The sequence below is a fragment of the Megascapheus bottae genome, unplaced genomic scaffold, assembly GCF_031878675.1.
Source record: "Megascapheus bottae isolate mThoBot1 unplaced genomic scaffold, mThoBot2.hap1 HAP1_SCAFFOLD_108, whole genome shotgun sequence".
NCBI classification, from domain to species: domain Eukaryota; kingdom Metazoa; phylum Chordata; class Mammalia; order Rodentia; family Geomyidae; genus Megascapheus; species Megascapheus bottae.
The window spans coordinates 472,653-608,374 of record NW_028327407.1 but is presented as its reverse complement, the minus strand read 5'-3'; the positions used below and the strand labels follow the sequence as shown (position 1 = coordinate 608,374).

General features: G+C 39.1%; 1 long non-coding RNA gene and 1 pseudogene across 1 annotated transcript; one reads left to right on the top strand and one right to left on the bottom strand.

Annotated features, from left to right (window-relative positions):
* The first annotated feature begins 14,105 nt into the window (after positions 1-14,105).
* On the top strand, positions 14,106-92,747 carry LOC150039890 (uncharacterized). The gene is made up of 3 exons (XR_016534193.1): positions 14,106-14,131; positions 89,676-89,731; positions 92,674-92,747. It is a non-coding gene; the product is annotated as an uncharacterized LOC150039890 (long non-coding RNA).
* Positions 55,029-61,189, bottom strand: LOC150039891 (vomeronasal type-2 receptor 116-like; annotated as a pseudogene).
* Positions 92,748-135,722: the final 42,975 nt, after the last annotated feature.

Here is a 135,722-nt window from a genome sequence, read left to right as displayed (position 1 = left end):
CTAGTTGGTATTGAGGAGGGCGTGGAGAAAGAGGTCAATGGTATTGGAAATATACTTCAGGGAATCATCTCAGAGAATTTCCCAAATATCCAGAAGGGCAGGCCCATCCAGATACGAGAAGCTTTTAGAACCCCAAAAAGACCTGACCAGAAAAGAATATCCCACCGCCACATTGTGATCCGAACTGGATCAATAGAAACGAAAGAAAAGATCCCAAAGGCAGCCAGGGAAAAGGGATCAGTAATCTACAAAGGCAAACCAATAACCCCAGATTTCTCAGCAGAGACCATGCAAGCACGAAGTGACTGGAAGCATATATGTCATGCCCTTAAATCAAATAACTACCAACCAAGAATACTGTAGCCAGCTAAGCTCTCATTCATAATTGAGGGAACAAGAAAAACATTCCATTCCAGGGAAAAGCTGCAACAATATGTCGAAACAAAACCAACACTACAGAGAATTCTCAAAGATGCTCTATACAAAGAAAACCATAATAAATGCAATATAGTGAAAGAAATGGCACGTAAACAGCATACTACCTAAGGACCACAAGAACTTTCAAGACACAGGCCCTACTAAAAGGTTTTAAAAATGGTAGGAACTAATAAATATCTCTCAATCCTAACTCTCAATATCAATGGACTTAACTCTCCAATTAAACGGCATAGGCTGTCTAGTTGGATCAAAAAGCAAGCGCCATCGTTCTGCTGTCTTCAAGAGACACATCTTACCCAAAAACAGTCATCTTTTGAAAGTGAGAGGTTGGAATAAACTCTATCAAGCTAACTGCCCCCATAAACAGGCTGGAGTTGCCATCCTCATATCAGATACAATAGACTTCAAACTAAAATTAGTAAGAAAAGACAAAGAAGGTTACTACATACTACTAAAGGGATCTCTCCTCCAGGAAGACATAACGATCCTAAATATTTACACACCCTTTTGAAGATTCAAAAAAGATTGAAGATTCTGCCAGTGTAAGTTAGATTCCGGCATTGATATTAAATAATGCAATGAGTAGGGATTTATATTTGAAATATCACTGTTGACAAAATCTAACACACATTTGCCTAGCATTTGCTTTTGATTTCCCAAGAAGTTCAGTACAAACTAACATGTGTGGCATATATCGACTGGGAGAAATGATTCAGAATATGTGACTCATTTGAACAATAGTCAGTGAAAAGGTACAGAAGCATTATACCCATATTGTGATAATTTGTATCTTTTGCATATTTTGTGTTTGTTATTATTTCCATTTGTAGTGTACATTTCTAGGTAAAAACTTTTAAAATGTTTCCAAACAATATCTAATTTCAACAGCAAACAAAGACATTTATATGCCTGATAAAATTCACAGAATCCAAATTTTTCCATATTATTTTTTGTTTTTTGTTTTTTTTTTGGTGGGTCATAGATCTTGAACTCAGCCTGGGCACTATCCCTGAGCTCTTCAGCTCCAGGCTACCACCTTACCCTGGAGCCAAGCCCCACTTCCCATTTTCTAAAAGTAAATTGGAGATAAGAGTCTCAGGTCTTTTTGTGCCAGGATGGCTTTTAACCTCGATCCTCAGATCTCAGCCTCCTGAGTAGCTAGGATTATAAAAGTGAGCCACCACCCCATCATGCTCAGCTTTCTGGTGTTTTTTAAACAAGCCCTGTTGCTGGAACTCGGTCTGAGCACTGTCCTTCAGCTTTCCTCAAGCCTAGTGATCTTCTACTTGAGCCACAGCACTACTTCTGGTTTTTTCTGTGTATGTGGTACTGCGGAATTGAACCTTCGTCTTCATACAAGCGCTCTACAACTATGCCAAACTCCCAGCCCCTCCACATTAGTTTTTATGATAGATCTTTCCATGCATCCAGGTTGGCTAGAAATCCTTCTTGAGTTTCCCAAGATCAGGGAGTATAGGTGTGTCCCATCCTGTGTGGCTACATAGCCATTGTTTAGGGTACAGTTCTCTCTTCATTCTACCCATCTAGAGCAATTTTCATCTTCCATGTATAATCATTAAACATTCAGCTCCTGTTCCTCTCTACTCCAATCTCTGGAACCATCGTGCTTTTTGGCTCTAAGGGTTTGTTGATCCTTGGAAGCACTGGAAGGGAAAACATACCCTAGCTCTTCCTATATGACTGCTGTATTTTTAGTTTACTGTAATCAAGATTCATCTGTAAAATATAGTAAAATGTTCTTCCTTTTCAATGCATTGTTTTGCATATTTCTATCTTTTGATTATTATTAATAGTTGTGAATGGATTCTCCACATATTTGTTCTAGTCTCTGCTTTCTCTTCCGTTAGGTACAAATCTAGAAATAGAAGTGTTGGACCATATTTCTATGTAATTCTATATTTAGTACTTTTTTAGCACTCTCCACGCAATTTTTGATTGTTTTATATTCCTTGCAGAATTATTCCAAAGTTCTACTTCTTCTCACTACCTTCCCAGTAATAGTTAGACTTTGAAAGTTGTTTTTTTGTATGCGTGTGTGTGTGTGTGTGTTTGTGTGTGTATGTGGATCTTTTTGTTTAAAACTATATTTATATTAACATATTTAAAATAATGATTTCATTGTAATTTTAATTTTTCTCATGACTGTTAATATTGAACTTCTTTCTACATTTTGAACAACTATTTCTATATATTCTTTTTAGAAAATCCTCTCCAATCTCCAATTTTTTCCCTTTTTTTGTGGGGTATTGGGGAAAGTCATGGGGCTTGGACCTTGGGCAGTGAGCTCTTTAGTTTAAGGCTATTGTCCTACCCTGAGTATTGCCCCTCAGTTCTTCTGCTCACAGCTTCCTACCCCTCTTCCCATTATATACAGAACAAAGGTCATCCTCAGTCTTTTTGAAAAAGTAAAACATACAGTAAATTTGTAGCATAAAACAGCAATAAATAAATTTCTTGCCAGGTGCAGTGACTTCTACCTGTAATCCTAGCTACTCAGATATCAGACTGATATCTAAAGATTTGGTTCAAAGCCAGCCTGGGCATTAAAAAATCTATGAGACTCTCATCTACAGTTAACCACTAGAATATGGGAAATGGCACTGTGGCTTCATAGGTAGGGTGATAGCCTTGAGTTGAAGAGCTCAGGAACAGTGCCCAGGCCCAGAGTTCAAGCCTTACAAATCCCCCAGCCAAAAAAAAGAAAAAAAGTTTTTTCCCCAAGTGATTATTATGCCAGCCATAGAACATTAACATTCTGGGTATACTTCACAGTATTATTACTTGATATCCTAAGATTTTGCAATATTCTCACAGTACCAGCATATGTCATCATATAATGTAGTTCTTTTCAATGGAATAATTCCATTTATAACCTAAATCTACTCCCCCGACTTATTTTTGTCGATACCACAATTGCTCTACCATGATATGCCACAAGCCATTAAACATTTTATGGTGGGTAATAGGAAAGGAGTCTCATGGAATTTTGTGCCAGGCTGGCTTTGAACCATGGTCCTCAGATCTCAGTCTCCTGAGTAGCTAGGATGACAGGCGTGAGCCACCAACACCTGGCTTGCCTTTTTATTTTTTTGTGGGTCTTGGGACTTGAACTCTGGGCCTAGGCACCATCCCTAAGCTTTTCAGGTCAATATTTCATGTAAGTCTAAACATTTAAGTAAAGGAATACAATTCCAACAAAAAAAGAATAAAATTCCAGACATGGTGTGTTTATAACTCAGTGCTAATTACTTGATGAAAATGTGCCATTCCAGAAGCTGGTGTCATTTGATGATGTAGCTGTGGATTTCAGCTGGGAGGAGTGGCAGCATCTGGACAATGCTCAGAGGACCCTGTACAGAGATGTAATGCTGGAAACCTACAGCAACCTGTTGTCCTTAGGTGAGCAAAAGTCAAATTCACTTTCAAGTCCAAGTGCCTTGTTATTTTGCAGATAGGTGAATGTTTATCAAACTTTCAATACTATTTAAATGAAAGATTCCAGGCCCTGAGAAGTATCATTACTTTCTAAAGAAAACCTAAGGTAATTTTGTACTCATTCTTCAGGATACCTTCAGGATACTTTGACAACAGTTCTAAATTATGTTTCCTCTAATGGAGACGACATTCCAAACTTACACAGTAATTGTAAGTGGATAAACCATCCAGAATAGAATATATATCATTATTGGAAATAGGATCTACAAATCACTAAACAGTGAGTTTATAATGGAAACCTGGCACTAGGTGCAATGTTTCATGCCTGTAATCTTAAAATATTCAGGAGGAAGAAATCTAAGAATTCTAATTTGATGCCAGCAAGGGCATAAAAATTGCCATGAAACTCTGTAACTCCAAGTAACCCCTCAAAAATGTTAGTGGAGTTTCAAGGGTTTGACTTTGTGGTTGAGTGCTTGCCTAGCATGCATGAATACCTATGCATGTAAGTGGAGCTGGGACTCAAACTGGTATTTTTCTAGCCTTGAGCAAGACAGCTAAGTTTATGCCATACAAAATGAATCCAGAGCTGGGGAAAATCAACCATGGAGCCAGTGAGAAATGAGAAAAAAGATTTAATAAATAACTTGTGAGTAGGATGTCTGCGAACTTAAAGCAATGATGACACAGCATAAGCAATTATTCTCTACTGTTTCTAATTTACAGGGCCCTGTGTTCCCAAACCTGTATTAATTGACTATCTAGAGCACTCTACAGAACTCTGGATAGGAAATTCCTCTGACAAGAATATCACAGGTGAGTGAATTCATCTTCATATTGATGTTGGAGCCTGAGCCCCATTGGTAAGTTCATGTTGTGATGTACTGAGCAATAATATTCTTAGTTACCCTAAATCCTGTGTGGAACCTATGGAATTCTTTGTGAATGAATCAAGAATCATTTTCTTTTCCCGATGTGGAATATCTTTCAAATGGAAGTCTTCCCTCAAATTGCATCAGAGAACACACACAGGAGAGAAACTGTACGAGTGCATCAAATGTGGTAAGACCTTCAGATGGAAGTCACATTACAGGAGGCATAACAGAATTCACACATATTAGAAACCTTAGGAATATAACCAAAGTTGAAAGTCTTTCGTGTAGTATTCACCCTTCAGGAAGCGTAAGAGAGTTCACACATATGAGAAGCCTTAGCAATGTAATAAATAGGAAAGACTTTTTAGTCTGTGGAAGAAAACTCAGCGTGTGTCACAGAACCAACACAAGATAAAACCCTTAATGAATGTAGCAAATGTTCAGTCTTTTCCCCAGAAGGCACAAGTCAAGATTTATCACTAAACACCCACAGGATAGAATCCTATGAATAAAATGAAAGGGAAATTTTTTTGAAGAACTCATAGTTGAGTTTGCATGATACCACACAGACACAGGATAAAAATCGTATGAATATAAGAATATGAAAAATCCATCATGAACGCATGAGTAAGTATAAAATGCACATAGGAGAGAAAAACCTTATGAATATTACAAATGTGGAAAGTGTTTGACCTGGAAGGCATACTTCTGTGTTCATCACAAACCTGATTCCCATAGAAGAAAAGAAAACTAATGAATAGAACAAATGTGCAATGACTTTTAATCAGAAGTCAGTCTTCAGTACATTTCAAAACATACACAATAGAGAAATTCTGAGTAATGAAAAACATTTAGCTATATACAGAATCTCTGTATATGGGAGCATTAGGGTAAGTCTTCTAAACAAAGTCAACCTTCAGCAAGCATTAAGAGCACTCACAGAAGAAATAATAGCATGTAGGAAAACATTTGTCAGAAACCTCTAAAAGCTGACTGTGTGGCTTAGTGGTAGAGTGCTAACCTATCAAGGATGAAGGCCTGGGTTAGATTCCTCAATACTACGTGAAAAGAGCAAGTCAGAAGCAGCACTGTGGTTCAAATGGTAGAGTGATAACCTTGAGCAAAATATCTCAGGCCCTGAGTTCAAGCCTAATGATTGGAGAAAGAGAGAGAGAGAGAGAGAGAGAGAGAGAGAGAGAGAGAGAGAGAGAGAGAGAGAGAGAGAGAGAGAGAGAGAGAGAGAGAGATAGACAGAGAGAGAGACAGAGAGAGAGACAGAGAGAGAGACAGAGAGAGAGACAGAGAGAGACAGAGAGACAGAGAGATAGAGAGACAGAGAGACAGAGAGACAGAAAGAGAGAGAGAAAAAGAGAAAAGAGAGAGAAAGAGAGAGAAACAGGAACTTCTAAATTTTACAGAGATAGAGAAGGAGAGAGAGAAGGAGACAGAAACTAATTTCTAAACTTTACAGTCTTTCTATTTCCTTACAAATTCGTCTATGTCATTCTTTCTGACAGAAGCACAGAATTCCATTGTGTAAAAATACCATATTTGATCTACTCATCAACTGAAGGGCATCTGGGTTGGTTCCATACCTTTGCTATAGTAAATAGTGCTGTGATAAATGTTATTGTTCTAGTGAATTTAGTATGTCCTATCTGGCCGATTGGCAAGTAGTGAAATTGCTGGATCACAGGGGAGCTCTATGTTTAGTCTTTTTGGGATACTGCCATAGTGCTTTCCATGGTGGTTGAACGAGTTTGCAATCCCACCAGCAGTGTAGTAGTGATCCCTCCTGGCCACATCCCCTCCAGCATACATTATTAGATTTCTGGATCTTGGCCATTCTAACTGGAGTGAGGAGGAAAAGGGAAAGAGGAACTGAAACTTTCTCTCCTTACAGATGACATGATTCTGTATTTAAAGAACCCTATAGACTCTACTCCAAAGCTGCTTGAGCTGATATAAAACTTTGGTAAGCTAGCAGGGTATAAAATTAACCCTCAGTGTCAACTGCCTTCCTATATGTCAACAAATGAGAGGAATGAGGCAAGAATCAGGATAGCAACTCATTTTGCTATCAAAGAAAATAAAATACCTAGGAATTAACTTAGAATGAAAAGCACCTTTTTGATGGAACTATAAACCCTGGAGAAGGAAATTAACGCAGAACTGAGGAAATGCAAAAACCTATGCTCCTGGTTTGGAAGAAGAAATATTGTAAAAATGGCAATCTTGATAAGGACTATCTACAAATTCAGTGCAAGATTCATCAATATCCCAATGTCATTCTTTAAAGAAACAGAAGAGGAAATCCAAAATTTCACTTGGAATAATAAAAGACCCCTTATAGTCTGTCTTCTTGCATGATACATAATGTTTAATCTCACCTTCTCCACCAAAATCTCACCTTTCTCATTGAGACATAGGTGGCCCTGTTTACTAGCAGCAAAGGCTCAAACGCGCAGTTTCAGGTGTCACCACTGCCTCTGTTACTGGGTAGATCCAACTCTGTCATCGATTCTGAGGTCTGCTCTGGGAGTCTTGGTCACAAGTTGTTCTGTGGCATCTGCTGCCAGCCTGTGCCTATTTGCTTCCTTTTCCTCCAGCAGCCTACAACAGGGAATGAAGTTCAGGCGCTGATGCTCTCCTTCATATGCAGGGCAGGATGAGCCCAACCCTCCCTCATCTTCCTCTTCCAATTTTTGGGAAAAAATGTGCTGGCAGAAGTCCTCAGGTGTGGGGCATGGCTGATCCACACTTTTAATCCAGGCTGGTCAGGAGGCTGAGATCTGAGTATGGAAGTTCAAAGTCACCTAGAACAGGAAAGTCTGATAGATTCTTACTACCAAAAATAAAAACAGCTGGGAATGGAGTTTGTGCTCCAGTGGTAAAGGGCTAGTCTTGAGTACAAATGCTTAGTGCCCAGGCCCTGAGTTCAGGCTCCAGCACTGCCAACAACCTCACTTTAGTGAGATTTTAGCTTTATCCATGTAGGCACATCTCACTGGAATCTTTGCTGGTAGAGATAGTCTTCATAATTTTGTCTCAAGGTAAAGGTCCTCCTGGGGTAGTACACAAAAGGTGTCATGGAGAGAGGAGCCCCACTTGCTCCAGGTTTGAAGATGGCATAGGTCAAGCCAGCATGGAGTTGGCACATCAGTCTTTTTCCTAGCACCACCTACCCGTGAATGTCAAATGACATTGATTGTCGTGGGATTGTGTGATTGAAGTGCCCCATTAAGGGCAGTGTTAGCACATCCAAACTTGGATACCAGGAATGCTGAAATCTCAAAGCTAAGATTTCTGTTGGCTACAGAAATGCTGGTGAGTCTGTTATTCACTAAAAGTTCAGGTGCAAAGATTCTGAAGCTCGATGCCATGTGTTTATTCCATTTAGTAAAATTATTTTAATGCACTGTATAAGTTAAAACATTTGATAAGAATCAGGGGTAGTGAAAACATTGTTCTTGAATTCAGGTGTCTGGCAAGGTAATGGGGGGGTGTTGGTGGCTGGGACTATGAAGCTGGAGCTGCTATCACACCATGGATCATGTTCCTCTTTGTCTGGGAGAAATGACTCCAAAGATGAAATTTGAATGGTGAGGAAAAGATGATGATATACTCAGGAAATTTCTCCTAAACAAATGCTCATGTGGAAGTGGGATGGGGGCTGGGCATGTCTGAGGCAGAGCTTAAGGGGGCTTCTCATGGCGTTGAGAACGTTCCTTGCGACTTCAGGCATGCAGCAGGGTGTTTTGGATGACCATTGTGAGATGGATGGAATAAGACTGGAGACAAGATGAATGCTGGGATCCTGCAATGCTCTTGCATGAGTGGCTGGTGGCTCACCTGAAAGAACTAATTAAGTCTAAAAAAGAAATCAGGAATTTGTTTTGATTAGATAATACCTGTAATCCGAGGCATATTCAGGATCCTGATCTTAGTATTGTGGTTTAAAACCAACCCAGCAAAGGGAAAAATGCATGAGACTCATACTCCCAGTTTAGAGCAAGAACAAAGATTGCAGTAGAGCTGTGGCGCAAGAGCTAGAGTGCTACCTTGAGCAAAGAAAAGCTAAGAAAAAGCTCCAGGTCTTGAGTTCAAGGCCAGGAATGAAAGAAGGAAGGTAAAAAAAGAGAAGTATGTGAGGAAGGGAAATATATAAATGAAAGAGAGAAGGAACTAGAAATTTAAAACTAGAGAATATTTAAAAGTCATCAGTCCTTCTAAGAAGAGTGTTGGAGTATGGGTTCTATATGTGGTGAACTGGAAGCCCAGCAGTGACTTGTTAACCAAAGAGTCACCATGATGAGCAAAGGATAGAAATCTGCATGAGCCTCTTAGCGGATGGAGTCACAGAAGAGAACCTCAGCTCCCATCCCATAGTTAGAAGTATATAGAGATGGGGAAGGTGGCATCACTTTGATGTCATTGTGTCCATGGAGACTGGAAGCCATGGCTCTGTGAAAGCACAATGTTCTGGTTACTGAACTGGGAGGCTGAGGAGAGCCAAGTCCTGGCCATGAAGAAACCAGGGTGGCAGCAGAGCAACTCTGCTGCAGTGTGTGCCTGCTTGGCTGTTCTTATTCTGTGGTGGATCAGGCCGGAGCGGCTGATAGTAACTGTTTTGTGGTCACAAGCCCTTCACCAAGAGCTTCCTCTGGGAACCTCATAAGCTACAGGGTGGCTGGTGGTGGGATGTGTGTGGGGTGGAAGTGACAGAGGGATGGACGCATGGCAAGGTGGGTGAAGAGATGAGAGGAATGATGAGAGCCCAGTTCATTGGTTTCCAAGGTTAATGGGTGGGAGGTAGAGAGGCATGATGGAGGAATGATGGAGGCAGGGGAAGGTGGTGACAGAGTGAGGCCATCTGTAGTGCCAGCCTGGCCATCATCTGAAGCCCATAGGCAACTTCCTGATCCCTCACTTCGTCCTGCTCCTTGTGGAGGGAACGTCACGTGTACCCAGAGTTAGGGGTGGAGCAATGTTAGTAGCACCTGGAGAACCATTGGCCTCTACCTGGGTGAGCGGTTGTTATGGCTCCCATGCTGGGTGGCCTGATAGCTATGGAACAGATCTCTCCTTAGCTACCACAGTCAGTGGCTGCTCTCCATCTAGGGTTAGGGCACCTGCTCAGCCATCAGGACACTCCATGCCAGGACAGAGGCCTACAATTCAGATGGCAGCACAGGGGTGAAGATGATCTCACCGTAGCCCTAGTTACATGGCTGTCCCTGCATGCAGGACAGGATGAGCTGGGGGAAGATGTTCTCTGTGTTTTTCCACAGCCTATCCTGTCCTCTTCTTCTGTCTGATTAGACCAAGAGAGTACCAGGTTCCCTCTCATAGTCCTGGTTCTTTTTCTTTTACAGTCATGAGGCTTGAACTCAGGTCCTGGGTACTGTCCCTGAGCTCTTTTGCTCAAGGTTGATGCTCTACCATTTGAACCATAGTGCCATTTCCAGCTTTTCCTTTTCATGTGGATCTCTGATATGTCCAGTGCTGTGCCTGCAGGGAGGCACTCACCCCACAGACAGAGCCACCTCTGCCGTGACTGTGACTGCCCACAACCCTCAAACCCACTCCTTGCACACCCCTCGACTCCAGTTTTAGCTCCTCTTGGACTGGGTGTCCAGCCTACCCTTCCTACACTCACAAAGGGTCTACAATTGTCTTCCCAGAGTCCTTTCTTCTGCCAGCCAGAGTACAGACTGTGCACATCTTGACGATCACAGAGCTCAAAGCCAAAGGCTGAGATGCAGAAGGGGGTGACCCAGTAGCTGCACAGGGCCCATGGATCATCCTGTGCATCCCCCAGCCTGTGACTTCCCCCACCCCCTGGGCAGGGAAGCTCCATGCCCACATCCTGATCCCTGGTCCCCTCCAATTCCATTCTCCCTTGGATTTTGCAGACTGTCTACCATCAGGATCTAAAATTCTATTCATCACTTTATGTCCTTATCACTGATTTGCTACTTTGGCAGGATCTCCCCGTGCCTGTAGAGTGGGCATGTCATGTACTCTCTGTGGAGAAGTTGCCCCAGGAGAAGAAATATGCACTTCATGTGAGTGTTGGACAGGGCAGGAGGGCTCCCTAGGATCAGAAGCCACAGGAGGGGTGCAGATGGGGGAATGCTAGGGGCCCCAGGGGACAGAGGGAGTTAGGGCACAGTTAGTTCCTTCTGCAGGGTTGACACCGCTTCACAAACACAACAGAATGAGGTTCACATTACAGATGTCAGAGACAGTGCAGATTGCCAATGGGCGCAGGGGTCACTGTCACCCCCAGATGCTGGCTGCATGCTGGGATGCACGCAGAGATGTTTTCAAGATCAGATAATGAGGATGTTGCAGGGTGTAACTATTCTTTTCAGATGGCTCTCTAGCTCTCTTGAGCTTCATCTCTATCTTTGGCTTTTTCTTGGCAGTTAACTGGAAATGAGAGTTTCATGGACTTTCCTTTCTTGACTGGCTTCAAACAGAAGCTATGCACAGTTTTCAAACCATACCCTACTGAAGAAGGGAAGCTTCATCTGGTGCTTAACTGGGTTGCACTTTGGCTCCGTTTGCTATGCCTCACGGGAGGGGGCTCATCATTTGTAGACTAAGATCTCATGACCTTCAAAGCCAAATGCTACCTGAAAGTTCAGGGTCACAGCCTATGTGTTGGGCCGGGGTGAATACATTCTCTGTTATGCTGGGTTATCAACCCATGTTTTAAGCTGGAAGTAGGCAGTGCCACATTTGATAAGAACATGTGCCAGAGATTGAAACCTCATGAAAGCAGATTCTAAATTTGTATTCCATTTCCTGTGGTGGAGAAATCCCCTCCAAGTTAGACAGGCTCACATCCACCTGCAGGTCACACTCCTAATGCACCCTTGAGTGTCCTCATGGTATTGGGATCTAAGTTTGTAGGGAATGCTGGTTTAGTCCATGAATTAGCTGGACAAGTGATGACAAACGTGTTGTGGATTAATATGAGAACAATTTAAGAAGCCCTGGAGGAGCATCAACCTGACCCTCTGTGGTGCTATAAATCTGATAGGATGTTCCAGAATGAGAAACAATCACATGGCTTTGTGTTTGGCATCCAGACAAGTGAGTGCATGTCTTAGCTGTCAGCCAATACAGAGGAGGACATGAATAAGTGGGTGGAAAGCATCTGTCAGACCCCTGTCTGGGGGCAGGTGGAGAGAACATAGGAAGGTAGATACCATGGCTGTGGTGGGGCCAAAAAAAGGGTAAAAGAGGCAAAGGAACCAGGTACTGGTAGCTCAAGACTGTCATCCTAGCTACTCAGGAGTTTGAGATCTGAGGATCACAACTCAAAGCCAGTCCAGGACAGAAACTCCATGAGACTCTTATCTGCAATAAACTACTGAATGCAAGAAGCTGAAGCTCAGTGACAGCATCCAGGCCTAGCGTTCAAAACCCAGGACTGGCAGAAAAAAGTATCAAAGGACAAGAAGCTGGCCAAAAGTTAGAGGGACTCCATCTTGACAAACAATACAATGGTCACTTGCACTCAGAAGACTTCCACAAAATCTGGAAATGCCTGAGATCTATCTATGTATGTTTCCTGTTTGTCTAAATACATATGTTTATGCATTTATATATTAGTATATAGAGACAGATCAATACATATGACTATACATATATACATAGCCAGACACTTATGGGTGGGTGGTATACTGTGTGAGAGTTTGTGTTTGTGTTTTGTGGATGGCTATCTCTGTTTAAGAAAGATAGAAAATATGTAAATATCTTTAAAAAAAACTTGATAAAATATAGAGAGACATAAGCTCTTGAGGGAATCTGAAATGACAAGATTATTAACAGGCACGTTTATCCTTATGGATTCCTCAGCAAGTTTTAATTTTTTTCATTATTTTCTTTCTTTTTTTGAACCAGTGCTAAGGATTTCTCTCAGGGACCAGGTGCTGCCAATTACTAATTTTCTCATGGCTGGTACAAGAGGAACTGAGCCACAGTTCCACTTTTGCCTTATTTATTCGTGCTTAACTGAAGATAAAGAGTTCTATCAGTGTCTTTCTCTCAGGGGCTGGATTCTAACGAGGATCCCCAGACCTCAGCCTTCTCTATAGCTACAATTAACAATATGAGAACCCAGCTCTGGGTTCCAATGCACAGGGCAAGAAATTGAGTGAATCTCTCAACTCCAATTAGCTATAATAAGCTAGAAGTGAAAGACCAATACCTTTGAGGAAAAGATGCTGAAAGTTATCACACAGGCCCTATGAGTAAGTCCTAAAACCTGTACACATGTGTGCATGCACACATTGGGAGATACACACACACACATGCACACACACAATATCTCAGGCAATATTGTATTTTGAATTAATATCCAAAGATTGGACAACAGGATAGCAAGTAATAAAATCTGTTTTTCTTTGCCATATGGATTTTTATATCTGTGTGATATTAAGGACTCAAACCTAGATCTTCATGGATGCTAGGCAAGCACTCTACCACTGGGCCAAACTCTAAACCCAGATAAAGTATTTATAAATAGTCATCATCATATCAAAATATCCTTTCTCCTTCAAAGAATGAACACTTATCTATGTCTGTAAGACTTTTTTTTATGTCACCAATGCTTCTGTGATTTTCCCACTTGCATTTTTACAGATGACAGCACAGATATTCATCAGGAAGAAAAATAGATTAGGATACAGAAACCTAACAACGTCCTAGTAGATTGAAGTGAAAAATATGTGCAAGATGGCCTGGGTGTTTCATCTATTTGTAGAGTGCTTGGCTACCACACAAAAAGACTCCGGTTTGATTCTGCAGTACCATATACATAGAAAACTCTGGAAGTGGTGCTGTGGCTTGGTGGGACAGCTTTAGCCTAAAGAAAGCCTAAGAACAATGGTCAGGCTCTGAGGTCAAGACCCAGGACTAGCAAAAAAATGTGCAAGAGGCAAAATGCAAGCTGAGAAGGCACTGTGAAGCAAAATGTCTTGTGAAGGGTAAGGGGAATAGTGACAGTTAAGCTTGGATCTTACCTAAGAAAGGCTCCTTGAGCCTGAGACCAGGGCTAGCACTTACGCCTAGTTAGTGACTTATGATTTGAACAAAAAGGTGTGCTGTTTACTACATCCATATGTGAGGTGGGAAGGGAGATTCAGCCTCCAGTATGTCTTTGGGGAGGTCTTCTGTGAGCAAGGAGCTTTGGTCATTGGGCCTTGAAAGGTGACCCTACCTCCCTCAAAATGGAACAGAATATGGAACCCTGGTAACTAAGCCACTGTAGGTGACAACCAGCTCAAGCCAGCTCCCTTGGCCTGTGGCTCAGGAACCAGAAAGATGTTGCTGTGCTGTTGCCAAAGGTCAGGAGGCTCGCATCTCAGGCATGAGAGATATGGATGTCTCACGTGAAGAAGTAGATGCTGGATCAGTGCCAAGCCAAAATTCCAGTATATCAGGCATTTCTCTAGGAAGAAAGCCAGGAAACTCCAGGGCAACTCAGATGAGGTATATTGAGAGGAAACCTATTTGAACCCATAATCCTGCCCACACACTACAACCTTCTTGTGTGCTTTCAAGTGACTATACTGAGATTAGAGTGTGTCATTTCCAATCTACTCTTTTCCAATTCCTCAGTGTGAAGTGTGGTCCCATTCCTACGTTTGAAATATCCACTGTTTTGCCAACATAGTGTGATGGTAAGTCAGCTCAGACTCTGAATGAGCCTTTTAACCTATGGATCCTGGAGGAAGGCCTGTTGGAGATACTGCTGACAAAGCTGATCCCTGCCTACCGGAAAGGTGATCGCTTTTATGTGGGAAACCTCCTGCACAATTTCAAATAGTGGAGGACAATGTAGTAGTTGCTGGAAATTCTCTTGAAAAAGTGAGTGTTCCCCCTCCAAACCCAGGTTTGCTCACCCCTCCTGGCCAAGTCTTGGAATACTTGGCTCCTCTCTGAGCCTGTTTGGTTCACTGCGGTGTTCACAGGGGAGCTAAGCATGATATAAGTGCAGAAACTACATTATTATTACTGGGACACCATGCCATTTCATTTCCCTCACAAGCTACTGGAGTCTCAACAGTGTGCTTACTGAGAATTTGGATTTCAGGAATGAGTAAGTGGCTCCCAACTGCAGCCCTCACCTAGGTGACATCCTAGGAAATCCCATTTCCCAGTAAGAAATGAGGTGTCAGTACTAATGGCGGAGGCCTGTGAAATACTGGAGTCAGAGGAAAAGCTGGGGGCTGAATCACTTTTGAGCCATCAGGGATGGATTGTGATAGCTTTGCCTGTTAGAACCTGAAAGCATTTACATTTTGGTGTGTGGTCCAGTGCTGCCACTTGAACCTGAACCCAGGTCTAAATGCCATCCCTTTGGTGTTCAAAAATTAGCACTGTACCATTTGAGTCATAGGTCAAGTTCTGGCTTTTTGCTGCCTAATTGAAGACAAGTGCCTTTAGATTTTTACGGACTAGACTGGCTTTCCACTGTGATCTTCAGAGCTCAACCTGCTGGGTGGCTAACATTAGAGGAATGAGCATTTAGTTCTTTATTTAGAGCATTCACTTATTGATTTATTTAGAGCATTTACTTAGTTAATTTAAGGTGCGTTTACTTTGGACAGATGCATAGAGGCCTCTCTCAGAAGCTTCTGGAAGTGGGGTGTAAAAGCCATCCTGTTCTTGAGTGTCTCTTACCCCCCTCCCAGCACATAAGTGCACATCTCTGCAGGACAGCCACAGCATCAGAGTCCTGCAAGAAAAGGGCTTTTGTAGAAGGCTCAGGATGGAGAGAGAAGGCTCTCACTTTCCTTGTACCGAATGTGCCCACAGCATCATGTGTTCCATCTATACTATGTGAATGGACTTCTACCCCAGTGCTTTCTACGAGTTCAAGAACTGCCACACCCTGACACAACTCAAGCTCTATATGAGGCTCCACATGCCGGCTTTGGACCTGCTCTTGTAGACACATACTTTTTGACTAGCTGGAGGAATGTGCGACCAGTAAGACCAAGAAAAAGTAGAAGTCCTGGTGTGGGTGCCTCAGAGCCTGTGAGTAGGAAGCCCATGTGGTCTAGATATTGGTTGGCCCTTACTTCTACAGAGCTTGGCAAAATGCCCTTTATGGGTGGTGTCAGCCAGCTAATGTCTGTCCTTTGAAAGGACCTGGGAATAAGCACTCATTAGAAAGACCCTACACCTCCTCAGTGTTCAGTCCAAACTCCAGTTCTACAGGTTCCTCCATTAGATCCTCATGGAAGTTGAGTGACACTTCAACTTGCAGAGTCCACTCTGTCCACTCTGTACCTATTTCCATTCTTAGGTTTTGGTCATCGTGGAAGAGCTTATCCTGAACTCCGGATGAAAAACCCACCAATGGAGCTGGTGACTGATGGAGACTGAGAATCATTACTGCACTCCAGAAAGCATGGGCCTTCTGTAGAAATTACCAAACAGGTTTAGAGTCCTGTGGATATACCTTTTGCTCTGAACCCCATGTGTGACACAGTTGAACCTGCAGATACTATGGAGGAAGAAAAAGAGCAGCCAGATTTCCTTCCGTTTCCTTTCACACTCCACCCAGAGTCAGTCCATCTGAGTCAGAGTAACACTCCACTTATTGTGCAAGCTGAAGGGACACACGCTGGGCTCATGGAAAATGTCCCCATGGGAAGCAGCAAGTGTACTCTCAATACTGGATTCATTGGAGGAAAATGAATCCATCCTCACAGAATATCCAGACCCATCCATCTCACTAAAAGAGACTCAATCTCCGTTCGACAATCCAGAATCCATCCCCCTCTTAACTCAGGAAGGACATTCTGTTTCTCATGAGGAAAGAGACCCTTCTGAGGACTCTGAAGTAGAATTACTGTCTGAAGGCAACTTGGAGGCCAGTCTGGATTTAGAGCTTCCCTGTCCCCTTCCTAAAAAGACATCTCTTTGTCTTGCTCTCAAGATTCTTGTCAAGTATTCATTGTATTTACTTTGCTAACTATTAAACTCTCATTGTTAATATTATGGTGTGCAGTTCTTCAGTCCTTATTATACTGTGTTTTATTTTCCACTTAGAATGTGAGACCTCAGACACATAGGACCTGAGTGGGCCAAAAACCAGACAGGTCTGGTCCCATAGAAGACAACCTTACTGGATATACAGGGAACTATGAAATGCATGGAATCACCAGGAATCCAGGCCAGGCCTCCATGGAAAGACAAGTCAGCTACCAAAGCTTAAGGACAGAGCAGATGCCTGGAAATGTGTTTTGTCAATCGGGAGAAGTACCAGAGTAACTGTAAAATTATGTGGGACTCTGTTCTGTGAGTTCAAGTCTGTGTATATATCCATTGTGCTTTGTACAAATATTTAAGAAAATTAAAACTCCACAATAGCATCAGAAATCTACTTTGGCTTTGAATGTGGCCTAGTTGTAGAGTGCTCGCCTAGCATACAAGAAGACCTTGATTCAATTCCTCGGCACTGCATACACAGAAAAAGCAGATGGGGCACTGTGGCTCAGGTGTCAGAGTGCCACCCTTGAACAAATGTGGCCAAGGACAGTTCCTGGTCCCTCAGTTCAAGCCCCAGGACTAGCCAAACAAGAAATCATACCATTTTCCACACATTTGGAAATAAATCTGTTTTATCTCACCATACTTCTTTTTTGCCAGTCCAGGGTGTGTGCCACCAAGCCAAACTACTGGCCCCCAACCTTACTATTTTTAATCATTTAATTTTTTTACATAATCATATTTCATGCTGTCTGTATTAATACCATAAACAGTATGCTTAGTGTAATAATGTTAAAGGTTAAACATAAGAAATTAATAACTAAATTCCTTTTTATTAGTTTTATAGCATTACTACAATTTTATGAGAAAAATTACCTAGAATGTTTATTTTAGAGTTCAAGTAATGCATTTTGATAAATATATCAATCTACATCATTTATTTGAACACATTTTAAACTACATGTATATTTGTTGTAAATGAAATTTATGACTTTGGGGGAAGGGAAAGAGGAAAGGGGGAGGGGTAACAGTGTTTACAAGAAATGTACTCATTACATATGTAACAGCAATCTCTTTGTATGTCATCTTGACAACAAATTTTTTGAAAAGTACAATAAGTTTAAATGTCTACTTTGGGCAGAATTTTTTTTTGCCAGTACTGGGCTTAGACTCAGGACCTGAGCACGATCCTTGTTTTTGTTTTTGTTTATTCTTAAGGCGCAAGTTCTATCACATGTGCCACAGCACCACTTTTATCTTTTTTATCTATGTTGTGCTGAGGAATTGAACTTTGGTCTTCATTCATGCTCGGCAAGAACTCTTCCACTAGGCTTAACTTATGGCCCCAGTGGGAAGGAAGTTTTCCATAAAATATGTAGGAAATATGTACACTAACGAAAAGCCATCAAAAAGAGAAGAAAAATTATATACTTAGAAAACAACATGCCAGTATTATGGCAGATCTCTGTAATTCTAGCTTCAAGAGTGACCTATTTGGACCGGGAGTTGGCTGGCTGAAGTAAAGTGCTATCCTTGAGCAAGCCCTAGGACAGTGCTCTGGCCATGAGTTGAAGCCATAGGACATGCAAAAAATAATAATTTAATGCCCGTGACTGGTGGCTCACCCTGGTAACCCTAGCTACCCTGGAGGATCGAGGTTCAAAGACGGCCCAGGCATAAAAATCTGTGAGAATCTTATTTCCAAATAATCCAGAAAATTCAAAATGACAATGTGCCTCAAGTGGTAGAGCTCTTGCCTTGAGCTGAAGAGCTTAAGGTAAACATCCAGGCCCAGAGTTCAAGCCCCATGAGTGAAAAAAAGAAAAAGAAAAACAAAGCCCTTATCTAAGGGTGGAGTGCACACTAGTGGTAGTTTGCTTGCCTAGTATGCACAAAGCCCTGTGTTCAATTACTCTGTACCACTTACACCAAAAAAAAAGCTGGAAATGATCTCAGAAGGTTGGGTTCTGAGGATCACAGTTCAAAGCCAGGCCAGACACTAAAGTCCATGAAACTGTTACTTCCACTTAAGCACCAGAAAACCAGAAGTGACACTGTGGCTCAAGGTGTTTAAGGTTGTAGCCTTGAGCTGAAGAGCCCAGGGACACTGCCCAGGTGCACAATTGAAGTCTTACAACCAAAAGAGAGAGAGACAGAGAGAGAGAGAGAGAAAGAGAGAGAGAGAGAGAGAGACAGAGAGAGAGAGAGACAGAGAGAGAGAGACAGAGAGAGAGACAGAGAGACAGAGAGAGAGAGAAACAGGCAGACAGACAGAGACAGACAGAGACAGAGAGACAGAGTCAGAGACATCAAACAGTCAGTCACTGCTGGCTGAAGCGTGTAATTCTACCTACTATGGATGCTGAGATTGGAGGATCTTGCTTCAAAGCCCAAAGCCAGCCTGGACACATATGTTTGTGAGACTTACATCACCATTTAACTACCAGAAACCAAAAATAGAGCTGTAGAGGAAGAGCGCTAGCCTTGAGCTGAAGAGGTCAGGGACAGTCCAGGCCCAAAGTCCAAGCAACATGACGAATCAATAATAAAAAAAGAAGATAGCTAATAGTAATGATGAATAATTTTGGGCTGGGAGTTTGGCCTAGTGGTAGAGTGCTTGCCTAGCATGCACGAAGACCTGGGTTCAATTCCTCAATACCACATACATAGAAAAATGCTGGAAGTGGTGCTGAGGCTGAAGTGGTAGAGCCCTAGCCTTGAGAACATATAAGGACAGTGCTCAGTCCCTGAGTTCAAGCCCAGGACTGGCCAAATCAAAAGTAGTAGAGCACTGGCATTGAACTGAAGATCTGAGGAACAGCCCAGGCACAGAGTTCAAGCACCGCAAACAACAACAACAAAATCTATGAAATGGCAGTGGTGGTTTTAAGCTAAGCAAAAATAGAGTAGAAATTGGTAAAATACATATTTGTGTGTAAGCAAAATAGCCAGACTTATGCATTAGAACAGGATAGCAACTTGAAAAAAAATTTTGTTTTCCATCTCACTAGGTCCTGTCTCTTAATTTATTCAAGTAAGTAAAATGCTGGGTTTTATAATCATTGCTCTGAATATTCGAAAATCATAATATCTCTCATTATCCAACAAAGACCAGGAACTGGGGCTTCGTTCAAATGGCAGAGTATCAGGCAAGAGAAGAAAAAATTGAAGTAAGAACTTGAAGTTCTTGATCCAGAACCTGCATAGTAACAGAGCAGCAGCCTGGTGATGGTACTTCACACCTATAATCTTAGCTACTCAGGAGGCTAAGATCTGAGAATCAAAGTTTAAAGCCAGCCAAAGTACCCAGTTAACTGCCAGAAAAACCAGAAGTGGCACTGTGGCTCACAGATTAAAGCACTAGCCTTGAGCTGAAGAGCTCAGGGACAGTGCCCAGGCCAGAGTTCAAGCCCCACAATTGACAAAAATCAAACAAGCAAACAAAACTCACAAAGAAGCCTGCAGACCACAGTGGTTCTGCTGAGTCTCTTCTCTATGGGGATCAGGAAACATTTCACTTTTTCTGTCTCTTCCCATCTCAACATTCATACTAAAATAAGACTGTGCTGAAAGTTTCAATTTATAAAAATGTTTTTCATGAAGCACCCTGAAATATTCATCGCTTATATCTCAATTGAAGATAGTTGATTTGGGGCTGCATTGGTAGAGTGCTAGCCTTGAGCAGAAAAGGTCAAGGATAGAGCTGAAGCACTCAGTTGAAGACCCAGTGCCAACACACAAAAGAAATTATGCACTTTATACATATTTTCTAAATTCTTAATGAATTTTTCAGTCTGTATAAATATAGGGTACATTCCTTGTTACTTAAGTACGATTGCTCTTTTTTTTTCTTTTTGCCAGTCCTACGGCTAGGACTCAGGGCCTAGACATTTTCATTGGACTCGCTTGCCCAAGGTGAGTGCTCTGCCTCTTGAGACACAGCGCCACTTCTAGCTTTTTTCTGAGTATGCGGTACCGGTGAATAGAACCTAGGTCTTCATGCATTCTAGGTGAGCACTCTACCATTAGGCTACATTCCCAGGCAGTGAAATCCCTCTTACAGTCATTGAATGTTCACAGAGTTTGATCTCACACACTGTAGGGCCCTGGTTGGCTTTGACCTGTGATCCTAAGCCCTGAGCCTCCTAAGTAGCTGAAATTAAGTTGTGAGCCAGCATGATGGCTTCCATTCTTTTTTCTACAAAAATATATGGTGTTATCTAAAATATACCTATAGCTGAAAAAAATGAATCTCTCCCAAACAAATCTTCAAAGAAACAACCATCCTATTAAAAGGTAGGCTAAAGACTTAAAAGAGTATTCTCTGAAGAAAATATTAAAATGGGCTTTAGACACATGAAGAAATGCTCCATATCTCTAGCAATAAGGGAAATGAAAATCAAAACAACTTTGAGATTCCACCTGACTCCAGTCAGAATGGCCATTATCAAGAAATCTAATAAGAGATACTGGTGGGGAAGTGACCAGGGGGATCACACCTACACTGTTGGTGTGAGTGTAAACTCGTTCAACCACTAGGGAAAGCAGTGTGGTGGTTCCTCAAAAGACTGAACATAGAGCTCCCCTATGATCCAGCAAATCCACTACTTGGCATCTGCCCAATTGTCCTGAAAAAAGGACATACTAAAGCCACTAGCACAATGATGCTCATTGCAGCACTATTTACCATAGCAAAGATATGAAACCAACCCAGATGCCACTCAGTAGATGACTGAATCAAGAAGATGTGGTACTTATACACAATGGAATGCTATGCTGCCATCAGAAGGAATGACATCGCCCCATTTGTAAGGAAATGGAAAGACTTGGAAAAATTCATATTAAGTGAAGCAGCCAGACGCAAAGAAACATAAGCTCAATGGTTTCCCTCATTTGTAATAATTAGTTCACATCTAGGACTCTCCTAGCAGAGGATTACAATAACTCAAAAACCTAGGTATATGGTCATATAAGATGAGACTAAATGAAAGGATCTCTAGGATATGGGAACAAGAGCTATATCTTGTGTCATCGTTGCTCTTAACCTTGTGTGATTTTTGTCCTTAATCTACTATGTTATTTCTCATCTCTTATTTTGCCCTTTGGTTAATGTCAGATTGTTACTGTATCTGATTTTTTCCCTGGCATATTGTATATATGTTTATTTGTTTATGTCAAATAGGAAAGGGAAGGGGGGAAACAAGATGATTGGGAAGGGGAGGGGAGAGGGAACTGGGGACAAAAACATGTGGAGTGGAACAAATGTGTAAGAAGTAATGCAGTCCACTACCTGTAAATGTAATCGTAACCCCTCTATACATTACCCTGAAAATAAAAATGAGACTATAAAAATATATGTAGAAAATGAGGTTGGATGATGGAAACAACCAGATGCCCTACTACAAAAAATGTGATACACACACACACACACACACACACACACACACACACAAACGCACACACACACAATGGAATGATACATAACCAACCGACAAGATAAAATAATGGCATTCTCGGGGAAGTGGATGAAAAGGAAAAGCATCATATTAAGAGAAGTAAGCCAAACTCAAAGGAACATAGGCCCAAGAGTCTCCCTCATTTGTCAAATTCAGTAGAAACCTTGGGCTCTGCTACCAGAGATTTACAATAGAACAAAATCTAGAGACATCGTGACAAATAGTATGCCACTAAATGTAAGGACCTCCAAGATAAAGAAACAAAACTCATATAATGAGTGATTGTTGTCCTTAATGAACTATGTGATCTCTTATCTCTTTTGCTATCCCTTGGTTATATCATATTGTTACAATATTTCACCGTGTTTTCTGATATATTTCATATGTGCCTAGTTGGTTATTTGAAATTGGATAGGGAAGGGGGGAAATGAACATGAATGGGGATAGGGAAAGGGAAATGGGGACCATATCATTACATGGGGTATCAAAGTTTGAGAAGTAATGCACCTTCTATCTGGTGAATATAATGTAACCCTTCTATAAATTACAATAAATATAAATACAGAAAAAGAACATCTGCACAGAAAAAAATAATAATGGCATTTTTGGGGTAGTGGATGAAATTAGAGTGAAACCTGTTGAGTGAGATAAGTCAAGACCAAGGAACAAAAGGTACATGGTATCCTTAATATATGGATATTAGTTTCAAACAGTAGTAAAGCGATGATTGAATAGTTGATACCCAAAGTTCTGGACATAATTTTGGAGATATAAACATAACTACATAGACATAAAAATCTAGGATAGACTATTCACTCTATAGATATGTGTTTTATTATAGATTAATCTGTATCTATGACATACAAAGACTCAGCTTAATTTTTACTATATTCTAAAATCTATGGGCCAGTGATTGTATAGCGATTCCCTTCTTGAATACTTGTTGGTTAAACATGACTTTTGAAATATGATGTAAAATTCAATGTTAAAAAATTTTTTTAGAAAAAGAGGCTAGAGGTAAATACCACTAATGCACTTGCTCTAAGTGGTACAGAAATTTTCTTAATGAATCAAGGGTTTTTATTACATCTTTATGCAATTATTTTAGTTCTGAGTGTTCTACACTGAATGATACGTCTGGAAAGATGATATAGCTGACTGTGTAGATGGTATGAAGACATACTGGAGATAAAGAAATCCATACATGATCTAAAACAAGAGATGCAAGGCATCAAAAGTGAGCAATTAGAAGCAAGGGAGATGAAAAATAAAGTAGATAGCTTTGATAGCAGGTTAGACATTGCAGAGGAGAGGATTTCCGTGGCTGAAGATAATTTACGTATTATAAAGAACAGAAAATGAGTCAATCCAAATCTAGGAAATATGAGAGAGCGCTTCAGGAGGTCCAAGATACAATTAGGAAGCCTAATTAAGGCTTTTTGGTATTGAGGAGGGCGTGGAGAAAGAGGTCAATGGTACTGGAAATATACTTCAGGGAATCATCTCAGAGAATTTCCCAAATATCCAGAAGGGCAGGCCCATCCAGATACGAGAAGCTTTTAGAACCCCAAAAAGACCTGACCAGAAAAGAATATCCCACCGCCACATTGTGATCCGAACTGGATCAATAGAAACGAATGGAAAGATCCTAAAGGCAGCCAGGGAAAAGGGATCAGTAAACAACAAAGGCAAACCAATCAGAATAACCCCAGATTTCTCAGCAGAGACCAGGCAAGCACGAAGTGAAGCATATATGTCATACCCTTAAATCAAATAACTACCAACCAAGAATACTGTCGCTATCTAACCTCACATTCATAACTGAGGGAACAATAAAAACATTCCATTCCAGGAAAAAGCTGCAACAATATGTCGAAACAAAACCAACACTACAGAGAATTCTCAAAGATGCTTTATACATAGAAAACCATAATAAATGCAATATAGGGAAAGAAAGGACACCTAAACACCATACCATCTAAGGACCACAAGAACTGTAAAGACACAGGCCCTACTAAAAGCTTTTCAAAATGGTAGGAACTAATAAATATCTCTCAATCCTAACTCTCAATATCAATGGACTTAACTCTCCAATTAAACGGCATAGGTTGTCTAGTTGGATCAAAATGCAAGAGCCATCGTTCTGATGTCTTCAAGAGACACATCTTACCCCAAAACAATCATCTTTTGAAAGTGAGAGGTTGGAATAAACTCTATCAAGCTAACTGCCCCCATAAACAGGCTGGAGTTGCCATCCTCATATCAGATACAATAGACTTCAAACTAAAATTAGTAAGAAAAGACAAAGAAGGTTACTACATACTACTAAAGGGATCTTTCCTCCCGGAAGACATAATGATCCTAAATATTTACACACCCAATCCCGGAGCTCCAAACTTCATCAAGCAAACTTTACTTACACTGAAACCATACATAGATCAAAATACAGTGATTGTTGGTGAGTTTAACACACCACTCTCACCTTTGGACAGATCAACAAGGCAAAAACTCAACAGAGAAACCTTAGAACTGAACAACTATATAGACCAACTAGATCTAACAGACATCTGCAGAATATTCCACCCAGTAACAACACAATATACGGGTGGGGGTGTGGGGTTGGAGGGAAATGGGTACCAAGACATGTGAAAGGGGATCAATGTATGTGAATTAATGCACCTTCTATCTGGCAAATATCATCTAACCCTTTTACTAATTACAATAAAAAATGAAAAAAAAGAAAGTTGTAGTGTGTGGGGAGGATGATGGGGTCAAATACATTTCTTCTTAGAAATTTCCCTCATCTGGTTGCTCTGGATTTTCCTGGCCTTCTTCTTAGAGAAAGGCCTGTTATACTGGATTTGTGGCTTGGCAATGATCTAGCATGTACATCTTCGAGTAAGACATCCACAACTTCCATGCCTGAGACTCGAGTTTCCTGACCTTTGGCAACAGCACAGCAACATCTTTCTTCCTCCTGAGCCACAGGCCAAGTGAGCTGGCTTGAGCTGGTTGTTAGGTACAGTGGCTTGGTTACCAGGGTTCCATATTCTGTTCCATTGTGAGGGAGGCAGGGTCACCTTTCAGGGCCCAATGACCAAAGATCCTTGCTCACAAAGGACCTCACCAAAGACATACTGGAGGCTGAATCTCTCCTCCAATCTCACAGTATACATGTGGATGTAGTATACAGCACACCTTATTTTTCCAATGCCAATGTCTTCCACTAGGCCCAACTACCAGTCTGGTCTCAGCCTCAAGGAGCCTTTCTTAGGTAAGATCCAAACTTAAGGGTCAATATTGCCCTCATCCTTTACAAAACATTTGCTTCACAGTGCCTTCTCTGCCTGCATTTTCCCCCTTGTCGAATTTTTTTGTTTTTGCTAGTCTTGGGACTTGACCTCAGAGTGTGAATATTGTTCTTGTGCTTTCTTTAGTCTTTAGCTGTCCCACTGAGCCACAGCACCACTTGCAGCGTTTTCTATGTATGTGGTAATGAGGAATGAAACCTGAGGCTTATTGCTTTATAGCCAAGTACTCTACCACTAGGTCAAACACACAGGGCATCTTGCACATATATTTGACATCAATCTACTAGGATATTAGGTTTCTGTATCCTAATCAATTTTTTCCTGATGATTAGCTTTGCTGTCATGTGTAACAAATGCAAGAGGGAAAAACACAGAAGAATTAGTGAAATTAAAAAAAGCATTAGACACAGTTAAGTGTTCATTCTTTGTAGGAGAAAGGATATTTGGATATGATGATGATGATGATGACTTTATAATTACTGTGTCAGGGTTGAGAGTTTTACATTTTGGTAGAGTGCTTGCCTAGCATCCATGAAGATCTGGGTTTGATTGCTCAGTATCACATAGATAGAAAATCTAGATGTGGCACTGTGGCTCAAGTGGCAGAGGGCTAGACTTGAGAAAACCCGAGGACAGTGCTCAGGCCCTGAATTCAAGCCCCAAGACTGGCAGAAAGATAAAAGAAAATAAAAATGCTTTTTACGAGCTAATTCACTCACAGCATTTGCTTCTGAAATCTTCGCTTCTGCATCTTGTGAAATACCCCTTTCCCTCAACGTAGACAAGAAAAACAGATCCATCCCATGGTCCACTGTGAGGCCACTGGTTGCGCTAAGAGCTAGTCGTGCAGCAACACATAAGTTTTATTCTAATACTTTCCAAACTTTTTACTCAAATATGGTACCTACTTACCAACTTATGTCAGTTATCCTTATGCTATACCTTTTCTTCATTACTACAATATTCTTACACTCCTACGTTAATCCTCTTGCACCTCCCCTGACTTCTCTCATTCTTTTTTTCTATCTCTGGATCTCTGCTCGTCTTTCAAACCTTATACTGCACGGATCTACACTTGATGGCTGTTGAGCAATATTGTATATGTAGGTGGTTAATTATTCTCTAGGCTCAGAGGGACTTAAAGACAATAGAGATTGGATTGAGAGGCTTATGGTTTTGGGTATAAATCGCTTATCAGTGGTTGTATTAGACTGGTCTGTAAGTGCACAAAAAGAAATAGTGATAATACCAATCAAAACTTGTGAACATCTAGTGTCTGCCAGCTACAGAGGTCTAGGTTGGTTATATCTGAAAAACTATAATCGTATTTAATAGTAATCTTGCTCCCATTTTCAAATGGGCAGAACAAGAAACTCAAGAAAAATGTCAAATCAAGAAACAACATCCCCCACCCAATGTAAACAGACAATGGAACAGTCACTGGCAAACCTAGAGGAGAGTCTTCCAATTGCTACACAAATGCAATTGATAAACATCATTAATGAAAAATGTGAAAATATAAAGAAAGAGATAATGGAGGAAGCCATAGCTTGCCGGGGCCAACCGGCAGCAAACCAGGGTTCTCAGATTGGGGTTCCTGAAATAGGGGACAAGGACTAGGAAGAAAAAGAAGAGAGACAGACATACCTGGTCCGGGATTTCCGCAGTCCAGGCAAAGACTGCCGAGACTGCCGCGTTTATTTTCCACTCCCCCTCCTTCCCTCTTCCTGACCCAGGGAACCTCCAGGTGTTGCATTCATATGGTAATTCTCAGGTCATTTACATATAATAAGGCCAGAAAGCAATAAGAAAATATAGCCATCATCTGATGCAAGTCAAGGTACAGTTTGATTCCACTCTGGCTCCCAACATGTCCCCCGTTTTTTATTTTAAAGTAAACACAAGTGCAATTTTTCCTCTTTTCTATACCTCTAATTTATCCTGTCACATTTTCCAAAAATGACTTTGGTCCCTTGGTCCAACGGGGATTTGATGGGCGGAGATTCAACTTCCGTGACTTCTTCAAGCTGACTCAGGGGCTCCGTCTCCGCGCTTGACCAGGGACCTTAAGAAGCCCAGCCTGTTTTATCAAGGGGTTGCAAGGATTAGACACCAGGAACAACAATCTACTCCAAACTAGAGATCATACTTGACATTCAACAACTGCACAAACCACCCTTGGCTACAACAGTGTAGCTTACCTAGCACCCATTTGCAAAGGCTTTTTCTTGATTGTCTGGGGAACTAAATTTCTGCAACCTTAACAATGCTTCAGTTGTCAGATCTAAACAGATTAATAGAGACACAAGCCTCAGATCCACAAACTTTTCCTGAATTTGTGGCTGGTGTCAAAAATAAAAAATAAAAATTTTGCTCAATTAGGACTTTAAACTACCCACTATCACAGAAGATTGACAAGTTCCTGCCCAGTTATGAAAGGCACGGGCATTAGTAAGGCATGCTTACAAACTATTCCATGACCTCCCGGCTCTGATTAATTTGATTGGCCAAGCACAAGTGACTAAGATCTGACACCAACTCTGCCATCCAAGCAGAGGCTTTCATGTCCCAGTAGTGTCTCTCCACACAGGGATAAACATGCCATTGGCATTTCACTTTGTTGGTTGGTGTACTTGAACTCGGGGCCTGGGCACTGTCTCTCAGCTCTCCAGCTCAAGGCTAGCACCCTACCACTATGAATCCCGAGCTTGGTGCTTGAGTGCTTCCCCCCAGCTTTTCAGCTCAGAGCTAGCACTCGGCCACTTCAAGCTCCAAAGCAACTCTGTCCCAGCATCCTGCTGGCATATTAGACACCACAGTCTCACAGGGACTTTGCTTTGCCCGGGCAGGCTCAAAGCTGCGGCTTTCAGATCAATGAGTCCTACAAAAGACCACGTTACTCCAATTAAAGCAACAAGGTGGTCAACACAGAAATAGTCTCTAAGCATGAGCTTACCTAGAACCTGGTAAAAGCCAAAGTTACATCTGAATAAGGATTGCTGTCCTTCTCCATGGGCTAGCTGGAAGTTGCTATAAGGTAACTTACAAGAGCAAGCTGAAATAGCAATTAAGCAATTACTTTGGTAGTCCTAATTTTCCTTTTTTCTCTTTCTTTAAACATTTAAGACAACTTCACTTTCAAATATTGTTTAGAAACCCATTTCCAATGTTCTTAATAACTTTTACTGATACTGGCTTAAACAATTAACACCTTAGCCTTTATTTGCAATTGAAAAACCTTTAAGGGCACAAAGAACTCCTTCTGCCTCCAGGCCCCCTAAGGCTCAAGGCACTCCTCTTGCCTTTTAGAAAAAAGGGCTCTTTTGCAGTTTAGATTACTGTCTAGAACTCCAACAACAGTTTAAACTCAAATAACAGTTTTTCCCTAATTCAAGAACTATAGACATCAGTGCACCAAAAGTCTAAGTCTGGACTTAGTTTCCTCTCCTTTTTTAAAATACACCCAATAGCATGGAGATAAACCTTTAAACATTCCTTTAAAATACTAATCACATTATCCACATTTTACCATCAGATTTCTAGTGTCCGTTTGCAAGAAAGGACAGGCAAAATTTCTGACGTTAATGAACAATTTTACATTTAAATCTCTAATACATGTTTCCAAACTTTAACTTAAAGTAATAAATCCCAAATTCCCTAACACTTCTGGGCTGAACAGGATACAATGTTTACAATGTATACAGCTGTATGCCCTGCAATAAAATGCAGATTTCAGGATCTAGAAAAATATTTACCAGTTTTTCTTTAAGACAACACAATAATTCTTTGAGACATTGTAAAACATTCAAACCTAATATTTTTGTTGAAGTTTTAAGCTTAGATTTACCCAATTGTTTTGTGTTTAAGTATAAATTTATCCATTGTTTTATACAGCATGCTGACAATTTAACCTTGAACATGTTCACTCACTCATTCACACACATTCGTACTCAAAGATCATAAAGCGTGCAAAATTAATATCGGCCGTTCAATTTCCGGAAATTTGTGTCAAGAGAGTTTTGCCAATTTTACTCTTACAGGTGAGAACCAGGTTCAAAACAAAACTTTTTGCAAGGCAACTTAGCTGGAATTTATTTTTCCAGGGCTTGTTACAACTGCAGACATGGGGGAGCGGCCATGCTAGGCCCAGAGATGTTCAAATAAATAACAGGGATGTGTGCTTGAGTACGCACAGAAAAACCATAAGGATCCATACTTAGAAATGGTACCAATTTTAAAGACAAAACTGGACAAGGAAAAATATGTAACACGAACAAGACAGAGAAACGGAGACTTTTAAATAATCGGACATTGACATATAACAAGAAAATTGGACTCAATCAGATACACTTAACACACACAAAAAAATATGAGCTCAAATGAATGGTTTCACCAAACAGTTATTTTTAGATTTAGACATGTCTTGCTGGTGGGACTCTCAGGTATGCCTTGTTATCGACAAGAAACTCAGAAGGGGAGGGGGGGTCAAGGCGTCCCTTGACCACCCAGGCCTCTGTTTTAGGCCCACAGTGCACCTTTTCAAACAAACAAACAAAAATAAAATAAAATAAAATAAAATAAAATAAAATAAAATAAAACGCAGACATACAAGGGGGTCGGCCAACTTCTACTTACCTCTGGAGGCCTTTGCTTTTCACCTGGGCATCCTTTACAAAAAAGGTTATTAAGAAGAGGGATGGTAAAGACAAAATAATGTCACATATTAAATTGTGTAGAGTCAATAAATATGTTAAAAGGTCCCTACAAAATAGTAAAAGGAGGAGAAACACAGCTCATATGAATGTGTGGAACAAGTGGATCAGTAGCAGTCCCAATTGACATGCACAAATAACTGAGGTCCTTCCCACATCGCAGGATGCACCACTGGAGGGTTGGGGGTGTAGGCCCAGTGAGTCGCTGCTTGGATGGCCACTGTCACTCTCCACGATCCGAACGCAGCGTTCAGGCAGCCAGCGGGCGTCATTTTCTCCTTGTGAAAAAACACATACATGCCCTCGACCCCAGGTTAGTACAGGATCGGGTCCATGCCAAGCACCAGTTAGGGGATCCTTCCACTTTACTAAGGCAAAAGGACGCTGCGCTCTTTTTTCCCAGAATCGCTGAGCAGCAGATAAATTATTTGAATCCAAATTCAAAAAATTTAAAACAAATAAAGCATGATTAAGTATATTCACAGGGGTAGCGGGATATGACTCTCCTTTCTGTATTTTAGCAATTTGATGTTTTAATAATCCATTAGCTCTCTCCACGATGCCTTGACCTTGAGGATTGTAAGGAATGCCTGTAATATGGGTGATATTATAGGAATGGCAGAAGGATTGAAATGCTCGGCTTGCATAGCCAGGGCCATTATCTGTTTTTATTTGCGAGGGAATCCCCATCTCAGCAAAGCATCGAATGCAGTGAGAGATACAATGTTTAGTGGCTTCCCCAGCAAGGGGGGTGGCCAAGATAAAATTAGAATAAGTATCTACAGTAACATGAACATATTTTAATCGGCCAAATGATGGAACATGTGTGACATCCATCTGCCAAATGTGATTAGAAAGCAGTCCTCGTGGATTTATGCCTAAATGGGGGGCTGGTGAAAAAGGGACACAGTTGGAGCAAGTCTTAACTATTTGTCGTGCTGCTTCTCTAGATAATTTAAACTGTCGGCGCAAGGCTCGACTGTTTTCATGATGGATGGCATGTGACTACTTAGCAAGTTCAACCTGAGTTAAGTAAACTCTGGTGGCGGAGTAGGTAACCGCATTGCCCTCACTTAAAGGGCCAGGAAGATTAGTGTGAGCTCGAACAAAGCCAAAAAAACAGGGGTGGTTGCGAGAACAAAGCAAAGTTTGTACTTGGCGAAATTGGGTCTGAATATTGGAGTTAGTAGTTCCAATAAAGGGAACAGTTTCTATGACTTGAAGAGCACGAATTACATATTGACTGTCTGAGTATAAGTTAAAGGGCTCGTCTTGTAACAGGACGAGTGCTTGTAAAACAGCCTCTAATTCCACCTCTTGGGCGGAGGAAAAACCCGTAACCCAAGATTGAGTTTTCCCATTAATGGTCAAAGCAGCCTTTCCATTAGAGGATCCATCTGTAAATACCAAAGCAGCAGAAGATAAAGGAGAGGCCTGTACTATGGAAGGAAATAAAAACGTATGCCACGCAGCAAATTGGAGAAGTTTGTTAGACGGGTAGTGATGCAAAATTTTCCCCATATAATTGGCCCAAGCAATGGCCCAAGAATCGCAATGGGCGAATAGCCAATCTTGTTGTTGTAGATTATATGGGACACAGATAAAATGAGGTTCCTGACCTAAATATTTACGGGAATCCACTCGGCACATATGTATCAGATTAGCTACCAATTCGTAGTAGGGGGTCAGCACTTTGCCGGGTGTTGATGGTAGATAAAGCCATAAAAGTGGGCCATCCTGCCACAATACAGCAGTTGGGGAGTGAGAAGTAGCTAAAATGTAAATTCCCCATGGTTTAGAATAGTCACAATAGGTCACTCGTGCTTGGGAAGTTGCCTTTTCTACAATTTGGATGGCCCTCCTGGCGTCAGGATTTAATTCGCGCAAGGATGTAGGGTTGGTATCTCCTTCTAAGAGATCAAAGAGGGGTTTTAACTCTCCTGTGGAGAGCTTTAGATAAGGCTGAAGCCAATTTATATCTCCTAAGAATTGCCGAAAATCATGAAGAGTTCTTAAGTGTGAAGTTTTTAATTGTATTTTTTGGCTTTTAAAACAGTGTGGGCCTAATATATGGCCTAGATATGTAAAAGGGGGGTGTTCCTGAACCTTTTCAACTGCTATTATAAGGCCAAAGAGGCTCAGATCTTGCTTTAGTTGTCCAAAGGCTTGTCGTACGACGATAGGGTCAGAACAAGCCAACAAGGTGTCATCCATATAATGAACAATATAAACAGAAGAAAATTTTTCACGAGTGGAAGAAATGGCTCCAGCTACAAAACTTTGACATAAAGTTGGGCTATTTGCCATGCCCTGTGGGAACACAAGCCAGTGATATCACTTCATGGGTTCTTTAAAATTAACAGAGGGGACGCTGAAGGCAAAGCGCTTACAGTCTTGAGGCGCCAGGGGTATAGCATAGAAACAATCCTTCAAATCTATAATAATCTTATAAGTATCCTTTGGGATTGCCATGGGTGAAGGCAAGCCAGGCTGTAGGGCGCCCATCAGTTCCATAGTGGCGTGGACTTTTCTCAAATCCTGTAACAGCCTCCATTTACCTGATTTTTTCTTTATAACAAAAATTGGAGAATTCCATGGAGAGTTAGAAGGGGCCACATGTCCCAAGTCCAGCTGTTCCTGTACCAGCTGCTGTACTGCAATGATCTTTTCTAGTGAAAGAGGCCACTGTTCGACCCATTCCGGTTGTTCAGAAAGCCAATTTATGGGATCAGCATGAGGGGCAGGACAAACTACAGCCCCCGTTAGAGAATACCCTAATCCTTGTCTCCTAGGGTGAGACTGGGGTTGGAGTGGCTCTAGCTCCCCCTGTGCTGCTCGGCCTAGTCCCCTAAAGGGGAGGAGGCCTTGATCAAGTAACTGCTTAGTGACCGCAGCACTAGGACTAAACATATACACTCCCATTTTTTCCATGATATCACGACCCCATAAATTATTTGGCAGATGATCCAAGACAAATGGCTGAAAATGACCAGAGTGCTTTTCCTCATCTCTCCAAACAAGGATCGCACTGCTCTGCTGTGGGTCAGTTGCTTGCCCAACCCCCTGTAGGGAAGTCATAGAGGTTGTCAGGGGCCATTGGGTTGGCCAATGTTTTTTTAGATATCACAGACACATCTGCTCCAGTGTCTAATATTCCTTTAAAGGGCTTTTCTTGTATAAATATAGTCATCTCAGGCCTCTCTTGTTTTATGCTTTGTACCCAATAGATATCAGAAGATCTAAATCCTCTCTGTCCACACGGGGAATTAGCAGTCTCCCCGGGAGGGAAAGGCACAAGTATTAGTTGTGCTAATTTTTGACCGGCTGGGATCGATAACACGTGTTTCGGGTTAGAGGCCATAACTTTGATTTCTCCAGTAAAATCCTGGTCAATTTTGTCAGGTGTAATCTTTATCCCTTTAAGGGCTGAGCTACTTCGCCCTAAAAGCAATCCAGCCACTCCCGGGGGAGGGGGCCGAAGACCCCCGTGGGGAGAGCTTGTGTCCCCATCTCTGGGGTCAATACTGAGCAGGTGGAGGAACAGAGGTCCAATCCTGCACTTCCTGGGGTGGCACGGAGGAGGCCGGAGACTGATCTTGGGGGTTTGTTAGAAGATGCACTTGTGGCCGAGAAGAGGGAGGGACTGCCCCATGGTTTTGCGGGGCCAGGGGCTGGCCCCTTCTCCAGTTTCCCGAAAACAGGCGGCCATTGCGATTTGTTGCTGACTTGCAATCTTTAGCCCTGTGCTTCCCTTTACCACAGCGTGGACATGTGCCAGGTGATTTTTCTCTCTTTAACCTGGCCTGGCGTGGGCATTGCGTCATCCAATGTCCTATTTGTCCACAAGAAAAGCAACGCCCTGGGGGTCCAGCATCCCAAGAATGCCGCTGACCTCTATATTTTAGAAATTCAGTAACAGTCTTTCCTTGAGGAGCAGTGGCTAAAGTAAGGCCTTGTACATGGGAGGGTCCGATATCAGCACACAGTGAAATAAAGTCCATGATTCCTCCCTTATTCCTATGGGGTCTGATAGCTGCCTGACAGGCGGCGTTGGCATTTTCATAGGCTATGTGTCTAACTATAATATTCCTTGCGTTCTCATCTTGTACTAGGCGGTCTGCAGTTTCCATTAATCGAGACAAAAATTCTAGATAAGGTTCATTCGATCCCTGTTTAACTTCTACTAGATTTTTTGTACGATTGGAATTACGTAACCTTTTCCAAGCCTCTCTCGCCGCATCATTTATTTGTAAATAGGCCTCCTTTGCATAACCCAATTGATCTTCGGTGTTTATATAGGTTCCCTCTCCTATCAACTGATCAAAAGTGTAAGGCAGGTTCTTAGACCTATTTGTTTCAATTTTAGCCCGACACTGTGCAGTGAACTCTGTCTCCCATAATAAGTACTCTCCTGCACTAAGGCATGCTCTGGCAAGCCGCTTCCAGTCATTTGGGCATGCAATACCAGCACACGCGGCCTCCAATATTACTTGAGTAACAGGGGCAGTTGTCCCATATTGGGAGCAGGCACTTTTAAATCCTGTAATAGTTTAACAGGAACAGGTTGATGGTATACTTGTTCATCATGATCAACTAAACTAGGGAAGCATCGAGGCCCTGAAATATCTTCCCTCTCTCTAGCAGCCTGAGTCAGATTTAATTGCGATGCACTGTGCCTGGTTGTAGTGCCTGTTAAAAGGGACTTGTTGCTAGGGCCTTTAGGCTTGCCTAAAGGTTGAAAAAGGGATTGAGGCCATCAGGCTGCAGACGGAGGCGGTGGGTGTGAGGGGTAAGGTTTAGAATCAGACACCATAGTGGCCTGAGGGCCATCTTTCTTTCCTACTTCTGGGGAGGCTCTCTCCTCCATCCCCATTTTCGATAGAAAATGTAGGATTTCTTCTAACTTCTTCTCCATAGTAGCCATCCAGCCCTCCATTGACTCATCATAACTTTCCTCCTTGATATTCAAACCTGAATTCTGATACTCAATATCTACTGCTTGTTGTTCCCTTTTCAAGATCTCACTTAGACTCTCTTGGGCTGCTGCATATGGCTCAGCCTCAGGTTTTTCAGAAGGGTCCTTTAACTCATAAATTTCCCTTAATTCAAGATTAAGTTCAGCATTCTCATATTGAGGATCTATGCATTCACTTACTAAATTCCATACATCAATAGCCTCTACTGGGGTCTTTGCGGGGCCATATACATTATAATATTCTTGAATTCTTTTTCCTATCCGCTGCCAGGTTTTTTGGAATTCCTCCTCTATAAACCTCGGGCATGCCTCCTTGACAAACTGTAGGAAGCTCTGAAGCACCCCTTTTTCCACCCACGTTCCGTGGGCTTCAAGCAGGCCTGTTAAGATCGGTACATATGACCTATGGCTACTAATTTGACCCATAATTTTTACTCCTGACTATACACTCTCTTAAGATCCTCTATTAATAGTCCTACGATGTGTTACTCACCACAGGGAGGGGTCCTTCACCTTCGTCCCAGATTTTCAGGGTCCCTATTCGGGCGCCAGTTGCCGGGGCAGCCGGCAGCAAACCAGGGTTCACAGATTGGGGTTCCTGAAATAGGGGGCAAGGACTAGGGAGAAAAAGAAGAGAGACAGACACACCGGGTCCGGGATGTCTGCAGTCCAGGTAAAGACTGCCGCGTTTGTTTTCCACTCCAGCTTCTTCCCTCCTTGAGACCCAGGGAACTTCCAGGTGTTACATTCATATGGTAAATCTCAGGTCATTTAAACAGAATAAGGCCAGAAAACAATAAGACAATAAAGCCATTGTCTGATGCAAATCAAGGTACAGTTTGATTCCACTCTGGCTCCCAACACTCTTCAAGTCCTTACATAATCCTATATAAACTGCATTAATTTTCCCTTCCCATTTTGGTTCATGTTTATACATACTCATCGGCAAAGGAGCAAACATTCAATCCATCAAAATCATCAGCTTTGAAGTACTCCTAAATTTGTATACTGTGTTCACAGATGTATCTTTATTGAAGTACTTCTAAATTTCAGTGCTCTGTTCACAGATTTATCTTTAAGAACTACCAATTTTCTTTAGGCTTGACTTTTGCTATGAAGAGATCAATGAAAACCCTGGTCTTTACATAACTTGAGTCTCGTGTTTGATGTGTGTAATACGCAATGTGAGGCTTGAAAAGCATTTAAAAACATTCCAAACTACTCCCATATTAGAGACAGAGAGAGAGAGAGAGAGAGAGAGAGAGAGAGAGAGAGAGAGAGAGAGAGAGAGAGAGATCAAATCTCTAGCAGCACTTACACTACCATCGAGATTAACAACTGCTCAAGTTGGGACACTTTTGGACTCTACCATTTTCCAAAAGAAAGTGTGTGAGGAGTGGAGTGACATTGTTTAAATGTCAAATTTGGTGTTAGAAAATTATATAAAGAGAGTGGATTTATGAGCATATCAAATTGGTAATATTAAAAAATAAGAATTCAAGATAATGTCAATATTGTCCAATTTCTTGGCAACGATGAAGGAAACGTGGAGCATACAAATGGAGTGTTTTGAAGCTTTAGCTTTATCAATTATTCTCTTTAAATTACTAGGAAATGAAAAATGAAAATAGAATATAAAGGCATGTTGATCTGGTGCTTTTGGCTCACAAGTGGAATGTTAGCTACTCAAGAGATATATTCCTAATAAACTAGCAAAAAGAAAAGAGGAATATGTGGTTCAAGTGGTACAATGCTAGCTGTGTTATTTATTCACAATGGAATTCTATGCTGCTATCAGAAAGAATGACATCCCCCCATTTGTAAGGAAATGGAAAGGCTTAGAAAAAATCATATTAAGTGAAGTAAGCCAGACTCAAAGGAACATAAGCTCAATGGTTTCCCTCATTTGTGATAATCAGTAGAAACCTTGGACTCTCCTATGAGTTATTTACTATAGAACAAAACCTAGGTACATAAGGCCATATAGTATGACGCTAAATGAAAGACTTCCAGGATATAGAAACAAAAGCCATATGATGTGTGATTGTTGTCCTTAATGTACTATGTTTTCTCTCATCACTTTTGCTATCCCTTAGTGTGGTTTCTTTTAAAAGACATCCTCATACTAGACATTTCTTAAAGACATAATACTAATGAATTTACTTTCTTGAAAGTACATGGAATGCCAGGCATTAGAGGTTCATATTTGTAATCGTAGTTATTCAGGAGGCTGGGATCTGATTACAAAGCCAGCCCAGGTAGAGAGGATCATGATGCTCTTTTTTATTGTAATTAGTAAAAGGGTTACATGATATTTGCCAAATAGAAGGTGCGTTAATTCACATACATTGATACCCTTTCACATGTCTTGGTACCCGTTTCCCTCCCCCCCACACCCCCACCCGTCTTGGTTTTCCCCCCTTCCCTATCAAATTTCAAATATCCAAATACAAATAAATTCAATATATCAGATAACAAAGTGAGATACTATACCAATATGAGATAACAAGGGACAGCAAAGGAGATGAGAGACAACATAGTACATTAAGGACAATAATCATTCATTATATGGCTTTTGTTTCACTATCCTGGAGGTTCTTTTAATTAGCTTCACATTATATGTCTTTATGTATCAAGATTTTGCTCTATTGCAAATCTCTGCTAGTAGAGCCCAAGGTTTCTACTGATTAAGACGAATGAGGGAAACCATTGAGCCTAAGTTCCTTTGAGTCTAGCTTACTTCACTTAATATGATTTTTTCTAAGTCTTTCCATTTCCTAACAAATGGGACGATGTCATTCTTTCTGACAGCAGCATAGAATTCCATTGTGTACAAGTACCACAACTTGTTGATCCACTCATCAACTGAGGGACATCTAGGTTGGTTCCATATCTTTGCTATGGTAAATAGTGCTACAATGAACATTGTTGTGCTAGTGGGTTTAGTATGTCCTTGTTTCTGGATGGTTGGGTAAATGCCAAGTAGTGTAATTGCTGGGTCATAGGGGAGTTCTATGTTTAGCCTTTTGAGGCACTGCCACACTGTTTTTCATAGTGGTTGGACGAGTTTGCACTCCCACCAACAGTGTAGTAGTGATCCCTCCTGGCCACATCCCGTCCAGCATCTGTTGTCATTCGTTTTCCTGATCCTGGCCATTCTAACTGGAGTGAGGTGGAATCTTAGAGTTGTTTTGATTTGCATTTCTTTTATGACCAGATATGTTGAGCATTTCTTCATGTGTCTATAGGCCATTTTTGTTTCTTCTTCAGAGAAGAATCTCTTTAACTCTTTGGCCCATTTTTTAATGGGATGGTTGTTACTTTGGAGGTTAGTTTTGGAGTGATTCAATTTTTGGAGTTGTTGATATGTTTTAGATATGATGCCTTTGTCCGTTGTTTGGTTGGTGAAGATCTTCTCCCACTCTGTAGGCTTCCTGATTAGTTTACTAGCTATGTCCTTTGCCATACAAAAGCTCTGCAGTTTAATGCAGTCCCACTTATCCAGCCTTTCACTGATTTGTTGTGATTCTTGGTCCTTATTAAGAAAGTTTCGACCTGTGTCAAGGAGGCCTACTGTATCTCCTATTCCTTCCTGTAAACTTTTCAGTGTGTCAGCAAAAACTCAACAAAGAAACCTTAGAACTGAACCACTATATAGACCAACTAGATCTAACAGACATCTGCAGAATATTCCACCCAGCAACAACACAATATACGTTTTTCTCAGCAGCACATGGAACATTTTCCAAAATAGATCACATCTTAGGCCATAAAACAAACCTGGACAGATTCAGAAACACTGAAATTATTCCATGCACACTCTCAGACCACAAAGGCATCAAACTTGAACTGAATACACACCTCCACCAATGAAAACCCTGTAACACATGGAGACTGAACAACACATTGTTGAACCACCAATGGGTCATTGAAGAGATCAGAACAGAAATCCAACAGTTTATGAAATTTAACAGTAAAGAGCACACAAAATACCAACTCCTTTGGGACACAGCAAAGGCAGTACTCAGAGGAAAATTTATAGCGCTGAGTGCCTACAACAGCAAGTTGGAAAAATTGCAAACCAACAAGTTAATGTCCCTCCTTAAGCTCCTGGAAAAGGAGCAACAAACCAACCCTAATCCCAGTAGAAGAAAGCAAATAATTAAAATCAAAGCAGAATTAAATGATTTGGAATCCAAAAAAACTATAGAAAGAATCAACAAAACAAGGAGTTGGTTCTTTGAAAGAATTAACAAAATTGACAAGCCCTTAGCAAATCTTACCAAAAAAAGAAGAGAGCATATCGAAATAAACAAAATAGCAGATGAAAATGGTAATATCATGACAGAAATTATCAAGATCCAGAATATCATGAGGGAATACTTCTCAAACCTTTATGCCAACAAATTTGAGAACCTAGATGAAATGGATGAATTCCTAGCCAATATTAACATACCCACACTGAACCAAGAAGAACTAAGCCAACTCAACAGGCCTATTTCAAGCTCTGAAATAGAAATGGCAATTAGAGAACTTTCACCTAAGAAAAGCCCAGGGCCAGATGGATTCACAGCTGAATTCTATAAGGTCTTCAAAGCAGAGCTCACACCAATACTCCTCAAGCTCTTCAACGAAATTGAAAATGAAGGTTCTTTACCAAACTGATTCTGTGAAGCCAGCGTGTCCCTCATCCCCAAACTGATTCTGTGAAGCCAGCATATCCCTCATCCCCAAACCAGACAGAGATTCATCAAAGAAAAAGAACTGTAGACCTATATCTTTGATGAACATCGATGCAAAACTTCTCAACAAAATACTGGCCAACCGTCTACAACAACTCATCAAAAAAATTATACACTATGATCAAACTGGATTCATCACAGGGAGGCAAAGCTGGTTCAACATACACAAATCAATTAATATAATTCAACACATCAACAGGAGCAAAGACAAAAATCACATGATTGTCTCAATAGATGCGGAAAAGGCATTTGACAAGATCCAACACCCCTTCATGTTAAAAGCTCTGCAGAAACTAGGAATCCATGGAACATTCCTCAATGTAATAAAGGCTGTGTATGAGAAACCTACTGCTAGTATTACACTTAATGGTGAAAATCTAAAGCCATTCCCTCTAAAATCAGGAACGAGACAAGGATGCCCACTCTCTCCACTACTCTTTAACATAGTACTAGAATTCCTAGCCAGTGCAATAAGGCAAGAAGCAAGCATAAAGGGGATCCAAGTAGGGAAAGAGGAAATAAAACTATCCCTCTTTGCAGATGACATGATTCTGTATTTAAAGAATCCTATAGACTCTACTCCCAAGCTCCTTGAGATGATCCAAAGCTTTGGAAGAGTAGCAGGCTATAAAATCAACCCTCAAAAATCAACTGCCTTCCTTTATGCCAACAGTGAGAGGAACGTGGCAATAATCAGGAAAGAAACTCCTTTCACAATAGCCTCAAAGAAAATAATGTACCTAGGAATTACCTTAACTAAGAATGTAAAGGACCTTTTTGACGAAAACTTCAAAACCCTAAAAAAGGAAATTAAAGCAGAACTAAGGAAATGGAAAAACCTCCCATGCTCCTGGATTGGAAGAATCAACATTGTGAAAATGACCATCTTGCCAAGAGCTATCTACAAATTCAATGCAAAACCCATCAACATACCAATGTCATTCTTTAAAGAAATAGAAGAGGCAATCCAAAATTTCATATGGAATAATAAAAGACCCCATATAGCAAAAACAATTCTTAGCAGAAAGAACAGCGCTGGAGGAATTTCAATTCCAAACTTTAGACTCTATTACAGAGCTATAATTCTCAAAACAGCTTGGTACTGGCACAGGAACAGGCCTGAAGACCAATGGAATAGAACTGAGGACCCAGATATTAAACCACAGACCTATGGCCACCTAATCTTTGACAAGGGAGCCAAAAAAATAGAATGGAAGAAAGACAGCCTCTTCAACAGGTTGTGCTGGCAGAACTGGTTAAGCACCTGCAGAAAACTAAAGCTGGATCCTTATTTGTCACCTTGCACTAGAATTAACTCCAAATGGATCAAAGACCTGGAGGTAAAAGCTGACACACTGAAAACTCTACAAGAAGGAATAGGAGATCATGATGCTCTTATTTACAACTATCAAAAAGCCTAAAGTGGAGCTATTGCTCAAGAGTGAAGTACCATCCTTGAGTGAAAAAGCTAAGAGACAGAACTTAGGCTCTGAATTTAACCTCCTGTACTGGCACACACAGACACACACAGACACAGACATACACACACACACACACACACACACACACACATACACACACTTGCATAACAGACGTGTGTTATGGATCTAAAACTAAGAATATGATGTTTGTATGATTCCTTCTTCTTTTTTTAAATTTTTTTCATGCTACAAATATTTTTATTGTGCAGGTTATATAAAGAGAGGTTAGTTATAGAAGTCAAGTAATAAGTGGGTTGCTTTTTTCATGTTTAATAAATAAGTATTCAAGGAAAGATTCTTTTTGCATATATTTTTATTATATTTAATAAAAGGGTTACATGTTATTTGCCAGATAAAAGGTACATTAATTCACTTACATTGATTCCCTTCCACCTGTCTTGGCCCCCATTTCCCTCTCCCCAAGCCCCCACCCCTTAACTTGTTTCCCCCCTTCCCTATCCAATTGCAATTAACCAAATACAAATGTATCCGATATATCAGGTAACAAAGCGAGATACTGTAACTATATGAGATAACCAAGGGACAACAAAAGAAATAATAGATAACATAGTTCCTTAAGGACGACAATCATTGATTATATGGCTTATATTCTATATCCTAGAGATCCTTTCATTTAGCATCATACTATATGGCCTTTGGTATCAAAGTTTTGCTCTATTGCAAATCTCTCCTAGGAGAGCCCAAGGTTTCTACTGATTATGGCAAATGAGGGAAAACATGGAGCCTAAGTACCTTTGAGTCTGGCTTACTTCACTTAATATGATTTTTTTCTAAGTCTTTCCATTTCCGAACAAATGGGGTGATGTCGTTCTTTCTGACAGCAGCATAAAATTCGATTGTATACAAATACCACATCTTGTTGATCCATTCATCACCTGAGGGATATCTATGTTGTTTCCATTTCTTTGCTATGGGAAATAGTGCTGCAATGAACATTGTTGTGCTGATGGACTTAGTATGTCCTTGTTTCTGTATGATAGGGTAAATGCCAAGTATTGGAATTGCTGGGTCATAGTGGAACTCTATGTTTAGTCTTTTGAGGAACTGCCATACTGCTTTCCATAGTGGTTGAATGAGTTTGCACTACTACCAACAGTGTAGTAGTGATCCCTCCTGGCCAAATCCCCTCTAGTATCTGTTGTTATTTGTTTTCTTGATCCTGGCCATTCTAACTGGGGTGAGGTGGAATCTTAGAGTTGTTTTGATTTGCATTTCTTTTATGACCAGAGATGTTTAGCATTTCTTCATGTGTCTATAGGCAATTTTTGTTTCTTCTTCAGTCTTTGGTCCTTTTTTTAATGGGATGGTTGTTACTTTGGAGATTAGTTTGGGAGTGATTCAATTTTTGAGTTGTTGATATATTTTAGATGTTAGTCCTTTGTCCGTTTTATGGTTGGTGAAGATCTTCTCCCACTCTGTAGGCTTCCTAATTAATTTACTAGCTATGTCCTTTGCCATACAAAAGCTCTACAGTTTAATGCAGTCCCACTTATCCAGCCTTTCTCTGATTTGTTGTGATTCTTGGTCCTTATTAAGAAAGTTTCGACCTGTGCCAAGGAGGCCTAGTGTATCTCCTATTCCTTCTTGTAAAATTTTCAGTGTGTCAGCTTTTACCTCCAGGTCTTTGATCAATTTGGAGATAATTCTAATGCAGGGTGACAAAGAAGGGTCCAACTTTAGTTTTCCGCGGGTGCTTAACCAGTTCTGCCAGCACCAGTTGTTGAAGAGGCTATCTTTCTTCCACTCTATTTTTTTGGCTCCCTTGTCAAAGATTAGGTGGCCATAGGTCTGTGCTTTAATATCTGGTTCTTCAGTTGGCATAAAGGTTTGAAAAGTATTCTCTCATGATAATGCGGATCTTGGTAATTTCTGTAGTGATATTACCATTTTCGTATGTGATTTTGTTTATTTCAGTATGCTCTCTTTTTTTTTGGTAAGATTTGATAGGGGTTTGTCAATTTTGTTAATTCTTTCACAGAACTAACTCCTTGGTTTGTTGATTCTTTCTATAGCTTTTTTTGGACTCCAATTCATTTAATTCTGCTTTGATTTTAATAATTTGTTCCCTTGTCCTGGGATTAGGGTTGGTTTTTTTCCTCTTTTCCCAGGAGCTTAAAGTGACACAGTAAATTGTTTGTCTACTATCCCCCACATCTGACTATCTTCTACTTATTGCCATCTATCAATTCTCCACCCCCAACCATTCATCATTAGTCTTTTGGGTATCTATCTTTAATCAATCTACCTATCATCCATCTATGTACCTGTCGATGTATGTACATTTGTATGTACACACATATGTACATATGTATGTATGTATGTATTTATGTATGTATGAATGTATGTAAGCATGTATGTAATATATCTATCTATCATTTGATCGATCTGTTTGTCTATCTCTGCATCTTTATTTTCTATCATCTCTTTTTGCTATTCAGTTGAAAGTCTCAGGTTGGTATGCTAGATATTTTTTACTGATTACCCAAAGGCTATATTTCTTTATGAATTTTAAAAAGTGATATGGTACATATTTTTGATATTATTTCTTAGAAAAACATACCTGAATTATTGCTGTTCTCAAACAATTCATATATTAAATAATTCCATGGTTCAATGCTTCTTGACATATAATCAACTAGGAATGGTGTTTTATAAATCTCTTTGCTTTATAAAATATATTTTATTATATTTCTTAGTCCTGGAGCTTGAACTCAGGGCCTAAGCACTATTCTTGGGTTTTCTCAAGCCTGGATCTTTACCACTTGAGCCACAGCACCACCTGTGGCTTTTTCTATGTTTGTGTCACCAAGGAATTGAACCCAGGTTTTCATTCATGCTAGGGAAGTACTCTATGAGTAGGCCAAACTGCCAGCCCCTCTCTTAACTTTTATGGTAATTTTGTCCAGACACACAGTTTAGCCTTTTCAAATGACCCATGAGTAGCTGGTATTGGGATTCTTTTTGCTTCATATAAGCATTGTGTTTGTGTGTGTTTGTCTGTGTGTGTGTGGGGGGGGTGTGTTGGGTGATCTTTGTGTCACTGGAAACATTATTCTCTATTATCATAATATGGAAAAATTACCTGTGTTCCATAATGGTCCCTCCTGGTCCACTGCTCCAACTTTCCAAAAATGAGGTAAAATCCTGGAACTCACTTTCTCTTAATTTTACAATGACAGATTCATTTCTAAAATTGTTCCTACTGACATGCCATTGCAAGTGAGATGTATTGAGTTGTGTTGTTTATAATTCATGTTCCAGTCATGGAAGCCCTGGCAGTTTCTTCCTAGATGAGCAAAATCTGTCTTGGCTGTGTTTCTTTGATTATATGCTGACTTTATACATTCTCTTCTACCTAAATGAATCAATATCTGGTACTTGAAATATCTCAGGGAGAAAGCTGTTGATCACAGAATTTAGGTCAGGGATAATGGGAAATGTGTTACATTTAAAGTGAAGACTTGAGAATTATTTGGTTAGAAGACAAATGTCTTTCAGAAATATTCCAGATTTTTACAGTAAATGCAACATAATATAAATGACATAGTTGCATTATATGTGAATAAAAATTTCCAATGTTTGCCAGTGGCTAATGTTCAAAATCCTTCTCAAGGGGCCTAAGATCCAAGGATCATGATTTGAAACCAGCACAGGCATGAAAGTACGTGATACTCATATCTGCAAAGATCCACCAAAAAGCCAGAAGTGGAACTATCGCTCAAATGGTAGAGTTCTAGCCTTGGGCAAAAAGAAGTATATGGACAGTGCACATGCTTGAGTTTAAGCAAAGACTGGCACAAAAAAAATAAAATAAAAATAAAGTTTCCAGCCCAAGTGAGTTCAGAGAAGTTGTTGTAACAGACTCCAGAGGTGCATTGAGATCATAAGTTTCATTTATTAAAATGACAAACCCTTCAGACATCTATGAGTGATTCAAATAAAATGCTTTCCTTTTTTCCAGAAAGGCATCTTTACTTTGTTGGGTTTCTTTTCTTGCCTTCTCATTCTTATCAGATATATATATATATATATATATATATATATATAATCTGATCTGTTTTGTACTTATAGAAAAGAGTCATATTCTCCTTAGGGCCTTAGAATCTAAACTCAGCCAGCAAATTATGAAGGATCTATAATCAAAGTTTCTCTGAAAAAGTTTCCTGACCTGAACAATCTACAAAGTACAATAAAAATACTTGCATAGCTATAACCTCCAATAGTATTTTTGAAATCGTTTTTGTGTCCTGTCAGTACTGCGGCCTGGGCAGTATCCCTTAGCTATTTTGCTCATGGATTGTACTCAACCACTTCAGTCATACCTTCACTCCTAGGTTTTGTCTAGGTAATTGAAGGTAAGTCTTTTTTTCTAATTGTATATTATTGTAGGGGTAATATATAGAGAGGATACAGTTACATTTGTCAGGTAGTGAAGGTAAAACTTATGGACATTCCTGCACTCTCTGGCTTTGAATAGAGATCCCCAGATCCCAGACACCTGAGTAGTTGAGTAGCAGTGATTCCTTAAGAATAACAAGTTATGAGAATAAATAAAAAAGAAACTAGTTAGACTCATTTAAAGAATGTTACTTTAATGAAAAGCATAAAATGATATTGATAATTGACAAAAACTTCTCCTAAAATAAAATGACTCTCTTAAATGTTGTCTCTATGTTTAATACTACTTTGAAGGAATAGGGGAATATTTGTGTGAAATTAAGTAGTAAAGTGCTTTTTTCATCCATATATATATATTTATTGTAATTAATAGAGGGTTACATTATATTGACCAGATAGAAGGTGCATTACTTCACAATCATTGATACCCTTTCTCATGTCTTGGTCCCCATTTCCCTCCCCCCATCCCTAGTACAGAGCTTCATATAAAGTGCTACATTAGTTTCACACTGCTACAATAAAATACCTGAAAGGTTTGTTTTGAATCACAGTTGCAAGCTTTGGGTCTATCATGAAGTTTTCATAAGGATGGGAATATGTACTTGAATATTTACCTTTGGAACCAGGAAGGAGAGAGGGAGGTAGGGATGGAAGGAGAGAGAAGAGAGAGAGAGAGAGAGAGAGAGAGAGAGAGAGAGAGAGAGAGAGAGAGAGAGAGAGAGAGAGAGAAAGAAAGAGAAAGAATTTTATAATCCATCTTGACAATATAATTTCAGTAACTTTCAAGTAACTTTCAACTAGGGAATAGCATTTAAGATAGGGAATAGCATTTAAGATAGCATTTATCAATCTTAGGACAAAAACATTTGGAACAGAGCTTTGGGGAACACAATCATATTTAGGTGGAAACCAGTTGGTCACAAACAGCTGAGGATTGGAAGAAAGCCTGTGAAAATCTTATCTCCAATGAAGCATTAAAAATGTTAAAAATGGAGTGGTTGGCTTAAGTGATAAATCAATAGCCTTGAGCACAAGACCTCAAAGACCACTAAGTTCAACCCCCAGAAACAACAGATGTGTGAGCACACAGACACACACACACACACACGCACACGCACACACAGTTAAATCATAGAAAATACTGAATAAATATTTGCTAAATATGAATCAAGTACAGCTTGATCCTGTCCATGAGTAAGATGTTTGGAAAAGTTAAACAGAAGTTATTTTGTTTGTTGATTCACTTCTGTCTTAGCTTCCCCATTGAACACATTATTCTCACACAATCTTCGTTTTCTTAGAGTTTATCGTATGTTCATGGAGTCTATGAATATCAGAAAAAAGTCTTAATTTGTTTTCAATAACTTCTCTCTCTTTTCTTGCAATATGAATCCTTGTTGCCAAGGAAACAGTTTCCTTTCTAGGGTCAAAGACCTTCAGGTTGTCTTTATGAGTTCTTTTGAAATTGAAAGCTGCCTTTGTTGTTGGCTACAGTATCTGGAGGAAGCCAGCAGAGGGACATCTTTGCCCATTACTTATGTTTGCTTGAACTAGTTGTTCTGTGCTGTTGGGGATCACAAGACACATAAAAGGCAATGGCTGTGGTTAGAATGAACCTGATTCTCATCTCTCCCAGAATCCTCCTTCCTTGTTAATTTACATGATTGGGATCTCTGGGGCTATATGCTATCCATAATATGAAATGCACAATGTATTTTTGAGGGTCATGCGAATTGAACACTGCACCTAGGGGCTGTCTCTGAGCTCTTCGGTTCAAGACTACCACTCTACCCTTGATCCAAGCCCTACTTGCATTTTCTAGTGATTAATTGGAGGCAATATCTCACTGTCTTTAGTGCCTAGGTTGGTTTTGAACATTGATGCTCAGATCTCAAACTCCTAAGTACCTGGGATTGCAGGCGTTAGCCACCATGCCTGGTAAAATGCTCACTTTCTAAGCTGTTTTGTCCTAGATTCATAGTGTATTTTCTAAACACTTCTATTTCTTCCCCATTAAGAACAAGGAGAACAAGTTGTTCTACTTAAAATGGGGAAATCTGAGATCTGCTGGAACAAAAATCAGAAAGTTGGATGTTAAAACAGCATGTTGGTGCTTGCCCTGGCCATAAGAAGGCAGAAGTTCCATTTGGTTGGGCCATTCCTCAGCTCTGCAATTTTGAGCACAGAGCTTCTCCATACTCCTAATTAGGTGCCAGTGGCTCATGATTGTAACCCTAACTACTCAGGAGGCTGAGATATGAGAATCAAGGTCAAAACCAGCCAAGCAGAAAAGTCTGTGAGACACTTTTTCTCCAAATAACCCACAAATATTTGGAAGTGGAACAATGGCTCAAGTGTTAGAGCACTAGCCTTGAGCAAATTGTTACAGGAACAGTTCCCAGGCCTTGAGTTCAAGCCCCAACACTGATACACATACTGACACAGGTAACATATATACACACATACACACAAACACACACACACACACACGCACACACACACACTTTTCCAAGCCTCACATTATTTTGCAGAATGAATGATGAGGATAAATGCATTTTCTACCACAATCTGCCATCTGGTCCTTAAATACAGTTAAATATATATATATATATAGATAGATAGATAGATAGATAGATAGATAGATAGATAGATAGATAGATATTTGTACATTTATGAATCCACATATTTGTAAAAGAGCACTACAGATAGATCTATTTTTTGAGGGCGTGGCTTTTGGTAGGCATTGGTATTATGCTCTTCAAATGGGTACATCTGCATGCATGTCAATGGCCTTGCCACAGGAGTCAGAATTATATTTAGATCCTTCCAATGAAGCAAAAATATTCTCATGAAATTTTCTATACCTCAGTCCCTAGAGGTATGAAGACAAGGACAATGAGTTATTCTACATTTCTATAAATTAATTCAAAATGATATCATTTGACTCAAATCTACATTTGAATGTATCTCTTTCTGATTTGAAGTGAACACTGTCCTTTTCTTACAATCTACTGACTTAAAGAAGAGAAGAGGAAATTGAATTATTACTGTCTTTTAATTTTAGGAAGAAGTTTATATTTTTATACAGTAATTACTTTGTGTTAGAAAACTCATTAGAGCCAACCACTTGTGGTTCATGCTTATAATCCTAACTACTCAGGGGACTAAGATCCAAGGATCAGAATTCAAAGCCAGCCTGGGTAGGAAAGGCCATGGGACACTAATCTCCAATTACCTACCAAACATACACACACATACACACACACACACACACACACACACACACACACACACACACAACTCAAAATGAAAACAAACCAAATCCAACATGTCATAAATGGGTCTGTGGCTCAATTGGTTGAGAAATCCCTTGAGCAATAAAGCTCTGGCTTAGCACCAAGGCACTGAGTTCAGGGCATGGGACCAGCACCGAGAAGTATATATCTATGCTTACATCTATAAATAATATGTAAATTATATAGTGTATATGGAATATTAATATAACAATACATATATTTAGTATACAATTATTTTAATATAATATATAATTCAATATGTAATATTTCATACATATGCATGATCATGTTATGTGTAAAATTATATGATACACATACATCATATAATATTCATATTCTATGCTATGTAGTTGTATACACCATATTATACACATTCTATAGTGTATATACAATTATATAGTATATATGACATACTATACATATTATTCATTATGTAATAGACATTATATACTATATAATTGTATAGCGTCTACAAATTATATTATATATACTATATAGTATGTTACCTGAATTTATTTCAATATAAATCTAGCATAATTATTAATCCACACAGTTAATAAAATGTTAATACAATATAGTGTAATAATATAACTAAGATAATTGAGTTAATATAATTAACAGAAGAATTTATAATAAATGTAAACAAATTATGCATTGTTGTATATTATTCTGGTTTTGCATGATATGATACTGATACAATCCATTAGTTCCAGGAATGTTTGCACATGTTACTATAAAGACAATAATGTCCTCGTGGACAAAGATGCTTTTCTTCTTAAAATATGTTATCATATACTTGGACACTTTTGTATGGTGTTCTAGGTTGACCCTATTTCCTCAAGCATACTGGGTACTAAGTGAGCTCACTGCTAGTAACCTACATTCTTGTCTCTGTATCCTGGGAACCTGTAAGTTTCCTGAAGGCTTCCCCTTGTGTGTGCAGTTTTAAATTTTTGGATTATTTTTTTGCTTCTCCAGAGGATTTAAACCAGCTGCTTTCTAGTTTTATTTCAGTAAAGCTTTACAGATAAAGAGCATATAATACAATATTTATGGAAGTTAAAATCTATAATCTATTTTGTAGAATACGACATCATCTGGTGGTGAATGCATTATGTTATTTGATAGATTGTGTACATTGCAGTTGTTGTCATGAAATGTTCTGTCATGTTAAATGAGTCCAATAGATGGAATATGCTATGAACTGCAGCAATGTCGTTTCTGACATTCTACACTTTTTAATCTATAACTGATCTAGATGCCTCAAAATCACCACATAGAGTTATGGATCTTGATTTTGGTTTTCTCTTTCTCTTGTGATTTGATGCTCTCTTTAGCATAACTTTTAACACAAAACCTATTAAAGATCAGTATATTTCTAGGAAAAAATGTAATCTGAATTAGTCCCTTTATTCCTTTAGTCATACTTTTCCTGAGATATGATTTGAACAGTTTCACATAAATATATTTGTTATACATTTATGTCTATGTCTCTTCATGATTATTTTTAAGATATCCATATCTAGCCTTATGAAAACCCAAGGACAGTGCTCAGGCCCTACGTTCAAGCCCCAGGAATGGCAAAATCAAAACATACCAAAACAAAACAAAAACCCCAATATTTCCACCTGAATACTTTACCCTTTTCTCTCCAATCTCAGAAGAAGTCAGGGAATTTTAACTGTTTGTCAGGGTCACATGGCACAGAAGTTTTGTTCATGTTCAGTTTTCAGTATAATTCATTTTTCAAACCAGGTGCTGGTGGCTCATGTAATCCTAACTACTCAGCAGTCTGAGACCTGTGAACTGTGGTACAAAAGCCCAGGTACAAAAGTCCATGACACTCCTATCACCAATTAGCTACCAGAAAACTAAAGTGATGCTATGGCTCAAAGTGATAGAGCAATAACCTTGAGCTGAAGATCAGGCCCAGAGTTCAAGCCCCACGACTAATAGACAAAACAAAAACCCAAACAAAAGAAGGCCATTTTTCCTTTAACCAAAGGGCTGTTAAAGTATATATGTTGCAATCTTTAAGAAAGCATAAGATTTTAAGTCTCTTTTCTTGAAATTCAATGTAAACTGAGTATCAAACCTTAGTCAATAAACACAGTATGTTTTTCTATTTGAAATGTGAAAATCTTTTTCATTCTAAGGAATCAGGAGCTTTGAATAAAATGTTCTCAGTAAAGTCATCAATGTAATTTTCCCACGACTAGAATGTGTGAGACTCGTGCAATATATTTGTATTACCATCCTTACTACTGCATTATGACCAATTTCCTTCCAAAGTTCCTTGTATTTTAAAGAGCCTTTTCAGGTCTCTCTTCTAGGAAGTCAGTGTTTCAGCTCTGCTATTACATTGGGTTAAGGAGAGAAAATAGAGGCCACATGTTCATTTCAAACTACAGGGAGAAGAACTGAGGCAAAAGTAATGAGACTAGATTTTGCAGCTTATGAAAGACTAAGAATATGTGTTGTACAATTCTGGTAGAAGTATGTTAGAATGTAGTATTTATTTCCAGATTATAAATGTGATTGCTAATTTCCTTTTACTTGGCTACTTAAATTTCCTATTTCAAAGAATTTTGTTTGATCATTATCTGAAAAACATCCTTGCTTGTCGTTTTTTTTCTTTTAATCAAGAGAAGACGGAATGTGAAGGCCAATAGGATCCAAGGATCATCTCATGAACTCAAATGTGGAAGACTAAGTGAAAGATTTGCCCCACCCCAGATGATGCCGAAAGTCTGCTTCACATGTTTCTGTCCGTGTGTGTGTGTGTGTGTGTGTGTGTGTGTGTGTGTGTGTAGATGTGTGTAGAGGTCATTGGGCCTGGGTGCTGTCTCTGAGCATTTCCACTCAGAGGTTAGCATTCTGCCACTTGTACCACAGCTCCACTTCTAGTTTGGGGAGTGGGGATGGTGAATTGTACTTGAGGGTCTCATGGATTTTCCTGCCTAAACTGGCTCTATGATCCTCAGATCTCAGCCTCCTCAGTAGATAGGATAATAGAAGAATTACCAGTATATTTGCTATGAATTGTATTTGATCTTGGTTTTCTGAATCTAAAAGAGTTGTTCCTTTTATTCTTTATTTTTTCTTTGTGCTTAAGAAGATATTTTCTATATCCTTTCAACAGGAATTATAATGTTAAAGTATGTGACATCATTCAACCATTATAGTAATGGAGTTTCACTCTCATTGTGTGAAAATAAGGTGATCTGAAGCCTGGGGACATCATCCTAATGAAAGGGGACTCAATCCAGTCATATATCTGCCCTTTTCAGTGAATCTATAAGTACATACAATACTATGTGTATTTAAGATGTACTTCCCCGAAATACTTGCTACCACTTTGAGTGGCCGTCTCATCTCAAGAACTATCATTTCAAGGAATAGAAAGCCTTTACATGCCCTCTTGATTTTTTGCCTCTTTTGAGGCCTAAAATGTCCTGAGAGCTGTACTTGGTTTTTCTCAAGGCTAGAACTCTACCACTTGTGCCACAGCACCATTTCTGGCATATTTTGTGTATGTGGTACTGAGGAATCACACCCAGCTATTTGTGTATGCTAGGCAAGCATTTTAACTCTAGGCCAAACTCCCGGGCTGTCCCCTTGATTTGTATGCTTATTATCAATATTGTGAACACCAGAGCTTCTATCTTCAATGGGTTTAACATTTGCACAACATGGATGGGATGTCTTAAGGACCATCACTTGTCTCTTTTTCCTTACTCAGACTTGATAACCTGCTCTCCTTCCTGATGGTCAACCTACACTCTGACTTCTGCACAGTTGATATGGGGGAGTTTGTATATTGTCATAATTGTTAATTGGATTGCTACTGCATGTGTAAGCAGTGTTTAACTCAACAATAACAAACAAACCCTGTTGATAAAATTAAGAAGATATAAAGAAACAGCTTCATTAGAAACAAAGTGTTTCACCATCTCTTATAAAATATTAACAACGTAGAAATATTTGCTCAGTACTATGCCTTTTAAAAGGAACATAAGCACAGGAAGGATGGCCATTATGTGACACTATGTCTTAAAGAGTTATGTTTCATTAAACATGTATACAGCCCAATAATTCAATCTACTTAAAATAATGAATAATTTATTACATAAAAAGAAGGTAATAGAAATGTAACATTGTTATATTCATCAGATAACCGAGTATATATCTAATATATGTATGTTCCGTAATTTAAAAATAATTAAATAGAGATTTGTAATAGAGCAAAACCTAGATACATAAGGCCCTATAGTATGACGCTAAATGAAAGGATCTCTAGGATATAGAAACAAAATCCATATAATGAGTGATAGTTCTCCATAATGTACTATGTTATCTCTCATCTCTTTTGCTGTGCCTTGGTTATCTCATATTGTTAAACTATCTCACTTTGTTATCTGATATATTGGATATATTTGTATTTGGTTATTTGAAATTGGATAGGGAAGAGGGAAAATAAGATGAGGGGTTGTGGTTGAGGGGAGGGAAATGGGGACCAAGACATGAGAAAGGGTATCAATGTATGTGAATTAATGCACCTTGCACCTTCTATCTGGTAAATGTAATGTAACCCTCCTATTAATTATAATAAAAATATATGAAAAATAATTAAACAAGTATATGTTGAAAAGCATATCCAGCAATGTATAAGCAAATTTAGGAATCTACATTTTGTTCAGCTATTGCTTCATAAATCTAATACATTGTGATATACATTACAAGTATATTTTTGTAGGATATATAAGCAATACTGAAATTCTAAAACCATATAGAAAAACAAGCCATATAGAAATCCATATAGAAGAAGTAGGAGGGGGAAAAAGAAGGAAAAAGAAAAGAGAGATTGAAGGGAACTAGAAAGGATGGGGCAAGGTAGATTGATTTGAACAAACACATTTTTAAATACTGCAAAACAGTTGTGGGAATACAAATTATTAAATAAAATACAGTAATGAGTATATGAAATCATGGAACATGTTAATAGGAAAATATTATTGAAATGGATTTGAAGACTAAGCAGCATAATAATATGCATGCAAAATTAATGTACTTTAAAATTTAGTTCCTAGGTACTCAAAGAGCTGGGATTTGATTAACACAGTTGGAAACCAACCTGGATAAAAAAGCTCATGAGAATGTTATCTTCAGTTAACCACCAAAGATCCAACAGTGAGGCTGTGGCTTAAGAGGTAAAGCACTTAGCTTTGAACAAATATACTCAGTCACAGTACCCAAACTTCAAGTTGAAGCCCTAGAACTGACACAAAATAACAAATTTTAGACAAATTATTAATAAAGCAATATAAGAAAACAAGTCAGAAGTGAGAATATAATAGTGAAGCTGGTTGTGGTGGCTTATGCCTATAATCCTAGCTACTAGGGGGCTGAGGATCAAGCTTCAAAGCAGCCTGGGAACAAAAGAACCTGAGACACTTATCTCCAAATAACCTCTAGAAAATGGGAAATGGGACTTGGCTTAAAGGGAATGTGGTATCCTAGAGCTGTAGAGCTCAGGGACAGTGGCCAGGCCGAGTTCAAGCCCTATTATACATGCGCACACAGACATATACATACACACACACACACACACACACACACACACACACACACAAACACACACACAAAATATAATAGTGAAGATGAAAGGAGATGGAAGGTTAAATAAAGAGCAAATAGAAAGAACCAAAAAATACAGAATAAAATTCAAATTTACCTGGCTCTGGCTACTAATGTGACTGTACCATTACTAGAGAAATGAATGTCCTCATATGTTGAAGTGATTCCAAGAACACAAATGAGTATATTTGGTCAAATATTTAAATTTCAGCTTAAAATGGCCTATTTGTTTGAAGATGGTTTCTGTCCCAGAAGCCATGCCCAGAATTTCTATCTGGTCTTAACAAAATGATGTGCACTTGGGGGCAAAGATTCAGCCCAGAAGCCTAGCATTGGAGGCCAAGATAGAGAAGACCTCTACAGCCACCATGGCTTTCCCTTTGGCACTGTGGTAAATAGGCAGGAAACTGAGGAAGACACTGCAGAACAACAGCTTTCTGAAGGTCAGGAACTTGGCTTCAATGAAGGTGTTAGGCAGGTTCCTGGCAAATAAGCCCCAGTGAAGTTTGCCATGGCCAGGGAGCCCTGGTATCCCAAGACACAGTAGAAAGAAGTGAGGGAGCCCTTGCTACATAACATGATGAGGTGACCATGTTCAGAGTATGCATCTGTGTCAATGAAGGGAGGAGAGGTTCCCAGCCAAATTCCACAGAGAGTCCCCTGGATCAGGGGGCAGATGGAATGATGAAGTTAGGAGCCCCTGATACCAATAGCCAAATCATCCTTCTTGCTGGAAGAGTGACCTTGAAGGCCAGAACTACAGCTAAAGTTTGGCTAAGACAGCAGAAACAGCTACAGTGAACACAATTCCAAATGTGGTTTGTTGTAGAATGCAGGTGACTGTGTTGGGACCGCCAATAAAGAGCAAGGAACAGAGAAAGTAGAAGATGATGGAGATTAGCAGGATATAGCTATGAGTCTGGTTATTTGCCTTGACAATGGCAGTGTTCTTATATTTCACAAATACCCCCAAAACAACTGCTGTGATCGTAGATAAAAATGAACCATGCAGGCCAAGGCCACCCCTAAGGGTTCTCCATAAGCCAGGAAACTTGCAGCTCTTAGAAAGCACTGGTTCCTCTCTGTGTTGGCATACTGATGATCTGGACAGTTCACACACTGCTCCAAATCTCATAAGAACATCCAATTCTCATTAGCCCCTTTACAGTACTTAGATAGGAAATAAGGAAATCCCTAGATAGCGATCATTCGGACAAGTGAATACTTAGTAGCATGAAGTAAATATTACCAGATATGTTCAGTATTACTTTTATGCATTCTTCATGTTCTCACAGTAATTCATACATTCTCATATTTTAGTCGGAGTGAAAGTCTTTACTGGCAATGATGATTGTACATATTATTTCTTGTCATTTTTAATACCCTACAAATACTTTTATGTCTTCCTCATGCTGACATAAATCTCGGACTTATGTACACAAGTCATTCAAAATTTTGTATAGTGGGGCCAAGAGTGTTGCCTAGTGGTAGAGTGCCTGGCAAATATGCATGAATCTCTGAGTTTCATTCCTTATTACCACATACAAAGAAAAAGATGGAAATGGTGCTGGGGATAGAGAGCTAGCCTTTGAAACCCAATGAGAGTGCTCAGTCCATGAGTTCAAGGGACAGCACAGGCAAAAAAAATGTGGTATGTAAACCTTGCATGTTCCTCTATGTCTGTATAGCACACTATGCTCCTTCCTTTCAGTGGTTATATTTGTCTCTTCTATTCATCTCTACAGGAACAGATAATCAAATCATGCTATGCACAATACTTGTGCCTGATTGTGATTCTTTTTTTTAATTTTTTTCAGTCCTGGGGACTGAACTCAGGGCCTGAGCACTGTCCTTGGGCTTTTCTCAAGGCTGGAGCTCTACCAATTAGTTACAGCACCAGTTCTGACCTTTCTATGTATGAAGTACCAAGGAATTGAACCTGGGACTTTGTGCATGTTAGGCAAACAAACTAGGCAAAACTCCTGACCCTCTGCCAGATTCTTAAATAAACCTAACCCAGAGCACTTGCTCTGCTGCCGCAAGAATTCTAAGTTATAGGAATAAAAATGTGTGTTCAGTTCCAATTTGATGCCTTTGTGGTCTGTGAGTGTGCATGGAATTATATGAGTGTTTCTAAATCTGTCCAGGTTTGCTTTATGGCCTAAGATGTGGTCTATTTTGGAAAATATTCCGTGTGCTGCTAAGAAAAACGTATATTGTGTTGTTATTGGGTGGAATATTCTGCAGATGTCTGTTAGATCTAGTTGGTCTATATTGTTGTTCAATTCTAAGGTTTCTCTGTTGAGTTTTTGCCTTGTTGATCTGTCCATATGTGAGAGTGATGTGTTAAACTCACCGACAATCACTGTGTTTCGACCTATGTATGGTTTCAGTGTAAGGAAAGTTTGCTTGATGAAGTTCGGAGCTCCGGGATTGGGTGTGTAAATATTTAGGATCGTTATGTCTTCTTGGAGTAAAGATCCCTTTAATAGTATGTAGTAACCTTCTTTGTCTTTTCTTACTAATTTTAGTTTGAAGGATATTTTATGTGATATGAGGATGGCAACTCCAGCCTGTTTATGGGGGCTGTTAGCTTGATAGAGTTTATTCCAACCTCTCACTTTCAAAAGATGATTTTTTTTGGGGGGGGTAAGATGTGCCTCTTGAAGACAGCAGAGCGATAGCTCTTGCTTTTTGATCCAATAGGCAGCCTATGCCGTTTAATTGGAGAGTTAAGTCCATTGATATTGAGTGTTAGGATTGAGAGATATTTATTAGTTCCTACCATTTTTGAAAGTTTTTATTAGGGCCTGTGTCTTGACAGTTCTTGTGGTCCTTAGATGGTATGCTGTTTAGGTGCCATTTCTTTCCCTATATTGCATTTATTTTGGTTTTCTATGTATAGAACATCTTTCAGAATTCTCTGTAGTGTTGGTTTTTTCGACATATTGTTGCAGCTTTTCCCTGGAATGGAATGTATTTATTGTTCCCTCAGTTGTGAATGAGAGTTTAGCTGGGTACAGTATTCTTGGTTGGTAGTCATTTGACTTCAGGGCATGAAATATATGTTTCCAGTCACTTCTTGCTTGCATGGACTCTGCTGAGAAATCTGGGGTTATTCTGTTGGTTTGCCTTTATAGATTACTGATCCCTTTTCCCTGGCTGCCTTTAGAATCCTTTCTTTGGTTTCTATTGATCCAGTTCAGATTACGATGTGGCAGTGGGATGTTCTTTTCTGGTCAGGTCTGTTTGGGGTTCTAAAAGCTTCTTGTATTTGGATGGGCTTGCCCTTTTGGATATTTGGGAAATTCTCTGAGATAATTCCCTGAACTATATTTCCAATACCATTTACCACTTTTTCCAGGCCCTCCTCTATACCAATTAGCCTTAAATTATACTTCCTAATTATATCTTGGACCTCCTGAAGCACTCTCTCATTTTTCCTAGATTTGAATTGACTCATTTTCTTTTCTTTCTCTATAATAACTAAATTATCTTCAGGCGCGGAATTTCTCTCCTCTGCATTGTCTAACCTGCTATCAAAGCTATCTACTTTATTTTTCATCTCCCTTGCTTCTAATTGCTCATTTTGGTGCCTTGCATCTCTTCTTTTAGATCATGTATGGATTTCTTTAGCTCCTTGATTTCCATTTGAGTGGTTAGCTCAGTAGCTTTATTTTCTTTGGACATTTGCTGGAGTTTGGTCACGTTTTTATTTGTGGATTCTATGAATTCTTCCATCTTTCTTTGAAGAACTTTTATTATGGCCTCTTTTATGGCTTCTTCTTTTTCACTTACCGCCTTGTTTATGGTTTCCTCTTGTTTAGCTATGGCTTCATACATTATCTCTTTCTTTATATTTTCACATTTTTCATTAATGATGTTTATCGATTGTACTTGTATAGCACTTGGAAGACTCTCCACTAGGTTTGCCAGTGACTGTTCCATTGTCTGTTTACATCGGGTGGGGGATGTTGATTCTTGATTTGCCATTTTTCTTGAGTTTCTTGTTCTGCCCACTTGAAAATGGGAGCAAGATTAATACTAAACACGATTACAGTTTTTCAGATATAACCAACCTAGACCTCGCAGACACTAGATGTTCACAAATTTTGATTGGTGTTATCTCTCTTTCTTTTTGTGCACTTTCAAACCAGTCTAATACAACCACTGATAAGCGATTTATACCCAAATCAATAAGCCTCTCAACCCAATCTCTATTGTCTTTAAGTCCCTCTGAGCCTGGAGAATAATTAACCACCTAGATATACAGTATTGCTGAAAAGCCATCAAGTGTAGATCGTGCTGTATAAGGGTTGAAAGACGAACAGAGTTCCAGAGATAGAAAACTAGGATGAGAAATGTCAGGGGAGGTACAAGAATATTAATGTAGGAGTGTAAGAATTTTGTAGTAATGAAGAAAAGGTATAGCGTAAGGATAACTGACCTAAGTTGGTAAGTAGGTAGCGTATTTGAGTACAAAATTTGGAAAGTATTAGAATAAAACTTAAGTGTTGTGGAGGAAGATGGCGCCGACACAATAGGGACGCTGCCTAGCTCTCTCTCACAAAAAGAGAGAACCAGGGAGTCCCACAAATCAATTACCTTAAGAAATCCACAACAACACACTCAAGAAGCAACAGAAAAGGACCCAAAGCCAAGCAGTTTTTGTTATTATGGCTGTATAGTAGAGTTTGAACTCTGGCATTGTAATACCACCAGCATTGCTCTTTTTGCCTCGAATTGTTTTGGCTATTCTAGGTCTTTTCTTGCTACATATGAATCTTTGGATTATATCTTCAATTTCCATAAAGAATGTCTTTGGGATTTTGATGGGGATTGTATTGAATTTCTATATCAGTTTTGGCAGTATAGCCATTTTCACTACGTTGGTTCTCTCTAGCTTGGAGCATGGGATGTCTTTCCATTTCCTAGTGTCCTCTTTAATTTCTTTCATTAGGCTTTTATAATTTTCATTGAATAATTCCTTTACTTCTTTGGTTAAGTATATTCCTAAGTATTTTATTCTTTTGGGGGCTATTGCGAATGGGATCATTTTCTTTTTTGTTTTGTTTTGTTTTGTTTTGTTTTTTATTGTAGTTAGTAAAAGGGTTACATGATATTTGCCAGATAGAAGGTGCATTAATTCACATACATTGATACTCTTTCACACTTCTTGGTACCCATTTCCCTCCCCCTCCCACACCCCCCACCCGTCTTGGTTTTCCCCCCTTCCCTATCAAATTTCAAATATCCAAATACAAATAAATTCAATATATCAGATAACAAAGTGAGATACTATAACAATATGAGATTACCAAGGGACATCAAAGGAGATGAGAGAAAATATAGTACATTAAGGACAACAATCATTCATTATATGGCTTTTGTGTCATTTTCTTGATCATTTCATGTTTGAATCATTTTCTTGATTTGGCCTTCTGTTTGTGTATTGTTGGTGTACAAGAAGTCTACTGACTTCTGAAGATTAATTTTGTATCCTGTCACTTTGCTAAAGTAGTTTATTAATTCTAGTAGTTTGGGAGTGGAGTTTGTTGGGTGACTCAATTAGAGGATCATGTCATCTGCGAATAGGGAGAGTTTAATTTCTTCTTTCCCTATGTGGATCCCTTTGATGTCCTTTTCTTGCCTTATTGCTCCAGCTAAGTTTTCTAGCACTCTATTGAAAAGAAGTGGAGAGAATGGGGATCCCTTTCTAGTTCCTGATTTTAAGGTGAATGGTTCCAGTATTTCACCATTTAGTACAATACTGGCTGTAGGTTTTTCATATATAGCTTTCACTATTTTGAGGAATGTACCACTTATTCCTATTTTTTTCTAGTGCTTTCAACCTGAATGGATGTTGTATTTTGTCAAATGCCTTCTCTGCATCCAGAAAAATTATCATATGATTCTTGTCCTTAGCTCTATTGGTGTGATGTATTATATTGATTGATTTGCAAATGGTTATCCAGTCTTGCATCTGTGGGATGAAGCCTACTTGATCATATTGTATGATTTTTTAAAATTTGTTTCTGGATTCTGTTGTCTAATATTTTATTGAGGAGTTGTGTGTCTATGTTCATTAGAGAGATAGGTCTGTAGATTTCTTTTTTTTTGTTGGGTCTTTCCCTGGTTTGGGGATGAGAGTAATATTACCTTCATAAAATGAGTTTGGTATTGCTCCTTGTGTTTCTATTTCTCGGAAGAGTTTCAAGAGTATAGGTCTTATTTCATCCTTCAACGTCTTATAGAGTTCCACAGTGCATCCATCTGGACCTGGGCTCTTTTTGGTTGGCATTTCCCTGATTGCTTCCACAATTTTGTTCTAAGAGATTGGTCTGCTCAATTTGTTTACCTCATCGTTGTTCATTGTCGGTAACCCATATTTATTTCAGAAATCATCCATTTCTACTAGATTTTCTTGTTCCTTTGAATATACCCTGATAGTAGGTATTCATTGTGGACTGAATTTTTGGGAATCAGTTGTGATTGTTCCCGTGGGGTCTCTAATCTTGTGTATTTGTGTCTCCTCTTTCCTTTTTTTTGATTAATCTTGCCAGGTGTCTGTCTATTTTTTGACTCAAAGAACCAAATTTTGATTCATTAGTTTTGTGTATAGTAGAACTTATTTCAATCTCTACTATTTCTGATTTTATTTTTGTTATTTCTGTCCTTCTAGTTGTTTTAGAATTAACTTTTTTTTACTCTTCTAGGTGTTTCATTTTTTAGGTTATGTACATACTCTTCCTTTGTCTTTTTAATATGCACTCCAAGTGAGATAAATTTGCTCTTAAAACTGTCTTTGTTGTGTCCCATAAATACCGTTTTGATGTCGCTTGATTGTCAATATATTCAAGGAAGTTTGTTTTTCATTTCTGATTTGATCTGTTACCCAGGAGTTATTCAGAAGTGTGTTGTTCAGCTTCCAAATGATTGACTGGTTTTGACTTTGACTGCATTGTTCAGAATTAGTCAGACCCCATTGTGGTATGATAGAAAGCATGGGATTATATCAGTGATCTTGTATCTGCTTAAGTTTTCTGTATGAATTATTATATGATTTATTTTGGAGTGTGTTCCATGTTCTGCTGAGAATAATGTAAAAACTTTTGCCATTGGGTGGAAGATTCTGTGTATATCTGTTAAGCCCAGCTGTGTATGGTGTCGTTTAAGTTGATGGTGTCTTTGCTTAATTTTTGTTGAGTTGACCTATCGTTTGTTGAGAGTGGTGTATTGAGGTCTCCCAATATGATTGTGTTTGAGTTTATCTTGTTCTGTAATTCTAAGAGAGTTTGTTTAATGAAATTTGGTGCTCCCGTGTTGGGGGAGTAAATGATTCTCACTGTAATATTATGGGCATGGATTGTACCTTTACTAATATATAATGGCCATCTTTATCTTTATGTAGTGATTTTACTGAGAAGTTAATTTTGTCGGAGATTAAGTTTGCTATGCCTGCTTTTTTGCATGGTGCATTGGAGAGGAAAATTCGTTTCCATCCTTTCATTTGGAATTTGTTTCTGTCTTTGTCAGTGAGGTGGGTCTCTTGGAGGCAACATATGTATGGGTGGTGTTTCTTAATCCAGTCTGCTGCTCTGTGCCTTTGATTGGATTGTTCAGCCCGTTCACTTTTAGGGAGATTATGGAGAAGTGGTTAGTATCCATTGTCATTATTTACTTTTACATGTAAGTTTCTTTCTCTCTCTTCTTTCCCCCTTTTGTGTTTTTTAAATTATGGATATTTGCTTCTTGTTGGAGGTTCTTGATGTTATACAGTTTGTTCTCGATTAAATAGTAATTTTTGTGACGCTGGTTTAGTGTGCACCTATTCATAAAGCTTCTCTTTGGAGTGAAATATTCTTGTTTCTCCCTCAAATGTCAATGCTAGATTTGCTGGATATATCAGTCTGGTTTGGTAGTTTTTGTTCTTCAGGACATCAGTGATGTTTTTCCAAGCGTTACTTGCAATTAGTTTTGCGTGGAAAGATCTGCTCTAATTCGATTTTTTTCCCATTTTAAGTCTTTCTTTGTTTTTGCAGTATTTAAGATGCATTCCTTGGTATTCAGGTCTAGTGTCTTTACTTTGATATGTCTAGATGAGTTCTTTCTAGGATTTTGCCTGTTTGGAGTCCTGAAACTTCAATAATGTGAGTATTTTCCCTTTTGATGTCGGGGAAGTTCTCTGATATGATTTTGGTGAATAGGGTTGCATTCCTTTGTTCTGAAATTCTGCACCCTCATCAATCCCTATTATACAAAGATTAGACTTCTTTGCTGCATCTGCCAGTTCATTGAGTTCTCTCTGGTGGATTCTGACTGATTTTTCCAAGTTGAAGATTCTCTGTTCCAGCTCTTGTGTTTTATCTGCCGTTCCTGATGTTCTATTCTCCATCTCAGTCAATCTACTGCTTACTGCCTTCATTTTTGCTTGAAGTGTGGACACTGAGCTGATCATGTCTGCAGAGAGGGTATTGAACTTTTCTTCTACTTCTCTTTTGAATTCAAGGAGTTCCTTGGAAATTTCTTGCTTTTGTTTTTGGAATTCAACCTTCATTTCCAAAAGCATCTCCTTGATTTGAGTCATATTTCATGTCTGTTCAGTTGTCATTTCTTGGATGGTCACATCTCTCTTGTCGCTTCGCTCTTGTTACCTTTTGGGCTTTGCATGGGAATTTGATTATTTATGTCTGTGGTAATTCTTTGCGCTCTTGTAGGCATCGAGAACTGTTGTTGTAGTTTCCTCTGTGGTCAGTAGGTGGCGGTCATTACTTGGAATGTGACTGGTCGTTCTGGGAATCTGTGTATACCTGTTGTTCTCGGCCAAACTGATTCCTCTGCTGACTAGGTCAGTGTTTACAGTTTTTGCAGGGGTTCAGCCTGTTCCCCGAGGCTGTGTGCTGCTGTACGACTAGCTCTCGGCCTAACCAGTGTCCTCACAGTGGGCCGTGGGATGGATCGCGCTTCAGTCTCAGCGTGCTGGGCAGATGGTTTGTTTTCCTGTGCTGCTTCCAGGGGCGGGCCCCCGGCCAAGGGTCCCTGGGGTTTCCAGGGACTCCCAGGTAGGCCAGCTGGTGTCCACTCTGTGCCCAGGGGCGGGGCCCAGCCGAGGACATGGGCTGCAAGGTCAGATATGCACCTTTCTGATTATCATAAGGTGAGCTTGGCTGCAGGTCTGCCCTTAAATTCCCTGCTGTGCTTCCTCTGCTTTGTCAGTCTGTGACTGTAGGGGGGGCCCTTAGTACTGTCTTGCTCGGGATTCCCAGGTGGAGGATGTCCAGCTGAAGATTTGAGAGGGCAGATACTTGCTCCTAGAGTGCCGCACACCCCATCCACTGTTGGAAGGCAGGGTCTCAGCACTCCCCACCCTTCAGTTCCCGTGGCCTAGGAGAGGAACGTGTTGGGCAGGTGAGATGGGACACCTCTGCCCAGTTCGGTGGTGTACTGTGTCTTATCGCCTGCCCACCTGTCAGTCTCAGGTCAAAGGTCTGGGAGAGGAACCTGTTGGGTGGGTGGTAGCAGGGACACATCTGCCCCCTTTGGTAGGGTGCTGGGTTTTAGTGCCCGCACGCCTGTCAGTCTCCAGTCAGAGGCCTGGGAGATGAACCTGTTTGATGGGTGGGAGCAGGGACAACTTTGCCTCCCTTGGTGGGGTGCTGGGTTTTAGCGCCCATCCGCCTGTCAGTCTCCAGTCAGAGGCCTGGGGTAGAAACCTTTTGGACAGGTGGAAGAAGGGTCAGGTCTGCCTCCCTTGTTGGGGTGCTGGGTCTTAGCACCCACCTGCCTATCAGTCTCCAGTCAATGGCCTTGGGGAGGGGGCTGTTGAGGGAAGCTAAAGGATTCTAAATTCTTTGCCCCCTGTCCTTGCCAGTATTTCTCGGGGTGGGGGTGGATGTGTCTGTGTTAAATTCTATAGCTTGGCACCATCTCTGCGTTCCCGAAGGGTTTGGGGACACACTGGGCTACCTGCTGGGCTACCCAATGTGCTATTCACTCCTCTGTGTTTGACTGTGGGCTGCTCCACAGTGTTGGAGTATCATTCACGCCCCTCTGATCTCTGCCGCCACCTGTTGTCCATATCTGGGTTCCGCTGCTTGCTTTTCTGGTCTGTGCTGGTTCCTGTATCTGGCTTCTGCCGCTTGCTGGCCCGGTCCTATGCTGGTTTCTGTGGTGGTCAGGTCTAGCCGACCCGGTGCCCTCCACAGCAGCCACTTTTCCCAGCTTGGAGCTGGAAGCTAGGGGTAGGGGAGGGGTCCTCACATTTCAAATTCTTTGAGAAACTTGGATGTAACTTTATCTGAATTTCTTTTCTGGTTTCAGTCCTTCTCCATTGCTTCTTGAGTTTGTTGTTGTGGATTTCTTAAGGTAGTTGGCTTGTGGGATTCCCTGCTTCTCTCTTTTTATGGGAGAGAGCTAGGCAGTGTCCCTATTGTCATGGCACCATTTTCTGCTTCCTAAAGGACATTTTTGATGAAAACTTTACAACCCCGAAAAAAGGAAATTAAAACAGAACTAAGGAAATGGAAAAGACTCCCATTCTCATGGATTGGAAGAATCAACATTGTGAAAATGACAATCTTGCCAAGGGCTATCTACAAATTCAACGCAATTACCAACAATATCCCAATGTCATCCTCTCAAGAAATAGAAGAGGCAATCCAAAATTTCATATGGAATAATAAAATACCCCGTATAGCAAAAACACATCTTAGCAGACAGAACAGCACCTGAGGAATTTCAATTCCAAACTTTAGACTCTATTACCGAGCTATAATTCTCATAACAGCTTGGTACTGGAACAAGAGCTGCCTGAAGACCAATGGAATAGAACTGAGGACCCAGATATTAAACCACAGACCCATGGCCACCTAATCTTTGACAAGGGAGACAAAAAAATAGAATGGAAGAAAGATAGCTTTTCAACATGTTGTGCTGGCAGAACTGGTTAAGCACCTGCAGAAAACTAAAGTTGAAACCTTCTTTGTCCCTCTGCACTAGAATTAACTCCAAATGGATCAAGAACCTCAAGGTAAAAGCCAACACACTGTAAACTTTTCAAGAAGGAATAGGAAATACGCTAGGCCTCCTTGGCACAGGTTGAAACTTTCTTAATAAGGACCAAGAATCACAACAAATCAGAGAAAGGCTGAATAAGTGGACTGAATTAAACTGCACAGGTTTTGTATGGCAAAGGACATAGCTAGTAAATTAATTAGGAAGTCTACAGAACTGAAGAAGATCTTCACTAATAATTCAGTACACACAGGCCTCATATCTAAAATATATCCACAGCTCAAAAAATTGAATCACTCCAAAACTAATCTCAAACAAATCAACCATCCCATTAAAAGATGAGCCAAAGACTTAAAGAGAGTCTTCTCTGAAGAAGAAACAAAAATGGCGTATAGACACATGAAGAAATGCTCAATATCTCTGGTCATAAAAGAAATGTAAATCAAAACAACTCTAAGATTCCACAAGAAAATTAATAACAACAGATGGTGGAGGGAATATGGCCAGGAGGGATCACTACTACACTGTTGGTGGGAGTGCAGACTCGTTCAACCACTATGGAAAGCAGTATGGCAGTTCCTCAAAAGACTAAACATAGAGCTCCCCTATGACCCAGCAATTCCACTACTTGGCATTCACCCAACCATCCAGAAACAAGGGCATACTAAATCCACTATGTTCATTGCAGCACTATTCACCATAGCAAAGATATGGAACCAACCTAGATGTCCCTCAGTTGATGAGTGGATCAACAAGTTGTGTTATTTGTACACAATGGAATTCTATGCTGCTGTCAGAAAGAATGACATCGCCCCATTTGTTAGGAAATGGAAAGACTTAGAAAAAATCACATTAAGTGAAGTAAGCCAGACTCAAAGTAACATAGGCTCAATGGTTTCCCTCATTTGTCCTAATCGGTAGAATCCTTGGGCTCTCATAGAGGAGAGTTGCAATAGAGCAAAACCTAGATACATAAGGCCATATAGTATGATGCTAAATGAAAGTACCTCTAGTATATAGAAACAAAAGCCATATAATGAGTGATTGTGGTCCTTAAAATACTATGCTATCTCTCATCTCTTTTGCTATCCCTTGGTTATCTTATATTGTTACAGTATCTCACTTTGTTATCTGATATATTGGATATATTTGTATTTGATGATTTGAAATTGGATAGGGAAGGGGAAAAATCAAGATGAGGGTTGGAGTTGGGGAGGAATTAATTGGGGACCAAGACATTAGAAAGGGTATCAGTATATGTGAATTAATATACCTTCTATCTGGCAAATATAATGTAACCCTTCTATTAAGTACAATGAAATATATGGTAAATAATAAAGTTCCTGGTTGCCTGTAATTTCTGATTCCAAATGCAATAATAACAGAGCCACCTTATGAAATAGTCGAGAAAAAATACATATAGGAATAAAATTAATCTTTTTGAATCTTGGTCACTGAGTAAAGGAGAAGATAGAGCCTTTTCACACTGAGTAAAGGAGAAGATAGAGCCTTTTCAATACTACCTGATTTCATGGAGATAGATAGTCATAAATGCCATTATTTTCTTTTTCCTAGCTACAGTTTGCCACAATCACTAAGTTCATGAATGTCAGTTTGAGCTTGATAAAACTTTAATACCTAAGTTGAATGAAACCAGCACCCTTATGAAAAGTATGGATTATTCTGTTTTTCAGGACATCTTTCGCAAATACATAAGAAACTCATAGGGAAAAGGTAAATTTACAGTTTTCAAAAGATCTACTATGAATATGTGAGGCTATCTGTAACTAAATGAATTCATAAAATGTCCATCAAAAAACAAGTATTCATTAAGTGGAGCTGACTTATCCCTTGACCCTTGTTATGGCCTACTTTGTCTTAAGAGTACTAAAATACGCATCAAAATTACCTCAAAGATATTTAAATGGATATCATGGGTTTTGGAAAAAATATTTAGTTAAATTTTATTCAATAAGAAAACTAGGAAGTAAAGTTTGTAATTTGTGCCATCTAAAACAGAAGGTCTTACTTGTGCAGGGGAAGGCAAGATCCCATTTCTGTTCTCCATTGTTTGTACTTCCGTTTGTTGAAGAAGAATCTCATGGAGACCCTGGGCTACAGCATACACAGCATTGCATATACTGTAAGTGTCTGAAGACGTAATCATGTGATAATTGTGCCTCAGCAACCAATCCAAGGAGGCCTCATGAGCACATTCTCCCACGTTACACAGTCAGACTCAGAATCTGAACAATTAAAGGAAAGAAACCACAGCCTAGCAAGGAAAAAGTCTTCTGCCTTGACAAAATTTGTGAATCCAGAAACATCTGGGTGTGAAAAAATGAAAGGTCCATACAATGGACCTAGTATGAAATATTGCTTCCTTATGGTGAAGTCCAATTTTGAGTTCATGATACAAACTTTGCTTATTATTAAAAATTGCTCAATACACCTCATCATACCTAGTAAGGCTTCATTTTCACCATGTATGATGAAAACATTTGCTGAAGATTTATCAATCTGTTTCTAAAATGCCATGAGTTACAAAATATATGCTAGGCTTGAGGTAGGAAATGCTAACTCAGATTCTACACAAATTTTATTCTTGTCCATCTGTTCTTTCAATTCAGGAACAATCCACAAATTATTTTCATCTTGAAAGGTCTACAGTCCCACCCAGTTCCAGCTAAAATGAAAGAATAAGGAGATCATAGCAGTGGCTATTGAGGTGTCTTTTGAGGCAATTTGATAAAGATCAGGTAAGTGGTAATTGTCACTCAGTGTATGATCAAAAGTCCCAAAAGTTACCTGAAGGGAATGAAAATTAGAAGTTTCATGAATAAGATTTCTGTCCATCATAATTTTAGTCATAGTGAATATTAAATAACCATTGAAGTAGGTGGAAGATAGAATTTTCTTTTAGTTTAGAAAAAATTTCGTTGCTTTTAATATTAGTAAAACATTTCAATTTGTTCATATGATGCTCCTTGATCTCCTCAGTATTTCTATCAATATTTTCCATCTATAGCAACCCCACCTATTCCTCAAATTTCCTAGGTCCATTCTCATACATAGAAACACACATACATATACACATATATTGATACATATATATTTACACATATATGTTGCATTTTCCCACCCATCTACTCTCCTTTTCTTTGTCCCTTTCCATATCCCCTTTACATTTCCCTCTTCCGACAAGTGATGTGTCAATTTTCTTGTGCCCATTTTTGATACTGTTTGTTGATCAGAGAGTTTATACTATGGAATTCCATCTCTATATGTACCATACTTTACAGATGTATGTTTATTAAATATTGCAGGTTTATATTTTAGATGTAAATTCACATATGAGAGAATATATGCCCCCTTCTCCCTGTGAGCCTGCCTTACTTCACCCAACATAATATCTTGTGTGTGTGTGTGTGTGTGTGTGTGTGTGTGTGTGTGTGTGTACTAGTGCAGGGGGACAAATTCAAGACTACATGCACTTTCTCAACTTTCTTTTTCAAGACTAGTTCTCTACCACTTGAACCACACAGTATTTTCTGCTTTAATCTGGTTAGAGATAAGTCCATCAGCATCCAGCTCAACATAATTTTATACTTTAATATCATTTTCCATTTCCTGATTTTAAAAAAATGATTGATAAGCTTTAAAAATACAAATAATCCCTTTGCCTGCTCTAACTTTTCCTTCCACTTTCCAAACAATGGCAGTGTGGATGCTCCATTACCTTGAATTCTTACTCCTTGCTATGTCAAAACTTGATTGGTTCTTATATTCATTTTCTTCATATCATTCCCTTCTAACACATAAAATGGCACAGGTTAGGCACTTTTTAATATCCCTACACCCCTTCCATGCTCACCTATGGAAACCTGTACAGGTCCAGCTATATACCAATCTGGGCCGATAATAATCCTGATGGTCCTGTAATTACTGCTATAGACTTGCTGTCTCTCATAGAAGAGTAGTTTGGAATGTTGTACTTCCTAAAAAGGCTCGTGAAGGGATTTTTAAACACTTTCCAAATGTCCCTCTGAGCATTATAGATAGACCAGGGTTTTCATTGAACTCTTCAATTGCAAAAGTCAAAGCCAATAGATACTTGTACTTGTATATACCTGCATAATGAGCACAGGAAATTAAAACTTATTAATTTAATTGGCTAAATGCTTGCTTCTGTGCCAATGTATATGTTAAAGGATTATTCCAAATTAGTATGGAATTCGAATGTGGTGTCATATTTTTGTATACAGGATTATGTATGGACATAAATGTAATTTGCCACCCATAGGTAGCAGTATACTTAATGGTGAAAAACTAAGAGATTGATTTTTCAGTTTGTTTACCTCTTCATTGTTCAGTGTAGGTAGCCTATATTTTTAAAGAAATCATCCATTTCTACTACATTTTCTTGTTTCTTTGAATGTAGGCCCTGGTAATACTTATTCATTATGGACTCAATTTCTTCTATATCAGTTCTGATTGTTCCTGTGAGGTCTCTAATCTTGTTTATTTGAGTCTCCCCTCTCCATTTTTTGATTAATCTTGCCAGGGGTCTGTCTATTTTGTTGACTCTTTCAAAGAACCAACTTTTTGATTTATCAGTTTTGTGTATAGGAGATATTATTTCAATCTCTGGTATTTCTGATTTTATTTTTGTTATTTCTGTCCTACTTATTTTAGAATTAATTTTTCTTACTCCTCTAGGTGTTTCAGTTTGTTTTTTAGGTTATTTACATGCTCTTCTTCTGTCTTTTTAATATTCGCTCCTAATGAGATAAATTTGCCTCTTAGAATTGCCTTTGATGTGTGCCATATGTTCCTTTGTGATATCTCTTGATTGTCATTACATTCAAGGAAGTTTTGAATTTCTTTTCTGATTTGGTCTATAACACAGGAATTATTTAGAAGTGTATTGTTCAGCTTCCAAATGCTTTAATGTTTTTTTACTTTGACAGCATTGTTCAGAATAACTCAGACTCCACTGTGGTCAGATAGAGTGCATGGGATTATATCAGGACAATTGTATCTGCTTAAGTTTTCCGCATGAACTATTATATGATCTGTTTTGGAGTGTGTTCCATGAGCTGCTGAGAAAAATGTAAACAGTTCGCCGTTGTGTGGAAGACTCTGTGTATATCTCTTAAGCCCAGCTGGGCTACAGTGTTGTTTAAATTGATGGTGTATTTGCTTAACTTTTGTTGAGTTGACCTGTCATTTGTTGAGAGTGGTGTATTGAGGTCTCCCACTATGATTGTGTTTGAGTCTATCTTGTTCTATAATTCTAAGAACATTTGTTTGATATATTTCTGTGCTCCCAAAATAATGTTTATAACATAATATTATGGGTATGTATTGTACCCTTTACTAATATGTAGTGGCTGTCTATATCTTTATGTTCTGATTTTACTGAGAAGTTAATTTTGCTGGAAATAAGATTGCTACTCCTGCTTTTTTGCATGGTGAATTAGAGTGGAAAATTCATTTCAATCCTTTTACTTGAAATTTTCTTCTTTTTTTGGCAGTGAGGTGTGTCTTTTGGAGGCAACATATGGATGGGTCTTTTTTCTTATTTCAGTTTGCTGCTCTTTGTCTTTTGATTGGATTGTTCAGCCCATTTACATTTAGGGAAATTATGGAGGAGTAGTCAATATCTATTGTTATTTATTTTTTCTTCTAAATTTCTTTCTATTTTTCCCCTTTTGTGTTTAGTGAATTATAGGTAATTGCTTCTTGATGGCGGTTCTTGATGATCTGCAATTTGCTCTCGATTAATAAATATTTTTGTAGTGCAGGTTTAGTGTGCACATATTCATATAGCTTCTCTTTGGAGTGATATATTCTTGTTTCTCCCTCAAATGTAAATGCTAATTTTGCTGTATCTATCACTCTGGGTTGGCAGTTGTTGGTCTTCAGGACATGAATGATGTTTTTCCAAGCTTTTCTTGCATTTAGGGTTTGCGAATAGATGTCTGCTGTTATTCTAATGTTTCCCATTTCAGTAGAGCTCTTTCTTTTTTTTAGCAGATTTAAGATCAATTCATTGGTATTCAGGTCTAGTGTCTTTACTATGATGTGTCTAGATGAGTTCCTTCTAGGATCTTGCCTGTTTGGAGTCCTGAAACCTTCAATAATGTGAGTATTTTCCATTTTGAGGTTGGAGAAGTTCTCTGCTATGATTTTGGTGAACAAGGGTTGCATTGTTTTGTCCTGGAACTCGGCCCACTCATCGATGTGTATTATATGAAGATTAGATTTCTCAGCTGCATCTGCTGGGTCCTAGAGTTCTCTTGGGTGAATTCTGACTGATTTCTCCATACTGACTTGGATGGAGAATAAGACATCAGGAACAGAAAATAGAACGCAAGAGCTGGAACAGAGAATCATCAATCTTTTGCTTAATGCATCCATTTTTGCTTGAATTGTGGACAGTGAACTGCAAGTGTCCGCTGAGAGGGCATTAATCTTTGCTTCCATTTCTCTTTTGAATTTGAGGAGCTCTTTGGTAATTCCCTGCTTATGTTCCTGGAATTGTTTCTGGAATTCTGCTTTAATTTCTTTGGTCATGGCCACAATCATCTCCTCGAATAGAGTCATATTTCATGTCTCTACAAGTGTCATTTCTTGGGATGGTGACATCTTTCTTGTATCCTCACTGTTGTTTCCTTTTGGGCTTTGTGTGGGAATTTGAGTATTTATATATGTCGTACTACGTCATTGTGCTTTTTGAGGCATCAAGGACTTCGTTGTAGGTTCGCTCTGTAATCGGTAGGTGACAGTCTTTACTTGGATTGGGACTGGTGGTTGTGGGAATCAGTGCATACTTGCGGTTCAGAGTCAAATTGGTTCTCCCGCTGAGTAGGTAAGAGTTTGTAGATTTTTCCAGTGTTCAGCCTGTTCCCAGAGGCTGTGTGCTGCTGCAAGGATAGCTTTCAGCCCTACCAGTGGTCTCACAGTGGGAAGTAGGATGGAGATGTGCACTTCAGTCTCAGCTAACTCTGTGGATGGCTAGTTTTCCTCCCCTGTTCCCAGGGGCAAGGCCTAGCCAAAGGCCTGGGGTTTGGGATTTTCTGGTAGCTCTCAGCTACACCCATATGAGTGGTATCCACCCTGTTACCAGGGACAGAGCCCAGAGTAGGACGTGGGCTCTGAGGGTGGAGCCGCACCTTTCTGGCTCTCAGGGATTGAGTTCAAACCCTGCTGGTCTGCCCTTCAGTTCCCTAATGTGTTTCAACTGCTTTGGCAGAGTGTGTCTGTGACTCTGAGGTGCGGGGGGGGGGCGCCCTTGGTGCTGTCTTGCTGGAGACTCTCAGCCGGAGGGCTCCTCTCCTAGGATTCGGTTAGTCGAGTGCTGGTTCCCAGAATCCCTTGCACCCCACCCGCTGTTGGAAGGCAGGGATTCAGTGCCCCACACTCTCCAGTTCAGTGGCCTGAGGGAATGGCCTATTGGAGGAAGGGAAAGGATTCTGCCAGACTTTCTTGGGCGGGGAGGAAGGGTCTGGGTTAAGTTCCGTAGCTCACCACCATCTCTGCTTTACTGATGGGTGGGGGAACCCGCTGGGCTACATACTGACAGGGTTCGATGTGAGTTGCTCTGTGGTATTGGAGCATCATTCGCTTCACCTCTGGTCTCTGCTGCTGTCTGTGCTGTCCGTGCCTGGGTCTGTATGGATTTCTGTGTCTGGATTCTTCCCCTTGCTGGTGTTGCTGAAGTTTGGGGCTTCCCAGGCCCAAAGCCCTAAGCCGTATCTTTCCCCTCTTGGAGCCTGGAACGAAGTGTGGGGGAGGGGCCCTCACTTACTGGCTTCTTTGAGAACCTTGGATATAAGCTTTATCTGGATTTCTTTTCAGGTTTCTTTACTTCTCCATTGCTTCTTGAAATTGTGGTCATGGTTTCCTTAAATTAGTTGGCTTGGGGGATCCCTGATTCTCTCTTTTCTTAGGAAGAGCTAGACTGGGTCCTATTATCTCTGTGCCATCTTGGACCTCCATCTGGTTTGGTCTTTTCTTTGGTCACTTGGTGGGGCGATGATTAGGTTCGTAGTTGTGGGGCATGCACCCAGGGTCTGGGGGCAGCCTCTGAGGCCCTCTGGGCTAGTGCTCTGCCACTGGAGCCACAGAGCTGAGGCTGATTTTTGGGGTGGTTGATCAGGGGGAGAAGAAAAGGGGGTCAGGCTGGATTTCCTTTGTAGGCAGGCCACGAATCAGGACCTTCAGATCTCAGCCCCACGAGTAGCTAAGAAAAGCCATGCGAGCCATTGACACCTGTCTCCCCAGTTTCAATGATAGATGGAAAAATGCAAGCCATCCATAAATAGCTGAGATGCGAAAGAAGAGAGGTTTTAGGGCAATTAAGCCAAATGTCTCACTATATGCTGATGACTCTGGACCTGGTTGGGGTGTTCCTTTAAGTGGAGAGTGGGAGTGTCAGCTTTTGGAATGTGATGAAGAGTTCCCTTATCTGGGAATACCCCAATGGCACTCTCCAATTTCCAATCAGACCCATTTTTCAAAGGTCCAACCCATTACAGGAAGTGGAGAGCCTTTCAAGGTTTTGGAAATTCGCATCCAAGAACCCGACTCAACTATGGGAAAGGGTGAACAGGCAGATCTCAGTCTAGGTGAAACCAAGCCCAAACACAAGATCCTCTTCCAAAAAGAAAAGCCAAAACAAAGCAACAACAAAATAACAACAAACCCCAATGGAGTGCTTGCCTAGGTGGATCCCATTCCTAGGTACCACATTCTTAGACAAAGCTGACTGAGATCCTGCTGTTCACGCTTTCTCCACAGATGAGATGACGAGCCATAGTGCTCCTGACTTAACTGTCTGTTGAGTTGGGATGGTGATAACTTGTGGGATGAGTGCAGAGCTCAAGGGGTGAAGACCATGCCCAACAGAGGTTCCTAAGGAGTCCCAAAAATAAACTGTAGGAGGATGCCCCATTAATTTGAAATAAACTCCCTCAGCTATCTTGACTAAACACAAGGTACAATGGATGTTTCCACCAAGCTTGCCTACCTTGTGTGGTTAAGTCATACAGTAAGAGATGGAGAGAAATAAGCTGGGGGAAGGAGGAGGATAAAAGATGGTTTGGGGAGGAGTATCTCAAGACTGTACATCCTAGCTACTCAGGAGGCTGAGATCTGAGGACTGCAGTTCAAAGCCAGCCTGGTAACCACAGGACCTGAGACTCTCACCTTCAATGAATCATAAGAAAATGGGAAGTTAGGCTGTGGCACCAGGGGTAGGGCAGTATCTTTGAGCTGAAGAGTTCAGGAGCAGTGTCCATACTTCAAGCCCCATAACCATGAAGCAAGCAAGGCAGCCAGCCAGCAAGCAAGCAAACAAAGAAACCAGCCAAGGAAAAGACAGAAAAGGGAAGAAAAGAAAGCCTTTTGGTCATGCTGGTAAGACCTCACTTTTGCTTAAAATTTACCTCAAATTTACAATGTAGCAAGAAGTGGTCAGAAGAATTTGGCAGAAAAAGGAATTTAAAGGTGTTGTTGCTGGGATGTAAATTTGAGCTCCTATTGATAGGTAAATCAAGTCCCCTGGAAGAGGTGCATTTTTGCTCGCCCCCTGTCATCACAAAAGAGAGCACCCGTCAGCCTCTCAGGCTTTCTGTAGAAAGGGCTACCACAGCAAGACAATCTACATTGGGAGCTTGGATAGTGCTGCTGAGTGGGAGAGTAGTAGGGTCTGCTCTTTTCATTCTTCTGGATGTTTGGTTTGGTCTTATGTTCAGTTGCTTGGTGAGTCTGTCATTCGTTATTTCGGTGGGTCGGTTGGATGTGGCGCTTGCACCCAGGGCCAGAGTGCTACCCCTGAAGCCCTCTGGGTTCCTGGCTAGAGCTGTGCCACTAGAGCCACAGCGCCATGGCTGATTTTCATGTGGCTGATTGGAGGGTGGAGAGAAGGAGGTCAGGTGAGCTTTACTACACGGGTAGGCCAGGAAGCAGAACCTTCAGATATAAGCCTCCCCCAAGTAGCTAAAATCAGCAGTGCAAGCCAGTGACGTCGGGCTCCCCAGGTTTAACAATGGAAGGCGACGCACTGCAAGCCTTCCAGAAGAAGCTGAGCTGCACCATTTGCAAAAATACCTTCTTAGACCCAGTCACCATACACTGTGGCCACAGTTTCTGTTGACCTTGTCTCTGCCTGTCCTGGGAAGAAAGGCAGACCCTTCCAGGAACTTGCGCTGCCTGCCGGGAACGCACCCAGCACGGAGACCTCAAGTCCGACGTCATTCTGAAGAGCCTGGCAGCCCTTGCCAGAAAAGCCAGCTTCTGGCGATTCCTGAGCTCGGAGGAACAGAAGTGTGGCCCACACAAGGATAGAAGGCAAATCTTCTGCCAGGTGGATAAGGATCTGCTCTGTCCACAGTGCTACTACTCTCAGGAGCACCAGTCTCACAGCCAACATCCTGTGGAAAGGGTTGTTGAAGAGCATCAGGAGGCCATTTTCAATCAGATGCCAACCATCTGGAACAAGATATAAGAAAACCAGAGGAACATACATAAGAAAAGGAGACTCATTATCTAATGAATTCGCTATGTGAACATGTACCGAGAGACCAACAAGAAGGTTTTTGCAATGCTAGATCGGGAATGCCAGGAGGTGGAAAAGCAGCATCCAGAGAACTTCTCAGCCAAGGAAGAGATGTGTTAGAGCAACTCAGCCAAATGGAAACCCAGATGATTCAAAAGAGGTGCCACCTCAGAGAAACCTACCAGGAGCTGATCCACACATACCAGAAGCCAGATCTAGAACATCTCCAGGCTGTCGACTTGACACTGGAGAGTTTTAAGAAGAAGTGCTGGCCTTCATGCCTGGCCCTCGGTGGCCACAGCTCAGTACGCTTCCATTCCCTGGAGTACTGGAAAGACTCAACTAGTGTTGAGGTGGCTATGAGACTCGTACTCCTGAGAGTGAGAGCACTGAGAACAAAGCAGATCCTTGTCTACCTGGCAGTAGATGTGCCTTGTCTCCTTGTGTGGGGCATACTTGTGTTCCTCAGAGCTCAGGAATCGCCAGAAGCTGGCTTTTCTGGCAAGGGCTGCCAGGCTCTTCAGAATGACGTCGTACTTGATGTCTCCCTGCTGGGTGGGTTCGTGGCAGGCAGGTCACGTTCCTGAGAGGGTTTGCCTTTCTTCCCAGGACAGGCAGAGACAAGGTCGACAGAAACTGTGGCTGCAGTTTATGGTGACTGGGTCTAGGAAGGTATTTCTGCAGATGGCATAGCTCAGCTCTTTCTGGAAGGCTTGCAGAGTGTCGCCGTCTATCATTGCAACTGGGGAGCTGGGCATTGCTGGCTTGCATTGTTGGGGTTTTTAGTCCTTTTGACTCCTGACCCGCAAGAGGGACAGAGAAAACAAACCCTGACTAAGCCCAGGCTGAGAAAGGAAAGGGCTGGCTAGTGACCCACCCCCACCCTCCCTCCCTGGAGGGAGGACACTTAGACGTACCAGAGAGACTTGTCAGGGCAAGACTCGTTTATTGGGAAGTACAGTGGGTTAACCTAGGATGCAGGAGCCTATCAGCATAATGGTTGGCAGGGAAGGGGGAGATAGGTGCTGTCCGAGTGGGCTGATGGGCCAATCTCAGAGGTAGCCTAAATCACAGACAAGCCTTCCAACCAGATGAACAGGCAGGTTGAGTCCCTAAACCAGGAAGTGAGCACATTTCCCTGATGTGATATGCCCCATATCTCCTCCCTTTTTGTTTTATTAAGCAGGTGTTTGCCTTACTCGAGATTTTGCCTTACTTGAGAGGTAGTACCCCTCTGGGGATCTTACCCGTCACTGACTACCACTGTAGATCTTCAGACAATTTAACAGTAGGGTTGGCAAACTCAAATGGAGATTTGAAATAGGGTGGTTGGCCAACATCAGTATAGGAAACCCTTCTGCACACCTGCCTATCCTGGTAAGGGCCAGGGCCAACCTCATAGGGTTCCCAGTCTGCCATCTCATAGCACAGCATATTGTTGCTAGACCATCATTAGATGAACAGCTTTAAGTTGATCCTGATCTCTGAGAAACTGAAGGAGCTTATTGATTACACAAGGTGTGAACGTGAATACAGAAAACACTGTAACCAAGGGGCCCACCTACAAAGGGGAGAAGGTAAGGGAGTCAAGCAATTAGTCCAGTCTGTAGGTAGTTTGCACTGATTTCATTTTGGCGGCAGTTGAGAACCTCCTGTAGCCTTTTTAGGCAGATCAAGGCCTGGACGATTTTGGAGGACTACTGCAGTCAGGAAATCAAGTTGATAAGTACAAACTAGTGTGTTTGTGGGCAGCCTGGATAATGATGCCCAGGATGAGGAGAAGGAAGGCAACTGAGGGATCCAACCACAGCTAAGTGCTAAGCAGAGCATCCAGTATGGTCTCCTCATTCCTGTGAGTGAGAGGAAGAAGGAAAATTATACCTCAAGAGGGGGTGCTCTTGGGTAATTATTTTTGAGTTTGCTGTCAATATTTTAAATCTCTAGCTGATACCCAAATTGGGTTTGGTTCTCCCACTGGGAAGACACATCCAAATCCTCTTCCCACACTAATGAGGGGATCAGCGCCTCTCCAGTAAGAGGATCTCTCCAACAGACTTCAACCTTTAAGTAAGGTGTCTCATTAGACCAATGTCTCTGAAAGGCAGTCAGAGGCTTATCCTTGGGGAAATTTAAAATATTTAGTGTAAGCATGGCTGTCCTCAATTGATCATGGGGGTTGCCTCCCCCTTTTTTATTAGTTGATTTTTTAATATTCCAAATCTGAAAAAAAATTTTAAGTGTTTATAGGGACCAGGGGGAATCTTTGATGCATCCCTCTCCAATTTAAGTGAGTCAGTTCACATGGCAGGGATCTGGCTTGAATTATTAGGTGGCAAGTTTAAGAATTACTAATCATATCACCCACTTTACCATCAGATTTCCAGTGTCAGTCTGCAAGGAAGGACAAAGACAGTCCACTCAGTCCATTTGACCAGGATGCATCCCTCTCCAATTTAAGTGAGTCAGTTCACATGGCAGGGATCTGGCTTGAATTATTAGGTGGCAAGTTTAAGAATTACTAATCATATCACCCACTTTACCATCAGATTTCCAGTGTCAGTCTGCAAGGAAGGACAAAAACAGTCCACTCAGTCCATTTGACCAGGTTTAGATGAGCAGCGTTTATGCCAGCTTATTTTATCCAGAGCTGGACCTTTGCCTGTTCACCTCTCCACCCCCAAAATGGTCACACAGGACTATCTTAAGTTCTCTTGACGTTTGATTACCTAAACAGTTTTAAGAGACAGGCAGGCAAAGCTTCGACACTGATAAAAAATTACATTTAAATTTTGATACTTATCTCCAAACTTTAACTCAAGGAAATAAATTCCAAATTCCCCAATGCCGCTGGACTAAACAGGATACAATGTTTACGAGGTAAACAGCTTTATGCATTTCAATACCAGATTTTTTTATTTTCCTGAAAAATATTTATTTTTAAATAGTTTTTGAACAAAAGGAATAATCACAGGCTTATTTACTGACTGCCAATTATTTACCCAGTCTATGCATCTTATTTTAGGAGAAAGGGAAACCTAATAGGATAGAGGGATTTGTAGGAGAGTCCAGGTGTTGAAGAGTCTGTCCTTTCATTGATTCTCTCAGAAGTGGGCTTTCTGCAAAAACTTGACCATTGTTCTTGCTGTTCATGGATATCTAGTTATTATATAAACAAGATTCTTCTGAGGCTCCAACATATCCATTATGTATGTCTAGTAGCTTATTCTGATCAAGTGATTTGCATACTTTTCTCATTAGTTTCTTTCACTAGAGGAGACCTGGGAATTATATACCAAGTAGGGATTCTTTTTTCTTTATGTAACCAAACAAATGTGGAGTCTTCTGTGTTTCTGAGACATCATTGGAAGGTTAGTGGCTGAGTGATTGTATGTCTGGTAGGGAAGGCAGAAGTAAAACAATACCAGATTTTTAATGCAGATTTTATAATCAGAAAACTCCTACTAACTAGTTTCTCTTTAAAATAATGCAATAATACTTTGAAACATTGGAAAACATTCAAACCTAATAGTTTTCTTGAAGTTTAGTCTTAGATTTACCCAATTGCTATTGTGTTTCAATTATGAATTTATCCATTGTTTTGGAGCAGACAACTTAACTTTGAACATATTCACTTACACCCATTCAGATATGCAGTCATACTCAAAGATCTTAAAGCACACAAAATTTATATCGGCCGTACATTTTAAAAATGATTCACACACACACACACACACACACACACACACACACACACACACACACATACACCCACACACAACAAGGATCCATGTTTGGGATGGGAATCAATTTCACCATAATACTTTTTGCAGATGAAAGTTGGGTGACAGTCTTACACCTAGGAGAACTAAGACTGAAGTCTGCGACCTGCCACCAACTGTCTCCAGACTGTCACCTCAGCAGATTGTTAGGAACATGGAAACTGGACTAAGCCTGCAGCTGCTTTGTCTGGCCTTGGCTCACCTCACTTGCAGCCAAGTGGGAGGGGCCATACCAGGCCCTAGACCTATCCCAGTTGTGGTACTTCCCAGAAATATTCAAAAAGATAACAAAGATGCGTGCATGAGAACACACACAAAAACCACATATTTAGAACTGGTACCAATTTCAAAAATAAAAGTGAACAAGGAAATATACTCAAGGAAAAGCAAGAACAAGACAGAGAGCAGAGATTTTTAAGAAACTCCTAAACTTCTGATGGCATGCCTGGCCTTAAACTACCAGTGTGACAGAAAGACCAAGAGGCCCTGAACTCAGGGGCCGCCTCTCCTATGGAAATTTCCATTCCCTGATAGCTGGCCGGTGAAGGCCATCCTAACCTACTCTCAAACAGAGACAGACACTGACTTACAACAGAAAATGGGACTCAATCGGATACATTTAACACAAAAACATGAACTCACATAAATGTTCTCACCAAACAACTTATTTAGATTATACATGTCTTGTCAGTGAAACTCTCAGGCATGCCCTGTTACTGACAAGAAATCCAGAAGGGGGTCAAGGCGTCCCTTGACCACCCAGGCCTTAGAGAGTTTGCTGCATCCAGCTTTTTGGCTCACAGTGCACTTTTTAGACAGACATAAAGGGTGGTCAGCCAACTTTTACTTACCTCTGGATGCCTTTGCTTTAAATCTGGGCATCTTTTCCAAAAATGCTGTTATAGGAGGAGGAGTAGAAAAACGCAATCCTTTAATGCAATAGCATAAATATACAAATTATTAGAAATTGATGAAAGACTTCAGAGACCTGGTTGGGTGGCCCCCATGAGAATACTGCAGGGAGATCATGAAAAAACCTGTATTTGAAACTTGTATTTGCTTGATCCTTATGATAACAAATATGAAGAGTTCTGAAGCTGTTTCTGTAGTAGCTCGAATTGTTTTTCCTGCCAGTACTCCACTACTCAACCCACAGGGGGCCATGCGATTAGACTGTGGCCCCTAGAATTGAGGGAGCAGTTCTATGCCAATTTTTTCATAACTAATGCAGTCATCAGAGAATCCCACAACGTCTGTATCTTGTCTCACCCTATAGATTATAGGGCAGGTCCCCTTTAAGAACAGAGGCTGAATGGCTCTGGCCAGGACAGGGGGCGTGCCATTTGCTAAGATACTGCTAGGCCAGCTACACCCAGGAGCTATGGCCTGCCGCAGTTTCTAGGAACTGGGAACTTAAAGCCTGAGAGGAGATAGTAGCTCCTCAGGGACAGGATATTTTAGGTAGAGTTAGGCCTTTTGTCTGGCCTGAAAAATGTCCCTGTGGGGGATCAGGTCTTATCCATCTCCTAGGGCAATCTCTTTTAAAGTGGCCTTGCTGGCCACACCATAACAAATTCCTCTTCCAGCCCCATTGAAAGAGGTAAGGGTGGTAGAAAGCGCCTAGCCAAGTGAAGACCGCAACCAGCGTCTGTGAGTGGTGGGCTTGAGTGCCTCCATCCTTAGTGGCAACTATCCACCTCCCAATAGATCTTTCCTTTATTCCTGTACAGGCCAGTTTGTGGTCTGCGGTCATCCCCTCCCTGACCTGCATAAACTGATCTTGGAGGGACCCCGAGGGGAACTTCCTTTGGAGGCTCTGTTCTACTCATTCTATAAAGATGGCAAGGTCCTCAGTAGCCTTCTGTGTAATTATTGGAGGCTCTGAGGGGCATTCTTCCATTTTTTTCAATGCAGCCAATCTGAAAGCCCACTCTTGTTCTTGGTAGGAGGCAGGGATAGCAGCCTGCTGGAGGACTGTGGAAAAGTGATCACTGGATCCTGATAGCATCCCATAAGTCACAGGAATTAACAGTGTGGTACCTCTCAGCCTGGGCATGGCACTATTCATTAAAAAAGGCACACCATTTGAGGTACAGAAGACCAGGGAGCACAGCCTTGTATAAATTTTTCTAGTCTTGGGTGGTGCACTGTTGGTGAGCCAGGCCTTGGAGGATGGTTTCGGCCAAGGGCAAATTAGGCCTATCCTTGGAGACTGCTTGCTTAAGCTACTTTAAATCTTAGGCCTCCCAGGGATACCATTGGGTCAGTCTATTACCCCGAGCATTAGCATTTACTGGGAAAGCCAAGCATGGTGGGAAAGTGTAAAATAGTGGCTTAACCCACACTTCTGGTTTAGGGGAGGAGCCACCATTATAGAATGGCAGCTTAACTTCCTCTTTCGGTTTAGGGGAGGAGTCACCATTGTAAACTGGTGACTTAGCCTCCTCTTCCAGTTTAACATGAGGTGGTGGATGGTTTTCATGGGACACGGGATAGGAATATAGCAGAGGCCGATCGGCACCCCAAAAGTATGCTGCAAATTCCGGGGCAGGAGCACTTAGTGTAGGGCTCAGGGGCCTGGCCCCAGGATCAAAGGGGACCAAAAATCCCTCCTTAGGGTGAGGCTCTAAACACTTTTTTTCTGAGTAGCGGGAGGGCTAACTCTCCACAACTCTGAGCACTCCTCAATTAAAGTTTCCTTGGTGCTAGATGTAATTGAGCAAGGAGAGAAGCAGGCCTTAAGGGTGGACAAAGTTAGATAGACCCCGAGGGGAGGGTCCTCTCCCAAGTTAATCTTCCTCCTTCTTATCAGGCACTTGTCCCATGTGACCCAATTGAAAAGACTGGCTGCAATTAACCAGGAAGTGGTTTGTATTAAGGCCTCCCCGAGCCCCTCAGTTTGGGAATCCGAGATCTCCAAATCTACACACTTTGAGTGCCGGGTCCTCACTCTTGGTGTAAGTTTTCCCCATTTTTCAGGGAGACCCTTACCTTGTAACCCGCTGGGCTTGACTCACCAATGATCCCAATTCTGATGAGCATTCTTTTCCTGTCCCAAGTTCAGGCACAGAAGGTCAGGGTTTTTAGTCCATTTGTGTCCTGACCCGCAAAAGGGACAGAGAGAACACGCTCTGATTAAGACATGGCCAAGAAAGTAGTGGGCCAGCTGGCCACCTGCCCAGCTCTCCCTCGCCAGAGGGAGGACACTCAGATGCACTAGGGAGACTCATCAGGGCAAGACTCGTTTATTGGGAAGACTCGTTTATTGTATGAATCTCAGGCCTGTTTCTCCTCTTAACTATGAAATCCAACACCTACCACAGTCTTTTCACCATTTCTCCACTTCTGTTTCACGACATGGAGATGCCTCTGGACCTGGTTGGGGTGTTCCTTTATCTGGTCAGTGGGAGTGGGAGCTTTTGGAATGTTGCAAAGAGTTCCCTTATCTGGAGATACCCCAAAGGCATTCTCCAATTTACGGTCAGGCTTGTTTTCCACAGGGGCAACCCATTATTGTGAGTTGAGAGCCTTTTCAGGTGTTGGGAACTCCTCATCTGAGAACCCATCTGGCCTGTCATCTCAGCTATGGGGAAGGGGTGAACAGGAAGATCTCAGTCCAGGCGAGACCATGCCCAAACAAAGAAGCCTCTTCCAAAAACAAAACCCAAAACAAAGCAACAACAAACCCCACCACAATTGAAACAAAAAACCAAAAATTGAACCAATCCTCCCCCAAAACCTTAAACAGAAATACAGGAACCCCAAATTAAAAATAAAGAAAACTGTAACCACACAAAAAGAAACCAACAAATACACAAGCAAAGACAGGCTCCAGTCGTTTGGCCCAGTGCAATGGAGTGCTTGTCTAGCGGGATCCTATTCCTTAGTACCACATTCCTAGACAAAGTCCTGTTCACACTTTCCGCATAGCTGAGATGAGGGGCCCTAGTGCTCCTGGCTTCCCTGTCTGTTGAGTTGGGATGGTGATAACTTCTGAGATGAGTGCAGGGCTCAAGGGGTGAAGACCCTGCCCAAGAGAGGTTCCTAAGGAGTTCCCAACATAACCTGTGGGAGGTTGCCCCATTAACTTGACACACACTCCCTCAGCTACCCTTTAGAAAACACAAGGTGCAACCTCAGAGAACCCTACAGAGGTGCAGAAAAATAATTTGGAATTTTCTTTGTCATCCTGCACTTGGATTGACTCCAAATGGATCAAAGACATCGAGATAAAAGCAGATATACTGAAAAGTTTACAAGAAGGAATCGAAGATATACTAGGTCTCCTTGGCACAGGTCAAAACTTTCTTAATAAGGCCTAAGAAACAAAACAAATCAGAAAAAGATATCAGAGAACATCTGGATAAGTGGGGCTAAATTAAATTGCAGAGTTTTGGTTTGGCAAAGGACATAGCTAGCAAGTTAACTAGAAAGCATACGGAGTGTGAGAAGCTCTTCAGTAGCCATACAATGGACAAAGGCCTCATATCTAAAATATATCCACAGCTCAAAAAATTGAATCACTACCAAACTAATCTCTAAAGAAACAACCATACCATTAAAAGATGGGCCAAAGTCTTAGAGTATTCTCTGAAGAAGAAATAAAATTGGACTACAGACACATTAAGAAATGCTTAACATCTTTGGTCATTAAAGAAATACAAATCAAAAACAACTCTAAGATTCCATCTCACTCCAGTTAGATTGGCCAGAATCAAGCAATTAAAAAACAACAGGGGGGATGTGGCCAGGAGGGATCACTACTACACTGTTGTTGCGAATACAAACTTGTTCAACCACTGTGATGATCAGTATTGCAGTTACTCAAAAGACTAAACATTGAACTCCCCTAGGACCCAGCAATTCCACTACTTGGCATTTACCTAAAAGTCCAGAAACAAGGACATACTAAATCCACTAGCACAACGATGTTCATTGCAGCACCATTTACCATAGCAAAGGGAATGAACCAAACTAGTTATTCCTCAGTTGATAAGTAGATCAACAATATGTGGTATTTATACACAATGGAATTCCATTTCACAGTTAGAAAGATTGCCCCATTTTTAAAGAAATGGAAAGACTTAGAAAAAATCATATTGTAAAGTAAGCTAGACTCAAAGAAACATAGGCTCAATTGATTCCCTTGTTTGCCATAATCAGCAGAAACTTTGGGCTCTCCTAGCAGAGATTTACAATAGAACAAAACCTAGATACATAAGGCCAGAGAGTATGATACTAAATGAAAGGACCTCCAGGATATAGAAACAAGAGCCATATAATCAATGATTGTTGTCCTTAATGTACTGTGTTATCTCGCATATATTTTGCTGTCCCTTGGTTATCTCATATTGTTACAATATTTCACCTTGTTATCTGATATATTGTATATATGTTTGTTGGGTTATTTGAAATTGGATAGGGAAGGGGATGAAAGAACATGAGAAAGTGTTTCACTGTATGTGATGTAATGCACCTTGTATCTGATGAATATAATGTAACTCTTCTATTAATTAAAATATAAACATATGAAGGAAAAGAAAAAAGTTCCACCACCTCTTTATTCATGAAGATCGAGAGAAACTAGGAATCCGTGGAGTATTCATCAGTATAATAATGGCTCTGTATGACAAAACCACAACTAGCATTATACTTAATGGTGAAAACTTAAAGAAATTCCCTCTTAAATTAGGCACAAGACCAGGATGTCAATTCTCTCCACTCCTCTTTAACATAGTATTCGAATTCCTAGCCAGAGCAATAATGCAAGATACAAGCATAAAGAGCATCCAAACTTGAGAAGAGGAACTGAAACTTCCCCTCTTTGCAGATGACATGATTCTGTATTTTAAAAACCCTATAGACTCCACTCCCAAGCTGCTTGAGCTCATTAAAAACTTTGGCAAGGTAGCAGGGTAAAAAATTAACCCTCAAAAATCAACCGTCCCATTAAAAGATGGCACAAAGACTTAAAGCGAGATTTCTTTGAAGAAGAAATAAGAATTGCCTATAGAATTATGAAGAAATGCTCGACATCTCTCCTGAAATAGAAATGCAAATCAAAACAACTTTGAGATTCCACTTCACTTCAGATGGCCATGATCAAGAAATTTAATAAAACGAGATGCTGACAGGTATGAGGCCTGGAGGGATCACTGCTACTTTGATAGTGGGAATGTACACTCATTCAACCACTATGGAAAGCTGTATGGAGGTTCCTCAATAGACTAAACATAGAGCTCCCCTATGACCCAGCAATTCCAATCCTTGCCATTTATCGAAATGTCAAGAAACAAGGACATGCTAAAACCAGTAGCACAAAGATGTTCATTGCAGTAATATTTACCATAGGAAAGATATGGAACCAACCCAGATGCACCTCAGTAGATGTTTGGATCAAGAAGATCTGATATTTATACACTATGGAATTCTATGCTGCCATTAGAAATAATGACAGTGTCCCATTTGTAAAGAAATGGAAAGACTTAGAAAAATTCATATTAAGTGAAGTAATCCAGACACAAAGGAGCATAGGCTCAATGTTTTCCCTCTTTGTAATAGTTAGTAGGGATCTAGGACTCTCCTAGAAGAAGATTACAATATTGAAAAACCTAGATATAGTAATCTAGGATGAGGCTTAGTGAAAGGATTTCCAGAATGTGGAAGCAAGTGTTTCATCTTGTGTGATCTTTGTTCTTAAAGTACTGTGTTGATAGCTAAAGCTAACATGAGCTTTAATTAGACAAAAAGCAAGGTTGTATCACTACACTTGTTTTCAGTTAGGGAGTTTTAACCACACAAACACACAAATATGAATATAACCATGCATGTATGCCTGTGTTTATGCCTTTACACTTATACATACAGTCATGTGTGTGTGTGTGCGTGTGTATGTGTGTTGTCACACACTAATACATTAAAAAGTGAAACTTAAAAAGAAGACTTGTGCCAATGGTAGAGTGCTTTCCTAATATGCACAAAGCCCTGGGTTTGAGTCCTGGGTACCCACATACACAGACGAAGCCAAAAGTGATTCTGTGGTCCAAGAGGTAGAGCACTAGCCTTCAGAAAGTCCAAGGACAGTGCCCAGGCCCCTTAGTTCAATCCCCAGGCCTGGCAAAAGAAAAATAAGTCTCAAAAATAGTTAGAAACAGCTGCAGGCATCTGATTCCTTGAAGATGCCCTTCTTATTAAGCATGGCCCTGTGAATACAAGTTATCTGTATTTTGAGAAATGAATCAACACTACCCTTCACTCTTTAAATTTGAAACTAGTAGGAAAAAAAGAGAAAATATTTCAAGATAAAGGCATAAGTAAGTTTCTTTTTTTTCATTTTTTTATTGTAATTAGTAAAAGGTTTACATGATATTTGCCAGACAGAAGGTGCATTAATTCACATACATTGATACCCTTTCACATGTCTTGGTACCCATTTCCCTCCCCCACCCCTCTTGGTTTTTCCCCCTTCCCTATCAGATTTCAAATATCCAAATACAAATAAATTCAATATATCAGATAACAAAGTGAGATACTATACCAATATGAGATAACCAAGGGACAGCAAAGGAGATGAGAGACAACATAGTACATTAAGGACAACAATCATTCATTATATGGCTTTTGTTTCAATATCCTGGAGGTAAGTAAGTTTCTTAATAGGATGCAAATGACTCAGCAAAAATTGCCATCTGAATTTGAGTGATTGTGTTGCAGTAGGACTTTGGAGGTTAGGATAAAGAGCATTGATGTGAATACTCAGAGTTCCCTCAGCCATTCATCATCTTCAGAACAAACTTTTAATGCAAATAAAATGGTACATTACATATGCTCTTTTCTTCATAATTAAATGAATCACTTTTACTATGATCTGTTTCCAAATTACAGAGAGGGGAAATACAGCAATTATCACATCTCCATCCATGTCTGCCATGTGCTTCATTGTGGAAAAGCAGACATTGCAACTCAACAACCTGATAAGGAGAAGAAACTGAAGAAGAATAAACAGAAATGTTGAAAGGAATTATCACTGAAGCCTCTGCCAAGCTGAAATTTTACTTTGCATGAAGCTAGTTTTTCTCCTCCAGGTTTATCCAAATATGTTGTATTTGTGTATATGTCATCTATATGATAGAGATGGTCAATCTAACACAGTTTTTCTCATATAAGTTTCCTGAAATCCTCTGTAGAAATGTGTAAAACTTTCTTTCCTGAGATTATGCATCTGAGGAAATCAGATTTTACAAAGAAAAATCACAATTTGGAAAACATGTTTGTAGGTCATTCTCTCCTCATTACCAAAAATAGTGAAACCCTAGGGATAAAGTTACTTTTGATAGATATAGTCGCACAGTGTGTCAAGAAAGTATTTTCATGAATACCGTACTAGATGATGCAACTGAATTGATAAGTGGACAGAACTGGACAAAATAATGGTATTGATGTTGGGACATGTATGGGGTCATAATGTGTGTCTCATTGCAGTGCCATATTGAAATAGTAAAGGTGAAGGAACTTGATTTCCTTTTCTATTTGTGTGTGTGTGTGTGTGTGTGTTTGTGCTCACACAAACATTTGCTTGTGCATGCACACACAGGTGAAGATGCATGTGAGTATAAGTGCCATTGGAGGATCTTAATTTCAGATCCTGTCAGATGTCTCTTAGGTGTTTGCCTCCAGGATAATGCTCTACTACTTGAACCACTATTCCACCTTAAGCTTTTTTGTAGTTAACTCTAGACTAACATGTTATGAATTTTCCTACATTATATGAGTTTGAACTGCCATTCTCAGATGTCTATCCCCTTTCCAATATGTGGAGCCATTGACAGACAACTGTTCAATTTTTGTTTCAAGAAGACACCCCTGAAACTTGATTGTATTTGTTTTGAGATGATCCAAATTTCTAATAAAGAAACTTTACACCATTAAAAGGAATAAAAATATTTGAACTTAATTGAAGATTTTTCAGAAAACACCACAGATTTATGAACAGAAATTCTGGATGAAAAATAATATTGAAGAACATCACCTTCAGTGGCTGGGAAAGGTATTGAGTTACTCTTTAGACTGTGAAAGATAGAATCAAGGGATAGATTACTTTCCTTCCTTCCTTCTTCAATCCCTCCATCTCTCTCTCTCCTTTTTCCTTCCTTCCTTCCTTCCTTTCTTCCTTCCTTCCTTCCTTCCTTCCTTCCTTCCTTCCTTCCTTCCTTCTTTCCTTCCTTCCTTCCTTCCTTCCTTCCCTCCCTCCCTCCCTTCCTCCTTTCTTTCTTTTTTTTCTTTCTTTCTTTCTTTCTTTCTTTCTTTCTTTCTTTCTTTCTTTCTTTCTTTCTTCCATTCTTCCTTCCTTTTTCTTTCTTTCTTTTCCTTCTTGGTCCTGGAACTTGAACTTATGGCCTGAAGGCTGAGCTTCTTTTGCTTGAAAGTAGCACTGTACAGATGGAACCACAACACCAATTCTGGCTTTTTTCTGATTAGTTTTTTATTCTGTGTTTCCTTCACAGGCTGAATTTGAAGCTTGATTTTCACATCTTAGCTTCCCGAGTATCTTAGAGTACAGGTGAGATCCACTGATACAAGGGAATTTAATTTCTTATACCTTTATCAGCTCTTATGGATTTCTGAGAAATTTTTGTTTCTAATCTGATCATGCAGAAAAAGTTTATTTGGGAGCTCAATGGATGTAAACTCTTGCACATGTGGATATATTCCTTTTTCTGTATTGCAACATTGAAAAAATGTAGTAATGGCTTTATGTAAGATAATTTATAAAAACATAATTTATTTGTGGTCCTTTTGATTATCTTTTAAACTTTATTGATATTATACAAATATATATGTGTGCCTCTTGTTCCTAAGGGTCTTTTTCCTTATTATAGTTTCTCTGAGTAACTTAATCACAATAGTGACAGTACTAGAAAGTGCTTTCAGTAAGTCTTAGGTGTTAGAATTGTCAGAAATTGTTAATTTCCATAAATAATCTTAATCATTACTCACTTATTAATATTTGCATTTTATTGTCATACCTCATGACTTCATTGTCATTAAAAGCAGACATTTGAATGGTAAAATGACATATGTTCTGATTTCAGGATCACCTTTTTCCAATGTAGGAATCTTTGGTTTTAGAACATTTTGAGGATGACAGACAGTTTTGAAATCTGTTTGTTTTACAGCAGAATGTAGGTAAAATTCCAAAGTTTCATTATGGGTTCTTTATCTCTTCCCCCAGTGTCAGAAGTAGTGAGGGAATTGTCACTGTCACTGTGATAACATTCTACAAGTTCTTTGTTCTTATTCCCTTATTACAAATCTATTTTATTAAAAATCAGAGACCTTTGAGTCTGTATCAGACCAATATTTAAGATTCATACGCCGTAAGTTTGAAATCCCATGTAAACTATGTATCAAAACTTAGGCCATAACTTCAAGAATTCTTTCTCTAGTTTTCAACTAGCTGTAAAAGTCTTAGGTTTCTTTTTCAAAGGAATTTCTACATCTGAATTAAATATTCTCAACAAATCTTTACTACAATTTTACTGTTATTGCAATGTGGAGAGTGAATACAATGTATTTTCAAGGCTCTGCTTCATAGGTTATTATAACGTATTTCCTCTCAAAGTTTTACACAAACATTTCATGTCTCTCATCTAAGAAAAAAAATGTAACAGTTTTACTTTTACAGGACTAGGTGATAACCTTGGTTTAAGGAAAGAAAGTACATATCACCTCCTTCCTTTCACCTTTCCTTCCTTTTATGTGGAAGAACTGATTCAGAATAGGTTAGAAGACATTTTTCAGTAGACATTAAATGCAGGTTCATGAACAACTAAAAGAATATGTGTCATGGTACTTCAAAAGAAGGATGCCAGAATGTAGTATTTACTTCCAGATTATCTGTATGATGTGTAACTTACTAATTTTGCCAGACCTGTGCCATGAAGTTGAGGTCTGAGCACTGTCCTTGGCCTTTCTCAAGGCTGGAGCTGAACCACTGGAGCCATTGCACCATTTCCAACATTTTTTCTATATATATTGTACCAAGGAATTGAACCTGGGTCTTTGTGTATGCTGTGCAAGCACTCTTACCACTAGTCCAATATCCCTGCCCATGTAACTTACTTTTGTTAGGACATGTTTTACTTTATTTCACTCTTCCTTAAGGAGATGTAGTGGAATTAATTAATTTCTCAGGGCCTGTGACTCTCCTTGGGCTTTCTCAAAGATAGAGCTCTACCACTTCAGCCACAGCATCACTTTTGGCATTTGTGTATGTAGTACTGAGGAAGCAAACCTGGATCTTGGTGCATGCTAGGCAAGGACTCTACTACTAGTCCAAACTCCCAGCCCCAGAATTTCACTTAGCATTTGTGCCTCAAATAAAGTTGATCATCCTATGGAGCTTTGAGGGTACACAGAACACCCAAATCTCTGCACTTATCAGTGAATGTTCACTTCATCTCTGTAAAATACCATGGGGGGAGAGGGAGAGAAAGAGAGAGACAGAGAGTGAGAGAGACAGAGACAGAGAGAGAGAGACAGAGAGAGAGAGACAGAGAGAGAGAAAGAGATAGAGGAGAAAGAAAGGATATAAAAGGAAAAAGAGAGGCAATGAAATCAGAGAGGATGCAGGACAAGGATCCAACTAAATTAAAATGGGGAATATGGAAATAGGCAGACATATGAATAGAAATATACATATATTAAGCACAATATGCTCTAATGAGTTTATGAAAACATCAAACATTTTAAGAGTAAAATATTAATGAGTTGTGATTAAGAACAGTAATGATGAACAGGCAGTAAAATAATGTACTTTAAAGCATAAAAATGGGCTGGGAGTGTGGCCTAGTGTTCAGGTGTGCTTGCCTAGCATACACAAAGCCCTGGGTTTGATTCCATGATATCACATACACAGAAAAAGTTGGCAGTGGAGCTGTGGCTCCAGTGGTAGAATGCTAGCCTTGAAAATGTCCAAGGACAGTGGTCAGACCCTGATTTCACACCCCAGGAATGGCAAACAACAACAACAACAAAAACAACGAAATATATCTATAAACAGAGCCACAGGGGAGCCAACATCTGGTGATCATGGCTTAAAGGAAAGAAAGTCAAATAATATTATATACAGGTAACAACCACAAAGTTAAAGTGGAGTAGTCACTCAAGTGGTAAACTACTATCACTGATTCAAAAATCAAAACCAAATAAACAATAAACAATACTGCCCCTACTGCTTAGGCTCAGTAACCAGGCTTTAAGTTCAAGATCCAGAACGGGCAGCATAAAGAAAATTTTAGGCCAATGGCTAAGAAAACACATTTAGAAAACTAGGGACAATAAAAATATACTAATGGAGATTACTGATAAGTACAGAATAAATAGAAAGTTCCAGAAATATGTACAATGAAATTTTAACGTATGAGCTCTGACTACAATTTGTGACTATACTATTACAAGAGCAATGAATAAGTCATTTACTCACTGATTTGATTCCAACAGTATAAACTAATATCTGATGGACAAAATGAAATGGAGAATTTAGTCTCAACCTTCTACATATTTGACCAGATATGTAAGTTCAATCTTTTTTTTGTGGGTCATGGGGCTTGAACTCAGCCTGGGTGCTGTCCTTGAGCTCTGCAGCTTAAGGCTACTGTACTATCCCTGGGCCTGGGCATTCTTCCTGAGCTCTTCAGCTCAAGGCTAACACCCTACCCTTAAGCCAAGCCCCACTTCCTTTTTTTCTAGAGGCTAATTGGAGCTAAGAGTGCCAGGTCCTTTTGTGCTGTGGCTGGCTTTGAACCTTGATCCTCAGATCTCAGCCTCCTGAGTAGCTATGATTACAGGTGTGAGTCAATATACCCTGCCATATGAGCCCAGTGTTAATACAGTTTATCATATAAGTTCATTCTTAAGATGGTTTATTTCTCCCACTGCGTCTTTTGTCCTGGAATTCATGAAGGAAATTTTTATCTGGCCGTAACAAGAGAATATAGCACTTGGGGCAAAAATTCAGCCTAGGAACCCTGCACTGGAAGCCAAGATGTAGAACACCTCTATAGCCACCATGACATTCCCCTTGGCACTGTGGTAGACAGGTAAGAAAGTGATCCAGACACTGCAGAACACCAGCATGCTGAAGGTTAGGAACTTGGCTTCATTGAATGTGTCGGGAAGGTTCCTGGCCAGGAAAGCCACAATAAAGCTGTCCAAGGCAAGGAAAACAAGATATCCAAGACACAGTAGAAAGCAGTGAGGGAACCCTTGTTACACAGGATGATAATGTGGCCACGTTCAGAGTGTACATCTGTGTCAATGAAGGGAGGAGAAGTCCCCAGTCAGAATACACAGAACATCAGTTGGATCAAAGTACAGATGGGAATGGTGAAGTTAGGAGCCCCAGATACAAGCAGCCACTTCATCATTTTCCCAGGGAAAGTGACTTTGAAGGCCAGAACCACAGTAACAGTTTTGGCCAAGACAGCAAAAATGGCTACAGTGAATGCAACTCCAAATGTGGTTTGCGGTAGAATGCAGGTGACTGTGTTTGGACGACCAATAAAGAGCAAGGAACAGAGAAAACAGAAGAAGAGTGCGATGAGCAGGATATAGCTGAGAGCCTTGTCATTAGCCTTGACAATGGAGGTGTTCTGATGTTTTACAAATACTCCGAGAACGACAGATGTGAGTGTACATAAACAAAGAGCCAAGCAAACCAAAGCCATCCCCAAAGGCTCTCCATAAGCCAGGAAACTTGCCATCCGTTGGAAGCACTGGTTTCTCTCTGTGTTGGAGTACTGATGATCTGAGCACTGTATGCGCTTCTCCATATCTGTTGAGTAAGTCAAATAACCATTCATCCCTTTTCAGTACTTAAAAGAAAATTACAAAATCTCCACATAGAGGTAGTTCTAACAAGTCAATATTGTTTAATATATAAGGAAACATTACACAGTATTACCACACATGTTCAGTATTATTTTATGGCTTCATTATATTCAGGCAGAGCTTCCTATATGCTCTATTTTTACTCACAATGACTACCACACATATTATTTATTGCCATTTCCAATATCCCAACAAAATATTCGTATACCTCTTCATGCTGCCACAGTCATTCTCAGCCTCGTGTGCATTACTCAAACCCCTCATCCAAAAGTTTTCATGTTAAGGCTTATACTTCCCAGGACAATATAAAATAGAGCCCGTAGCCATTCCTTGCATGTGTTATGGATGTACAAAACTTAACTCACAGGACTTGCTATGTTGAAAGGATATTCTGGGCAATAGGAAATGAACATATGCAATGTCTCTGTTTTCTTAGTATTCTAAAGTATTCTTTGATAAAAATGGGGAGTTTATGATTTAAAACTCTTGTACTTAAGTTAATACATGTTAAAATACGTTAGTAATTGCTGGAATAAACAAGTATACAACAGAGTGAAAACATTCATTTGACATGTAATTCTTCGCTTGTGATTCTTATGTTAGGAACTGTATCATCTATGGTAAAAAATTAGTAAGTGAAGGAAGAAGATTTTGCTGTTGCAATATTTATACAGGTCTTTTTCATTTTATGGAATTGAGGCTACTTGAAGAAAGTATGTCTTTCTCCCTAACTCATGAACTTACCTGTCCCATTAGCCATCTCTTTTTCTGTGCAGGGAGTACAATCAAAGCAGCAAGAATTCTTTCCTTCCTGAGGGGATTTCCTGAATCCAGGACCACAACTCTCACTGCAGAAAGATTGAGGAGGCTTAGGAAAATTATATATGTGTCAGTAACTGTTCAGAATTTTAACTGACGCACCGAAAATTCCACCATTTAAAACAACAGGATTTCTACCCATATGTTATGTACAAAAAACCTGTCATTTAATTAAATGCTGCTATAAATTCCATATCATGCCATCCTCATATCATATCTGATATGAGGATGGCAACTCCAGCCGGTTTATGGGGGCCGTTAGCTTGATAGAGTTTATTCCAACCTCTCACTTTCAAAAGATGATTTTTTTGGGGTCAGATGTATCTCTTTAAGACAGTAGAATGATGGCTCTTGCTTTTTGATCCAACTAGACAGCCTATGCCGTTTAATTGGAGAGTTGACTCCATTGATATTGAGAGTTAGGATTGAGAGATATTTATTAGGTCCTACCATTTTTAAAAGCTTTTATTTGGGCCTGTGTCTTGACAGTTCTTGTTGTCCTTAGGTGGTATGCTGTTTAGGTGCCATTTCTTTCCCTATATTGCATTTATTTTGGTTTTCTATGTGTAGAACATCTTTCAGAATTCTCTATAGTGTTGGTTTTGTTGCGACATATTGTTGCAGCTTTTCCCTGGAATGGAATGTTTTTATTGTTCCCTCAGTTATGAATGAGAGCTTAGCTGGCTACAGTATTCTTGGTTGGTAGTTATTTGACTTCAGGGCATGACATGTATGCTTCCAGACACTTCTTGCTTGCATGGTCTCTGCTGAGTAATCTGGGGTTATTCTGATTGGTTTTCCTTTATAGATTACTGAACCCTATTCCCTGCCTGCCTTTACGATCCTTTTTTTGGTTTGTACTGATCCAGTTCGGATTACGATGTGGCGGTGGGATGTCCTTTTCTGGTCAGGTCTGTTTGGGGTTCTAAAAGCTTCTTGTACCTGGATGGGTCTGCCCTTCTGGATATTTGGGAAATTCTCTGAGATGATTCCCTGAAGTATATTTCCAATACCATTGACCTTTTTTTCTAGACCCTCCTCAATACCAATTAGCCTTAAATTAGGCTTCCTAATTGTATCTTGGACCTCCTGAAGCGCTCTCTCATTTTTCCTAGATTTGGATTGACTCATTTTCTGTTCTTTCTCTATAATAACTAATTTATCTTCAGCCCCGGAAATTCTCTCCTCTGCATTGTCTAACCTGCTATCAAAGCTATCTACTTTAGTTTTCATCTCCCTTGCTTCTAATTGCTCATATTTGATGCCTTGCATCTCTTCTTTTAGATCATGTATGGATTTCTTTAGCTCCTTGATTTCCATTTGAGTGGTTAGCTCAGTAGCTTTATTTTCTTTGAACATTCGCTGGAGTTTGGTCACCTTTTTATTTGTGGATTCTGTGAATTCATCCATCTTTCTTTGAACAGCCTTTATTATGGCCTCCTTTATGGCTTCTTCTTTTTCACTTATCACTTTGTTTATGGTTTCCTCTAATTCAGCTATGGCTTCCTGCCTTATCTCTTTCTTCATATTTTCACATTTTTCATTGATGATGTTTATCAATTGCATTTGTACAGCACTTGGAAGACTCTCCTCTAGGTTTGCCAGTGACTGTTTCATTGGCTATTTACATTGGATAGGGGAGGTGGGAGATGTTGTTTCTTGATTTGATATTTTTCTTGAGTTTCTTGTTCTGCCCATTTGAAAATGGGAGCAATATTAATACTAAACACGATTATGGTTTTTCAGATATAATCAACCTAGACCTCTGTAGCTGGCAAACTCTAGATGTTCACAAGTTTTGATTGGTGTTATCACTCTTTCTTTTTGTGCAGATACCGACTAGTCTAATTATTCACTGGTAAGCGATTTATATCCAAAACAATTAGCCTCTCAATCCAATCTCTATTGTCTTTAAGTCCCTCTGAGCCTAGAGAATAATTAAACACCTAGATATACAATGTTGCTCAACAGCCATCAAGTGTAGATCCATACAGTATAAGGGTTGAAAGAGGAGCAGAGGTCCAGAGATAGAAAAATAGAAAGAGAGAGGTCAGGGGGTAAGTAGGTAGAGTATTTGAGTACAAAGTTTGGAAAGTATTAGAGTAAAACTTATGTGTTGCTGCGCGACTAGCTCTTAGCCCAACCAGTGGCCTCACATTGGACCATGGGATGGATCTGCGAGCTTCCGTCTGAGCGCTGTTGGCGGACATTTTCCTGTGCTGCTTCCAGGGGAGGCCCCAAGCCAAGGGTCTGGGGATTGAGATTTTCAGGAGCTCTCAGCAGGACCAGCAGGAGGCTCCTCTGTTCCCAGGGGCGGGGCCCAGCTGGGGATGTGGGCTCCAAGGGCGGAGCAGTGCCTTTTTGGTTCTCAGAAGGGGAGCTTGGCTGCTGGTTGGCCCTTCAGATCTCTGCTGTTTTTCCACTGGTTTGTCAGAGTCTGTGACTGTGGGGGGGGGCCTTCGGTGGTGTCTTGTTCAAGAATCCCAGCTGGAGGATGCCCGCTCGAGAATTGAGGGGGGGCAGATGCTGGCTCCTATTTATCCGCACCCACTACCCACTGTTGTAAGGCAGGGTCCCAACGCCCTCCACTCTCCAGATCGAGTGGCCTGGGAGAGGAGCCTGGGGGGGGGGGAGCTGGGACAGCTCCGCCTCCCCTGGTGGGGTGCTGAGTCTTAGTGTCCGCCCGCTTGTCAGTCTCCAGTCAGAGGGCTGGTGTTTGAGCCTGTTCGGCAGGTGGGAGTTGGGACAGCCCCGCCTCCCTTGGTGGGGTGCTGGGTCTTATGGGTAGCCCGCCTGTCAATCTCCAGTCAGTGGCATGAGGGAGGGGGCTGTTGAGGGAAGGGGCAGGATTCTAAATTCCTTGCCCCCCTGCTCCCGCCCGTCTTTTTCGGGCGGGGTGTTGGGGCCTGAGTTAAGTTCTATTGCTTGGCACCCGCTCTGCTTTCCGGATGTGTTTGGGGATGCGCTGTATTACTCACGCCTCTGCATCCATCTGCGGGTGCTCCACGGTGGTGGGGCGTCTTTCACTCCCCTCGGGTCTCCGCCGCCGCCTGTGTTCTGAGTCTGGGTTCCACTGATTGCTGTTCCGCCTTTCGCCGGCCCGGTTCTGTGCTAGTTTTGCAGCCGTTGGGCTCCCAGCCTGGTGCCCTCCACTTCCGCCACTTTTCGTGGATTAGAGCCGGTGCCCACCCCAGCTTTCCCTGCGTGGAGCCGGCACCCGCTCAAGCAGCTTTTTGCGGCTTGGTCCAGCACCAGCTGCCGCTTATCGCGGCTTTCCGCGGCTTTGGGCGAGAGGTGGGGGAGGGGGTCCTCGCGTTCCGAATTCTTTGAGAAAGTTGGATGTGAGCTTTATCTGGATATCTTTTCCGGTTTGAGTCCTTCTCCGTTGCTTTTTGAGTTTGTTGTTGTGGATTTCTTTAGATAGTTGGCTCGTGGGACTCCCTGGTTCTCTCTTTTTGTCAGAGAAAGCGAGGCAGCGTCCCTATTGTCTCGGTGACATCCTTACTTCCCCCTCCCATCCCCCTATTTGTAAGGAAATGGAAAGGCTTAGAAAAAATCGTATTAAGTGAAGTAAGCCAGACTCAAAGGAATATAGGCTCAATGGTTTCCCTCTTTTGTCATAATCAGTAGAAACCTTGGACTCTCTTATCAGATATATAATATAGAACAAAACCTAGGTACATAAGGCCATACAGTATGATGCTAAATGAAACACTTCCAGGATATAGAAACAAGAGCCACATCATGTGTGATTGCTGTCCTTAATGTACTATGTTATCTCTCATCATTTTTGCTATACCTTAGTGTGGTTTCTTTGAAAGGACATCCTCATACTAGAGATTTCTTAAACACATCATACTAATGAATTCACTTGCTTGAATGGACATTGGGGCTAAGCATTGGGGTTCATATTTGTAATGGTAGTTATTCAGGAGACTGTGATCTGAGTACAAAGCCAGCCCAGGTAGAGAGGATCATGAGGCTCTTATTTACAACTATGAAAAAGCCAAAAGTTGAGCTATGGCTCAAGAGTGAAGTACCATCCTAGAGAGAAAAAGCCAAGAGACAGAACTTAGGCTCTGAATTCAAGCTCCAGTACTGGCACAAACAGACACACAGACACAGACACAGACACAGACACACACACACACACACACGCACACACACACACACAGACACACACACACCCTTGTACACACAGATGTGTGTTATGGATCTAAAACTAAGAATATGATATACATATGAATCCTTCTTTTTTAAATTTTTTTCTTGCTTCAAATATTTTTATTGTAAAGGTGATATACAGAGAGGTTTCAGTTATAGAAGATAAGTAATAAGTGGGTTGCTTTTTTCATGTTGAATAAACAAGTATTCAAGGAGGGATTCTTTTTTTCATATATTTTCATTATAAGTAATAGAAGGGTTGCATGGATTTGCCAGATAGAAGGTGCATTAATTCACATACATTGATTCCCTTCCAACGGTCTTAGTCCCCATTTCCCTCCCCCACATTTCCACCCCTTATCTTGTTTTCCCCCTTCCCTATCCAATTTCTAATAACCAAATACAAATATATCTGTTATATCAGGTAACAAAGAGAGATACTGTAACAATATGAGATAACCAATGGACAGCGAAAGAGATGAGAGTTAACATAGTACCTTATGGACAACAATCATTCATTATATGGCTTATGTTTCTATATCCTAGAGATCATTTCATTTAGTGTCATACTATATGGCCTTTTGTATCAAGGTTTTGCTCTATTGCAAATCTCTGCTAGAAGAGCCCAAGGTTTCTACTGATTATTGCAAATGAGGTAAACCATTGAGCCTAAGTTCTTTGAGTCTGGCTTACTTCACTCAATATGATTTTTTTCTAAGTCTTTCCATTTGGTAACAAATGGGGCGATGTCCTTCTTTCTGACAGCAGCATAAAATTCCATTGTGTACAAATAACACATCTTGTTGATCCATTCATCAACCGAGGGACATCTAGGTTGGTCCCATATCTTTGCTATGATAAATAGTGCTGCAATGAACATTGCGATATTGATTGGTATTGTGTTGAATTTGTAGCTACCCTTGGCAAATTGTAATTTTCACAAAATTGATTCTTCCAATCCAGGAGCATGGGAGGTTTTTCCGTTTCCTCAGTTCTGCTTTAATTTCCTTTTTCATGATTTTAAAGTTTTCATCAAAATGTCCTTTACATTCTTAATTAGGATAATTCATAGGTAGTTTATTAACTTTGAGGCTATTTCAAAAGGAGTTGCTTTCCTGATTCTTGCCTCATTACTTTCACTGTTGGTGTAGAGAAGGCAGTTGATTTTTGAGGGTTAATTTTAGACCCTGCTACCCATCCTAAGTTTTGAATCAGCTCAAGGAGCTTGAGAGCGCAGTCTATAGGATTCTTTAAATACAGGATCATGTCATCTGCAAAGAGGGAAACTTTTACTTCCTCTTTCCCTATGTGGATCCCCTTTATGCTTGTTCTTGCCATACTGCAATGGCTAGGATTTCTAATACAATGCTAACGAAGAGTGGAAAGAGTGGGCATTCTTGTCTCGTTCCTGATTTTAGAGGGAATGGATTTAGCTTTCTGCCCTTAAGTATAATACTAGCTGTGGGTTTGTCATACACAGCCTTTATTATATTGAGGAAAGTTCCATGGATTCCTACTTTGTTCACAGCTTTTAACATAAAGGGGTGTTGGATATTGTCAAATGCCTTTTCTGCATCTATTGAGACAGTCATGTGACTTTTTCCCTCCTCCTGTTGATGTGTTGAATTATATTAATTGATTTGCATATGTTGAACCAGCTTTGCCTCCCTGTGATGAATCCTATTTGATCATACTGTATAATTTTTTTGATGAGTTGTTGTAGACGGTTGGCCAGTATTTTCTTGAGAAGTTTTGCATCGATGTTCATCAAAGAAATAGGTCTACAGTTCTTTTTCTTTGATGAATCTCTGTCTGGTTTGGGGATGAGGGTTATCGTAGCTTCATAGAATGAGTTTGGTAAAGAACCTTTATTTTCAATTTCATTGAAGAGCTTGAAGGGTATTGGTGTGAGCTCTGCTTTGTAGACCTTATAGAATTCAGCTATGAATCCACCTGGCCCGAGGCTTTTCTTAGGTAGGTCTCTTGTTGTCATTTCTATTTCAGTGCTTGAAATAGGCCTGTTAGTGTTTGTTCTTCTTGGTTCAGTGTGGATACATTAATATTGGTTTGAAATTCATCCATTTCTTCTAGATTCTCAAATTCGTTGGTGTAAAAGTTTGAGAAGTATTCCCTCATGATGCTCTGGATCTTGGTAATTTCTGTCGTGATATTACCATTTTCATCTGTGATTTTGTTTTTTTTTCTATGCTCTCTTCTTTTTGTTAAGATTTGCTAAGGGTCTGTCCATTTGTTTATTTTTTCAAAGAACAAACTCCTTGTTTTCTTGATTCTTTCTATAGCTTTTTTGGACTCCAATTCATTTAATTCTGCTTTGATTTTAATAATTTGTTTCCTTCTACTGGGATTAGGGTTGGTTTGTTCCTCTTTTCCCAGCAGGTTAAAGTGACACATTAAATTGTTGGTCTACCACCCCTTCCATCTGAATATCTTCTACTTATTGCTATCTATCAATCTTCTACCCAACCATTTATCATTAGTCTTTGGGGTATCTATCTTCAATCACTCTATGTATCATCTATCTGTGTACCTGCCTGTGTATGTACGTTTGTATGTCCATATGTAAATACATATGTTTGTGTGTATGTATATATGCATATATGTAATCTATCTATCTATCATTTGATTGATCTATCTGTGTATCCTTATTTTCTTTTTTTTATTATTTTTTATTGTAATTAGTAAAAGGGTTACATGATATTTGCCAGATAGAAGGTGCATTAATTAACATACATTGATACCCTTTCACATGTCTTGGTACCCATTTCCCTCCCCCCCACACACCCCCCATCCATCTTGGTTTTCCCCCCTTCCCTATCCAATTTCAAATTGTATCTTTATTTTCTATCATCTGTTTTTGTTATTCAGTTGAAACTCTCAGATTGGTATGCTAGATAATTTTTACTGATTACCCAAAGGCTATATTTCTTTATGAATTTGAAAAAGTGATACAGTACATATTTTTGATATTATTTATTAGAAGAACATACCTGAATTATTGCTGTCCTCAAACAATTCAGATATTAAATGATTCCATGGTTCAATGCTTCTTGATTTATAATCACCTAGGGATGGTGTTTTATAAATCTCTTTGCTTTATAAAATTTATTTTATTATATTTTTTAGTCCTGGCTCTGGAACTCAGGGCCTAAGCACTGTTCTTGGGCTTTCTCAAACCTGGATCTTTACCACTTGAGCAACAGCACCACCTGTGGCTTTTTCTGTTTGTGTCACCAAGGAATTGAACTGAACTTTTCATTCCTGCTAAGCAAGTTTCCTACCACGAGGCGAAAGTGCCAGGCCCTCTCTTTCGTTTTTTATGATAATTTTGTCCAGACACACAGTTTTGCCGTTTCAAATGACCCATGAGTAGCTGGTATTGGGATTCTTTCTGCTTCGTATTAGCATTGTGTGTGTGTGTGTGTGTGTGTGTGTGTGTGTGTGTGTGAGTGTGTGTGTTCTTTGGGTCATTAGAAACATTATTCTCAATTATCATACTATGAAAAAATTACCTGTGCTCCCTCCTGGTCCACTTCTTCAGCTTTCCAAAAATGAGGTAAAATCCTGGAACTCACTTTCTCTTACTGTTACAATGACAGATTCATTTCTAAAATTGTTCTTACCGACGTGCCATTGAAACGTGAGATGTATTGAGATATGTTGTTTATAATTCACGTTCCAGTCAGGGAAGTCCTGGAAGTTTCTTCCTAGATGAGCAAAATCTGTCTTGGCTGTGTTTCTTAGATTATATGCTGACTTTATACATTCTCTTCTACGTAAATAAATCAACATCTGGTAATTGAATTATGTGAGGAAGAAAGCTGTTGATCACAGATTTTATGTCAGGGATAATGGGAAATGTGTTACATTTAAAGTGATGACTGGAGAATTATTTGGTTAGAAGATATTTGTCTTTCAAACATATTCCAGAGTTTTACAGTAAATGCAACATAATATAAATGACATATGTGCATTATGTGTGAATAAAAATTTCCAATGGGTTGCCAGTGGCTACTGGTCAAAATCCTTCTCAAGGGGCCTAAGATCCAAGGATCATGATTTGAAACCAGCACAGGGAGGAAAATACGTTATACTCATATCTGCAAAGATCCACCAAAAAGCCAGAAGTGTAACTGTGGCTCAAATGGTAGAGTTCTAGCCTTGGGCAAAAAGAAGTATAAGGACAGTACCCATGCTTGAGTTCAAGCAAAGACTGGCACAAAAAATAAAAATAAAATAAAAAATAAAGTTTCCAGCCCAAGTGAGTTCTGGGAAGTTGTTGTAACAGCCTCCAGAGTTGCATTGAGATCATAAGTTTCATTTATTAAAATGACAACCCCTTCAGACATCTATGAGTGGTTCAGATAAAATGCTTTCCTTTTTTCCAGCAAGACATCTTTACTTTGTTGGGTTTGTTTTCTTACCTTATCATTCTGATCAGAGATTTATAATCTAATCTGTTTTGCACTTATAGAGAAAAGTCACATTCACGTGAGGGCTTAAGAATCTGAAGTCAGCCAGCAAATTATGAAGGAACTATAATCAAAGTTTCTCAGAAAAAGTTTCCTGACCTGAACAATCTACAAAATACAATATAAATATTTGCATAGCTGTAACCTCCAATGGAATTTTTGAAATAGTTTTTGTGTCCTGTCAGTACTGGGGCCTTGGCAGTGTCCCTTAGCTATTTTGCTCAAGGATTGTACTCAACCACTTCAGTAATACCTTCACTCCCAGGTTTTGGCTACGTAATTGAAGGTAAGTTCTTTTTTCTAATTGTATATTATTGCAGGGGTAACATATAGAGGGGTTACAGTTACATTTGTCAGGTAGTGAAGTTAAATCTTAAGGACTTTCCTGCCCTCACTAGCTTTGAATAGAGATCCTCAGATCCCAGACACCTGAGTTGAGTAGCTGTAATTTCTTAAGAATAACAAGTTATGAGAATAAATAATAAAGAAACTAGTTAGACTCATTTAAAGAATATTACTTTAATGAAAAGCATAAAATGACATTGATAATTCATAAAAAGTTCTCGTAAAATAAAATGACTCTATTAAATGTTGTCTCTATGTTTAATATTCCTTTGAATGAATAGGGGGAAATTTATGTTAAATTAACTAGTAAAGTGCTTTTGTCATCCATATATATATATTTATTGTAATTAATAGAGGGTTACATTATATTGACCAGATAGAAGGTGCATTACTTCACAATCATTGATACCCTTTCTCATGTCTTAGTCCCCATTTCCCTCCCCACATCCCTAGTACAGAGCTTTATATAAAGTGCTATATTAGTTTCACACTGCTACGATAAAATACCTGAAAGATTTATTTTGAATCATAGTTTCAAGTTTTGGGTTTATCAAGAAGGTGTTATATAAGGATGGGAATATGTATTTGAGTATTTATATTTTGAGCCAGGAAGGAGAGAGGGAGAGAGGGATGGAAGGAGAGAGGAGAGAGATAGAGGGAGAGAGAGAGAGACAGAGAGGGGGGGAGAGAGAGCGAATTTTATACTCCATCTTGAGGATATAATTTCAGTAACTTTCAAGTAACTTGCAAGTAGGCAATACTTCTCAAAGTTAAAATAGCATTTATCAACCTCAGGGCAAAAACCTTTAGAACAGAGCTTTGGGGAACACAATCATATTTAGATGGAAACCAGTTGGTCACACCTGCAATCTTAGCTACTCAGGAGGCTGAGATTTGAGGATTGGAAGAAAGCCTGTGAAAATCTTACCTCCAATGAAGCATTAAAAATGTTAAAACTAGAGTTCTTGGCTTAAGTGATAAATCCCTAGCCTTGAGCACAAAAGCTCTAAGAGCACTAAGTTCAACCCGCAGAAGCAACAGGTCCATGAGCACACACACACAGACACACACACAGACACACACACACACACACACACACACACAGTTAAATAATATAAAATACTGAATAAATATTTGCTGAATTTGTATCAAGTACAGCTTGATCCTCTCCATGAGTATGCTATGTTTGGAAAAGATAAACAAAATTATTTTGTTTGTTGATTCACTTCTGTCTTAGCTACCCCATTGAACACATTGTTCTCACACAATCTTCGTTTTCTTAGAGTTTATCATATGTTGATGGAGTATATGAATATCAGAAAAAAGTCTTAGTTTTTGTTTTCAGTAACTTCTCCTTCTATTCTTGCAATAAGAAACCTTGTTGCCAAGGAAACAGTTTCCTTTCTAGGGTCAAAGACCCTCAGGTTGTCTTTATGAATTCTTTTGAAATTGAAAGCTGCCTCTGATGTTGGCCACAGTGTCTGGTGAAAGACAGCAAAGGGACATCTTTGCCCATTACTTATGTTTGGTTGACCTAGTTGTTCTGTGCTCTTGGGGATCATATGACACATAAAAGGCAATGGCTGTGGTGAGAATGAGCCTAATTCTCATCTCTCCCAGAATCCTCCTTCCTTGTTCATTTACATGATGGAGATCTCTGGGGCTATATGCTATCCATAATATGAAATGCACAATTTATTTTTGAGGGTCATGCGACTTGAACCCTGGACCTGGGCACTGTCTCTGAGCTCTTCGGTTCAAGGCTACCACTCTGCACTTGATCCAAGCCCTACTTCCCCTTTTATAGTGATTAATTGGAGGTAATATCTCATGGTCTTCAGTGCCTAGGCTGGTTTTGAACATTGATCCTCATATCTCAAACTCCTAAGTAGCTGGTATTGCAGGCGTTAGCCACCATACCTGGTAAAATGCACACTTTCTAAGCTGTTTTGTCCTAGATTCCTGGTGTATTTTCTACACACTTCTATTTCTTCCCCATTAAGAACAAGGAGAACAAGTTGTTCTACTTAAAATGGGGAAATCTGAGATCTGCTGGAACAGAATCAGAATGTTGGATGTTAAAACAGAATGTTGGTGGTTGCCCTGGCCATAAGAAGGCAGAAGTTACATTTGGTTGTGCCATTCCTCAACTCTGCAATTTTGAGCACAGAGCTTCTCCATACTCCTAATTGAGTGCCAGTGGCTCATGACTGTAACCCTAACTACTCAGGAGGCTGAGATATGAGAATCAAAGTCAAAACCAGCCAAGCAGAAAAGTCTATGAGACACTTTTTCTCCAAATAACTTACAAAAATTTGGAAGTGGACCAATGGCTCAAGTTTTAGAGCACAAGCCTTGAGCAAATTGTTACAGGAACAGTTTCCAAGCCTTGAGTTCAAGCCCCAACACTGATACACATACTGAAACAGGTAACATACACACACACACACACACACACACACACACACACACACACACACACACTTCTCCAAGCCTCACATTATTTTGCTCAACAAATGATGAGAATAAATGTGTTTTCTACCACCATCTGCCATTAGGTCCTTAACTATTCTTAAATATAGATATATAGATATTTGCACATTTATGAATCCAGATATTTGTGAAAGAGCACTATTGATAGATCTATTTATCTTTGAGGGGGTGGCTTTTGGTAGGCATTGGAATTATACTCTTCAAATGCGTACATCGGCATGCATGTCAATGACCTGGCCACATGAGTCAGAATTATATTTAGTTCCTTCCAATGAAGCAAAAATATTCTCATGAAATTTTCTATACCTCAGGACCTAGAGCTATGAAGGCAAGGACAATGAGTTATTCTACATTTCTATAAATTAAGTCAAAATGGTATCATTTGACTCAAATCTACATTTCAATGTATCTCTTTATGATTTGATGTGAACACTGTCCTTTTCTTAAAGAAGAGAAGAAGAAATTGAATTATTACTGTCTTTTAATTTCAGGAAGAAGTTCATATTTTTATACAGTAATTAATTTGTGTTAGAAAATTCATTACAGCCAACCATTTTCGGTTCGTGCTTATAATCCTACCTATTCAGAGGGATAAGATCTAAGGATCAGAGTTCAAAGCCAGCTTGGGTAGGAAAGGCCATGAGATTCTAATCTCCAATTACCTACCAAACACACACACACACACCCCAAAATGAAAGCAAACCAAACCCAACATCTCAGAAGTGGACCCGTGGCTCAATTGGTTGAGAAATACCTTGATCAATGAAGCTCAGGCTTAGCACCAGGCACTGAGTCCAAGGCCTGGGACCAGCACCGAGAAGTATATATCTATACTTACATCTATAAATAATATGTAAATTATATAGTGTATATGGAATGATAATATAACAAAACATGAGCCAGGGGTTGGCCTAGTGGTAGAGTGCTGGCCTACCATGCACGAAGACCTGGGTTCGATTCCTCGGTACGACATATGTGGTAAAAGTCGAGAAAGGGTGCTGTGGCTGAAGTGGAAGAGCGCTACGCTTGAGAAAATCTCATTCATAACTGAGGGAACAATAAAAATATTCCATTCCAGGGAAAAGCTGCAACAATATGTCGCAACAAAACCAACAATATAGAGAATTCTCAAAGATGTTCTCTACATAGAAAACCAAAATAAATGCAATATAGGGAAAGAAATGGCACCTAAACAGCATACAATCTAAGGACCACAAGAACTGTCAAGACACAGGCCCAAATAAGAGCTTTTAAAAATGGTAGGAACTAATAAATAGCTCTCAATCCTAACTCTCAATATCAATGGACTTAACTCTCCAATTAAACGTCATAGGCTGTCTAGTTGGATCAAAAAGCAAAAGCCATCGTTCTGCTAACTTCAAGAGACACATCTTACCCCAAAAAACATTCATCTTTTGAAAGTGAGAGGTTGGAATAAATTCTATCAAGCGAACGGCCCCCATAAAGAGGCTGGAGTTACCATCCTCATATCAGATAAAATAGACTTCAAACTAAAATTAGTAACAGAAGACAAAGAAGGTTACTACATACTACTAAAGGGATCTTTCCTCCAGGAAGACATAACCATCCTAAATATTTACACACCCAATCCCGGAGCTCAGATCTTCATCAAGCAAACTTTACTTACACACCACTCTCACCTATGGACAGATCGACAAGGCAAAAACTCAACAGAGAAACCTTAGAACTCAACAACTATATAGACGAATAGATCTATCAGACATCTGCAGAATATTCCACCCAGCAACAACACAATATAAGTTTTTCTCAGCAGCACATGGAACATTTTCCAAAATAGACCACATCTTAGACCATAAAACAAACCTGGACAGATTCAGAAACAAAGAAATTATTCCATGCACACTCTCAGACCACAAAGGCATCAAATTGGAACTGAACACACATCTCCACCAACGAAAACCCTGTAACACATGGAGACTGAACAACACATTGTTGAATCACCAATGAGTCATCAAAGAGATCAGAACAGAAATCCAACAGTTTATGAAATTTAACAGTAAGGAGCACACAAAATACCAACTCCTTTGGGTCACGGTAAAGGCAGTACTCAGAGGAAAATTTATAGCGCTGAGTGCCTACAACAAGTTGGAAAAATTGCAAACCAACATGTTAATGTATCACCTTAAGCTCCTGGAAAAAGAGCAACAAACCAACCCTAATCCCAGTAGAAGAAAGCAAATAATTAAAATCAAAGCAGAATTAAATGACTTGGAATCTAAAAAAACTATAGAAAGAATCAACAAAACAAGGACTTGGTTCTTTGAAAGAATTAACAAAATTGACAAACCCTTAGGAAATCTTACAAAAAAAAGAAGAGAGCATATCGAAATAAACAAAATCTCAGATGAAATTGGTAATATCACGACAGAAATTACCAAGACCTAGAATATCATGAGGTACTACTTCTCAAACCTTTACGCCAAAAATTTGAGAATCTAGAAGAAATGGATGAATTCTTAGCCAATATTAACATAGACACACTGAACCAAGAAGAACTAAGCCAACTCAACAGGCCTATTTCAAGCTCTGAAATAGAAATGGCAATTAGAGAACTTCCACCTAAGAAAAGCCCAGGGCCAGATGGATTCACAGATGAATTCTATAAGATCTTCAATGCAGAGCTCACACCAATACTCCTCAAGCTGTTCAACGAAATTGAAATTGAAAGTTCTTTAACAAACTCATTCTATGAAGCTAATATAACCCTCATCACCAAACCAGACAGAGATTCATCAAAGAAAGAGAACTATAGACCTATTTCTTTGATGAACATCGATGCAAAACTTCTCAACAAAATACTGGCCAACCGTCTAAAATAACTCATCAAAAAATTATACAGTATGATCAAACAGGATTCATCACAGGGAGGCAAAGCTGATTCAACATACACAAATTAATTAATATAATTCAACGCATCAACAGGAGCAAGGACAAAAATCACATGATTGTCTCAATAGATGCGGAAAAGGCATTTGACAAGATACAAAACCCCTTTATGTTAAAAGATGTGGAGAAACTAGGAATCCATGGAAAATTCCTCAATATAAGAAAGACTGTGTATGAGAAACCCACTGCTAGTATTACACATAATTGTGAAAATCTAATGCCATTCCCTCTAAAATCAGGAATGAGACAAGGATGCCCACTCTCCCCATTACTCTTTAACATAGTACTAGAACTCCTAGCCAGTACAATAAGGCAAGAAACAAGTATAAAGGGGGTCCAAGTAGGGAAAGAGGAAGTAAAACTATGCCTCTTTGCAGATGACATGATTCTGTATTTAAACAATCCTATAGACTCTACTCCCAAGCTCCTTGAGCTGATTCAAAACTTTGGAAGAGTAGCAGGCTGTAAAATTAACCCTCAAAAATCAACTGCCTTCCTTTATGCCAACAGTGAGAGGAACGAGGCAATAATGAGGAAAGAAACTCCTTTCACAATAGCCTCAAAGAAAATAAAGTACCTAGGAACTAGCTTAACTAAGAATATAAGGACGTTTTTAATGAAAACTTTAAATCCCTGAAAAAGTAAATTAAAGCAGAACTAAGGAAATGGAAAAGCCTCCCATGCTCCGGGATTGGAAGAATCAACATTGTGAAAATGACAATCTTACCAAGGCTATCTACAAATTCAATGCAATACCCATCTATATCCCAATGGCATTCTTTAAAGAAATAGAAGAAGCAATTCAAAATTTCATATGGAATAATAAAAGACCCCGTAGAGCAAAAACACTTTTTAGCAGAAAGAACAAGGCTGGAGGAATTTCAATTCCAAACTTTAGACTCTATTACAGGGCTATAATTCTCAAAACAGCTTGGTACTGGCACAAGAACAGGCCTGAAGACCAACGGAATAGAACTGAGGAACCAGATACTAAACCACAAACTTATGGCCACATAATCTTTGATAAGGGAGCCAAAAAAATAAAATAGAAGAAAGACAGCCTCTTCAACAAGTTGTGCTGGCAGAACTGGTTAAGCACATGCAGAAAACTAAAGCTGGATCCTTCTTTGTCACCTTGCACTAGAATTAACTCCAAATGGATCAAAGACCTGGAGGTAACAGCTGAGACACTGAAAACTTTGCAAGAAGGAATCGGAGATACACTAGGCCTCCTTGGCACAGGTCGAAACTTTCTTAATAAGGACCAAGAATCACAACAAATCAGAGAAAGGCTGGATAAGTGGGACTGCATTAAACTGCAGAGCTTCTGTATGGCAAAAGACATAGCTAGTAAATTAAATAGGAAGCCTACAGAGTGGGGAAGGTGTTCACGAACCAAACAACGGGCAAAGGCTTCATATCTAATATATATCAACAACTCAAAAAATTGAATGACTCCAAAAATAAAAGTAACAACCATCCCATTAAAAAATAGGCCAAAGACTTAAAGAGAGTCTTCTCTGAAGAAGAAAAAAAATGGCCCACAGACACATGAAGAAATGCTCAACATCTCTGGTCATAAAAGAAATGCAAATCAAAACAACTCTAAGATTCCAACTCACTCCAGTTAGAATGACCAGGATCAGGAAAACAAACAATAACAGATACTGGAGGGGATGTGGCCAGGAGGGATCACTACTACTCTGTTGGTGGGAGTGCAAACTCATTCAACCACTATGGAAAGCAGTATAGCAGTGCCTCAAAAGGCTAAACAGAGAATGCCCATATGACCCAGCAATTCCACTACTTGGCATTTACCCAACCATCCAAAATGTAGGGCATACTAAATCCACTAGCACAACAATGTTCATTGCAGCATTATTCACCATAGCAAAGATATGGAACCAACCTAGATGTCCCTCAGTTGATGAGGGGATCAACAAGTTGAGGTATTTGTACACAATGGAATTCTATACTGCTGTCAGAAAAAATGACATCCACCCATTTGTTAGGAAATGGAAAGACTTAGAAAAAATCATATTAATGAAGTAAGCCAGACTCAAAGGAACTTAGGCTCAATGGTTTGCCTCATTTACCATAATCGGTAGAAACCTTGGCTCTTCTAGCAGATATTTGCAATAGAGCAAAACCTTGATACCAAAGGCCATATAGTATGATACAAAATGAAAGGTTCTTTAGGATATAGAAACATAAAGCATATAATGAATGATTGTTGTCCATAAGGCAGTATGGTATCTTTTATCTCCTTTGCTGTCTCTTGGGTATCTCATATTGTTACAGTATCTCACTTTGTTATCTGATATATTGATTTTATTTGTATTTGGTTGTTTGAAATTTGATAGGGAAGTGGGGAAAACCAAGACGGGGGTGGGTGGTGGGTTTGGGGGAGTGTGATGTGTACCAAGACATGTGAAAGGGTATCAATGTATGTGAATTAATGCACCTTCAATCTGGCAAATATCATGTAACCCTTTTATTAATTACAATAAAAAATAAAAGAAAAAAAAGAAGCCCATAATACAGAAGAGTAAAGGCAGTTAAATAAGAAAAGAATCAGTGTAGGTGATAGATCCAGCACTCTTTCAGTGAGAAATATGCTTTTAGTATATAGCCTAGAGCAAGTTACTTAAAATGTCTTTGAACCACGTTTGTCTCAGAGAGATGATCAAGATTAAATAAGATGTCTTGGGCTAGTCGAACTGTAGCAGGACTCCTAAGTCAGGGACTATTTGTCCAGCAATCATAATTTATAATCTTCCAGTTCTGGAGACCCAGTTCCAGGATCAATGGGTTCTGGTAAGGGCCCTTTATTTTTGGATAATATAAATGTTCCTAGGAAGAAAGAATAGCTTTCTGGTGTCACTGCATAAGGACACTGATCCCACTGAACTGGGATTCTACTCTAGTAACTTCTTCTAACTCTAACTACCTTGCCAGATATTTATTTCATTTACAAAATGGAAATTTTGAGGGTACACAAATATTCACTTTTATCATATAAGGTAGCATTAGGCAAAGTTTCCTATTTTTAATTGTTGTAATTAGACCCAGCAAGGAAAAGACATTAAGTTGTAAAACTAGTTTAAAAAGTTGACACTTTAAAATAATAATCTACAATTCATTGACATTTCAACAACCAATGACTCTCTTACATGACATTTTTACAATACTAGAAAACCTGGGAAATATTGACAATACAATTATACCATCAGTGTTTAAAGACTTTAGTTAAAATTCACAACTAGTTACTTGGGAGATGTATTTCGCAGCACCTTTTCCAAAGTGTGGAACAAAGAACTTGCAAGGTGACTTTTACATCTATTTCCTTCCTTCCTTCCTTCCTTCCTTCCTTCCTTCCTTCCTTCCTTCCTTCCTTCCTTCCTCCCTCCCTCCCTCCCTTCCTCCCTCCCTCCTTTTTCCCTCCCTCCTTCCTTCCCTTCTTTTTTTCCAGCTCTGGGATTTGAACAGAAGGACTGGGAATGCTATTGGCAAGCTTTTTTTGCTCAAGGCTAGTGTTCTACCATTTAAGCCATAGTTCCACATTCAGATTGTATGGTAGTTTATTGGAAATAAAAGTCTCATAGACTTTCCTGTTCAGGGTGGGCTTTGAACTACAATCCTTAGATCTCAGCCTCCTGAGTAGCTAAGATTACAGCCATGAGCCACTGTCACCTATGTTTCCAATAGTCTACTCCATGTTTGTTAGCTTTCTGGACCTCTAGCTGGTATAAGAAAGTTATACAAAAAACACCAAGGGCATATAAGGGGCTTCGCAATAAACAGAGCTGTCATTATTGGGCTATTGAGCAAACACTTGGTGCATAATCTTGATCTTGGGCAAGGTATGAAACTCACTGGCTTTTAGCTGAATAAATACTTTTTTACTCTATGCTAACACTTGGGAACCAGACTTCTTGGTCCTGGCATTTACCACCTGTTTCAGACTAGACTGAGTTTCTTAACATCCTAAATTATAAAATGGGGAGGATAGAGTTGTGGCAAGGACTAAATGGGCATCTAAAAACTATATACACAACTCATACCAACCTACTAGTTTCTATTATAGATAAGGAAATACCAGTGAAGAGCAGATTAGTTAGGTCCCATAAGCTCAGAGGCTATCAAACTAGGATTTAAACTCAGGTGATCTAATTCCAGACCCTGTTCTGTGAGACTATATCACATTCATTCTTTATCATTTTGTATCAAGTTAGTACTTACAGTGTGTTCATAAAACCCAATGTGTGAATGTATTTTATATTCGGTGTTAGGAAAAACTTTATTTTTACCAGAAACTAGTATGATTCCTCTTTTTGAAAATAAGAATTATGCAATTTATCATGTGTCTTTTTTAGTTTTAATTTTTTTCTCTTGGCTGCCAGGAAACTCAGAGCCAAATTATGTCCTCAATCATAGACACCAAATTGTTTCCATCCTCTCTTCTTTTATCTTTCTTCCTTATTTTTTTAATTCCTTTTTTTTAAAACTAAGATTTCATTTTTTGATTCTAAGCTTTACCTGTTTTATTTGTCTCAAGAAAAGAGGTCCAGGAAAAAGGGAAAGGAAATAATTTGAGTCATTTTAAAGAATAAAAAAGAACACCACCTGAAAAACAATAACTGAACACTGACAAGAGGCCAATTCAAATGAAAACTGCAATAAATACGACTGAGGCAAAAAAAAAAAAAGAAAATCCAGGGACAGTGCTCAGGCCCGTAGCCCAATCCCAGGACTGGCAAAAAAAAGTGATAACAATTCATATAATTAATATACTATTATTTTAATATATTACATAAAACAATATGTAATTATGCATACATATGCATAATAATTTTATGTGTAAAATTATATGATACACATACATCATATAATATTCATATTCTATGCTATGGAATTGTATATAGTATACTATACACATTCTATAGTGTATATACAATTAGTATATATGACATACTATATAGTAATACATATTATTCATTATGTAATATATATTATATATGATATAATTGTATAGTGTCTACAAAGTATATTATATATACTATACAGTATGCTATCTGAATTTATTTCAATATAAATTTAGCACAATTACTCATCCACACAGTTAATAAAATGTTAATACAATGTAATGTAGTAATATAACTAAGATAATTGAGTTAATATAATTATCAGAAGAATTTATAATAAATGTAAACAAATTATGCATTGTTGTGTATTATTCTGGTTTTGTATGATATGATACTAACACAATCCATTAGTTCCAGGAATGTTTGCACATGTGACTATATAGACACTAATGTCCTATGTGGACAAAGATGCTTTTCTTCTTAAAATATGTTTTCATATACTTGGACACTTTTCTATGGTGTTCTAGGTTGACCCTATTTCCTCAAGCATACTGGGTACTAAGTGAGCTCACTGCTAGTAACCTACATTCTTGTCTCTGTATCCTGGGAACCTTTACATTTCCTGAAGGCTTCCCTTTGTATGTGCAGTTTAAAATTTGTGATTACTTGTTTGCTTCTCCAGAGGTTTTAAACCTGCTGCTTTCTAATTTTATTTCAGTATAGCTTTATAGATACAGAGCATATAATACAATATTTATGAACGTTAAAATCTATAATGTATTTTGTAGAATACGGCATCATCTGGTGGTGAATGCACTATGTTATTTGATAGACTGTGTACATTGCAGTTGCTGTCATGAGATGGTCTGTCATGTTAAATGAGTCCAATAGATGGTAAATGCTATGAACTACAGCAATGTCGTTTCTGTTATTCTACACTTTTTAATCTATTACTAATCTAGATGCCTCAAAATCACCACATGGAGTTATGGATCTTGATTTTAGTTTTCCTTTTCTCTTGTGATTTGATGCTCACTTTAGCATACCTTTTATAACAAAACCTATTAAAAATCAGTACATTTCTAGGAAAAAACTGTAATCTTAATTAGTCCCTTTATTCCTTTAGTCATACTTTTCCTGAGATATGATTTGAACAGTTTCACAAAAATATTTTTGTAATGCCTTTATGTCTATGTCTCTTCATGATTATTTATTTTTAAGATATCCATATCTATTTACACGTTAAAATGTAATACATTGGTCATGTCTGCACTGTGGAATTGTCCAGTTGAGGAAATTGATATAAATATTGATATAAATATGAGCTCCTACTTACTATTCTGTTGTGGTGAAGTTACGTAAAACTGAATTCCTTGGAGATTTCCCAGATATTCTTAAATGTGATCACCATTTTTTACTATATGTCTGTCACATTGTTTTCTACTGTGTAGTTGAAATTTTGATTCCACCAAAGTGTACATCCAGCACCACTCCATAACGTGTATCTTTATATTTAAAGATGGTTTTTCTTGTGTAGCAACAGGAATTAGTCCTTCTCTTCTAGTTTACTGTCTTTATATCGTAATTATTATATGTAGATAATTCAAATATAAAATGATCATTGATCTACAGAGATAACTATGCATGTTCATATATTTCTATTTGTTTTTTCCTTAGAGATTATGTATAAATTTCTCATGATTTCTGTGCACTCATCACAATTCAGCTGATATTTTGCTGAACATTCATGTAATTATATTTCATACTGAAATTCTTTTTGCTAGTCCTGGGCTTGATCTCAGGGCCTGAGCACTCTCCTTGGACTATCTCATGGTTAGGCTGCATCTCTACAACTTAAGCCTCAGCTCCACATCCAGCTTTATTCTGTGAATGTGGTAGATAGAAATCAACCCCGGATCTGCCTTCATATTAGGCAAGTACTCTACCATTATGCCAAATTCCCGGCCCTGAATTTTTTTTTCTACTCAGAGATAACATACATATTTTTCTCTAGAAAATTCCTTTAAACAGTTCCTGCAGTGCAGAAGCTGGTGATATAGTCTCTTCAGTTTACTTTTCTTCATGCTGTATGACTTCATTAATTTTTTATCTTCATGAATTTTTTTATTTGTTTTTGGTTTTTTCTTTTAATTTGGCAATCCTGGACTTAAGCTCAGGGCCTGAGCACTGTCCTTGGTCTTTCTCAAGGCTAGAGCTCTACCACTTGAGCCTCAGCACCACTTCCAGCTTTTTTTCTATGTATGTGGTACCGAGGAATCGAACCTGGTTATTCCTGCATGCTAGGCAAGCACTCTACCACTAGGCCAAACTCCCGGCCCCATGAATGTTTTTTTTCCTCTTCTCCTAGTGCCCCACTGAGCAAATGTAGTAATGGCTTCCTTAAAGTGACTTTATACATGCATAATTTCTCTGTAGTCTTTATGATGATATCTAATTATTCTTTGATATTTCTTATACAATCATAATTTTCCTTTGTTTCTGAGGCTTTTTTTTTTCATTGACGTGCCTGTGAACACTTTCATTACAGTTCCCAATATCTAGTGTGTTGTCTTATCAGTTTTGTGTCTGAGATTTGTTGAAAATTCTTTCATTTCCATTGAGAAATTATTTCCTTGTTTCATTGTTCATGGTTACATTATTTTCATTGATATTTTATTTTTTCATTGTCATTGAAGAGTGGATATGTGAAGAGTAGAATGGTATAAATTCAGATCTCAGGTTCACTTTTCTTCAGTGTAGGAATCTTTCGTTTTGTACAGTTGTGAAGTGGTCAGGAATTTGGGAAATCTGTTTTATGGCAGAACATTGGCAAAGCCCCAATTTTTCAAATCAGTACTGTGGCCTAAGTGGTTGAGTGTTTGCTCTCTAACACTACTTCAATTCTTGGTACCACATACACATAAAAAAAGCAGCAAGTGGTTCTGTGACTCCAGTGGTAGAGCACTAGCCTTAAGAAAACCCAAGGACAGTGTTCAGCACCTATGTCAAATCTCCAAGAATGGCAAAAACAAAACATACCAAAACAAAACAAAAAACCCAATATTTCCATCTGGATACTTTACCCTTTTCTCCCCAATCTCAGAAGAAGTCAGGGAATTTTAACTCTTTGTCAGGGTGACATGGCACAGAATTTTTGTTCATGTTCAGTTTTCAGTATGGTGGCTCATGTAATCCTAGCAACTCAGGAATCTGAGATCTGCGAACTGTGGTTTAAAGCCAGCCCAGGTACAAAAGCCCATGAGACTCCTATCTCCAATTAGCTACTAGAAAACTAGAAGTGGTGCTGTGGCTCAAAGTGGTAGAGCAATAGCCTTGAGCTGAAGTTGAGGCCCAGAGTTCAAGCCCCACGACTAAAAGACAAAACAAAAACCCAAACAAAAGAAGGCTATTTTTCCTTTAACCAAAGGGCTGTTAAAGTATATATGTTGTAAACTTTAAGAAAACATAAGATTTTAAGTCCCTTTTTGAAATTCAATGTAAACTAAGTATGAAACCTTAGTCCATAAATACAGTATTTTTTCTACTTGAAATGTGAAAATCTTTTTCATTCGAAGGAATCAGGAGCTTTGAATAAAATGTTCTCATTAAAGTCGTCAATGCAATTTTACTATAACTAGAATTGTGAGACTAGTGCAATCTATTTGCTGTACCGTCCTTACTACTGCATTGTGAACAATTTCCTACCAAAGTTCCTTGTATTTTAAAGAGCCTTTTCATGTCTGTCTTCTAGGAAATCAGTGTTTCAGCTCTGCTATCACATTGGGGTAAGGAGAGAAAATAGAGGCCACATGTTCATTTCAAACTATAGGGAGAAGAATTGAGGCAAAAGTAAGAAGACTCGATTTTTGCAGCTTATGAAAGACCAAGAGTATGTGTTGAACTATTCTGATAGAAGTATGTGAGAATGTAGTATTTATTTCCAGATTATAAATGTGATTGCTAATTTCCTTTTAGTTGGCTACATAAATTTCCTCTTTCGAAGAATTTTGTTTGATCTTTATCTGAAAAACATGCTTGCTTATCATTTTTTTGTTTTAATCGAGAGAAGACTAGGAATGTGAAGGCCAATAGGATCCAAGGATTGTCACATGAACTCAAATGTGGAAGACAAAGTGAAAGATTTTCCCCACCACAGATGATGCCTGAAAGTCTGTTTCACGTGTTCCTGTCCGTGTGTGTGTGTGTGTGTGTGTGTGTGTGTGTGTGTGTGTGTGTGTGTGTTTGTGTATGTTTGTATAGTTCATTGGACCTGGGTCCTCTCTTTGAGCATTTGCACTCAGAGGTTAGCATTCTGCCACTTGTGCCACAGCTCCACTTCTAGTTTGGGGAGTGGTGATGGTGAATTGTACTTGAGGGTCTCATGGATTTTCCTGCCTAAACTGGCTCTATGATCCCCAGATCTCAGCCTCCTCAGTAGATAGGATAATAGATGAATCTTGTTTTTATCCCCAGTATATTTGCTATGAATTGTATTTGATCTTGGTTTTCTGCATCTAAAAGAGTTGTTCCTTTTTTTCTTTACTTTTTCTTGTGTGTTTAAGAAGATAGTTTCTATATCCTTTCAGCAGGAATTACAATGTTAAAGTATGTGACATCATTCAACCATGATGGTAATGGAGTTTCACTCTGATTTTGTGAAAATAAGGGGATCAGAAGCCTAAGGACAAAATCCTAATGAAAGGGGACTCAATCCAGTCATACATCTGCCCTTTTCAGTGAATCTGTAAATACATAAAATACTATGTGTATTTAAGATGTACTTCCCTGAAATACTTGGTACCACTTTGAGTGGCCTTCTCATCTCATGAACTATCATTTCAGGGAGTAGAAAGCCTTTACATGCCCTCTTGATTTTTTTTGCCAGACTTGAGGCCTGAACTCAGATTCTGAGTGCTGTCCTTGGTCTTTCTCAAGTTTAGCACTCTACCACTTGTGCCACAGCACCATTTCTGTCATATTTTGTGTATGAGGTACCCTGGAATCCCACCCAGGTCTTCACATATGGTAGTCAAGCATTTTAACAGTAGGCCAAACTTCCGGCCTGTCTGCTTGATTTTTATGCTTATTATCACTATTGTGAACACCAGAGCTTCTATCTACAATGGGTATAACATTTGCACACCACGGATGGGATGTCTGAAGGACCATCACTTGTCTTTTTTTCCTTACTCAGACTTGATGACCTGCTCTCCTTCCTGATGGTCAACATCCACTCTGACTTCTGCAAAGTTGATACCGGGGAGTTTCTATATTGTGATAATTTATAATTGGAGTGCTACTGAATGTGTAAGCAGTGTTTAACTCAACAATAACCAACCAACCCTGTTGATAAAATTGAGAAGAAATAAAAAAATGAACTTCATTAGAAACAAAGAGGTTCACCACCTCTTATAAAATATTAAAAATTTAGAAATATTTGTTCAGGACTATCCCTTTTAAAAGGAACATAAGCACAGTGTTATTTTTAGCCAATATATTGTTATACTTACAATTTGAAACTAAAGTAATAGAAGTCCACTGTCAGTCAGTGATTGTCAGTATACAATCACTTACTTACTAGAAACATAAATTTAAATAGGTAAAATAAAAATGAACAGGAAGGATGGCCATTATGTGACACTATGTCTTAAAGAGTTATTTTTCTTTAAACATGTATACAACCCAATAATTCAGTCTATTTAAAATAATGAATAATGCATTTCATGAAAAGAAGGTAATAGAAATGTAACCTTGTAATAATCATCAGGTAAGTGAGTACATATCTAATATATGTATGTTCAATATTTTTAATATAATTTCTACTGTAATTAATAGAAGGGTTACATGATATTTGCCACATAAATGGTTCCTTAATTCCCACACATTGATACCCTTTCACATGTCATGGTCCCCATTTCCCTTCCCCCCTCCTCCACCCCTCATCTTGTTTTCCCCCGTTCCCTATCCTATTTCAGATAACCAAATACAATTATATCCGATATATCAGGTAACAAAGTGAGATAGTGTAACAATATAAGATAACCAAGGGACAGTAGAAGTGATGAGAGATAACATAGTACCTTAAGAACAACAATGATTAATTGTATGGATTATGTTTACATCATATTTTAAACGACAATTTTAACAAACAATTGTTCAAGGAGGAAATCTCTAATTACATTCTCTGGGACTTAGTCTTTAGAACTTAATCAAAATTAGGCTAACTGTTTGTATGTCATAGAAACATATCAGTTTATGAAATAAAACATTATGATTATAGAGTCATAGTTTTTTTTGCCTATATAGTTATCTTTGTATTTCCATTACCATGTCCATTGCTTTGGGTATGCAGTTATTGAGTCCTCGCACTTGTACACTTTGGATTTCATAACTGCATATTAAGGATACCATGCGCCTTTTGTTCCTTAGGTCTTGACTTTTCTCACTCAGCATGATTCGCTCTAGATTCATCCACTTCCCTGCGAACGCCATTATTTTATCTTGTCTGTTGACTATGTAGAATTCCATTGTGTATATATACCACATTTTCTGTATCCATTCATCTTCAGTAGGGCATCGGGGTTGTTTCCATCGCCTGGCTATTGTAAATATTGCAGAGATGAACATAGCTGAGCAGGTGTGTTTATAATATCCTGGGTCATGCTATTCATGATAGATGCCCAGAAGTGGTATGATGGGATCATAAGGAAGGTCTATTTTCAGTTCTTTAAGGCACGTCCAATCTGCTTTCCAGAGTGGTTGAACTAGTTTACAATCCCACAAGCAGTGCAGTAGGGTTCCCTTTTCTCCACAACCCCACCAGCAACTGTCATTGTCTGAGTTCAAAATCTAGGCCATTCTTGTTGGGGTAAGATGGTATCTTAGGGTTGTTTTTATTTGCATTTCCTTTATGAACATGGATGATGAACATTTTCTCATATGTTTTTCTGCCATTTTAATCTCTTCTTCTGATAGGTCTCTCTTTAATTCCCTTGCCCATTTAGTGAATGGTTTATTGGGATTTCGGGGGATTAGTTTCTTGAATTCCCTGTAGATACTGGATATTAAGCATTTGTCAGATGTATTGTTGGTGATTATCTTTTCCCAGTTGGTTGGCTGTCTCTCTGCTTTTGCAACTATGTTTTTATCTGTACAGAAAATTTTTATTTTTAGGTAGTCCCATTTATCAAGTCTCTCTCCGGTCTGTTGTGACCCTGGGATTCTGTTCAGGAATCTGTGGCCTGTGCCTATAAGTTCCAGTGTCTCTACTACATTATCATGTAGCAATTTCACGGTTTCTGGTCTGACGTTGAGGTCTTTGATCCACTTTGAGTTAATGCTTATGCATGGCGAAAGGCTAGGGTCAATTTTTAGTTTTCTGCATGTGGCTGCCCAGTTTTGCCAGTACCAATAATTGAATAGACTGTGTTTGTTCCATTGTATATCTTTGGCTCCTTTGTCAAATACAAGTTGCCTATAGGTATATGGTTCTATTTCTGGGTCTTCTATTCTGTCCCACTGATCTTCTGGTCTGCTTTTGTGCCAGTACCAAGCACTTTTTGTTACTATGGCTCTATAGTAGAGTTTGAAGTCTGGTATTGTAATACCACCAGCATAGCTCTTTTTGCCTAGAATTGTTTTGGCTATTCTAGGTCTTTTCTTGTTCCATATGAATTTTTGATTTATATCTTCAATTTCCATAAAGAATGTCTTTGGGATTTTGATGGGGATTGCATTGAATTTGTATATCAGTTTTGGCAGTATAGCCATTTTCACTATGTTGATTCTCCCTAGCCATGAGCATGGGATGTCTTTCCATTTCCTAGTGTCCTCTTTAATTTCTTTCATTAGGCTTTTATAATTTTCATTGAATAATTCCTTTACTTCTTTGGTTAAGTATATTCCTAAGTATTTTATTCTTTTGGGGGCTATTGCGAATGGGATCATTTTCTTGATTTGGCGTTTTGTTTGTGTATTGTTGGTGTACAAGAAGGCTACTGACTTCTGAAGGTTGATTTTGTATCCTGCCACTTTGCTAAAGTGGTTTATTAATTCTAGTAGTTTGGGAGTGGAGTTTGTTGGGTCACTCAAGTAGAGGATCATGTCGTCTGCGAATTAGGATAGTGTAATTTCTTCTTTCCCTATGTGGATCCCTTTGATGTCCTTTTCTTGTCTTATTACCTGGATAAGGGTTCCAGCACTATATTGAAGAGAAGTGGAGAGAGTGGGCATCCCTGTCTAGTTCCTGACTTTAAGGTGAATGGTTCCATTCTTTCACCATTTAGTATAATACTGGCTGCAGGTTTTTCATATATGGCCTTCACTATTTTCAGGAATTTACCTCTTATTCCTATTTTTTATAGTGCTTTCAAAATGAATGGATGTTGTATTTTGTCAAATGCCTTCTCCGCGTCCAGAGAAATTATCATATGATTCTTATCTTTAGCTCTATTGATATGATGTATTACATTGATTGATTTCCTAATGTTAAACCAGCCTTGCATTTGTGGGATGAAGCCCATTTGATCATAGTGTATGATTTTTTAAATTTGTTTCTGGATTCAGTGTGGGTAGCCTATATTTATTTAAGAAATTATTCATTTTGGGCCGGGAGTTTGGCCTAGTGGTTAAAGTGCTTGCCTAGCATGCATGAAGACCCGGGTTCGATTCCTCGGTACCACATACATAGAAAAAAGTCAGAAGTGGTGCTGAGGCTCAAGTGGTAGAGCTCTAGCCTTGAGAAAGTCCAAGGACAGTGCTCAGGCCCTGAGCTCAAGCCTAGGACTGGCAAAAAAAAGAAATCATCCATTTCTACTATATTTTCTTGTTTTTTGAATATAGGCCCCGGTAGTACCTATTCATTATGCGCTGGATTTCTTGGGAATCAGTTGTGATTGTTCCCGTGGGGTCTCTAATCTTGTTTATTTGAGCCTCCCCTTTCCTTTTTTTGATTAATCTTGCCAAGGGTCTGTCAATTTTGTTGACTCTTTCAAAAAACCAACTTTTTGATTTATCAATTTTGTGTATGGTAGATCTTATTTCAATCTCTGAAATTTCGATTTTATTTTTGTTATTTCTGTCCTTCTAGCTGTTTTAGAATTAACTTTTTCTTGCTCCTCTAGGTGTTTAAGTTTTTTTAAGGTTATTTACGTGCTCTTCTTCTGTCTTTTTAATATGCGCTCATAGTGCGATAAATTTGCCTCTTAGAATTGCCTTTGCTGTGTCCCATAAGTTTCTTTGTGATGTTTCTTGATTGTCATTACATTCAAGGAAGTTTTTAATTTCATTTCTGATCTGATGTGTTACCCAGGGGTTATTCAGAAGTTTGTTGTTCAGTTTCCATGTGATTGAATGTTTTTTGACCTTGAGTGCATCGTTCAGAATTAGTCTGAATCCACTGTGGTCAGATAGGATGCATGGGATTATATCAGACTTTTTGTATCTGCTTAAGTTTCTGTATGAATTATTATGTGATCTATTTTGGAGTGTGTTCCATGTGCTGCTGAGAAAAATGTAAAAAGTTTCTCCGTTGGGTGGAAGACTCTGTGTATATCTGTTAAGCCCAGCTGGGCTATGGTGTCATTTTAGTCGATGGTGTCTTTGCTTAACTTCTGTTGAATTTACCTGTCCTTTTTTGAGAGTGGAGTATTGAGGTCACCGACAATGATTGTGTTTGATTCTATCTTGTTCTGTAGTTCTAAAAGAGTTTGTTTGACGAATTTGGGTGCTCTTGTGTTGGGGGAGTAGATGTTTATAACAGTAATATTATGGGCATGGATTGTACCCTTTACTAATATATAATGGCCGTCTCTATCTTTGTGTACTTATTTTACTGAGAAGTTAATTTTATCGGAGATTAAAATTGCTACTCCTGCTTTTCTGCATGGTGCATTGGAGTTGAAAATTCATTTCCATCCTTTTACTTGGAATTTGTTTCTGTCTTTGGCAGTGAGGTGTGTCTCTAGGAGGCAACATATGGATGGGTGGTGTTATGTTCAATATTTTAAAAATAAATAGAGATTTGTAACAGAGCAAAACCTAGTTACAAAAGGCCCTATAGTATGACGCTAAATGAAAGGACCTCTAGGATATAGAAACAAAAGCCATATAATGAGTGATTGTTTTCCTTAATGTACTATGTTATTTCTCATCCCTTTTGTTGGCCCTTGGTTATTTCATATTGTTACACTATCTCACTTTGTTATCTGATTTATTGGATATATTTGTATTTGGTTATGTGAAATTGGATAGGGAAGGGGGAACACAAGATGTGGGGTTGTGGTGGTGGGGAGGGAAATGGGGACCAACACATGAGAAAGGGTATCAGTGTATGTGAATTAATGCACCTTGCAGCTTCTATCTGGCGAATGTAATGTAACTCTTCTATTGATTATTGATTATTATATTTCTTGATCCTGGCCATTCTAACAGTAGTGAGATGGAATTTTAGCGTTGTTTTGATTTGTAATTCTTTTATGGCCAGAAACATAGAGCATTCCTTCATGTGTCTATAGGCCAATCTTATTTCTTCTTCAGAGAACACTCTAAATCTTTGGCCCATCTTTTAACAGGAGGGTTGTTTGGAGATTAGATTTGGAGTGATTCATTTTTATGAGATTTTGATACATTTTAGTAATTAGGCCTTTGTTTGTTGTATGGTTAGTGAAGATATCGACTCTGTATGCTTTCACCCATAAAATTTATACCTGCTTGGATACAAGCAAGATACTCCTGCAATAACTTCTACTTAGGTAGGTGAGCTACAAATACTATAATTTGAAGGCAGTCAAACTAAGACCTTTTGTGAGACTCTTAAATTCTTTTAACCACCAGGAATGAAGAACTGGGTCTAGTGACTTATGCCTATTCACTGAGGAAGCCAACTTCCTCACATCTAAGATTACGGTTCTCTTTGAAGTTTAAAATGTCAGAAAAGTGTTTGAGATTCTTATCTCAATTGGCCAGTTCAGTAGAACTGTGGGTCAAGTGGTAGAATGCTACCTTTATGGGAAAGAAAATCCGGGACCGGGAATTTGGCATTGAGGTAGATTTGCTTGCCTAGCACGCATGAACACCTGGGTTCGATTCCTCGAACAACCCCGATGCCCTACTGAAGATGAATGGATACAGAAAATGTGGTATATATACACAATGGAATTCTACATAGTCAACAGACAAGATAAAATAATGGCGTTCGCAGGGAAGTGGATGAATCTAGAGCGAATCATGCTGAGTGAGAAAAGTCAAGACCTAAGGAACAAAAGGCGCATGGTATCCTTAATATGCAGTTATGAAATCCAAAGTGTACAAGTGCGAGGACTCAATAACTGCATACCCAAAGCAATGGACATGGTAATGGAAATACAAAGATAACTATATAGGCAAAAAAAACTATGACTCTATAATCATAATGTTTTATTTCATAAACTGATATGTTTCTATGACATACAAACAGTTAGCCTAATTTTGATTAAGTTCTAAAGACTAAGTCCCAGAGAATGTAATTAGAGATTTCCTCCTTGAACAATTGTTTGTTAAAATTGTCGTTTAAAATATGATGTAAACATAATCCATACAATTAATCATTGTTGTTCTTAAGGTACTATGTTATCTCTCATCACTTCTACTGTCCCTTGGTTATCTTATATTGTTACACTATCTCACTTTGTTACCTGATATATCGGATATAATTGTATTTGGTTATCTGAAATAGGATAGGGAACGGGGGAAAACAAGATGAGGGGTGGAGGAGGGGGGAAGGGAAATGGGGACCATGACATGTGAAAGGGTATCAATGTGTGGGAATTAAGGAACCATTTATGTGGCAAATATCATGTAACCCTTCTATTAATTACAGTAGAAATTATATTAAAAATATTGAACATACATATATTAGATATGTACTCACTTACCTGATGATTATTACAAGGTTACATTTCTATTACCTTCTTTTCATGAAATGCATTATTCATTATTTTAAATAGACTGAATTATTGGGTTGTATACATGTTTAAAGAAAAATAACTCTTTAAGACATAGTGTCACATAATGGCCATCCTTCCTGTTCATTTTTATTTTACCTATTTAAATTTATGTTTCTAGTAAGTAAGTGATTGTATACTGACAATCACTGACTGACAGTGGACTTCTATTACTTTAGTTTCAAATTGTAAGTATAACAATATATTGGCTAAAAATAACACTGTGCTTATGTTCCTTTTAAAAGGGATAGTCCTGAACAAATATTTCTAAATTTTTAATATTTTATAAGAGGTGGTGAACCTCTTTGTTTCTAATGAAGTTCATTTTTTTATTTCTTCTCAATTTTATCAACAGGGTTGGTTGGTTATTGTTGAGTTAAACACTGCTTACACATTCAGTAGCACTCCAATTATAAATTATCACAATATAGAAACTCCCCGGTATCAACTTTGCAGAAGTCAGAGTGGATGTTGACCATCAGGAAGGAGAGCAGGTCATCAAGTCTGAGTAAGGAAAAAAAGACAAGTGATGGTCCTTCAGACATCCCATCCGTGGTGTGCAAATGTTATACCCATTGTAGATAGAAGCTCTGGTGTTCACAATAGTGATAATAAGCATAAAAATCAAGCAGACAGGCCGGAAGTTTGGCCTACTGTTAAAATGCTTGACTACCATATGTGAAGACCTGGGTGGGATTCCAGGGTACCTCATACACAAAATATGACAGAAATGGTGCTGTGGCACAAGTGGTAGAGTGCTAAACTTGAGAAAGACCAAGGACAGCACTCAGAATCTGAGTTCAGGCCTCAAGTCTGGCAAAAAAAATCAAGAGGGCATGTAAAGGCTTTCTACTCCCTGAAATGATAGTTCATGAGATGAGAAGGCCACTCAAAGTGGTACCAAGTATTTCAGGGAAGTACATCTTAAATACACATAGTATTTTATGTATTTACAGATTCACTGAAAAGGGCAGATGTATGACTGGATTGAGTCCCCTTTCATTAGGATTTTGTCCTTAGGCTTCTGATCCCCTTATTTTCACAAAATCAGAGTGAAACTCCATTACCATCATGGTTGAATGATGTCACATACTTTAACATTGTAATTCCTGCTGAAAGGATATAGAAACTATCTTCTTAAACACACAAGAAAAAGTAAAGAAAAAAAGGAACAACTCTTTTAGATGCAGAAAACCAAGATCAAATACAATTCATAGCAAATATACTGGGGATAAAAACAAGATTCATCTATTATCCTATCTACTGAGGAGGCTGAGATCTGGGGATCATAGAGCCAGTTTAGGCAGGAAAATCCATGAGACCCTCAAGTACAATTCACCATCACCACTCCCCAAACTAGAAGTGGAGCTGTGGCACAAGTGGCAGAATGCTAACCTCTGAGTGCAAATGCTCAAAGAGAGGACCCAGGTCCAATGAACTATACAAACATACACAAACACACACACACACACACACACACACACACACACACACACACACACACACGGACAGGAACACGTGAAACAGACTTTCAGGCATCATCTGTGGTGGGGAAAATCTTTCACTTTGTCTTCCACATTTGAGTTCATGTGACAATCCTTGGATCCTATTGGCCTTCACATTCCTAGTCTTCTCTCGATTAAAACAAAAAAATGATAAGCAAGCATGTTTTTCAGATAAAGATCAAACAAAATTCTTCGAAAGAGGAAATTTATGTAGCCAACTAAAAGGAAATTAGCAATCACATTTATAATCTGGAAATAAATACTACATTCTCACATACTTCTATCAGAATAGTTCAACACATACTCTTGGTCTTTCATAAGCTGCAAAAATCGAGTCTTCTTACTTTTGCCTCAATTCTTCTCCCTATAGTTTGAAATGAACATGTGGCCTCTATTTTCTCTCCTTACCCCAATGTGATAGCAGAGCTGAAACACTGATTTCCTAGAAGACAGACATGAAAAGGCTCTTTAAAATACAAGGAACTTTGGTAGGAAATTGTTCACAATGCAGTAGTAAGGACGGTACAGCAAATAGATTGCACTAGTCTCACAATTCTAGTTATAGTAAAATTGCATTGACGACTTTAATGAGAACATTTTATTCAAAGCTCCTGATTCCTTCGAATGAAAAAGATTTTCACATTTCAAGTAGAAAAAATACTGTATTTATGGACTAAGGTTTCATACTTAGTTTACATTGAATTTCAAAAAGGGACTTAAAATCTTATGTTTTCTTAAAGTTTACAACATATATACTTTAACAGCCCTTTGGTTAAAGGAAAAATAGCCTTCTTTTGTTTGGGTTTTTGTTTTGTCTTTTAGTCGTGGGGCTTGAACTCTGGGCCTCAACTTCAGCTCAAGGCTATTGCTCTACCACTTTGAGCCACAGCACCACTTCTAGTTTTCTAGTAGCTAATTGGAGATAGGAGTCTCATGGGCTTTTGTACCTGGGCTGGCTTTAAACCACAGTTCGCAGATCTCAGATTCCTGAGTTGCTAGGATTACATGAGCCACCATACTGAAAACTGAACATGAACAAAAATTCTGTGCCATGTCACCCTGACAAAGAGTTAAAATTCCCTGACTTCTTCTGAGATTGGGGAGAAAAGGGTAAAGTATCCAGATGGAAATATTGGGTTTTTTGTTTTGTTTTGGTATGTTTTGTTTTTGCCATTCTTGGAGATTTGACATAGGTGCTGAACACTGTCCTTGGGTTTTCTTAAGGCTAGTGCTCTACCACTGGAGTCACAGAACCACTTGCTGCTTTTTTTATGTGTATGTGGTACCAAGAATTGAAGTAGTGTTAGAGAGCAAACACTCAACCACTTAGGCCACAGTACTGATTTGAAAAATTGGGGCTTTGCCAATGTTCTGCCATAAAACAGATTTCCCAAATTCCTGACCACTTCACAACTGTACAAAACGAAAGATTCCTACACTGAAGAAAAGTGAACCTGAGATCTGAATTTATACCATTCTACTCTTCACATATCCACTCTTCAATGACAATGAAAAAATAAAATATCAATGAAAATAATGTAACCATGAACAATGAAACAAGGAAATAATTTCTCAATGGAAATGAAAGAATTTTCAACAAATCTCAGACACAAAACTGATAAGACAACACACTAGATATTGGGAACTGTAATGAAAGTGTTCACAGGCACGTCAATGAAAAAAAAAAGCCTCAGAAACAAAGGAAAATTATGATTGTATAAGAAATATCAAAGAATAATTAGATATCATCATAAAGACTACAGAGAAATTATGCATGTATAAAGTCACTTTAAGGAAGCCATTACTACATTTGCTCAGTGGGGCACTAGGAGAAGAGGAAAAAAAACATTCATGGGGCCGGGAGTTTGGCCTAGTGGTAGAGTGCTTGCCTAGCATGCAGGAATAACCAGGTTCGATTCCTCGGTACCACATACATAGAAAAAAAGCTGGAAGTGGTGCTGAGGCTCAAGTGGTAGAGCTCTAGCCTTGAGAAAGACCAAGGACAGTGCTCAGGCCCTGAGCTTAAGTCCAGGATTGCCAAATTAAAAGAAAAAACCAAAAACAAATAAAAAAATTCATGAAGATAAAAAATTAATGAAGTCATACAGCATGAAGAAAAGTAAACTGAAGAGACTATATCACCAGCTTCTGCACTGCAGGAACTGTTTAAAGGAATTTTCTAGAGAAAAATATGTATGTTATCTCTGAGTAGAAAAAAAAATTCAGGGCCGGGAATTTGGCATAATGGTAGAGTACTTGCCTAATATGAAGGCAGATCCGGGGTTGATTTCTATCTACCACATTCACAGAATAAAGCTGGATGTGGAGCTGAGGCTTAAGTTGTAGAGATGCAGCCTAACCATGAGATAGTCCAAGGAGAGTGCTCAGGCCCTGAGATCAAGCCCAGGACTAGCAAAAAGAATTTCAGTATGAAATATAATTACATGAATGTTCAGCAAAATATCAGCTGAATTGTGATGAGTGCACAGAAATCATGAGAAATTTATACATAATCTCTAAGGAAAAAACAAATAGAAATATATGAACATGCATAGTTATCTCTGTAGATCAATGATCATTTTATATTTGAATTATCTACATATAATAATTACGATATAAAGACAGTAAACTAGAAGAGAAGGACTAATTCCTGTTGCTACACAAGAAAAACCATCTTTAAATATAAAGATACACGTTATGGAGTGGTGCTGGATGTACACTTTGGTGGAATCAAAATTTCAACTACACAGTAGAAAACAATGTGACAGACATATAGTAAAAAATGGTGATCACATTTAAGAATATCTGGGAAATCTCCAAGGAATTCAGTTTTACGTAACTTCACCACAACAGAATAGTAAGTAGGAGCTCATATTTATATCAATATTTATATCAATTTCCTCAACTGGACAATTCCACAGTGCAGACATGACCAATGTATTACATTTTAACGTGTAAATAGATATGGATATCTTAAAAATAAATAATCATGAAGAGACATAGACATAAAGGCATTACAAAAATATTTTTGTGAAACTGTTCAAATCATATCTCAGGAAAAGTATGACTAAAGGAATAAAGGGACTAATTAAGATTACAGTTTTTTCCTAGAAATGTACTGATTTTTAATAGGTTTTGTTATAAAAGGTATGCTAAAGTGAGCATCAAATCACAAGAGAAAAGGAAAACTAAAATCAAGATCCATAACTCCATGTGGTGATTTTGAGGCATCTAGATTAGTAATAGATTAAAAAGTGTAGAATAACAGAAACGACATTGCTGTAGTTCATAGCATTTACCATCTATTGGACTCATTTAACATGACAGACCATCTCATGACAGCAACTGCAATGTACACAGTCTATCAAATAACATAGTGCATTCACCACCAGATGATGCCGTATTCTACAAAATACATTATAGATTTTAACGTTCATAAATATTGTATTATATGCTCTGTATCTATAAAGCTATACTGAAATAAAATTAGAAAGCAGCAGGTTTAAAACCTCTGGAGAAGCAAACAAGTAATCACAAATTTTAAACTGCACATACAAAGGGAAGCCTTCAGGAAATGTAAAGGTTCCCAGGATACAGAGACAAGAATGTAGGTTACTAGCAGTGAGCTCACTTAGTACCCAGTATGCTTGAGGAAATAGGGTCAACCTAGAACACCATAGAAAAGTGTCCAAGTATATGAAAACATATTTTAAGAAGAAAAGCATCTTTGTCCACATAGGACATTAGTGTCTATATAGTCACATGTGCAAACATTCCTGGAACTAATGGATTGTGTTAGTATCATATCATACAAAACCAGAATAATACACAACAATGCATAATTTGTTTACATTTATTATAAATTCTTCTGATAATTATATTAACTCAATTATCTTAGTTATATTACTACATTACATTGTATTAACATTTTATTAACTGTGTGGATGAGTAATTGTGCTAAATTTATATTGAAATAAATTCAGATAGCATACTGTATAGTATATATAATATACTTTGTAGACACTATACAATTATATCATATATAATATATATTACATAATGAATAATATGTATTACTATATAGTATGTCATATATACTAATTGTATATACACTATAGAATGTGTATAGTATACTATATACAATTCCATAGCATAGAATATGAATATTATATGATGTATGTGTATCATATAATTTTACACATAAAATTATTATGCATATGTATGCATAATTACATATTGTTTTATGTAATATATTAAAATAATAGTATATTAATTATATGAATTGTTATCACTTTTTTTTGCCAGTCCTGGGATTGGGCTACGGGCCTGAGCACTGTCCCTGGATTTTCTTTTTTTTTTTTTGCCTCAGTCGTATTTATTGCAGTTTTCATTTGAATTGGCCTCTTGTCAGTGTTCAGTTATTGTTTTTCAGGTGGTGTTCTTTTTTATTCTTTAAAATGACTCAAATTATTTCCTTTCCCTTTTTCCTGGACCTCTTTTCTTGAGACAAATAAAACAGGTAAAGCTTAGAATCAAAAAATGAAATCTTAGTTTTAAAAAAAAGGAATTAAAAAAATAAGGAAGAAAGATAAAAGAAGAGAGGATGGAAACAATTTGGTGTCTATGATTGAGGACATAATTTGGCTCTGAGTTTCCTGGCAGCCAAGAGAAAAAAATTAAAACTAAAAAAGACACATGATAAATTGCATAATTCTTATTTTCAAAAAGAGGAATCATACTAGTTTCTGGTAAAAATAAAGTTTTTCCTAACACCGAATATAAAATACATTCACACATTGGGTTTTATGAACACACTGTAAGTACTAACTTGATACAAAATGATAAAGAATGAATGTGATATAGTCTCACAGAACAGGGTCTGGAATTAGATCACCTGAGTTTAAATCCTAGTTTGATAGCCTCTGAGCTTATGGGACCTAACTAATCTGCTCTTCACTGGTATTTCCTTATCTATAATAGAAACTAGTAGGTTGGTATGAGTTGTGTATATAGTTTTTAGATGCCCATTTAGTCCTTGCCACAACTCTATCCTCCCCATTTTATAATTTAGGATGTTAAGAAACTCAGTCTAGTCTGAAACAGGTGGTAAATGCCAGGACCAAGAAGTCTGGTTCCCAAGTGTTAGCATAGAGTAAAAAAGTATTTATTCAGCTAAAAGCCAGTGAGTTTCATACCTTGCCCAAGATCAAGATTATGCACCAAGTGTTTGCTCAATAGCCCAATAATGACAGCTCTGTTTATTGCGAAGCCCCTTATATGCCCTTGGTGTTTTTTGTATAACTTTCTTATACCAGCTAGAGGTCCAGAAAGCTAACAAACATGGAGTAGACTATTGGAAACATAGGTGACAGTGGCTCATGGCTGTAATCTTAGCTACTCAGGAGGCTGAGATCTAAGGATTGTAGTTCAAAGCCCACCCTGAACAGGAAAGTCTATGAGACTTTTATTTCCAATAAACTACCATACAATCTGAATGTGGAACTATGGCTTAAATGGTAGAACACTAGCCTTGAGCAAAAAAAGCTTGCCAATAGCATTCCCAGTCCTTCTGTTCAAATCCCAGAGCTGGAAAAAAAGAAGGGAAGGAAGGAGGGAGGGAAAAAGGAGGGAGGGAGGAAGGGAGGGAGGGAGGGAGGAAGGAAGGAAGGAAGGAAGGAAGGAAGGAAGGAAGGAAGGAAGGAAGGAAGGAAGGAAATAGATGTAAAAGTCACCTTGCAAGTTCTTTGTTCCACACTTTGGAAAAGGTGCTGCGAAATACATCTCCCAAGTAACTAGTTGTGAATTTTAACTAAAGTCTTTAAACACTGATGGTATAATTGTATTGTCAATATTTCCCAGGTTTTCTAGTATTGTAAAAATGTCATGTAAGAGAGTCATTGGTTGTTGAAATGTCAATGAATTGTAGATTATTATTTTAAAGTGTCAACTTTTTAAACTAGTTTTACAACTTAATGTCTTTTCCTTGCTGGGTCTAATTACAACAATTAAAAATAGGAAACTTTGCCTAATGCTACCTTATATGATAAAAGTGAATATTTGTGTACCCTCAAAATTTCCATTTTGTAAATGAAATAAATATCTGGCAAGGTAGTTAGAGTTAGAAGAAGTTACTAGAGTAGAATCCCAGTTCAGTGGGATCAGTGTCCCTATGCAGTGACACCAGAAAGCTATTCTTTCTTCCTAGGAACATTTATATTATCCAAAAATAAAGGGCCCTTACCAGAACCCATTTATCCTGGAACTGGGTCTCCAGAACTGGAAGATTATAAATTATGATTGCTGGACAAATAGTCCCTGACTTAGGAGTCCTGCTACAGTTGGACCAGCCCAAGAGATCTTATTTAATCTTGATCATCTCTCTGGGACAAACGTGGTTCAAAGACATTTTAAGTAACTTGCTCTAGGCTATATAGTAAAAGCATATTCCTCACTGAAAGAGTGCTGGATCTATCACCTACACTGATTCTTTTCTTATTTAACTGCCTTTACTCTTCTGTATTATGGGCTTCTTTTTTTTCTTTTATTTTTTATTGTAATTAATAAAAGGGTTATATGATATTTGCCAATAGAAGGTGCATTAATTCACATACATTGATACACTTTCACATGTCTTGGTACACATCACACTCCCCCCAACCCACCACCCACCCCCGTCTTGGTTTTCCCCACTTCCCTATCAAATTTCAAACAACCAAATACAAATGAAATCAATATATCAGATAACAAAGTGAGATACTGTAACAATATGAGATACCCAAGAGACAGCAAAGGAGATAAAAGATACCATAGTACCTTATGGACAACAATGATTCATTATATGCCTTATGTTTCTATATCCTAAAGAACCTTTCATTTTGTATCATACTATATGGCCTTTGGTATCAAGGTTTTGCTCTATTGCAAATCTCTGCTAGAAGAGCCAAGGTTTCTACCGAATATGGAAAATGAGGGAAACCATTGAGCCTAAGTTCCTTTGAGTCTGGCTTACTTCACTTAATATGATTTTTTCTAAGTCTTTCCATTTCTTAACAAATGGGTTTGCGTCATTTTTCATAATTAATATTAACCTTGAACTCTCTTAGCAGAGGTTTACAATAGGGCAAAACCTACATACATAAGGCCACATAGGATGAGGCTAAATGAAAATACATTCAGGATATAGAAACAAGAACCATATGAGGTGTTACTGTTTTTCTTAATGTACTATATTATTTCTCATCTCTTTTGCTGTCCCTTGGTTATCTCATATTGTCACAGTATCTTACCTTGTTATCTGGTATATTGCATGTATATTTATTTGTTTATTTGAAATAGGATAGGGAAGGGGGAAAAAGTAGAGGGGAGGGTGAGGCAGGAGGGAAATGGGGACAAAAGCATGAGAAGGGTATCAATTTTTGTGAAGTAATGCACCCTCTATCTGACGAATATAATGTAACCCTTCTGTTATTTACGATTTTTAAAATAATGTGGAAGAAGCTTCAGTTAACTCAAGAACAAGTCACATATTAGCTATGTTGCATTTTGATCTGTCAACCATGACTGTGAATGGAAATGCCAGAAATTCTACCAATAAAAATTAGAATGGCCAGGTGCGGTGGCTCACACCTGTCATCCTAACTATCCTGGGCCTGAGATCTAAGGATCAAAGTTCAAAGCCAGCCCAGGAACTAAAGTCTGTGAGACTCATCTCTAGTTAACTGCTAGAAAACTGAAAGTGGTGGTGTGGCTCAAGGGTAGGGTGATTGCATTGAGGTGAAGAACTCAATCTCAATGCCTAGACCCAGAATTCAAGCCTCGATGACCAAAAAAGAGTTAGAATGGATAAATGTAGCAAAACTCAAGGTCAAAGAACACCTTGATGTCAAGAAACACACTTCAGCATCAACGCCCCTCAGTGAGTTTAAGAAAAGGTCATCCATGCAAATGAAATCTAAAAGAAAGCTGCCGTATCTTAACATTTCACAACCAATAGACTTGAATTAAAGTGACAAAATGTGACAGAATTGTCATGTAAAGAAAGGATCAAATTTACCAGATGAAACTGCAGTT